At 36.0% G+C, this 121,918-nt stretch overlaps 6 protein-coding genes and 1 pseudogene across 13 annotated transcripts; 1 reads left to right on the plus strand and 6 right to left on the minus strand.

Moving 5' to 3' along the window:
* Positions 1-71,467: 71,467 nt before the first annotated feature.
* On the minus strand, positions 71,468-72,956 carry LOC131649210 (uncharacterized). Its single transcript, XM_058918966.1, has 2 exons — positions 72,128-72,956; positions 71,468-72,045 (listed from the first exon to the last, which is right to left on the minus strand). The coding sequence occupies exons 1-2, from the start codon at positions 72,954-72,956 to the stop codon at positions 71,468-71,470; spliced, it is 1,407 nt and encodes a 468-aa protein (XP_058774949.1).
* Positions 72,957-73,268: 312 nt separating this feature from the next.
* LOC131649211 (uncharacterized) lies at positions 73,269-74,464 on the minus strand (annotated as a pseudogene).
* Positions 74,465-87,489: 13,025 nt separating this feature from the next.
* On the minus strand, positions 87,490-88,949 carry LOC131649212 (uncharacterized). The gene is made up of 7 exons (XM_058918967.1): positions 88,938-88,949; positions 88,624-88,781; positions 88,413-88,533; positions 88,158-88,328; positions 88,016-88,078; positions 87,853-87,912; positions 87,490-87,760 (listed from the first exon to the last, which is right to left on the minus strand). Exons 1-7 carry the CDS (start codon positions 88,947-88,949, stop codon positions 87,611-87,613), a joined length of 735 nt encoding a protein of 244 aa, XP_058774950.1. The 3' UTR covers positions 87,490-87,610.
* On the minus strand, positions 88,647-102,594 carry LOC131650966 (replication protein A 70 kDa DNA-binding subunit B-like). 6 transcript variants are annotated; one of them, XM_058920660.1, is made up of 8 exons: positions 102,228-102,594; positions 99,746-100,024; positions 99,167-99,434; positions 98,990-99,080; positions 98,782-98,909; positions 98,611-98,701; positions 88,871-89,032; positions 88,647-88,781 (listed from the first exon to the last, which is right to left on the minus strand). In XM_058920660.1, exons 1-7 carry the CDS (start codon positions 102,342-102,344, stop codon positions 88,975-88,977), a joined length of 1,032 nt encoding a protein of 343 aa, XP_058776643.1. In that variant the 5' UTR covers positions 102,345-102,594; the 3' UTR covers positions 88,647-88,781; positions 88,871-88,974. The 6 variants fall into 6 exon arrangements, with proteins under 6 accessions (XP_058776643.1, XP_058776646.1, XP_058776645.1 ...); XM_058920663.1 differs by having other exon boundaries at positions 99,746-99,885; positions 102,228-102,592; XM_058920662.1 differs by having other exon boundaries at positions 99,746-99,896; positions 102,228-102,591.
* Positions 102,595-106,204: 3,610 nt separating this feature from the next.
* LOC131649213 (uncharacterized) lies at positions 106,205-107,456 on the plus strand. The gene is made up of 3 exons (XM_058918969.1): positions 106,205-106,522; positions 106,753-106,963; positions 107,068-107,456. Exons 1-3 carry the CDS (start codon positions 106,205-106,207, stop codon positions 107,454-107,456), a joined length of 918 nt encoding a protein of 305 aa, XP_058774952.1.
* A 3,139-nt stretch (positions 107,457-110,595) lies between these two features.
* LOC131649214 (uncharacterized) lies at positions 110,596-112,055 on the minus strand. The gene is made up of 7 exons (XM_058918970.1): positions 112,044-112,055; positions 111,730-111,887; positions 111,519-111,639; positions 111,264-111,434; positions 111,122-111,184; positions 110,959-111,018; positions 110,596-110,866 (listed from the first exon to the last, which is right to left on the minus strand). Exons 1-7 carry the CDS (start codon positions 112,053-112,055, stop codon positions 110,717-110,719), a joined length of 735 nt encoding a protein of 244 aa, XP_058774953.1. The 3' UTR covers positions 110,596-110,716.
* On the minus strand, positions 111,752-116,246 carry LOC131646216 (replication protein A 70 kDa DNA-binding subunit B-like). 3 transcript variants are annotated; one of them, XM_058916328.1, is made up of 8 exons: positions 115,842-115,974; positions 113,356-113,506; positions 112,774-113,041; positions 112,597-112,687; positions 112,389-112,516; positions 112,219-112,309; positions 111,977-112,138; positions 111,752-111,887 (listed from the first exon to the last, which is right to left on the minus strand). In XM_058916328.1, the coding sequence occupies exons 1-7, from the start codon at positions 115,844-115,846 to the stop codon at positions 112,081-112,083; spliced, it is 792 nt and encodes a 263-aa protein (XP_058772311.1). In that variant the 5' UTR covers positions 115,847-115,974; the 3' UTR covers positions 111,752-111,887; positions 111,977-112,080. The 3 variants fall into 3 exon arrangements, with proteins under 3 accessions (XP_058772311.1, XP_058772312.1, XP_058772310.1); XM_058916329.1 differs by having other exon boundaries at positions 113,356-113,495; positions 115,842-115,971; XM_058916327.1 differs by lacking the exon at positions 113,356-113,506 and having other exon boundaries at positions 115,842-116,246.
* Positions 116,247-121,918: the final 5,672 nt, after the last annotated feature.

Below are 121,918 nucleotides of genomic sequence, written 5' to 3' on the forward strand. Positions count from 1 at the left end.
GGTATCACCACAATTGACATGCATGGGTATCTTTTCAATATGGTTGGAGAGAGGAAATGCACACCGCCAGCTCATCATAAGTGGATAAGGACAACACCATTTTTCAAGAGAAAATCCCATGGAACTTCACTCTCATTCTTTCCTTGCTCGAATATTTCCTTACTCAAAAACAATCCCAACCACACTAAGGCTAGCTCACGAAAAGTCAAGAGATTGACCCTTACAATAGTGGGTTTTTTGGAAGTAAACAAAAAAAAAAGGGCAATAGAAGATCTCACTCTAAAATCTAAATACACAACAACTTGTGCACCAAGTTGAAGAGAAACTATGAGCTACAACAAACCTCACCATTTTTTCAGAACTCAGTGACTCTCCAACAAGCCAAAACAAAACAATCAGCTACTACATTCCACACCATAACACTCAATGCACCTTCACCCTATAAATAACAACATTCCCTCACAGAATCGGATTAACGATTTCATTCTCTTTTTTTTCAGTTTTATAACTCTCTCTTCCCTCCACTCTCTGATCTCTCTCACTCCCAACCATTCTTTTTCTAACAAACTCTTCATCCGAGCTTCAACCATCACCATAACAACCTTCTCTTATCAAGATCATCATCATTTCATGGAGGTTACGAGCAAGATCGGGATCTTTCCGCAAGGTGTGCAAAACTGAGCTTGCTTCTCGTTCGGTGCATTTGTTCCTTTGAAATTCTTTCATTATCAGCATCATCATCAAGCTCCGATCAGTGACAATATTGCGCTCCTTTCTTTGATTCAAAATCAAACAAGTAAGTGATCCCTTTCCCTTGCATTAGAAGCATGTATAGGCCTGGAACCCGTCATCAGGGATTGGGTTAGGATTTAGACCACCATGTTTTCAAGTATGTGTTGCATTCTATGTAAATTTTTGGATCTTGAAGTTTGATTTCGATTTCTGTGATATAATGCGTGTTTGAATATTTGAGTGCATGTATGAATTCTGTGAGTGATTTTGAACATGTTGGTGGTGTTGTGCGTGTTTTAGTAAGGATCTCAAAAGCTAGGGTTTACAAACTTGGCTCGGTTGGGATGATAGAAGGAAAATTAGGGAAGAAGAAGGATGTATTCGGAATCTACGCAAGATTTTGAGTCCAAAGGTGTTAGCTTTTTGAGTTTCTGGGCATAAGCTCATATTTCCGGCCGGTGGTGTTAACGGAGAAGACGACCGGAGTTGTCTCCGGCGTCTGAGTTTGTGTTGGATCTTTTCTCCCTCCGTCGCTTACGTGTCGCACATGAATTGGCTGAGAGTTTTTTTTTAGTGTTGTCTTATACTGAATGATTGGAATATGATGAGGAACGTGATAATTGGCTCATTTTTGTTTTTTTGTCTTTATTCATTTTAATGAGCTTTGCCCAATTGATTTAGTTTCTGTCACGTTAATGTTTAATGTGAGACCATACAATAATATAATCACATGCTGATTAAAAAAAAAAACAAAAATAAAGTGAAAATGGCCCATTGAAACAAATAGTGTTGCAATGAATTTTGGGCCCAGCGTTTCTTTTCGCACCTCCTCTGATTAGGCCCATGCGCCAGTCAATGTGGTTATTAGTTCATTTCTGAATTGCTAGTTCACCCCCAGTTTTAGGCAGATTTAGATTTTGTTTTCAATATTGTTTCTCCCATAACTTTTGACTCATTGACCAGTTTTCCTTCAAATAAAAAATAAATAAAAATATTTTTTAGATAGTATAATGTGTGTAGAAATTTTTGATATTTTTGTTAGATTTTTAGAAATTGTTTTCCTATTTTTAATAAATCATTTCTTTCAACATGTTCATTGAGTCTTTAAGTTTGATCGGTTTTGCAAATTAATTTTGTTTAATACCTTAGGAGTAGAATTTGATTGCCATTTTTTGTGTGATATCAGTAGGCTCATATACCATATTGTGTGGAAAAAATAAAAGTTTAATTCTATGTTTTGGTTAGGTTTTCATTAGATTTTCTACACCCGATTTATGTACGTTCCTAAACGGATAACTATGTGAATTTGACCTATAATTTGTTTTGCATTTATGCAATGGACTTAGTTTCTTTTTGTACATATAATTAGGAATGTTTAGAGGGCCTAGGACCTGGAGTTGAACTTTTCGAGTCATGTTTTCTTATTTTACTTGATTTTTTCTTTCTCGCATGTAAATAACTTGCTTTTGGCTAACGATTGTATCAAAACTTGTCCAAATGACCTATAATTTTGTATGAGACTTTGTGACTTGATTCCATGATTGTTTAGACACCTTTTAGAGGTCATTAGCTACTGACTCATAGCATTTGATTACATCTTTCTAACTTCACTCCTAATTTGAATTCTATTAACTAGTTTTGACCTAGTTTTGTATAGTTTTGTTAGAACTTTGTTTGTTTCAAGTTAATTGACTAACATAGATTGGTATAAGGTCTTGGACCCATAAATGAACTAATTGCTACTGACTTTAAGCTTTGTTCATGGTTTCATTTGCTTTTTGTTTTGATTAATGGATGTTTGTTCGCTAGTTGTTAAGTGACGAGTTATGCGATACTTTGGTAACTCTTTGTGAATATTTTCGTGTAGTGCCATATGGCTTTTGTGTTTGATTTAGGACACTTATTTCCTTGGTTTGCTACTGCCCTAGGGCTCTCTTCTCATCTTGTTGGAGTTGTAACTCCATTCTTGTGCCATGTTCCCTTAGACTCTTCCTTCTTTGTTAAGAGGAATTGAGATAGGTTAGGATAGTTATCCTTGACCTTAGGGCCATTAGACTTAGATTAGAATAACTTAGATTAGAGAATAGGTTAGTTCCCTTTGTTCATTATTTTTCTTTTCAACTTTAAAACATTAATAAATAAAGAGGCGAATCACATTAAGAAAGTGATAGAGAAATGAGTGGGATTCATTCCCTAATCTGTTTCTCAATCACTTAGTGGCATAGAAATGAGTGGGATTCATTCCCTAATCTGTTTCTCGGTCACTACTTAATGGGAGAGAAATGAGTGGGATTCATTCTCTAATCTGTTTCTCAAACATTAAATTAATGGGATAGAAATGAGTGGGATTCATTCCCTAATCTGTTTCTTGAACATTATATAATGGGATAGAAGTGAGTGGGATTCATTCCCTAATCTGCTTCTCGATCATTATACATTGTATGTGATTCTAATCGCAAAGTAATTTCCCTTAAAAAATACCCAACCAAAAACATTTAAAACACTTAATAAAGGCTCAAATTAAAACAAAGTGACGAAGTGGTGCGAAACCTTGTATTGGGTTTTGTTCATCATGTAGTTACATAAAAAACACAAACCCAAGTTCATTCTTTTGCCTTGTTAGGCGCCTAAGAACAAGTTAAGTCCTTTCCAAAAGTAGGCGTATAAGTCTCCAAAGGTCGGGCATCGTGGATTGTGACCTTAACCGCTGTTCAACTAAAAAACACAAAACAAATGGAAACTATGGAGCCGAACTACGGTCGCTCTGATTCCTTTACAAGGATACGTAGGCATTGGGTCGCGGGGCCTAAGCGAGCACACTTGTAAATAATTCCTTCTTTTCCCCGTATTTCTTTTGCATGCATTCGCATTTAGGTTTTAGACATAGATACACCCTTTAGATAGAAACAAACGTAGGTGGATACCATCGAGTACGATGGGCGTGAGGGGTGCTAACACCTTCCCCTTGCGTAACCGACTCCCGTACCCTATTCTCTGGTCGAAAGACCTTGTTCTTATTCTGAGTTAGGTTTCCTGGTATTCCTTTCCCTCGATGGGATAAATATATTAGTGGCGACTCTGATTCCATTTTTCGCGGTAGCGACAGCTGGCGACTCTGCTGGGGACGTTGCTAGACCTGTGCTGGTCCGTTCTTAGCGAGTCGATCCTAGCCTTTGTTTGTTTGTTTATTGGGTGTTTCTTTGTTTGTTTGTTTATTTGTTTACATGTTGTATATATGCTTGCATATCATGTTTATTTTCCGCTTGCATATCATGCATCTGGACTATATTATGGGTCCCCGTGGGGACCACATATTTTTCTGCTTTGTTTTGCAGGTTGGGTGGGATGTTATATGAGGTAAAAGGCCCAATACCCAGGCCAGAGTTGACACATAGGATACCTAGGATAGAGTGGATAGTCATGACGCCAACAGAATGTCAGGTTCTGTTGATTGCGATCATGAGACCCACGACCAGCCGAGACTCGAATGGGATACCGTTGTTGGCATGTATTTGCAACAATGGTGGTGTTTCAGGAGAGTTGTTAACGCTGGAGACCTTTTGACCTACCTTGACCTAGATTTACCTGTGAGTGGGGAGGGATATACATGACAGGTACCGTTGGTGACTATTCTATTCTGTTGGTGACTATTGGTTCTCCTGGTATTCAAAAAGGTGTCGGACCTTTGATCTCATGACATCTGACCTACATCAGTTATTCAGAGGATTGTACAGTGGTTACTAAGATTATATGGACCTTGATCCCATGCTTTTGCATTGCATAACATTATCACTTTATCCACTTCATTTGTGGGGGATTCTAAAGTCTATTTCCAAAAAAAAAAGATGAAAAAAAGTAGAAAAAATAAAAGATGGAAAAGAAAAAAGAAAAGATACTATATGCAACAAAAAAAAAGAATAAAAGAGGAACAAAAGTTGATGAAAAGACTTTAGGATCCCTTAGAAATGAAACATGCATTCATACTATCATGCATTTCATAGTTCTCTCAGAAGCTTATGAGGGCCCTTTCTACTCAAATGCTAACTTCAACAACAAAATGACTTCTCACCGCTACGTGCTCGAAAGTTAATGACGGAACAACTCCATGAGGACTTGAATGAGATGAGAACAGAAATGGGGATTAACATGAATCAGTGTATGGAGGTTATTCAAGCCTTTTCTCTTAGACAAGAAGAGTTGAGAGAGGTTCTTCAAAGGCTAGATGCAAATGTTAATCTCACTCATGAGATTGTATTGTGAATCAAAATTGTTTGAAATAATGTTGAGATTCCTATTCTTGGTAAGGAGAGTTCACATCATTGAAGTCTTCAGGTTTCCGAGTAGTGAAAATAACAAAGGGACTCCACCTCCTGAAGACAAGGTTGAAAGCCATAGAAGATTGTGACCCCATTGATATAGACATCGTTGGATTGTGCCTAGTGCTTGATGTCAATAGCTGCAAAGGTCATTTATTTTCTCTCTGGATAGTTTGGACATGCAAGCAAAAGTGGTATTCATCTCTCGTACATATGTGGAAGTTGCTTGGGGCTCCCGACCGAGGGATAAGCAAGACGTATTCTGGTCTTGAGCATTGCACCATTCGCATTGCTCGAATCCCTAAAGCATTACAGTTTTTGTGCAACTTTGTCAGAATCTTTTGCCATGTGATAATCAAGAGTGTTCTGCAAAGGCATTTCTCATTCTCAAGCTTTGGCTTCATATCATGAGTCATCTCTTCCCGAAATTTTCTCCTCAGTGACATTTGACCGTCGACAGAGAAAGAAAGAATATGAGACAGAAACAATATGGGAAACGAAGTGATGTAATTTCAATGCCTTGTACTCAGTTATATCCTTGATTGTTGGTATTCCAGTTGGTGTTTTGGGCTTTCCTTACCACACATAGCTCTCCTGAGTGTGATGATCATACTATCTTCTTCCATTTATAATGGTGATTACTATTCTAACATCTATGCTTGGGGCTCCCGACCGAGGGATAAGCAAGACATTGTCTATCTTGAGTATTGCATCATTTGCATCGCTCGAATCCCTAAAGTAAAATATAAATGCACCACTCTTGTACGCCTTTGTTGGAATATACTTCTGGGAAGTAATCTGAAGTGTGTGGAAGGAACATATGATAATGCTAAGTGGTTACCATGCTGGGGCACCTAGCCATTCAACTGAAGGTGGTAGGACATTCAAAGGCAGAATTCAAGTCCTCGTTGATTTCGGAATAACCACAATCCACTCCAAGAGGTCTTATGCACAAGTTGAAGTCTCAATGGGGTATCAAAACTGAAAAAAGTATTCAAGAGCAATAAGTCCAGACGGAGTCAAGTCTCCTCAACAAGGGCATTCATGTAGTTCTTTATTGCATTCTCATTTGTAACGTTTCATTGTTTGTTTAAGCATTTCTAGCATGTAAAAATTTGTTAATTTCTGAATGAAAATCATAATGCATTGTTTATGTTTGTCTTGAAGCAATCCATTCGTTTTCACTCAAAAAAAAAAGTTTTTGGCATTACGATACCAACTTTATTAATCTCTTGCTTAGGCAACGAGCGGAGGGAGAATGATGACAATAAAAATGCAAAATCCCTAATTGTGTGTTTTTGAATAAAACCCTGCTGATGATGTACAGGCATTATTTCAAATCCCTAAACACCGGAGATATAAGGGAGATAGACCCTCGTAAACCCCTTTGAGCCTTGAAGTAGGAGTTTCTTTTCTAATAAAAAAAAACCCTTATTTTTTACCCTGGGGCAGGGTAGTGTTCATTTAACTTGATCAAGTGTTCAAAACTCACAAATGATATGCATCTAAGGATACAACAATGGTTATCCTTCAAAAGGTTGAGGAAAGTTAAAACTGTGATAGTTATCCTTCACCTACCAAGAGGACAAGAGATGACGATACCACAATGGTGATCCTTCATCAATCATGGAATGAGGCAGTCGCAATCACTTCCAACGAATTAAAGACAATGCGAGGTCACACGACTTGTTCAAAAAAAGAAGAAGAGAAAAATGAAAAAAATGAAAAAAAGAAAGAAAAAAGGAAGAAAGAAAAATAGCAATAAAAAAGAAAAATAATGGTGAAAATAAAGCAAGAACAGAGTCGTGTGACAATGAATCAAAAGAATAAAAGGTGAGCGACTGTCATGTCCAAAAAAACCTCATTGATTCCTCAATCATTTCAAAATTCCTTGTGAGGGATGAGCACTCATATTGAGTTAATTGAACTTAAGAGTGGAGAACATCACGAAGGGGGTGGGTTCCAAATAATTTTGAGCCTAAAAATCCTTTGTTTCTGAAAACCGTGAACCCAGCCAAGTTACAACCCTTAAAAGTCCTAATTGAAGTAGGGTTTATTTCGAAGACGCACTCCAAAGAGATAGCGTTTGGCTGACTCCCAATGAAGCGTAACACATATCTATGTTGGTATCGTATGCCCGCTTTACATTTCATTCACAAGAGGTGGCCACCTCATTGCATAAAAAGTTTTAAATTTCAAGACTAGCATAGGCTTTGTATTAGAATTGTCATTCTTAGAATTAACATTCTTTTGCATACAAAACATTTGCTTAAACATCAAGAAAGTTTCCATGATGAGAACCCATGAAGAGCTTGATCATGTCAAAGTAAAAGAGATTTGAGAACTCCGCAGAGTAAAAAGAAATCACTTCAGAGACTGATATCAAGGGGCATATTGCCTAAAGACTCCATTGAGCATAATCAGTTTATACCTTCTTTGATCGATTACCCTGAGGGGAGAAGTCTGAATACTCTATGGAGTAGATGCATTTTGATTAAGTACCCTGAGGGGAAGAGTTTGAAGACTCCATTGAGCGTGATAAAGTTGTTTCCATAGTTTGGTTAACTTCAAGGGAAGTAAACTCAAGGATAAGATGTACATAATCAGGGGCAGTCACGACGAGGAATCTCTCTCGTGAGTTCAACCTATCTGGGGCAATCAAATCGAGATTTGACATCTCAAATTCAATCCATCTGGATTAGTCAAGGCGAGGAATCTCTCTCTTGATTTCAATCAATCTGAAGTAGCGAAGTCGAGAAATCTCTCAAACTCACTCAATCTGGGGCAGTTACGTCGAGATTCGAAAAATCTCTTCAAGGATCCGTGGATCAAGGGAAAGAATATTTCAAACACTTGAATATGCTGGGGCAGAATTATCTCAAGTAATCGTGGTGTAAGGATCCTTTCGAGGAAAATGTCTTTGTAAATCAGATACCTTCTTAAGTCAGGCAGCCTGGGGCATAATCATTTTAGTTTGTATTGAAGGGACCATCATTCACTTGTAAAGTGAAAATGGCTATCACAGAATGGAGAAGCATCATAATGCTTTTCCCCAGCAAATTACTCTCTCCCCAAGTATAGGAGTTTATTTCTCCTCGGAGTTGTCCCACTCTTCCCAACAAGGGTTCCTCATCGGGGTTTGTTATTCAAAAAAAAGGGGTGAGTCGAGGGAATCTCCTCATGTTAAAAATTCTCCAAGTCGTGGCACATGGTGAGAAGTCAGAAGTATTCTTCAAGTCAATAATCTAAAGTATGTCTTGCAAGTTAAAAGTCCAATGTCTATTGGCACCCCCACGGAGTTCTTAACACTAAGGGGATTCTCCCTGGTGTTTACCTCTCCCGAGGTCAGAGACGAAACTCGATCGACAAGTCGAAGGAATATTCTCTAAAGGGCCCTCGTTATCTCTGCATATAGTAATCATTGCATTCACATTGCATCTACAAAAAACGCGTAGCATTTCCATGAATATGGAGCATTACGCCATGAAAAAATCAAACATGCATCAATGCATAAGCCAAGTTTGTTGATGCCCCAAGGCACAAAGTAACACATCCCCAATAAGAGTCTAGTCGTTACTGGTCTCCTTCAGTCAAGCCCAGTGATTATTGGCATCTCTCTCCTTGAAGTCCCATGGTTATGGGCATCCTTCAAATTCTGGTTGTTACAAGCGAAAGTCCTATGGTTATAGGCATCCTTTGGTTGAGTCTAGTTGTTACTAGCCTTTTCCTTAAAGTCCTGTGGTTACAGGCATCCTTCGGTCGAGTCTAGTGGTTACTAGCCTTTTCCTTAAAAGTCTCGTGGTTATGGGCATCTTTCTAAGTCTGGTTGTTACCAGTAAAAGTCCTGTTGTTACAGGCATCCTTTGGTCAGTTCTAGTTGTTACTAGCCTTTTCCTTAAAGTCCTGTGGTTACAGGCATCCTTCGGTCGAGTCTAGTGGTTACTAGCCTTTTCCTTAAAAGTCTCGTGGTTATGGGCATCTTTCTAAGTCTGGTTGTTACCAGTAAAAGTCCTGTTGTTACAGGCATCCTTTGGTCAGTTCTAGTTGTTACTAGTCTGTTCCTTTAAAGTCCTGTTGTTACAGGCATCTTTCTAAGTCTGGTTGTTACCAGTAACAGTCCTGTTGTTACAGGCGTCCTTTGGTCAGTTCTAGTTGTTACTAGTCTGTTCCTTTAAAGTCCTGTTGTTACAGGCATCTTTCTAAGTCTGGTTGTTACCAGTAAAAGTCCTGTTGTTACAGGCATCCTTTGGTCAGTTCTAGTTGTTACTAGTCTGTTCCTTAAAGTCCTGTGGTTACAGGCATCTTTTGGTTAGGTCTGATTGTTATTAGTCCTTTCCTTTAAAGTCTGGTTGTTACCAGCAAAAGTCCTGTTGTTACAGGCGTCCTTTGGTCAGTTCTAGTTGTTACTAGTCTGTTCCTTTAAAGTCCTGTTGTTACAGGCATCCTTTGGTTAGGTCTGGTTGTTATTAGTCCTTTCCTTCAAAGTCTGGTTGTTACCAGCAAAAGTCCTATTGTTACAGGCATCCTTTGGTCGAGTCTAGTGGTTACTAGCCTTTTCCTCAAAGTCCTGTTGTTACAGGCATTCTCCGGTTGGGTCTGATTGTTATTGGTCCTTTCCTTCAAAGTCCGGTTGTTATCGGCAAAGGTCCAGTATTTGACTGGCGTTTCTTGTTTATGTCAAGCATTTAATAGTATCCCCTGTTTGGAATCAGTAGTAACTGGTTTCCTCTCCCAAAATCACAGTTACAAATGTCTCTTCAGAGTTGTTACTCCAGAGCGCAAATTTTTGGGTCCTTTGGTATTCAATCCACTTACACCTCAAATGTCCAAAACTTATGTCGTTCGTACATTCGGGTTTAAGAAGATTGAATAGGGGCAGCTGTTGCACCCCAAAATTTGCCCACTTATTTATACCTAATTAGTTTTCGCATCATATTCATGTGCATACTTCATTTAGATCATTCATCCAATACATGCATTCATAGCACTGTTACTACTCCAAGAAAGTTGGCATGAAAGAAGTTTCTATAGAAGAGAATTCCTGATCAAAGGAACAAGATCTGAGGTATAATTATGTGGGATCATCCCCATTAAAGTTCTCGTGAAATTAGGGTTTCACAATTCTCAGATCAAGGCTTTGATTTGAAGATAAAGGATTGAAGACATGTGGTTTCCCAAATCAGGGTTTTTGACCAAAGTCAACGCAATTGAGTTTTTGGTCAACGTTTTAATCAAGAGCCGATTTTATGGTGTGAGGTGACAGGGAGTCCATGTTGAGACACTTCAATGACTTCATTGGTTGATAGATTATTGAAGTTGAATTTGAGAGTTATGGTTCTAGAATTTCATCTAAAGCAATAAAGTCGATGATTGACTTTTCAATGCTTTGGTCAAAATTGTGGGTGGTATTGGCAGTTGCGATATTTGAGGAGAATTAATCAAGATATGTCATCATGAACTAAGAAAGTTGTGAAAAACGGCGAAATTAAAGTGTGACCAAGTTTGACTTTCTTCATTTGGAGTCACATAATATTTGTGGAGTGCATTTTCTATCATGGTTAAATGCAAAGTCACCTTGTGTGTTTGGCCCATTATACCAACTTGCTTGTACCAACTAAAGCCCATCACCATAAAATTTAAGAAAAACTAAAAGAGAGTTTATCTTGGCACGAGAAAGAGAGAAATGATACTATACCATGTGTGTGCTTATCACTGTACACATAGCCACACAAATTTTTACTACCATGCATGAATTCAATAGAATAATATTACAAAAAGCCATGCAAATAAGGTAAGAAAAGTTTAGAACAAAAACTCAGCATGCATAAAACTCAAAAAGGTATCACCACAATTGACATGCATGGGTATCTTTTCAATATGGTTGGAGAGAGGAAATGCACACCGCCAGCTCATCATAAGTGGATAAGGACAACACCATTTTTCAAGAGAAAATCCCATGGAACTTCACTCTCATTCTTTCCTTGCTCGAATATTTCCTTACTCAAAAACAATCCCAACCACACTAAGGCTAGCTCACGAAAAGTCAAGAGATTGACCCTTACAATAGTGGGTTTTTTGGAAGTAAACAAAAAAAAAAAGGGCAATAGAAGATCTCACTCTAAAATCTAAATACACAACAACTTGTGCACCAAGTTGAAGAGAAACTATGAGCTACAACAAACCTCACCATTTTTTCAGAACTCAGTGACTCTCCAACAAGCCAAAACAAAACAATCAGCTACTACATTCCACACCATAACACTCAATGCACCTTCACCCTATAAATAACAACATTCCCTCACAGAATCGGATTAACGATTTCATTCTCTTTTTTTTTCAGTTTTATAACTCTCTCTTCCCTCCACTCTCTGATCTCTCTCACTCCCAACCATTCTTTTTCTAACAAACTCTTCATCCGAGCTTCAACCATCACCATAACAACCTTCTCTTATCAAGATCATCATCATTTCATGGAGGTTACGAGCAAGATCGGGATCTTTCCGCAAGGTGTGCAAAACTGAGCTTGCTTCTCGTTCGGTGCATTTGTTCCTTTGAAATTCTTTCATTATCAGCATCATCATCAAGCTCCGATCAGTGACAATATTGCGCTCCTTTCTTTGATTCAAAATCAAACAAGTAAGTGATCCCTTTCCCTTGCATTAGAAGCATGTATAGGCCTGGAACCCGTCATCAGGGATTGGGTTAGGATTTAGACCACCATGTTTTCAAGTATGTGTTGCATTCTATGTAAATTTTTGGATCTTGAAGTTTGATTTCGATTTCTGTGATATAATGCGTGTTTGAATATTTGAGTGCATGTATGAATTCTGTGAGTGATTTTGAACATGTTGGTGGTGTTGTGCGTGTTTTAGTAAGGATCTCAAAAGCTAGGGTTTACAAACTTGGCTCGGTTGGGATGATAGAAGGAAAATTAGGGAAGAAGAAGGATGTATTCGGAATCTACGCAAGATTTTGAGTCCAAAGGTGTTAGCTTTTTGAGTTTCTGGGCATAAGCTCATATTTCCGGCCGGTGGTGTTAACGGAGAAGACGACCGGAGTTGTCTCCGGCGTCTGAGTTTGTGTTGGATCTTTTCTCCCTCCGTCGCTTACGTGTCGCACATGAATTGGCTGAGAGTTTTTTTTAGTGTTGTCTTATACTGAATGATTGGAATATGATGAGGAACGTGATAATTGGCTCATTTTTGTTTTTTTGTCTTTATTCATTTTAATGAGCTTTGCCCAATTGATTTAGTTTCTGTCACGTTAATGTTTAATGTGAGACCATACAATAATATAATCACATGCTGATTAAAAAAAAAAAACAAAAATAAAGTGAAAATGGCCCATTGAAACAAATAGTGTTGCAATGAATTTTGGGCCCAGCGTTTCTTTTCGCACCTCCTCTGATTAGGCCCATGCGCCAGTCAATGTGGTTATTAGTTCATTTCTGAATTGCTAGTTCACCCCCAGTTTTAGGCAGATTTAGATTTTGTTTTCAATATTGTTTCTCCCATAACTTTTGACTCATTGACCAGTTTTCCTTCAAATAAAAAATAAATAAAAATATTTTTTAGATAGTATAATGTGTATAGAAATTTTTGATATTTTTGTTAGATTTTTAGAAATTGTTTTCCTATTTTTAATAAATCATTTCTTTCAACATGTTCATTGAGTCTTTATGTTTGATCGGTTTTGCAAATTAATTTTGTTTAATACCTTAGGAGTAGAATTTGATTGCCATTTTTTGTGTGATATCAGTAGGCTCATATACCATATTGTGTGGAAAAAATAAAAGTTTAATTCTATGTTTTGGTTAGGTTTTCATTAGATTTTCTACACCCGATTTATGTACGTTCCTAAACGGATAACTATGTGAGTTTGACCTATAATTTGTTTTGCATTTATGCAATGGACTTAGTTTCTTTTTGTACATATAATTAGGAATGTTTAGAGGGCCTAGGACCTGGAGTTGAACTTTTCGAGTCATGTTTTCTTATTTTACTCGATTTTTTCTTTCTCGCATGTAAATAACTTGCTTTTGGCTAACGATTGTATCAAAACTTGTCCAAATGACCTATAATTTTGTATGAGACTTTGTGACTTGATTCCATGATTGTTTAGACACCTTTTAGAGGTCATTAGCTACTGACTCATAGCATTTGATTACATCTTTCTAACTTCACTCCTAATTTGAATTCTATTAACTAGTTTTGACCTAGTTTTGTATAGTTTTGTTAGAACTTTGTTTGTTTCAAGTTAATTGACTAACATAGATTGGTATAAGGTCTTGGACCCATAAATGAACTAATTGCTACTGACTTTAAGCTTTGTTCATGGTTTCATTTGCTTTTTGTTTTGATTAATGGATGTTTGTTCGCTAGTTGTTAAGTGACGAGTTATGCGATACTTTGGTAACTCTTTGTGAATATTTTCGTGTAGTGCCATATGGCTTTTGTGTTTGATTTAGGACACTTATTTCCTTGGTTTGCTACTGCCCTAGGGCTCTCTTCTCATCTTGTTGGAGTTGTAACTCCATTCTTGTGCCATGTTCCCTTAGACTCTTCCTTCTTTGTTAAGAGGAATTGAGATAGGTTAGGATAGTTATCCTTGACCTTAGGGCCATTAGACTTAGATTAGAATAACTTAGATTAGAGAATAGGTTAGTTCCCTTTGTTCATTCTTTTTCTTTTCAACTTTAAAACATTAATAAATAAAGAGGCGAATCACATTAAGAAAGTGATAGAGAAATGAGTGGGATTCATTCCCTAATCTGTTTCTCAATCACTTAGTGGCATAGAAATGAGTGGGATTCATTCCCTAATCTGTTTCTCGGTCACTACTTAATGGGAGAGAAATGAGTGGGATTCAATCTCTAATCTGTTTCTCAAACATTAAATTAATGGGATAGAAATGAGTGGGATTCATTCCCTAATCTGTTTCTTGAACATTATATAATGGGATAGAAGTGAGTGGGATTCATTCCCTAATCTGCTTCTCGATCATTATACATTGTATGTGATTCTAATCGCAAAGTAATTTCCCTTAAAAAATACCCAACCAAAAACATTTAAAACACTTAATAAAGGCTCAAATTAAAACAAAGTGACGAAGTGGTGCGAAACCTTGTATTGGGTTTTGTTCATCATGTAGTTACATAAAAAACACAAACCCAAGTTCATTCTTTTGCCTTGTTAGGCGCCTAAGAACAAGTTAAGTCCTTTCCAAAAGTAGGCGTATAAGTCTCCAAAGGTCGAGCATCGTGGATTGTGACCTTAACCGCTGTTCAACTAAAAAACACAAAACAAATGGAAACTATGGAGCCGAACTACGGTCGCTCTGATTCCTTTACAAGGATACGTAGGCATTGGGTCGCGGGGCCTAAGCGAGCACACTTGTAAATAATTCCTTCTTTTCCCCGTATTTCTTTTGCATGCATTCGCATTTAGGTTTTAGACATAGATACACCCTTTAGATAGAAACAAACGTAGGTGGATACCATCGAGTACGATGGGCGTGAGGGGTGCTAACACCTTCCCCTTGCGTAACCGACTCCCGTACCCTATTCTCTGGTCGAAAGACCTTGTTCTTATTCTGAGTTAGGTTTCCTGGTATTCCTTTCCCTCGATGGGATAAATATATTAGTGGCGACTCTGATTCCATTTTTCGCGGTAGCGACACATGTCTCTCATTCCAAAAGGTGTACTCAATGCAAAATTGAGACAAACTTAGCTTGTTTAAAGGCTGGTTTAAATTGGAAGAAACTCACCAGGGTAGGCTAAAGGTGACTAAAGACCTGTTCCTATGTTTATAAGAAACCTGATGGGTCCTTGTATACAAGCTCAGGAGGAAGCTGGAAATGCTTTTAAGAAGCCTGTGGGTCCTTGTACAAAGCCCAAGAGGAGGCTAATCGAGGGTCCTTGTTATAGCACAAGAGAAAGCTATGTAGTTTTGAACTTATTTTGGCTCTAAGCAAATGGGTAAGAGGTTTCATCGGGAATAATTCCTCTTTGGGTGGATGTGTCCTATTATTTTGGATTCTAAGGTTTTTGCCAAGATGTTTCACCGGGAATAATTCATCTTGGGGGTTTGAACTACAGATCTCTAATTAGGAAAGAGCCTTCACCGGGAAGACATTCTCAATCCTAGGTCATATTCCTATAATATATATATAGTTTAACTGTCCTAGGGTTTATACTCAAACGTATTTCTAAATTAATATATATGCACAGTTTATATTTGACAGTAATTTAAATAAAGACTGTAAATTGAAAGCTTGTAAAGCCTAACCTGGATGGAGTGGAGGCCTTTGAAGAAGTATGTACAGAGCCTCAATAGTAATTGGTGGATAACAGATGAATATATAAATGATAAACAGTTAATGGTTTTGAAAACAGAAGAAGTGAAGATGGACAAAGGTCACATAGGTATCTGAAGAGTTTCACCGGGAATAATGCCCTTCAAATACCAGAAGAATGTTTTGAAAACAGAAGAAGATTTTGAAAATACAGTTTTGAAAACAAGCTAAGAAGAGAAGGTGTTTGGGACTTACACTCTATTAGAGGCCCAGTACTTTACAGTACTGGTTACAAAAGCAATTTGAAAATGATTTGAAATGATATAAGGTTTTGTTGTTTGAAAACCTTAATCATTTGATTTAAACGGAGATTGAAAACAGTTTTGAAAATTGACAAAAGTCAACTTAATTAAGGTAAAGAATAAAGATCTATGCCTAATTAAGACCTAAACAATTAGGGTTTTATCATAAACTTTATTTACAAAATAATTAGGTTAAAACAAAATGAATATATATTTAAAGTTTTTATTAAGAAAACACTTTAAAACATACTATGTTAAACCTAATTAAAATACATGAAATAAATAATATTTTTATGATTTTTTTAATTATTCACAAAATAGATATATTAAATAAAAAGTGTGTGAAAAATGAAGTGAAAATGATTTTATTTGATAAGTTAAATAATCATGTGAAGTTGTGAAGAGAATAGGTGTGAAAAGTGGTAAAAAATTTAGAAATGTCTTCACCAAGGCTTGAACTCACGCCCTTTAGATCACACACCCAAAACCAACACCACTGGGCTAACGCGCGCATGGTGATAGTAACTCTCACTCATTTGGTTATGTTTCAAAACAAGTGATAAATCATTGAAAAATAAAAGAATCAAAAAGTCTGGGGCGAGGGGGATTCGAACCCCAGACTTTGGGCATGAGGAGACTAAGAGCGCATGTGTGGCCACTAGGGCAAGTTATTCATTCGTTTATGAAACGCATATCATTAAATATAAAATAAACTCTGTTCAGAGATTTGAAAAATGGCGCCACCCTCCATCTTCATCTTCAACCTCAAGCTCCAACATTTTTGAAATTCTGATTCTCTCAAATCTCAACCAATGGCCCAGGTGTAAACATGAAACTTGGTCTAAATTCACTCACGACTCTAAATATGTAACTAATATATATTTATATTAACTACATCTAACTAATTTACCAGAAATCGTGAAGAACCCTAAAATTTAAAAATCAAATTAAATGACTATACTGAAAGATAAATGAATTATGATAGAGGGTTTTCAATCCTCTGATGATGCTGAACAAGATAGAATCGAGCTATTTCTTAAAGAGTGCTTAAATTAAAGAGGTGGAGTTCAGAAACTTAACTCTGAAAATGGAGGTCGTGAGGATGATAGAGAGCAACCGGGCTTGTGTGAATGATCCCAAAAGCTTCCTTGTGACTCAGTGATGCTAACTGAATGCTTGTTGTAACCTCAATCCTCCTGAATTGTTCTGTGGACCTCCCTCGATTTGAGCTTCAAGTGAACATGGAGGGTGATGATTCTTGAGTTACAGATGAGCTGCAGCCATTTGAACAGCTGCACTACCTCCTATGGAACGAGCCTGGATGCTTGGCTTGATTGGAAACCTTCTGAATTACACTATGGACCTCCAACTGCAACAGCTCCAAAGTGAGAGCAACAATGGTGTTCCTCCACTTACAGAAGTGATCCAGGTGCTTGGATCACCTCAAATGACCTCCCTTGAGATGTTAGAATGCTTACTTTCCAAAGATAAGCTCTGGTTTGAAGAAAACGATTCTTCTTGCCAAAGAACTTTGAAAAACAATAAGCATGAGAAGAGAAAGAGAAAGCAAGGAATATGGTTGCTTTGGTGGGTTTTTCTACTGAAGTATGCTCTCCTATTTATAGGCAAATGACTCAGTACTGATTGAGAGAGTGAGCTTGCTTAGTGAAGCAAGTTTGGTTTCTTAGCCATGAAGAAATTTCAAAGAATATCCAAGTGTGATCATTGCATTTTCGAGCCAGCTCCCCCATCCATTGATTCTATCTGATCTTAGGGAACATTTCAGATGCAAAGTGAGCTCTAATTAGTTGGTGAGAAGATTCCTTGGGTGATTCATCAATTTGCCATAAATTCACAAATGTAATCATTACATAATCACATGTTCTTGTTTTAGGAATCTTCCTCAATTATCATGGCATGGTGAAAATGAATGCATGGCATGTTTTCAGATGTGTTATGGGTCGTGTATCATCCATATTTGAGGTCATGTGCACAAAATTGCAAAGTTCAAAAATGTACATGACCTATAACTTTACTTCATGAGGCCAACTTTGAACAAGCATAACTCCTAGCTCAAAATGAATTTGGAGAAGGTTGAACACAATTTGGAAAGCCCTAAACATCTACTTCAAAACATTAGTTTGGAGTTTCTTCAAAATCCTTTGGCAAATTTGTGAAAAATGAGGCCAAAGTTGGAAGAAAACTAGGTTAAAACACTTAGAAAAATTTCTAAGTGTTTATGACCTAAAACTCCAAAATTTCCAAAACTCTTAAATGATTGATCTTTTGAAAAAAGTTCCTTTGTAAGATGTTGTTTTATTTTGCAAGATCTACAACTTTCATGTTGGAAGTTTTTTGAGTTGTGTAGGTGAAATTTTGAGTTCTCACCATGCCTTAAAAAACCCTAATTCCCGACTTTTTGCTCCTTGATGAATTTCTTTGAATTTCTTTGGTCAAATGACTTTAATATCCATATATTGATGATATTGATCCTTGAAAGTCATGGTTTGACCAAAAATCTCAAAAGTCAATGGTGATCCCATACAGTTGACTTTTTCCATATAAGGTGAGATTTTGGACTTTTGTGTAGAATCAAGATCTTCTCCTTAAATGAATGATGTAAATGGATTATATTGAGGTAGTAGAGACTCTTGAATCATGTCTTGAGTTTTGGATCCATGCCCTGATTAAAAAGTCAACTATCTTGGGGAATTAGGTCAAACCCTAATTGTCGACCAGAGGACAATGATGACTGTAGACTTTGAGTTGAGGTGTAATGTCCAGTGGATCTTGTCATATGAGTTATTTGAAGATGATTGATGTCTTTGAATGGTCCCCTAGGGCTTTTTAGGGTTTCCCAAAGGTGATCCCTGATTTTAGTCCTTGATAGGCTCAAAAAACCCTAGTCTGGTGACCTGAGTAACTCTGTACTTAGATGACTGGGTGTCTAATCAATCATAGGTGAAATAATGAAACTCTTGAGTCTTATGATTGTATTAGAGACTAATCTTTCTATTGATTGATCCTTTGCCTGAACTTTCTTGTCTTTGAGCATCCTCGATTAAATGCCAGATGAAAAAGTGACTGCTCTGGGTACTTGCTTTGACCTGATGAAAATCCTGAAGATATGTCATCTCAGGGGGGTCAAAAATTAGGGTATGACACAACCAATTATCATGGCATCAATATCAGCGAAACAGCAAACAAACCCATGGCACACAATTATACAACTTAACCCCACATACGGTCTATCATAATCCTAGTTATAAGATTCAAACCTCACCCTTACCTTAGATTGAAGATAGCATCTAATATCCGATCGAGTGCATGTATTTTCCCTCTTGCCTTATCCCAGAAATCCTCGATCGATTCCTCTTCTGCTCAATACCTCGTTCCTCTCTATCGGCAACTTTGTTTCACGATCTGTTTCCAACAACTTCCCAAACCCTTATTTCTTTGTGCTCAGCAAAACCTATTATTTTTCCTTTTAATCCAATAAATCAAATAATAATAATAATAATATAATTACTATTATTTCTTAATGGGCCTACTAATCGTACACCTCCACATCACTATATATACAACACCACAACTAAACCAAATTAAATAATAATATTATTACTAATATTATTTCTTCAACAAAATTCCACTTTATTAATTCTCTGATTAATCGACTAAATAATCCAATTTTAACTTAATAATTTTGATCGACATATCAATCCAATTAGCCTCTTCAAATAATACCGATAACATCGAATTTCGGCTAAATTCTGTTAAATAAATCCTTAATAATTTAATTAAGTAATTAATTAAATTCGGGGTGTTACACAGTTCATGGTGTACACTTTGGTAATTCATTATGGTCCAACTTCTTAAAATTTGGCTCCGTGGCTTTTCACAAATGAGGGTTGAATCTATGGGTAGGACTGCAAATTTCAAATATACACACAATTGTTAATGAAATAATACATATGCATATATTTAACAATCTTGAAAACAAATTAATTTAACCAAAAAACAAACTAAACATGTGACGATATCTTTGCGAATATAAAATAATCTATCATGTCTAAGTATTTGAGAATGTTGCAGAGATCCATTTTGAAGATTATCTACACACTCTGGTTTTATAAATGGTGCAAATGGAGAAGTGATGAAATATGAGTCTATGAGGTTTCACTTTGTTTGTTTAAATACAGTGTGGCCTTCTATTTATTTTTCAACTCCACTACAACATCCCATGCTACTTTCACGCCTTACCACAAAAAAAGAGCATACTTCTTTGCAAGATTCTTTTGTCCTTATGCATCCAAACAAAAGGAATATATTGAAGGATAGAAAAACACTTAGAAAGGGGGGGTTTGAATAAGTGTAGCTTTATAACTTGTAAGATAAAAACTATTTGCACAATGATTTTTATCCTGGTTCGTTGTTAACTAAACTACTCCAGTCCACCCCCTTGGAGTGATTTACCGCACCTGAGGATTTAATCCACTAATCACACGTGATTACAAGGGTTTTCCACTTAGAAATACTCTAAGTCTTCTAGAGTATCCTGATCACAACCTGATCACTCTAGGAACAAACTGCTTAGACAACTTCTAAGACTTGCTAGAGTATACTGATCAACAACCTGATCACTCTAGGAATAAACTGCTTAGACAACTTCTAAGACTTTCTAGAGTATACTGATCAACAACCTGATCACTCTAGAACTTACAAATTAATGTAAACAAATTCTTTTAAGAGTTACAATGCTTCTTATAAAGCTATTATCACAACTGTGATTTTCTCTTAAGTTTAAGCTTAAATCTCACTAAGATATTACAACAGCAATGTAGTGAGCTTGATGATGAAGTTTGAGAGCTTTTGAATTTAAAAGTGTTTCTGTATAATGCGCAAGTGTTGTATTGAGCTTCTCATCAGAACTTCATATTTATAGGCGCTTGAGAAGATGACCGTTGGGAGCATTTAATGCTTTGTGTAATCCGTACAGCATTGCATTTAATGTTTCACTCTTTTGTCAACTACCTCGAGCCTTGTTTCCGCTGGGTCAACTGACGTTGCCTTTAATAGCTTTTAACGTTCCTTTTGTCAGTCAACGTAGCCTGCCAGTCTAGTACTTGCTTCTGATCTGATGTTTGTGTAAACAACGTTTGAATATCATCAGAGTCAAACAGCTTGGTGCAGAGCATCTTCTTGTCTTCTGACCTTGAAGAGCTTTGAGCGTGATACCATGAGAACTTCAGTGCTTCTACTTCTGATCTCAAGTTCTTCTGATGCTTCCATAGACCCATATTCTGATTCATCTTGACCATCTTCTGATGTCTTGCCAGACCATGTTCTGATGTTGCATGCTGAACCTTCTGAGTCAGTGCTTCGTGCGCTGATTTTGTGCATACTCTTTATATAATTCCTGAAACGGAAATTGCATAGTATTAGAGTACCACATTATCACATACAAAATTCATATCCTTGTTATCATCAAAACTAAGAATATTGATCAGAACAAACCCTGTTCTAAAAATCTCCCCCTTTTTGATGATGACAAAAACATACATAAATGATATGAATTTGCTATCAGAAAAGACAGACGGCTAAGGATAATTACACAGCTATAGCATAAGCATATAGACAATGTGTGAATATGTCTCCCCCTGAGATTAACAATCTCCCCCTGAAATAAATACTAGAAGAACTTTATAAATAAAAGACTTCCCTGAGTATTTCAGTTGAGACGTTCACATATGCTTAGATCTTCAGAACATTCACAGCTTCTGATTCTTGCTTCCATAGGACAGCTTTAGAACTTGAATTTCCTAGATCTTCAGAATATTCATAGCTTCTGATTCTTCCTTCCATTGGACAGCTTCAGAGCTTGAATTTCTTCTTGAGTCATTGCATGCTAGATTGTATCAGAACATTGTTGAATATACCAGAGCATCATAAGAGCATCTCTGCATCCTGAAATGTTACAGAACAAACTAAAAGACAACAGTCAGCATGAATGAATCAGATCATATAATGTGTTTCAGAATTTTATACTATGTATCAGAACACACACACAAAATGTTTCAGAGCATATTTTATAACTAAAAACATGCATCAGAACATATAAAGAATAAGAATGAAAGTATATTCTATCATCGGAATATCAGAACATTCTTCCTTCTTGCTTCTGGTCTTGAAGCTTTATAGCACTCAGCTTGCTTCAATTTCCATGAGCTTGATTCCATACAGAATTGCTTTTCCCCATGTCTTTGCTTCTCATGTTGAGCTTTTAAGAATATCTTCACTTCCCGCAAAACACTCAAAAACATAGAACTTTGCAAGTTCTGTTAGAAATGTGGAGCCTTTCTCCCAGCAACTGATAAAGTAAATCAGATCATTTATCACATTTTTCTCCCCCTTTTTGTCATAACATCAAAAACATAAAAGATTCAGATAAAAACAAGACAAACACATAGAAGAAAAAGGATAGTTTTCATTAAGCCCAGAGAAACAAAGGTTCAGAAGTACAAGAGGAAGGGCAAAAGAAGATGCAAAGAAAAAACAGATGCAGCAAAGCAAAAGACAACAATCTAAGACTCAATCTAAGATGACCCTAGCTTCGACATGATCTTAGCCAGCATAACATGAATCCCATTGTTGCTCTCGTTCTGTTTCTCCATGAAAGCACGAAACTCAGCGTTGATTGATCTCTGCTCATCCTGGTTCTTCTGAATGACTTCCAAAGTCCTTGCAAGACGGGAAGGTTCATCAGAAGAAGCTTCACAACTTCTATCCAGAGGGATGGCATTGTGATCTGCAGCTTCCATGGTCAGATCATTTACAGGATTTTCCTCAACAGGAATGGTTTCAACAACATGATCTTCAGCATCCGCTTCTTGCATAGAAGCATCTCCATACTCTGCAGAACGAACCTCAGAATCTCCATTCTCAAGTGCCTGAAGAATGGCAGCAAGATTCCTAGGAGCAGAAGGACCTTCAACTTTTGGTGGGTCAACCACTTCTGGAATGACCAAGCTTGGGTCTTCCTCAGAAGGATTTTCCCTCAGAAATTCAAAGAGAGTCCTGAAGTCTCCGAGCAGAACAGGATATTGAGGTCTCCAGACCACAATTTCCCTGCAAGGGTTAGCTTCCATTGCAGCAGCAATTCTTGCTTCCTCCAGCTCATCCACAAACCTCTTTTCCTCAAAGATATATCTCCCTCCGAGACGAGCGAACCAGAAGTCTTCATAACTTCTCAGAATACCACAAGGCCGTGGAGCAGCTTCTACACAGGCTTCCTGAAGTTCTACAAAACAAGCATCTGCTTTTCTGCGTAAGATTCTCCAGAACTTTCGCATAGCAACATCATTTAGGCCAGATCTTTCAGCGATTCTGATTGTATCGAAGACTCTTCTGAGATTCCTCTTTACCATTTCAAAAATTACATCGATAGGGTATTGTCGGCGGGATTTTATTTTGGTTCTTGGAGAGACAGGGTTAGGGACAGAATAGGGTTGAGGCTCTCTATCCAACCTATAAGAAGATTCTGCTTCATTGTCATAATCTAACACTACCAATTCAGCTTCAGGACGAGGCTTGGGAGTGTAGTTGCAATCACGGAGCAATTGCTCATGTGATGCAGAGTCTGGAAGATCATAAACACATGGGTTGTTTTGAGAGGTGGAAGGAATGGGTTCATAGTTGGCATGGGGAGGAGGTTGAGAAGTGGATATATTTGTGTGAGGTGGAAAGAGAGTTTGAAGTGGTGGTATATCAAGAACAGGATTATCAAGGACCTGGTCAGAAGCAAGGTTGGTTGAGGGTGGAGGAGAAGGAATGGGAGCATCTGGAATGGGTGAAGGAGGAGGAGTAAGAATTTTGGTTACAGGAGAAGTGGGAGGTGTAAGAACATGAACTTTGATGGGTGATTCTGATGGGGCTTTATCTGGTTCAAGGGTTAGGGCAACAACTATTGGTGCAACTTCTGAATGTAAAGCAGGAATAGAATCAGGTTCAGAGAGGTGTATACCTTTGGATACCTTCTGAACAGCTTCGAACACAGCCTCAAGCTTCTTCTACTTCTTACTCTTCTGCTCTTCAACAATCTTTGCTTTACCACGAGAGATTTCTCTCCTTCTGGCGGATTCTAGAGCTTCCTTCTTATTTTCAACAACATTCTGACCTTCAACTGCTTAAGTTGTTGGTCTTTGCAAGATTTCTTCCTGCTGATTCACAGCTTCTTGAACAGTCTCTTCTTCATCGGAGTCATTTATTATGAGCTTCCTTTTTCTGATTTTCTTCATCTCAACAACTTTAACATTTTCAGCATTTTTATTCGACTTCTTCTTCTTCTTATCAGCAGCCTCCTTCTTATTCTTTTCAAATTCAATTGAAACAGCATGAACAACTTCAGCAATAACTTCTTCTGGAACAACCTCTTTAACAGTAGTAGCAGCTACATTCTGAACTACCTTCACCTGATTATCAGAAGGATGATCAAATTTTCTTTTGGTCCTTCTTTTCAGCAGCTTGAGGAGCAGCTTCTGAAACATCTTCTGAGGCAGCAGCCCTAGAGGTAGAAGTTTTCTTGCGGCCTACTTTAGTAGGAGCACATTTTTCTTGATCTTTTACTCCTTCATCTTCTTCCAGTGACTTCAAGTACCTAGTTCTGACTCCTGGTACCTCACTTCTGAAGAAGGGTTCAAAGTCAGCAAGAACAGGATCTCTTCTGCTTCTTGTTCCAGGAAGAGGTTGAGGGGTTTTAATGATAGTATCAATAACCTTCATCTTTATCAAAGTGAGGGAATTCAAGCAACTACGAGTGGTAACAACAAGGTCTTTGATAGTACCTTCAGTTTCCAAGTTCTCAGCAATCTTGGAGTGAACCAGAAGGTTTGTAATGATTCTTCCAAAAGGAATGATAGTACAATTTTTCACTCTGAAGGGATTTCTGGAATCCCTCACAGCATTCCACATGTGATTGAAGATTATGTAGATAACATCAACCTTCTTCTTAGTGGCAATGCAATACAGAATGTATTTCTGCTCATTGTTGACAAAATATGCAGCATGTGTTCCTTTCCTGTGATAGAAACACCCCAGAAGAATCTTTGTAGAGGTCTTTCATGTCCTTGACATTCTTTGTCTTATTTACATCTGTGTAGAGAGTAGACAACACAACATCCCAATCAGCCCTTTGATCAATTTCAAAAGCACCCTCAGGGTTTCTCAGATCAAACATCATTCTTAGGATGTTCTCAGTAACTACCACAAACTTCCCATGGACGAAAGACAAGATGGATTTAGGAGCAACAAATGCATGCACCCAAAACTCCTTAACAGGATCTGGGTAGACCGGTCCACAGAACTCAGCAAACAATGAAGTCCATCCTTGAAAAATGATATCTTCTTTAAGATGATATTCATGTTCTTCGGTGCTATCAAAATCTACCATGAGTTCACAGATAACTTCCAAGTCCTTCTTAGGAATAGAGCAGGCAACAACCGGAGTGATTTGCTGATTTTCTTCTTCTTGAAGATGAAGAGGGATAGATGAGCCAACATTGTGAGATGATGAAGCGGCCATTAAAACAGAACAGAAATTAGAAGAACAATTTATGGGTTTGTGCTTAGGGTTTGAGAAGAGACTGAAAAGGTTGCAAAAGTGCATGCAAGAAGAAAGAGAGAATGGGAGCGAAAAAGATAAACGTTATGATTTGAAAAGTATTTATAGAGACGGATTTGAAAAAGAATGCAATAAAATTTTGAGAATGAACAGTTACAGAATCAAAAGAAATCAATTGCATTAAATGATGAGTGATGTTAGGTGAGAGAACGTGGTAAATGAAATGATTTAACACAGTTACCTAGGACGGCGTCCCATCAGATTCTTCACGCTTTTTACTAACCGTACAGACATGTGTTCACCATCAGAAACTACTTGATGACAGCTGTGTCATTCTGAATAGACTTTACACCTTCTGATTCTGATCACTGCTTCTGATTGTCATTCTTTAGGAATGATCTAGTTCTGATAGGATCATCTTTCTTTCCAAGAATCACATCTTCTGAGTGAGCTAAGGAGAGTCTAGATGATCTTCTGACTGTTGGCTCTTCAAAAATCCTGAGATTCTCTAAAGATGCAACAACTTGATCTTCTGATCCATTGCTTCTGAGACTCTCTGCTTCTGGAGCTTTGCTTCTTGGTTCTACAGCTTCTGATATGTCAATATCTATATCTGCAAAATTCTCAAACTGCTTTGGTTTTTTCAAGACCAAGCTTATCATCAAACTTGATATTGATTGATTCTTCTACAACCAATGTTTCAGTATTGTATACTCTGTAGCCTTTAGAGCGTTCAGAATATCCAAGAAGAAAACATTTTTGTGCCTTAGAATCAAACTTACCAAGATGATCTTTAGTATTCAGAATAAAACACACACATCCAAAAGGATGAAAATATGAAATGTTAGGCTTTCTGTTCTTCCACAATTCATAAGGAGTCTTATTTAGAATAGGTCTTATAGAGATTCTATTATGAATATAACATGCAGTGTTTATTGCTTCTGCCCAGAAGTGCTTAGCCATATTGGTCTCATTGATCATGGTTCTTTCCATTTCTTTCAGAGTCCTATTCTTTCGCTCTACAACTCCATTTTGCTGTGGAGTTCTAGGGCAAGAGAAATCATGGGCAATACCATTTTCTTTGAAGAACTCCTCAAAGAATTTGTTCTCAAATTCGCCACCATGATCACTTCTGACTTTTATGATTTTGCACTCCTTCTTAGATTGGATCTGAGTGCAGAATTCAAAGAACACTGAATGAGACTCATCCTTGTGTTTTAAGAACTTTACCCATGTCCAGCGGCTATAATCATCTACGATGACTAATCCATATTTCTTCCCTCTGATAGATGCTGTTTTGACTGGTCCAAACAGATCAATATGCAGAAGTTCTAACAGCCTTGAGGAAGAGACAACATTCTTAGATTTGAATGCAGGTTTGGAGAACTTGCCCTTCTGACGTGCTTCACAAAGGGCATCTGATTTATATTTCAGATTTGGGAGTCCTCTGACCAGATTTAGTTTGTTAATCTGAGAAATCTTTCTCAAACTAGCATGTCCTAATCTTCTGTGCCAGACCCATTGCTCTTCAGAAACAGACATAAGGCAAGTCACCTTCTGCTTCTCAAGATCTGAAATATCAATCTTATAGATGTTGTTCTTTCTCTTGCCTGTAAATAGGATTGAGCCATCCTTCTGACTTACAGCCTTGCAAGACTTTTGATTGAAGATTATATCATAACCATTGTCACTTAATTGACTTATGGACAATAAGTTATGCGTTAATCGTTCTACAAGAAGTACATTAGTTATGGAAGGAGAGTTACCAAAACTTATGGTTCCAGAGCCAATAATCTTGCCCTTCTGATCTCCTCCAAACTTGACTTCTCCACCAGGTTTAAGCACCAGGTCTTGCAACGTAGACCTTCTTCCCGTCATGTGTCGCGAGCACCCAGAGTCCAGGTACCATGACATTTTGTGCTTTGACCTCTTTGTTGCTAAGGATATCTGCAACAGAAATTATCTTCTCCTTAGGTACCCACAATTTCTTGGGTCCTTTCTTGTTAGTCTTCCTCAAGTTCTGATTGAACTTGGGTTTAACATAATAGTTAACAAGAGGAACAACATGATATTCTTTAGGTTTGACAGCATGATATTTCTTAGGTTGTGTCACATGCTTCTTGGTGTGTACAGTGTTAAAACTCTATGCATGTGAAGTGCGCCTAATATCATGTGCATGGCCATATTTGAATTGTTTATACAATGGCTTGTATGTGATTTTCAAATCCTCAACAGGTTCAAATTTATGTGAGGTATCACCCTCATAGCCAAAACCAAACCTTCTGTTTCCAGAAACACCATATATCATAGAAGCAAGATGACTTCTGCCAATACTTCTAGATAGGAACTTTCTAAACCTCGAGTCATATTCTTTCAGAATATGATTGAGACTAGGAATGGATTTTTCTGATTCAGAAGGAGATCCACTATCTTTGGATAATTTTAAAACTTTTTCCTTCAGTTCAGAATTTTCCAATTCCTGCTTCTTAGTTTCAAATTCAAATTGCTTTTTCAGCGTTTTGTATTTGATACTAAGGTGAGCCTTGAGTTCCAGAAGTTCAGTTAAGCTGGAAACTAATTCATCTCTAGATAGTTCAGAAAATACCTCTTCAGAATTTGATTCTGATGTAGATTATGATCCATCATCCACTGTGGCCATCAGTGCAAAGTTGGCTTGCTATCCTTCAGAGTCTGATTCTGATTCAGATTCAGAATCATCCCATGTTTCCATAAGACCTTTATTCTTATGAAACTTCTTCTTGGGATTCTCCTTCTGAATTTTGGCCATTCACTTTTGAAGTGTCCAGGCTCATTGCACTCATAGCAGACAACTTTCTTCTTGTCAGATCTTCTGCCACCAGAAGATTCTCCTCGTTCAAATTTCTTTGAACTTCTGAAGCTCTTGAACTTCCTTTGCTTGCTCTTCCAAAGTTGGTTTGTCCTTCTGGAGATCATGGACAGTTCATCTTCTTCTTCTGATTCTGATTCCTCAGAATCTACTTCTTCAGCCTGAAAAGCGTTAGTGCATTTTTTAAAATTAGATTTTAATGCAATAGACTTACCTTTCTTCTGAGGCTCGTTTGCAACCAGCTCTATCTCATGGCTTCTCAAGGAACTGATTAGCTCTTCCAAAGAAACCTCATTCAGATTCTTTGCAATCTTGAATGCAGTCACCATTGGACCCCATCTTCTGGGCAAGCTTCTGATGATCTTCTTTACATGATCAGCCTTGGTGTAGCCTTTATCCAGAACTCTCAATCCAGCAGTTAGCGTTTGAAATCTTGAGAACATCTTCTCAATATCTTCATCATCCTCCATCTTGAAGGCTTCATATTTCTGGATTAGAGCAAGAGCTTTAGTCTCCTTGACTTTAGCATTTCCCTCATGGGTCATTTTCAATGACTCATATATATCATAGGCAGTTTCCCTGTTAGATATCTTCTCATACTCAACATGAGAGATAGCATTCAGCAAAACAGCCCTACATTTATGATGATTCTTGAAAAGCTTCTTTTGATCATCATCCATTTCTTGTCTGGTAAGCCTTACGCCTGTAGCTTTTACTGGATGTTTGTAACCATCCATCAGAAGATCCCATAGTTCATCATCTAGACCAAGGAAATAACTTTCCAGTTTATCTTTCCAGTATTCAAAGTTTTCACCATCAAATACTGGTGGTCTAGTATAACCATTGTTACCATTGTATTGCTCAGCAGAGCCAGATGTAGATGTAGGTGTGTTTGTTGGAATTTCACCAGCCATCTTTTACTGAAGCGTTTTTCTCTTCCTGAATCTTTTCTAAACACGGTTAAGTGCTTGCACCTTAGAACCGGCGCTCTGATACCAATTGAAGGATAGGAAAACACTTAGAAAGGGGGGGGGGGGTTGAATAAGTGTAGCTTTAAAACTTGTAAGATAAAAACTATTTGCACAATGATTTTTATCCTGGTTCGTTGTTAACTAAACTACTCTAGTCCACCCCTTTGGAGTGATTTACCTCACCTGAGGATTTAATCCACTAATCACACTTGATTACAATGGTTTTCCACTTATAAACACTCTAAGTCTTCTAGAGTATCTTGATCACAACCTGATCACTCTAGGAACAAACTGCTTAGACAACTTCTAAGACTTGCTAGAGTATACTGATCAACAACCTGATCACTCTAGGAACAAACTGCTTAGACAACTTCTAAGACTTGCTAGAGTATACTGATCAACAACCTGATCACTCTAGAACTTAAAAATTAATGTAAACAAATTCTTTTAAGAGTTACAATGCTTCTTATAAAGCTATTATCACAACTGTGATTTTCTCTTAAGTTTAAGCTTAAATCTCACTAAGATATTACAACAGCAATGTAGTGAGCTTGATGATGAAGTTTGAGAGCTTTTGAATTTGACAGTGTTTCTGTATAATGCGCAAGTGTTGTATTGAGCTTCTCATCAGAACTTCATATTTATAGGCGCTTGAGAAGATGACCGTTGGGAGCATTTAATGCTTTGCGTAATCCGTATAGCATTGCATTTAATGTTTCACTCTTTTGTCAACTACCTCGAGCCTTGTTTCCGCTGTGTCTACTGACGTTGCCTTTAATAGCTTCTAACGTTCCTTTTGTCAGTCAGCGTAGCCTGCCAATCTAGTACTTGCTTCTGATCTGATGTTTGTGTAAACAACGTTTGAATATCATCAGAGTCAAGCAGCTTGGTGCAGAGCATCTTCTTGTCTTTTGACCTTGAAGAGCTTCTGAACGTGATACCATGAGAACTTCAGTGCTTCTGCTTCTGATCTCAAGTTCTTCTGATGCTTCCATAGACCCATATTCTGATTCTGCTTGACCATCTTCTGATGTCTTGCCAGACCATGTTCTGATGTTGCATGTTGAACCGTCTGAGTCAGTGCTTCTTGCGCTGATTTTGTGCATACTCTTTATATAATTCCTGAAACTGAAATTGCATAGTATTAGAGTACCACATTATCTCATACAAAATTCATATCCTTGTTATCATCAAAACTAAGAATATTGATCAGAACAAATCTTGTTCTAACATATATTCCTCACATTGTGACATGTGCACAGTGTAACGCCCCGAATTTAATTAATTAGTTAATTAAATTATTTAAGAATTTAATCATTGGATTTAATCGAAGTTCGAGGATCAATCAGAATTGTCGGTATTATTTTGGGAAGCATATTTGGATTATTAAGTTAAAGTTGGATTTTATTCGGTTAGTCGGAGAATTAATAAAGTTGATTTCGTTGAAGAAATAATATTATTATTAATATTGGACTATTTGTATTTAATTCGAATTTTATCGACGAAGTCGGAATTATTTTATTAAGTTGGCATAGTAATTAATCGGATTAATTTGGTGAAATAAAGTTGAAGTGTTATTTTATTAATGAGCTTAAAAATAACTTTGGATTTAATTTGAGTTGTTGTGAAGTAAGGAGGGGGTATGTAACTTAGGCCCAATTATGTTGGATTTAGAATTGGAAGAAGGAAGAACTATCATAACACAAAGAGGAATAGGGTTTGGAGGAGAGGTGAAGAAGAGAGCTATGGCGGAAAAGAAAAGCTAGAGGAAGTCCAATTTTCGCAGCAAGTTTCTGCAGTGAGACACCTTAGTAAAACGGACGTTTCTCCCAATCCAACCGTTGGATCGTCGCGGTTCTTGGACACAACGTTCCAGGCTCATAGAGGTAACTTCTGACCGGAGCGATTTTCATTTTGATGATTTTAAGTCCGTCTGACAAAGCGATTTCCGAACAGGTTTTTGTTGCATCTCTGCACGTTGTTAGAAAAGATTTTTGGATAAAAGATGGAAGCGGCGGCATAAGCTATGGCAACCGGGAGAGTAGAGAAATCTCATATCCAAGGTAAGGGTGGGGTTCTAGCTCTATAAACAGGATTATGATGAATGATATGTGGGGGTTATGATTGTATGATTGCCTCTGTTTCGTGTGTTTTGATTGTATTGTTGAATGTTGAAATTGATTGACGTCGGTGAATAAGGTTATAAAAGTTCAATCAATGGTGGTGGAAAATTAACCTAGGGTTTATAATTATTATTATTGAGGAATTAGTTGCAGAAAATTGCTAGATGTTGTCAGTAGAGTATTTTTTTTTGGCACTTTAGAGTTGTAGAGATTATTATAGAATTATTTAGAGTTCTTGGAAACTCTGTCGAGTTATAATTATTAATTATTATAAATTTTCGCGAGTTAAGAGTATAGAATAAGTTAATAAAAATATTTTGTTACAGTGTTGAATGAGTATGAAATTATTATGACGTTGTTGTATATTAGTTGTTTCGTGCATTATGTTGAATACGATGGGCTGCTATTTTCTTTGGGATTTATCAGTGATGTGTATGTTGCTATATTTTGTTGTTTTATGCGAAGTTGCAGGATGTTTCAGTGACGATATTTACCACTAATTATTGGTAAATGAATTGGTGATATAGGCTTATGCCTGGCGACGAGGATTTGTTGTTTATGTTGTATGTTGTGTGATGTGCATTATCGAGTTGCATACATTGCATATTTTGGCGACGGCCTGGATTGGCAAATTAGCGACGAAGGCTTATGTCTTGATGCCTCTGTTTAACTGGCAATTGGCGATGGGGGCTGAAGCCCTGGGTACCACATGCATATGCACAGTTGTGTCTCATTTGAAGTGACATGAGTTGATTTTTGCGATGTGAAGTGATTTATAGTTTTATGAGTGTGAAGTGATAATTTTGTATGATTCAATCCTAATATATTATTTATCATACGCTTGTTTATATTGTTGGATATCTCACCCCTTCTGAATGATATTTCCCTACCATGGGAAATGGACAGGTACTCAAGATAGCGGTGGGAGTTTGAAGTGATTTTATGAAGTCTTTAGTTGCTGTTAGTTCGAGTTGGGTCTTGCTCTGATACGTAGCACTCGGGGGATGAACGATTGTCTTTTAATTGTTGTTATAACTATAAGTTGTTAACTTTTAAGTGGAATTTATGAAGTAATATGATGTTGGTGAAATTGTTTTAGTTTAATAAAAATATTATGCGAAGTGAAGTTGAATAATTGATATTATTATTATTAATAAAAGTTGTTTTTATTTTTTTAAAGAGTAAACAGGTTTTATCGGTTCATCCGAGTTATGTGCTATGTATTTATGATATATGTGATTAAGTTGTTTGTTGTTTTACGTTGAATGTGACATTCCAATTGTATGTTGAATTTTCGCACTCTGATTTTATTAAATATTCGTTGGGTAGATTTGGGGTGTTACAATTGGTATCAGAGGAGGTCGGTCCGTCCGGCCAAAGTCGTCTAATTATTGTTTATCCCTTTGTACGCGACAAGTGTGTACAATACTGTCGGTACTTGTTTCTTTCTGGTTGTTGCAGGAATTAGTTTGAGCGAAGTGGGGGAGAAGCTTTGCTTCTCGGATGTGGTTCACTTGCAAGTTCGCAAAGAGGATTGTTGTCTGGGTGTTTCAAAAACTGAATTTCGGCGAAAGAATGTGTCTCTCGAGTTATAAAAAGTTTGGAAGTGAGGAGATATGTTAAGAGTTGTTTGGAATATGTTTAAGTTGAAGAAAAATGAGTTTTGGAGTGGAAATTCCGTAAGCAAAACGCAGGAAATTGCTGAATGTTTTGTGAAACTTCAAAAATTCATAATTTGAGTTTTGGACATCCGATTTGAGTCCCGTTTGAAGCGTTGGAAAGCTAACAAGAGGAAATGTATTTTAAAAATGGTATTAGAAGCTGTAATAGACTTATTTATAACAGGATGGTGTTGGAAAGAGATGGAATTTGCGGTTACGCTTGTCCTTGGAACTGGACTTGTTTGTCGGTGCCGCACAGGATGTCACTGTCAAAGTTGAGTGAATTTAAGGAGTAATTAATAGGTTTGTTGAAAATAAATTTTAAGAATTAGTGTACCATTTGAGAAGTTTTGGAGATAACGTAAAGAGTGTCGCCGCATGGCGTCGATGTTCGCACTTTCGAATAGCGTTGGAATAGTTTACAAGTTAGTAACGGTTATGTTGAAGAAGTACCGGAATGGTCGACATATGTGTAATCAATTTGAGATGTGTTAATGGGTTGTTATGTTGGATGGTTGGACGTGGAGGTGAAGTTGATGATGGTTGTGTCGGATAGATTTTCGAGGACGAAAATATTCAAGTGGGGGAGAGTTGTAACGCCCCGAATTTAATTAATTAGTTAATTAAATTATTTAAGAATTTAATCATTGGATTTAATCGAAGTTCGAGGATCAATCAGAATTGTCGGTATTATTTTGGGAAGCGTATTTGGATTATTAAGTTAAAGTTGGATTTTATTCGGTTAGTCGGAGAATTAATAAAGTTGATTTCGTTGAAGAAATAATATTATTATTATTTTTTTTAATCAAATATAACTTTATTTATAGATTCAAAATAGGCATTACATCCAAGTGACCCAAGGGTCCAACTAAGCCAAAATACATCAACACTCAGCAAACCATAAACATTAGTTTAAGGCATATGATCAAGGCATAAGCAAATATCCTATATGGTTTCTAACTTTAGGATAACTCCAACATCGATAGATCACCACATCCATAATCCGCTGAATGACATCTTGTTGCAGAATTTGCTCTCCAAAGCTAGTTTTGTTCCGATAGAGCCAGCATTCGTGAATAGTTTCAGTGAATGCAATTTGCAGCAGCCGATTCTTCCATCCCTTCCTTCTACAGGCAGAAATCATCCAATCTAATTCATCTTTCCAGCCTCTAGGAGTATGATTTTCTCCAATCCAGCACAAGATTCTGGTCCAAACATTCTGCATGCTGCTACAGACAAAGAAAAGGTGCTCCTGTGTATCAATGATCTTGCAGAAGCAACAATCATTATTCGTTACTAAACCAAACCTCATCAGTCGTTCCTTTGTTGCTAGTTTGGAGTGACATGCCATCCAAAGTGTATGCATTGATTTTGGCCTAGCCATACTACTATACATCACATATCTCCAATTAACACTCTGCTGAACACCAATTAGGCCAAGGTATATACTCTTCATGTGGAATCTGTTACCACTCAGCATCTTTGTCCATTCTGCCAGGTGGTTAACCTCTCCTCTAACCTTCAAAATCTTCTTCATAATCCATGAGCTAGACTGTCTAGTCTGCATGGTTAAGATATTAAGCTATTTTGTATAATAGCAATGAATCCAGCGAATCCACAAGCTATCCGCTTTTCCACTAAGGTTCCGTAAATTCTTTGCCATACAGGCTCTGTTCCAATCTGCCAGATCGATTATGTTTAATCCTCCATTCTTCCTTGGCCTGCAGACGAGTTTCCATGCAACAGGACTTTTACGAGTGACTTTGTCCGTACCACTCCACAAGAATGATCTGCACACAGCTTCCACCCTTCGAATAATTTGCTTCGACAAAGGGAGACATTGCATCTAGAAATTGCTAATGGAAAATAGCACACTCTTAATAAGTTGTGTACAACCTGCAAAGCTTAGTAATTTTGCAGTCCAGTGTTTGATCCTTGCTACAATTCTATCAACCAAACCCATGCAGTTTTGTATAGATAATCTCTTACTAGTCATAGGAATCCCTAGGTATTTGAAAGGTAGAGAGCCTTCATTAAAACCTGTAGTATCTAAAATCTGGCTTTTTGTAATACTATCCACATTCCCAAAAAAAACTTTGCACTTTCCTAGGTTCACATACAAACCAGTCACCTCAGAGAAGTCTTGGAATTTCCTCATTGCCAGCTGAACAGATTGAGTATCACCCCTGGTAAACACTAATAAATCATCCGCAAAGCTTATGTTAGTGATACACAGTTTTGCACATTTTGAATGGAAACTAAACTTTGGCTCTCTTTTAAGTTTCTGCATCATTCTTGATAGGTACTCCATCACTATTACAAACAGAAGTGGTGAAAAGGGGTCCCCTTGTCTTAGACCCCTTTTAGCTTTGAGTGTTTCAGTTACCCCTGCATTAACCTTGTACTTGTATGAAACAGCCTGCATCATAATCATCACCCATCTTATGAACTGATTAGGGATACTCAGTTCAGCCATTATATCTTCCACTGCCCTCCATTCAACACTATCATAAGCTTTCTGAATGTCCATCTGAATCATGCATTTTGGAGCACCCCCTCTTGTACTATACCCTCTTAAGAGTTCATAAGCCAATAAGACATGGTCTTGAAGATGCTGCCCTGGGACAAAGGCAACTTGGTTCATGTTGATAATGCTGCTCAAAACCTTACCTAGTCTACTGGCCATTACTTTAGAGATTATCTTGTACACAATAGTACAACAAGATATAGGTCTAAAATCACTTACTTGACAGGCTGCATCATGCTTAGGTATGATTGTAACCAAAGTACAATTCATAGCTTTATACATCCTCCCATTCTTGAAAAAATCCAAGACAGCCGCTATTATATCTTTCTTAATAATGTTCCAGGTAGCTTTATAAAATCCAGCCCCATACCCATCTACACCAGGAGCAGTATCATCACATATACTCTTAAGGGCTGCAAAAATCTCCTGCTCAGTCACTAGCTTTATCAAACTCATGCCTTGTTCTCTTGAAAGTTGATTTCCTTCCCTCATAACTTCTATGTCAATCTGCTTAAGATCATTACTCGCCTTACCAACCAACTGCTCATAGAATCTATAAACTTCTTTCTCTATATTAGTTTGTTCAGTCAGCACTCTCCCCTCTTTGGTCTTCAACATACCAATATTATTATTGCTATGTCTACTCTTGATAGCAGCAAAGAAGTACGCGTTATTATTGTCACCCAATCTAATCCATTTGATTTTAGACCTTTGCTTAAGCATACTTTCCTCTATATTTGATAGCCTAATGACCTCAATAGACATATGCTTCACCTGATCAATAATCTCAGTATTCCATCTCACCAAGTTCTTTTGAGCCTCCATCAGCTTACTCCTAGCTTCCTCAATCTGGCTCTTAATACCAGTTAACGGTTTGCTCATATGCTTAATAATAGGTTGGAGCCTGTGTAACTTTCTCCACACAATGTACATTGGCTGCCCCACTATCTCTTGGTTCCAACTAGTTGCCACATTAGTCAAAAAATCTGCATGTTCAGTAATGATATTTGGGAACTTAAACATTCGCATGTGCTGTCTAACAGGGTTCCTCTGAATGAACAAGAGGGCATGATCCGACACATTAGGTTCCATAATTTTCAGGGTTGTATCAACATATTTCTGATGTCAGGACAGGTTACCAATTGCTCTATCTATCCGTGAGTAAATAACCTCATTACTATGTTTGTTGGACCAAGTAAAATAGTCCCCAACTGTGTCCTTTTCATACAATCCAACTCTGCTCATCATGTTACTAAGATCCAGGAATTCTCTTTCCTGGACAGGATTTCCCCCAACCCTATCATTGACACTTAAGACATTATTGTAATCTCCAATTATCAACCAAGGGCAACTGGTTTGGAGATTCTCAATGTTGTCCCAAAGCCTTCTCCTGTGTTCCAGCATATTAGATGCATAGACTGCAGTACACCACATAACCAAATCACCACATAAGTCATACACACCAAAGTGGATAAACTGATCAGTTTTATCCCCTGCTATGATTTTGACCTTCTTATTGTTCCAGAAAACCCATATTCTACCATTAGAGTGACTGCAATAGTTGTCAATATATTGCCAACCACTGCCCATTTTATTTCTAATTGCCTCAGCTTTATTCACCTTTACTCTAGTCTCTACCAGAATACCAAACTCAGGGTTCAGGAATTTGATACGAGCTGCAATTTCCCTACACTTCCCTGCATTATTCAAACCTCTCACATTCCAAGACAAAATCATGTTAAAGTCCCTTTATCCACTAACGGGTCAGTCCCACCCTTTAAGGCATCAAATCCATTTTGACAAGGTATCTTCTCTATTACATCATCTTGTAAAATTGCTTTACCTTTATTCCTCCTATTGCTAGTGATATGAGTCCAGTCCTCGGATGAATTTTCAATTGGTACATTAGGAGTACTAACCTCAGACGCCTTGGTTCCCTCTTGTTGCACTGGTTGCCATTTCTTTACTACCACGACCTTCTCTTTTCTGCACTGGTGGCCTATCATTTGGCAAGCCTCGCAAAACTTTGGTTGCCATTCCATTTCCACTTTCTGTTCAATCTTATTCCCTGAGGCATCCTTAATGGTGATGTGATCTTTTGGAGGTTTCGTGATGTCTATCTCCACCAGTATTCCAGCAAATGATACTCTGAGTTTGCTAGCCGTACACTCATCAGTAAACAACGGCTTGCCTATTGCGCTGCCTATCTTCCCCAAGCTTGCAGCACTCCACATATACAAGGGTAAGTTTGGAAGCTTCACCCAAACTGGTATAGTTCTAATCATATCGCGTTTGAAGTTAAATTCAGGAAACCAGTTCTTCAATATCATTGGCATATTATGGATAGAATACGGGCCTCTCAGCAACACCATCTCTTTGTCTTTCTCCGAGTGGAACTTCATCAGAAAGTAGCCCTCATCATGATAAAAGAGCTTTGGTAATTTCACAAAATTCCAGAATTTCACCATAAATTGCTTGACAGCGTTCATGCTCAGATCTTTCCCTATCACATACATGATTAATGTATCCTCCCAGAACTGGATCTCCGATATTACATCCTCAGCTGCAATCTCGACTTCCACTTCTCCTTCTACAATACGTGGCGCAGTGTATTCTATTTCTAATCCATTAGCCGGTAGTCAGTTACCACTTATGATATCCACCCAAAGCTTTGGGGTCGTCTGCAATTCAGGTCCTACCACTTTATCCCTAACCTTCACCGATTTTCCTGACTGGGTATCCATGGATTCCATTTCACCCTCTTCAGTCGGTTTTCCCCCCTCTTTCAAAGATCCAGATCCACTAGCTACTTCTCCCTTGTCTACCACCGTTACAATTGGTTGAGACTTAGGCGTTGATACCTTTGCCTTTGGTCTTCCTCGCCCTCGTGCCATCCTTCGCAAACAGAAAAATCAGGTCTACGGTTTAGCTCTCTCCCCCCCCCCCCTCCGTTGTCCCTAACCCTAAGGCTAGGAGTTTAAACCAACGTCGGAAGAGAAAACAGCCAACAAATAACTTTCACGCCGCTACGATACGTCGGAAAATGCGTCGCCGGAAATCCGAAATAATATTATTATTAGTATTGGACTATTTGTATTTAATTCGAATTTTATCGACGAAGTCGGAATTATTTTATTAAGTTGGCATGGTAATTAATCGGATTAATTTGGTGAAATAAAGTTGAAGTGCTATTTTATTAATGAGCTTAAAAATAACTTTGGATTTAATTTGAGTTGTTGTGAAGTAAGGAGGGGGTATGTAACTTAGGCCCAATTATGTTGGATTTAGAATTGGAAGAAGGAAGAACTATCATAACACAAAGAGGAATAGGGTTTGGAGGAGAGTTGAAGAAGAGAGCTATGGCGGAAGAGAAAAGCTAGAGGAAGTCCAATTTTCGCAGCAAATTTCTGCAGTGAGACACCTTAGTAAAACGGACGTTTCTCCCAATCCAACCGTTGGATCGTCGCGGTTCTTAGACACAATGTTCCAGACTCGTAGAGGTAACTTCTGACCGGAGCGATTTTCGTTTTGATGATTTTAAATCCGTCTGACAAAGCGATTTCCGAACAGGTTTTTGTTGCATCTCTGCACGTTGTTAGAAAAGATTTTCGGAGAAAAGATGGAAGCGGCGGCATAAGCTATGGCAACCGAGAGAGTAGAGAAATCTCATATCCAAGGTAAGGGTGGGGTTCTAGCTCTATAAACAGGATTATGATGAATGATATGTGGGGGTTATGGTTGTATGATTGCCTCTGTTTCGTGTGTTTTGATTGTATTGTTGAATGTTGAAATTGATTGACGTCGGTGAATAAGGTTATAAAAGTTCAATCAATGATGGTGGAAAATTAACCTAGGGTTTATAATTATTATTATTGAGGAATTAGTTGCAGAAAATTGCTAGATGTTGTCAGTAGAGTATTTTTTTTGGCACTTTAGAGTTGTAGAGATTATTATAAAATTATTTAGAGTTCTTGGAAACTCTGTCGAGTTATAATTATTAATTATTATAAATTTTCGCGAGTTAAGAGTATAGAATAAGTTAATAAAAATATTTTGTTAGAGTGTTGAATGAGTATGAAATTATTATGACGTTGTTGTATATTTGTTGTTTCGTGCATTATGTTGAATACGATGGGCTGCTATTTTCTTTGGGATTTATCAGTGATGTGTATGTTGCTATATTTTGTTGTTTTATGCGAAGTTGCAGGATGTTTCAGTGACGATATTTACCACTAATTATTGGTAAATGAATTGGTGATATAGGCTTATGCCTGGTGTAACGCCCGGAAATTTATTTATTCGCTTAATTTAGACGTTTGTGATGTTTATTGAATTGTTGCGTTTTGAAGCGATTTAGTCGGTATTAGTTCGGGATAGCGGATCAACATTTAATTGAAAATTTTAATATTTTTTAGTATTAGAAATATTAATAAGCTAATATGTAGCGTTTTGGGAATTTTTCGAGTAATTAAGATTAGACCGTAAAAATGAGTTATTGAGTAATAAGTCGGTATATTAAATAATCAAATTTTTGTTTTAATTGAATAAAAAGTGGAATATTATTATAAATAGTATTTTATTTTATTTTTTTGAGTTAATGAGTTTATTGGGCCTATTTTTGATTTAGTAAAGAATAGAGAAGGGGGTGTTAATTACTAAGCCCAATATTATGATAAAATTAGGTTTTTAGTGTTAGTAAGAGGAAGAGGAGTGGAGAGAAAACCAGAAAAATAGAAGGCATTTGGAGGAGGCTAGGTCTTGAAGAGGAGAGCAAGCTTAGAGAAATCTCAATCCAAGTGCTAGGGTTGTAGAGTTTTCTTCAATCCAAACAAGGTAAGGGTGGGGTTTTTCTCTATATAATGGGTCTTGTGAGAAATTATATGTTGGAGATTAGGGATTTAGGTTATTAATTTATTGTGTTGACTTGTTTCTAGAAATTAAATGTGTTTTCAATTTATTTGAATGGTTCTAAAACTACTCCTATGTGGGTTTGGTTTAAAGTCTGCGAAGAGCGGCACACTGTCTGTCGGACGGCAAGGCAAGCAATGGATATGATGCGAACTTGTTTCTTCTTTTTTTGCGCTGCTGTTTATGCATTAGAATTGATTTAAATAGATTCACATATTACATGTTTGGATTAATTGTTCCAGACTATTAATTAAGCATATATATATATAAATGAATGAAACACCCACTTAGTGAAAGCATTCAATTGGCCTGCACTGCTAATTAATATGGTATGCTGTTTAGATCTAAAGAGAACATATAATGCACTGTTAATATGTCATGCTGTTTAGATATAAAGAGAACATATAAAGTGGTGCATTATTATAGAAATGATGATGATGAAATGAAAACATTATTTAGAAATAATAGTATTAATAGAAATTGAAATATAATAGAATCATGTGTAGTATGATTGAATTATGTAACAGTAGAATTTAGAAAACAAAATGAAATGCAAAATAGTCCCGTTTGATCGAAATAGCCGAATTAAGCGGTATAATTAATTGACCGGAATTTGATGAAAATTGACGTGGTAGCTAAGTTTAATTAGTACATTAACGTGGTGGTGTTCTTTTGTCGGAATTGTGATATTAATCGGTCGATTAAATTAATAGTGAATTAATTTCAATTAGCCTATTTAATTAGAATAAACTTGAACTTAGATTAACTATTCGGTTTAGCGGTAAATTACGACATCTTGCGAATTTGACCGTGAATGTGATTGTTGTGAATATCTTTGTGATTCTTTTGCTAAAGGCATTGTTCTTAAATTTAATGAATTTTCGGAATTGTTTCGTTGTTGTATGAAGTGTGAAGTGTATTACCTTTAATAATCGGTAATAATTGTGATATGGGCGCGTGCCTTGTGACGAATATTTTGGTGAAGTAAATGATAATGATGGTGTTGTGTGATGTTCGGTTCATCGAGTCGCATGCATTTGCATATTTATTGTGACGGCCTGGATTGGCAAATTAGTGACGAAGGCTTATGCCTTGTGCCTCTGAATTGGGCAATTGGTGACGGGGGCTGAAGCTCCGATTGGTACCACATGCATATACATGAGTCATGTCCCATATATTTCTATGTGATTCATAGCGTGACGTTTGTGACTTTGTTGCGATTTGTATTTTTGTGACTTATTAAAGGATGGGATTATGTGAAGATGTGAATTTGTGACTTAATGATAGAATGACTATATTAATACTTGTGAATGCGATTAGCCGAATATGTCTAATTTCTAATATATAATTTATCATGCGCTCAATTATATGAATTGATATCTCACCCTTTCTTTGTTTCGCCGTTGCCTTTATATTGGTAACGTGCAGGTGATTCGCATTGAGAGGAGGTTAGCCGAGTTGGTCTTGAGTCGTTGTCGCTCTGATACGTAGCACTCGGGGGGACGAACGCGTCAATTTACTTGCTATTGATTTATTATGTTTTGGCAAATACTTGAGTTGTTTATTTGAGATTGCCACTTTAATTGTTTTAATTGTTGAATTAAGATGCTATGAAATCTTTGAACTAATTGTTGAGTTTCCGTTGCACTTCTATGGAAGTTGTTTTATGTTAAAGACTATCATTCGATGTTGTCGGTTCTCCCATATTTTTTTTATGAATGCTATGTATCCGCTTTATGCGACGAGGTGATTTGTCTTTGAGAATGAATATGTGATACCTCAATTGCTTATTTTTGTGAATTTTTATACTCTGATTTCATTTAAATTCGTGGGTAGAATTGGGGTGTTACATTAGTGGTATCAGAGCAGGTCGGTCTTGTCCGGCCAAGTGTCGAGTCGTACTGTTGTCTAACAATCATGTATTGTTGTTTGTGCTGATTGTTTTTGTGTTGTAGTGACGTTATGGCTGGGAGGAATGATGTTGCGATAGCTGCTGCTTTGGAAGCGATGGCTCAGGCTATGCTGAACCAACCTAATGCTGATGAGAATGCGGGATCTCGTAGTTTGGCGACATTCCAGAGGGAGAATCCGCCAGTGTTCAAGGGTACGCATGACCCTGATGGTGCTCTTGATTGGTTGAAGGAGATCGAGCGAATCTTCCGTGTTATAGATTGCACTTCTGCACAGAAGGTTAGATATGGCACTCATATGCTGGCTAAGGAAGCGGATGATTGGTGGCTTGAGACCCGTAGGAGGTTGGAGGCTCATGGTGAGGAGATCACTTGGATTGCATTTCGCATGGAGTTCTTAAGGAAATACTTTCCTGAGGATGTCCGTGGTAAGAAGGAAATTGAATTCCTTGAGCTGAAACAAGGGAACAAGTCTGTTGTGGAGTATGCTGCTAAGTTTGGTGAGCTAGCTAAGTTTTACCAATACTATGATGGTGTGAATGGTGAGTTTTCCAAGTGTATCAAGTTTGAGAATGGGTTGCGTCCAGAAATCAAGAAAGCGGTCAGTTACCAGAAGATTCGTATTTTTGTTGATTTGGTTGATAGTTGTCGGATTTATGAGGAGGACAACAACGCTCATTATCGTGTTATTAATGAGAAGAGGGGCAAGAATCAACAAAGCCGTGAGAAACCATATGATGCTGGTAAAGGGAAGCAAAGAGTTGCTCATGGTCATAAGACTAGTGGGGGAGATGCTCCTGCTAGGGTTGTATGCTTCAAGTGTGGTCGACCTGGTCATAAGAGCGATGTTTGTACTGCTGATGTGAAGAGGTGTTACCGTTGTGGTAAGACGGGACATATGTCATCTGCTTGTAAGCATAAGGATGTTGTTTGCTTTAACTGTGGTGCGGAGGGGCATATTGATAGCCAGTGTCAGAAGCCAAAGAAGACAGCTGTAGGTGGTAAAGTGTTCGCTTTGTCAGGCACTCAGACGTCTAGTGAGGACGGCCTTGTTAGAGGTACTTGTTTCATTAATAGCACTCCTTTAATTACTATTATTGATACCGGTGCCACTCATTGTTTTATTGCTGCTGATTGTGTGAAAAGATTGGGTCTTACTTTGTCTGCTATGAATGGAGAAATGGTTGTCGAACTCCCCGCTAAGGGAACGGTGACTACTTCTCTAATGTGTTTGGATTGTCCTCTGTCAATCTTTGATAGGGACTTTCTTGTTGACTTTGTGTGTTTACCGCTTGTTGGTTTGGATGTAGTTTTGGGTATGAATTGGTTGAAACACAACTATGTTCATATCAATTGTTTTAACAACACAGTGAGATTTTCTTCTCTTGAAGAAGAAGGAGTTGGTTTGTTGACTGGTAAGCAATTGAAGCAACTGATGCAAGACGAAGCGCAAATGTTCTCATTGATGGCGTCCTTGTCTTTTGAGAATCAAGTTCGAATTGATGAGTTAAAGGTGGTGAGAGAATTTTCTGAAGTGTTTCCTGATGACATCCCTGATGTACCTCCAGAAAGAGAAGTTGAGTTTACGATTGATCTTGTACCTGGTACCAGACCTGTTTCTATGGCACCATACAGAATGTCTGCATCAGAGTTGTCTGAACTGAAGAAGCAATTAGAGGAATTGCTTGAGAAGAAGTTTGTAAGACCAAGTGTATCGCCGTGGGGAGCACCCGTATTTCTTGTAAAGAAGAAAGATGGAAGTATGAGACTTTGTGTTGATTATCGGCAGTTGAATAAAGTGACGATAAAGAACAAGTATCCACTTCCAAGAATCGATGACTTAATGGATCAGTTAGTGGGTGCTAGTGTGTTTTCTAAGATTGATTTGAGGTCCGGATATCACCAGATTAGAGTAAAAGAAGATGACATTCAGAAGACCGCATTCAGGACTCGGTATGGACACTACGAGTATTCGGTGATGCCCTTTGGTGTCACTAATGCACCGGGAGTATTCATGGAGTACATGAACCGTATTTTTCATACTTACTTAGATCGGTTTGTGGTGGTATTCATTGATGACATTCTTATCTACTCTAAATCTGAAGAAGAGCATGAAGAGCATTTGAGAATTGTGTTGCAAGTTCTGAAAGAGAAGCGGTTGTATGCCAAGTTGTCTAAGTGCGAATTTTGGTTGCATGAAGTTAGTTTCCTCGGTCATGTTATTTCTGGTAGTGGCATTGCCGTGGATCCTTCTAAAGTTGATGCTGTGTTACAATGGGAGACTCCGAAGTCAGCTACTGAGATTAGAAGCTTCTTGGGTTTGGCCGGTTACTATAGACGGTTTATCGAAGGGTTTTCTAAGTTGGCACTTCCATTGACGAGATTGACTTGCAAAGGAAAGGCGTTTGTGTGGGATGTTCAATGTGAAGAAAGTTTCAATGAGTTGAAGAAGAGATTGACGTCGGCTCCAGTTTTGACTTTGCCTAATTCAGGAGAGCCTTTTGTTGTGTACTGTGATGCTTGCTTGATGGGGTTAGGTGGTGTACTTATGCAGAATGGTAAAGTGGTTGCTTATGCGTCTAGGCAGTTGAGGATCCATGAAAAGAATTATCCTACGCATGATCTTGAGTTGGCTGCAGTGGTCTTTGTGTTAAAGATTTGGAGACATTATCTTTATGGTTCTAGGTTTGAAGTGTTTAGCGACCATAAGAGTTTGAAGTACCTGTTTGATCAAAAAGAATTGAACATGAGGCAGCGAAGATGGCTTGAATTATTGAAGGATTATGATTTCAGTTTGAACTATCATCCTGGAAAAGCAAATGTAGTGGTTGATGCTTTGAGCCGAAAGACTTTGCATATGTCGTTCATGATGGTTAAAGAGTTGGAGTTGATTGAGCAGTTCCGAGACTTGAGTTTGGTATGCGAAGTGACACCGCATAGTGTTATGTTGGGAATGTTAAAGATTAACAATGACTTTCTTGATAATATCAGAGAGGCTCCGAAGCTAGATGGGAAGTTGGTGGATTTGATGGTAGGAACCAATCGACTTGAAAATGGTGATTTCAAGTTAGATGCACGTGGTGTGTTGAGATTCCGAGATCGTATTTGCATTCCTGATGATGAAGAGATTAAGAAGGCGATTCTTGAAGAGAGTCATAGAAGCAAATTGAGTATTCATCCAGGAGCTACAAAGATGTATCAAGACTTGAAGGGTTTGTTTTGGTGGCCTGGTATGAAACGTGATGTGGCACAGTTTGTGTATGCTTGTTTGACTTGTCAGAAGTCAAAGATCGAACATCAGAAGCCTGCAGGATTGATGCAACCGTTAGAAGTTCCAGAATGGAAATGGGATAGCATTTCGATGGACTTTGTAACGGGATTACCTAATACCTTAAGAGGATTTGATTCGATTTGGGTGATTGTTGATAGGCTTACAAAGTCGGCACACTTTATACCTATTAACATCACATTCCCGATTGCGAAGTTAGCAGAGATATATGTCAAGGTGATTGTGAAGTTGCATGGTGTACCTTTATGTATTGTGTCTGATAGAGATCCAAGGTTTACCTCCAATTTCTGGAGAAGTTTGCAAGAGGCGTTGGGATCTAAGTTGAGGTTGAGTACGGCGTATCATCCACAGACAGATGGTCAGACCGAGAGGACTATCCAATCATTGGAGGATTTATTGAGAGCATGTGTTCTTGAGCAGGGAGGTTCGTGGGATACTTATCTTCCATTGATTGAGTTCACTTACAATAACAGTTACCATTCTAGTATTGGAATGGCACCTTTTGAGGCGTTGTATGGTCATAGATGTAGGACTCCGTTATGTTGGCACGAGTCAGGTGAGAGTGTGGTACTTGGACCCGAGATGGTTAGGGAGACTACGGATAAAGTGAAACTTATTCGAGATAAGATGAAAGCTTCTCAAAGTAGGCAGAAAAGTTACCATGACAAAAGAAGAAAAGATTTGGAATTCCAAGCTGGTGATCATGTGTTTTTGAGAGTCACACCTGTGACTGGTGTTGGGCGAGCTCTGAAGTCTAAGAAGCTCACTCCTCGCTTTATCGGTCTGTATCAGATATCAGATCGTGTGGGGAAAGTTGCTTATCGTGTGGCGTTACCGCCAAATCTTGCTAATTTGCACGATGTATTTCATGTGTCACAACTCCGGAAGTATGTTTCAGATCCGTCTCATGTGATTCAGATGGACGATGTGCAAGTGCGCGATAATCTCACAGTAGAGACGATTCCTGTGCGAATTGAGGATCGCGAAGTGAAGGTTCTAAGAGGCAAAGAGATTCCATTAGTGAAAGTTGTCTGGTTGGGAGCTGCTGGTGAGAGCCTAACTTGGGAGCGGGAGAGCAAGATGCGAGACTCCTATCCCGAGTTATTTGAATCAGGTAAATTTCTATTTTCGAGGACGAAAATGTTCTAGTGGGAAAGAGTTGTAACGCCCGGAAATTTATTTATTCGCTTAATTTAGACGTTTGTGATGTTTATTGAATTGTTGCGTTTTGAAGCGATTTAGTCGGTATTAGTTCGGGATAGCGGATCAACATTTAATTGAAAATTTTAATATTTTTTAGTATTAGAAATATTAATAAGCTAATATGTAGCGTTTTGGGAATTTTTCGAGTAATTAAGATTAGACCGTAAAAATGAGTTATTGAGTAATAAGTCGGTATATTAAATAATCAAATTTTTGTTTTAATTGAATAAAAAGTGGAATATTATTATAAATAGTATTTTATTTTATTTTTTTGAGTTAATGAGTTTATTGGGCCTATTTTTGATTTAGTAAAGAATAGAGAAGGGGGTGTTAATTACTAAGCCCAATATTATGATAAAATTAGGTTTTTAGTGTTAGTAAGAGGAAGAGGAGTGGAGAGAAAACCAGAAAAATAGAAGGCATTTGGAGGAGGCTAGGTCTTGAAGAGGAGAGCAAGCTTAGAGAAATCTCAATCCAAGTGCTAGGGTTGTAGAGTTTTCTTCAATCCAAACAAGGTAAGGGTGGGGTTTTTCTCTATATAATGGGTCTTGTGAGAAATTATATGTTGGAGATTAGGGATTTAGGTTATTAATTTATTGTGTTGACTTGTTTCTAGAAATTAAATGTGTTTTCAATTTATTTGAATGGTTCTAAAACTACTCCTATGTGGGTTTGGTTTAAAGTCTGCGAAGAGCGGCACACTGTCTGTCGGACGGCAAGGCAAGCAATGGATATGATGCGAACTTGTTTCTTCTTTTTTTGCGCTGCTGTTTATGCATTAGAATTGATTTAAATAGATTCACATATTACATGTTTGGATTAATTGTTCCAGACTATTAATTAAGCATATATATATATAAATGAATGAAACACCCACTTAGTGAAAGCATTCAATTGGCCTGCACTGCTAATTAATATGGTATGCTGTTTAGATCTAAAGAGAACATATAATGCACTGTTAATATGTCATGCTGTTTAGATATAAAGAGAACATATAAAGTGGTGCATTATTATAGAAATGATGATGATGAAATGAAAACATTATTTAGAAATAATAGTATTAATAGAAATTGAAATATAATAGAATCATGTGTAGTATGATTGAATTATGTAACAGTAGCATTTAGAAAACAAAATGAAATGCAAAATAGTCCCGTTTGATCGAAATAGCCGAATTAAGCGGTATAATTAATTGACCGGAATTTGATGAAAATTGACGTGGTAGCTAAGTTTAATTAGTACATTAACGTGGTGGTGTTCTTTTGTCGGAATTGTGATATTAATCGGTCGATTAAATTAATAGTGAATTAATTTCAATTAGCCTATTTAATTAGAATAAACTTGAACTTAGATTAACTATTCGGTTTAGCGGTAAATTACGACATCTTGCGAATTTGACCGTGAATGTGATTGTTGTGAATATCTTTGTGATTCTTTTGCTAAAGGCATTGTTCTTAAATTTAATGAATTTTCGGAATTGTTTCGTTGTTGTATGAAGTGTGAAGTGTATTACCTTTAATAATCGGTAATAATTGTGATATGGGCGCGTGCCTTGTGACGAATATTTTGGTGAAGTAAATGATAATGATGGTGTTGTGTGATGTTCGGTTCATCGAGTCGCATGCATTTGCATATTTATTGTGACGGCCTGGATTGGCAAATTAGTGACGAAGGCTTATGCCTTGTGCCTCTGAATTGGGCAATTGGTGACGGGGGCTGAAGCTCCGATTGGTACCACATGCATATACATGAGTCATGTCCCATATATTTCTATGTGATTCATAGCGTGACGTTTGTGACTTTGTTGCGATTTGTATTTTTGTGACTTATTAAAGGATGGGATTATGTGAAGATGTGAATTTGTGACTTAATGATAGAATGACTATATTAATACTTGTGAATGCGATTAGCCGAATATGTCTAATTTCTAATATATAATTTATCATGCGCTCAATTATATGAATTGATATCTCACCCTTTCTTTGTTTCGCCGTTGCCTTTATATTGGTAACGTGCAGGTGATTCGCATTGAGAGGAGGTTAGCCGAGTTGGTCTTGAGTCGTTGTCGCTCTGATACGTAGCACTCGGGGGGACGAACGCGTCAATTTACTTGCTATTGATTTATTATGTTTTGGCAAATACTTGAGTTGTTTATTTGAGATTGCCACTTTAATTGTTTTAATTGTTGAATTAAGATGCTATGAAATCTTTGAACTAATTGTTGAGTTTCCGTTGCACTTCTATGGAAGTTGTTTTATGTTAAAGACTATCATTCGATGTTGTCGGTTCTCCCATATTTTTTTTATGAATGCTATGTATCCGCTTTATGCGACGAGGTGATTTGTCTTTGAGAATGAATATGTGATACCTCAATTGCTTATTTTTGTGAATTTTTATACTCTGATTTCATTTAAATTCGTGGGTAGAATTGGGGTGTTACATTAGTGGTATCAGAGCAGGTCGGTCTTGTCCGGCCAAGTGTCGAGTCGTACTGTTGTCTAACAATCATGTATTGTTGTTTGTGCTGATTGTTTTTGTGTTGTAGTGACGTTATGGCTGGGAGGAATGATGTTGCGATAGCTGCTGCTTTGGAAGCGATGGCTCAGGCTATGCTGAACCAACCTAATGCTGATGAGAATGCGGGATCTCGTAGTTTGGCGACATTCCAGAGGGAGAATCCGCCAGTGTTCAAGGGTACGCATGACCCTGATGGTGCTCTTGATTGGTTGAAGGAGATCGAGCGAATCTTCCGTGTTATAGATTGCACTTCTGCACAGAAGGTTAGATATGGCACTCATATGCTGGCTAAGGAAGCGGATGATTGGTGGCTTGAGACCCGTAGGAGGTTGGAGGCTCATGGTGAGGAGATCACTTGGATTGCATTTCGCATGGAGTTCTTAAGGAAATACTTTCCTGAGGATGTCCGTGGTAAGAAGGAAATTGAATTCCTTGAGCTGAAACAAGGGAACAAGTCTGTTGTGGAGTATGCTGCTAAGTTTGGTGAGCTAGCTAAGTTTTACCAATACTATGATGGTGTGAATGGTGAGTTTTCCAAGTGTATCAAGTTTGAGAATGGGTTGCGTCCAGAAATCAAGAAAGCGGTCAGTTACCAGAAGATTCGTATTTTTGTTGATTTGGTTGATAGTTGTCGGATTTATGAGGAGGACAACAACGCTCATTATCGTGTTATTAATGAGAAGAGGGGCAAGAATCAACAAAGCCGTGAGAAACCATATGATGCTGGTAAAGGGAAGCAAAGAGTTGCTCATGGTCATAAGACTAGTGGGGGAGATGCTCCTGCTAGGGTTGTATGCTTCAAGTGTGGTCGACCTGGTCATAAGAGCGATGTTTGTACTGCTGATGTGAAGAGGTGTTACCGTTGTGGTAAGACGGGACATATGTCATCTGCTTGTAAGCATAAGGATGTTGTTTGCTTTAACTGTGGTGCGGAGGGGCATATTGATAGCCAGTGTCAGAAGCCAAAGAAGACAGCTGTAGGTGGTAAAGTGTTCGCTTTGTCAGGCACTCAGACGTCTAGTGAGGACGGCCTTGTTAGAGGTACTTGTTTCATTAATAGCACTCCTTTAATTACTATTATTGATACCGGTGCCACTCATTGTTTTATTGCTGCTGATTGTGTGAAAAGATTGGGTCTTACTTTGTCTGCTATGAATGGAGAAATGGTTGTCGAACTCCCCGCTAAGGGAACGGTGACTACTTCTCTAATGTGTTTGGATTGTCCTCTGTCAATCTTTGATAGGGACTTTCTTGTTGACTTTGTGTGTTTACCGCTTGTTGGTTTGGATGTAGTTTTGGGTATGAATTGGTTGAAACACAACTATGTTCATATCAATTGTTTTAACAACACAGTGAGATTTTCTTCTCTTGAAGAAGAAGGAGTTGGTTTGTTGACTGGTAAGCAATTGAAGCAACTGATGCAAGACGAAGCGCAAATGTTCTCATTGATGGCGTCCTTGTCTTTTGAGAATCAAGTTCGAATTGATGAGTTAAAGGTGGTGAGAGAATTTTCTGAAGTGTTTCCTGATGACATCCCTGATGTACCTCCAGAAAGAGAAGTTGAGTTTACGATTGATCTTGTACCTGGTACCAGACCTGTTTCTATGGCACCATACAGAATGTCTGCATCAGAGTTGTCTGAACTGAAGAAGCAATTAGAGGAATTGCTTGAGAAGAAGTTTGTAAGACCAAGTGTATCGCCGTGGGGAGCACCCGTATTTCTTGTAAAGAAGAAAGATGGAAGTATGAGACTTTGTGTTGATTATCGGCAGTTGAATAAAGTGACGATAAAGAACAAGTATCCACTTCCAAGAATCGATGACTTAATGGATCAGTTAGTGGGTGCTAGTGTGTTTTCTAAGATTGATTTGAGGTCCGGATATCACCAGATTAGAGTAAAAGAAGATGACATTCAGAAGACCGCATTCAGGACTCGGTATGGACACTACGAGTATTCGGTGATGCCCTTTGGTGTCACTAATGCACCGGGAGTATTCATGGAGTACATGAACCGTATTTTTCATACTTACTTAGATCGGTTTGTGGTGGTATTCATTGATGACATTCTTATCTACTCTAAATCTGAAGAAGAGCATGAAGAGCATTTGAGAATTGTGTTGCAAGTTCTGAAAGAGAAGCGGTTGTATGCCAAGTTGTCTAAGTGCGAATTTTGGTTGCATGAAGTTAGTTTCCTCGGTCATGTTATTTCTAGTAGTGGCATTGCCGTGGATCCTTCTAAAGTTGATGCTGTGTTACAATGGGAGACTCCGAAGTCAGCTACTGAGATTAGAAGCTTCTTGGGTTTGGCCGGTTACTATAGACGGTTTATCGAAGGGTTTTCTAAGTTGGCACTTCCATTGACGAGATTGACTTGCAAAGGAAAGGCGTTTGTGTGGGATGTTCAATGTGAAGAAAGTTTCAATGAGTTGAAGAAGAGATTGACGTCGGCTCCAGTTTTGACTTTGCCTAATTCAGGAGAGCCTTTTGTTGTGTACTGTGATGCTTGCTTGATGGGGTTAGGTGGTGTACTTATGCAGAATGGTAAAGTGGTTGCTTATGCGTCTAGGCAGTTGAGGATCCATGAAAAGAATTATCCTACGCATGATCTTGAGTTGGCTGCAGTGGTCTTTGTGTTAAAGATTTGGAGACATTATCTTTATGGTTCTAGGTTTGAAGTGTTTAGCGACCATAAGAGTTTGAAGTACCTGTTTGATCAAAAAGAATTGAACATGAGGCAGCGAAGATGGCTTGAATTATTGAAGGATTATGATTTCAGTTTGAACTATCATCCTGGAAAAGCAAATGTAGTGGTTGATGCTTTGAGCCGAAAGACTTTGCATATGTCGTTCATGATGGTTAAAGAGTTGGAGTTGATTGAGCAGTTCCGAGACTTGAGTTTGGTATGCGAAGTGACACCGCATAGTGTTATGTTGGGAATGTTAAAGATTAACAATGACTTTCTTGATAATATCAGAGAGGCTCCGAAGCTAGATGGGAAGTTGGTGGATTTGATGGTAGGAACCAATCGACTTGAAAATGGTGATTTCAAGTTAGATGCACGTGGTGTGTTGAGATTCCGAGATCGTATTTGCATTCCTGATGATGAAGAGATTAAGAAGGCGATTCTTGAAGAGAGTCATAGAAGCAAATTGAGTATTCATCCAGGAGCTACAAAGATGTATCAAGACTTGAAGGGTTTGTTTTGGTGGCCTGGTATGAAACGTGATGTGGCACAGTTTGTGTATGCTTGTTTGACTTGTCAGAAGTCAAAGATCGAACATCAGAAGCCTGCAGGATTGATGCAACCGTTAGAAGTTCCAGAATGGAAATGGGATAGCATTTCGATGGACTTTGTAACGGGATTACCTAATACCTTAAGAGGATTTGATTCGATTTGGGTGATTGTTGATAGGCTTACAAAGTCGGCACACTTTATACCTATTAACATCACATTCCCGATTGCGAAGTTAGCAGAGATATATGTCAAGGTGATTGTGAAGTTGCATGGTGTACCTTTATGTATTGTGTCTGATAGAGATCCAAGGTTTACCTCCAATTTCTGGAGAAGTTTGCAAGAGGCGTTGGGATCTAAGTTGAGGTTGAGTACGGCGTATCATCCACAGACAGATGGTCAGACCGAGAGGACTATCCAATCATTGGAGGATTTATTGAGAGCATGTGTTCTTGAGCAGGGAGGTTCGTGGGATACTTATCTTCCATTGATTGAGTTCACTTACAATAACAGTTACCATTCTAGTATTGGAATGGCACCTTTTGAGGCGTTGTATGGTCATAGATGTAGGACTCCGTTATGTTGGCACGAGTCAGGTGAGAGTGTGGTACTTGGACCCGAGATGGTTAGGGAGACTACGGATAAAGTGAAACTTATTCGAGATAAGATGAAAGCTTCTCAAAGTAGGCAGAAAAGTTACCATGACAAAAGAAGAAAAGATTTGGAATTCCAAGCTGGTGATCATGTGTTTTTGAGAGTCACACCTGTGACTGGTGTTGGGCGAGCTCTGAAGTCTAAGAAGCTCACTCCTCGCTTTATCGGTCTGTATCAGATATCAGATCGTGTGGGGAAAGTTGCTTATCGTGTGGCGTTACCGCCAAATCTTGCTAATTTGCACGATGTATTTCATGTGTCACAACTCCGGAAGTATGTTTCAGATCCGTCTCATGTGATTCAGATGGACGATGTGCAAGTGCGCGATAATCTCACAGTAGAGACGATGCCTGTGCGAATTGAGGATCGCGAAGTGAAGGTTCTAAGAGGCAAAGAGATTCCATTAGTGAAAGTTGTCTGGTTGGGAGCTGCTGGTGAGAGCCTAACTTGGGAGCGGGAGAGCAAGATGCGAGACTCCTATCCCGAGTTATTTGAATCAGGTAAATTTCTATTTTCGAGGACGAAAATGTTCTAGTGGGAAAGAGTTGTAACGCCCGGAAATTTATTTATTCGCTTAATTTAGACGTTTGTGATGTTTATTGAATTGTTGCGTTTTGAAGCGATTTAGTCGGTATTAGTTCGGGATAGCGGATCAACATTTAATTGAAAATTTTAATATTTTTTAGTATTAGAAATATTAATAAGCTAATATGTAGCGTTTTGGGAATTTTTCGAGTAATTAAGATTAGACCGTAAAAATGAGTTATTGAGTAATAAGTCGGTATATTAAATAATCAAATTTTTGTTTTAATTGAATAAAAAGTGGAATATTATTATAAATAGTATTTTATTTTATTTTTTTGAGTTAATGAGTTTATTGGGCCTATTTTTGATTTAGTAAAGAATAGAGAAGGGGGTGTTAATTACTAAGCCCAATATTATGATAAAATTAGGTTTTTAGTGTTAGTAAGAGGAAGAGGAGTGGAGAGAAAACCAGAAAAATAGAAGGCATTTGGAGGAGGCTAGGTCTTGAAGAGGAGAGCAAGCTTAGAGAAATCTCAATCCAAGTGCTAGGGTTGTAGAGTTTTCTTCAATCCAAACAAGGTAAGGGTGGGGTTTTTCTCTATATAATGGGTCTTGTGAGAAATTATATGTTGGAGATTAGGGATTTAGGTTATTAATTTATTGTGTTGACTTGTTTCTAGAAATTAAATGTGTTTTCAATTTATTTGAATGGTTCTAAAACTACTCCTATGTGGGTTTGGTTTAAAGTCTGCGAAGAGCGGCACACTGTCTGTCGGACGGCAAGGCAAGCAATGGATATGATGCGAACTTGTTTCTTCTTTTTTTGCGCTGCTGTTTATGCATTAGAATTGATTTAAATAGATTCACATATTACATGTTTGGATTAATTGTTCCAGACTATTAATTAAGCATATATATATATAAATGAATGAAACACCCACTTAGTGAAAGCATTCAATTGGCCTGCACTGCTAATTAATATGGTATGCTGTTTAGATCTAAAGAGAACATATAATGCACTGTTAATATGTCATGCTGTTTAGATATAAAGAGAACATATAAAGTGGTGCATTATTATAGAAATGATGATGATGAAATGAAAACATTATTTAGAAATAATAGTATTAATAGAAATTGAAATATAATAGAATCATGTGTAGTATGATTGAATTATGTAACAGTAGCATTTAGAAAACAAAATGAAATGCAAAATAGTCCCGTTTGATCGAAATAGCCGAATTAAGCGGTATAATTAATTGACCGGAATTTGATGAAAATTGACGTGGTAGCTAAGTTTAATTAGTACATTAACGTGGTGGTGTTCTTTTGTCGGAATTGTGATATTAATCGGTCGATTAAATTAATAGTGAATTAATTTCAATTAGCCTATTTAATTAGAATAAACTTGAACTTAGATTAACTATTCGGTTTAGCGGTAAATTACGACATCTTGCGAATTTGACCGTGAATGTGATTGTTGTGAATATCTTTGTGATTCTTTTGCTAAAGGCATTGTTCTTAAATTTAATGAATTTTCGGAATTGTTTCGTTGTTGTATGAAGTGTGAAGTGTATTACCTTTAATAATCGGTAATAATTGTGATATGGGCGCGTGCCTTGTGACGAATATTTTGGTGAAGTAAATGATAATGATGGTGTTGTGTGATGTTCGGTTCATCGAGTCGCATGCATTTGCATATTTATTGTGACGGCCTGGATTGGCAAATTAGTGACGAAGGCTTATGCCTTGTGCCTCTGAATTGGGCAATTGGTGACGGGGGCTGAAGCTCCGATTGGTACCACATGCATATACATGAGTCATGTCCCATATATTTCTATGTGATTCATAGCGTGACGTTTGTGACTTTGTTGTGATTTGTATTTTTGTGACTTATTAAAGGATGGGATTATGTGAAGATGTGAATTTGTGACTTAATGATAGAATGACTATATTAATACTTGTGAATGCGATTAGCCGAATATGTCTAATTTCTAATATATAATTTATCATGCGCTCAATTATATGAATTGATATCTCACCCTTTCTTTGTTTCGCCGTTGCCTTTATATTGGTAACGTGCAGGTGATTCGCATTGAGAGGAGGTTAGCCGAGTTGGTCTTGAGTCGTTGTCGCTCTGATACGTAGCACTCGGGGGGACGAACGCGTCAATTTACTTGCTATTGATTTATTATGTTTTGGAAAATACTTGAGTTGTTTATTTGAGATTGCCACCTTAATTGTGTTAATTGTTGAATTAAGATGCTATGAAATCTTTGAACTAATTGTTGAGTTTCCGTTGCACTTCTATGGAAGTTGTTTTATGTTAAAGACTATCATTCGATGTTGTCGGTTCTCCCATATTTTTTTTATGAATGCTATGTATCCGCTTTATGCGACGAGGTGATTTGTCTTTGAGAATGAATATGTGATACCTCAATTGCTTATTTTTGTGAATTTTTATACTCTGATTTCATTTAAATTCGTGGGTAGAATTGGGGTGTTACACCTGGCGACGAGGATTTGTTGTTTATGTTGTATGTTGTGTGATGTGCATTATCGAGTTGCATACATTGCATATTTTGGCGACGGCTTGGATTGGCAAATTAGCGACGTAGGCTTATGCCTTGATGCCTCTGTTTAACTGGCAATTGGCGATGGGGGCTGAAGCCCTGGGTACCACATGCATATGCACAATTGTGTCTCATTTGAAGTGACATGAGTTGATTTTTGCGATGTGAAGTGATTTATAGTTTTATGACTGTGAAGTGATAATTTTGTATGATTTAATCCTAATATATTATTTATCATACGCTTGTTTATATTGTTGGATATCTCACCCCTTCTGAATGATGTTTCCCTACCATGGGAAATGGACAGGTACTCAAGATAGCGGTGGGAGTTTGAAGTGATTTTATGAAGTCTTTAGTTGCTGTTAGTTCGAGTTGGGTCTCGCTCTGATACGTAGCACTCGGGGGATGAACGATTGTCTTTTAATTGTTGTTATAACTATAAGTTGTTAACTTTTAAGTGGAATTTATGAAGTAATATGATGTTGGTGAAATTGTTTTAGTTTAATAAAAATATTATGCGAAGTGAAGTTGAATAATTGATATTATTATTATTAATAAAAGTTGTTTTTATTTTTTTTAAAGAGTAAACAGGTTTTATCGGTTCATCCGAGTTATGTGCTATGTATTTATGATATATGTGATGAAGTTGTTTGTTGTTTTACGTTGAATGTGACATCCCAATTGTATGTTGAATTTCCGCACTCTGATTTTATTAAATATTCATTGGGTAGATTTGGGGTGTTACAATTGGTATCAGAGCAGGTCGGTCCGTCCGGCCAAAGTCGTCTAATTATTGTTTATCCCTTTGTACGCGACAAGTGTGTACAACACTGTCGGTACTTGTTTCTTTCTGGTTGTTGCAGGAATTAGTTTGAGCGAAGTGGGGGAGAAGCTTTGCTTCCCGGATGTGGTTCACTTGCAAGTTCGCAAAGAGGATTGTTGTCTGGGTGTTTCAAAAACTGAATTTCGGCGAAAGAATGTGTCTCTCGAGTTATAAAAAGTTTGGAAGTGAGGAGATATGTTAAGAGTTGTTTGGAATATGTTTAAGTTGAAGAAAAATGAGTTTCGGAGTGGAAATTCCGTAAGCAAAACGTAGGAAATTGCTGAATGTTTTGTGAAACTTCAAAAATTCATAATTTGAGTTCTGGACATCCGATTTGAGTCCCGTTTGAAGCGTTGGAAAGCTAACAAGATGAAATGTATTTTAAAAATGGTTTTAGAAGCTGTAATAGACTTATTTATAACAGGATGATGTTGGAAAGAGATGGAATTTGCGGTTACGCTTGTCCTTGGAACTGGACTTGTTTGTTGGTGCCGCACAGGACGTCACTGTCAAAGTTGAGTGAATTTAAGGAGTAATTAATAGGTTTGTTGAAAATAAATTTTAAGAATTAGTGTACCATTTGAGAAGTTTTGGAGATACCGTAAAGAGTGTCGCCGCATGGCGTCGATGTTCGCACTTTCGAATAGCGTTGGAATAGTTTACAAGTTAGTGACGGTTATGTTGAAGAAGTACCGGAATGGTCGACATATGTGTAATCGATTTGAGATGTGTTAATGGGTTGTTATGTTGGATGGTTGGACGTGGAGGTGAAGTTGATGATGGTTGTGTCGGATAGATTTTCGAGGACGAAAATATTCAAGTGGGGGAGAGTTGTAACGCCCCGAATTTAATTAATTAGTTAATTAAATTATTTAAGAATTTAATCATTGGATTTAATCGAAGTTCGAGGATCAATCAGAATTGTCGGTATTATTTTGGGAAGCGTATTTGGATTATTAAGTTAAAGTTGGATTTTATTCGGTTAGTCGGAGAATTAATAAAGTTGATTTCGTTGAAGAAATAATATTATTATTAATATTGGACTATTTGTATTTAATTCGAATTTTATCGACGAAGTCGGAATTATTTTATTAAGTTGGCATGGTAATTAATCGGATTAATTTGTTGAAATAAAGTTGAAGTGCTATTTTATTAATGAGCTTAAAAATAACTTTGGATTTAATTTGAGTTGTTGTGAAGTAAGGAGGGGGTATGTAACTTAGGCCCAATTATGTTGGATTTAGAATTGGAAGAAGGAAGAACTATCATAACACAAAGAGGAATAGGGTTTGGAGGATAGATGAAGAATAGAGCTATGGCGGAAGAGAAAAGCTAGAGGAAGTCCAATTTTCGCAGCAAGTTTCTGCAGTGAAACACCTTAGTAAAACGGACGTTTCTCCCAATCCAACCGTTGGATCGTCGCGGTTCTTGGACACAGCGTTCCAGACTCGTAGAGGTAACTTCTGACCGGAGCGATTTTCGTTTTGATGATTTTAAGTCCGTCTGACAAAGTGATTTCCGAACAGGTTTTTGTTGCATCTCTGCACGTTGTTAGAAAAGATTTTCGGAGAAAAGATGGAAGCGGCGGCATAAGCTATGGCAACCGGGAGAGTAGAGAAATCTCATATCCAAGGTAAGGGTGGGGTTCTAGCTCTATAAACAGGATTATGATGAATGATATGTGGGGGTTATGGTTGTATGATTGCCTCTGTTTCGTGTGTTTTGATTGTATTGTTGAATGTTGAAATTGATTGACGTCGGTGAATAAGGTTATAAAAGTTCAATCAATGGTGGTGGAAAATTAACCTAGGGTTTATAATTATTATTATTGAGGAATTAGTTGCAGAAAATTGCTAGATGTTGTCAGTAGAGTATTTTTTTTGGCACTTTAGAGTTGTGGAGATTATTATAGAATTATTTAGAGTTCTTGGAAACTCTGTCGAGTTATAATTATTAATTATTATAAATTTTCGCGAGTTAAGAGTATAGAATAAGTTAATAAAAATATTTTGATAGAGTGTTGAATGAGTATGAAATTATTATGACGTTGTTGTATATTAGTTGTTTCGTGCATTATGTTGAATACGATGGGCTGCTATTTTCTTTGGGGTTTATCAGTGATGTGTTTGTTGCTATATTTTGTTGTTTTATGCGAAGTTGCAGGATGTTTCAGTGACGATATTTACCACTAATTATTGGTAAATGAATTGGTGATATAGGCTTATGCCTGGCGACGAGGATTTGTTGTTTATGTTGTATGTTATGTGATGTGCATTATCGAGTTGCATACATTGCATATTTTGGCGACGGCCTGGATTGGCAAATTAGCGACGAAGGCTTATGCCTTGATGCCTCTATTTAACTGGCAATTGGCGATGGGGGCTGAAGCCCTGGGTACCACATGCATATGCACAATTGTGTCTCATTTGAAGTGACATGAGTTAATTTTTGCGATGTGAAGTGATTTATAGTTTTATGACTGTTAAGTGATAATTTTGTATGATTTAATCCTAATATATTATTTATCATACGCTTGTTTATATTGTTGGATATCTCACCCCTTCTGAATGATGTTTCCCTACCATGGGAAATGGACAGGTACTCAAGATAGCGGTGGGAGTTTGAAGTGATTTTATGAAGTCTTTAGTTGCTGTTAGTTCGAGTTGGGTCTTGCTCTGATACGTAGCACTCGGGGGATGAACGATTGTCTTTTAATTGTTGTTATAACTATAAGTTGTTAACTTTTAAGTGAAATTTATGAAGTAATATGATGTTGGTGAAATTGTTTTAGTTTAATAAAAATATTATGCGAAGTGAAGTTGAATAATTGATATTATTATTATTAATAAAAGTTGTTTTTATTTTTTTAAAGAGTAAACAGGTTTTATTGGTTCATCCGAGTTATATTCATCCGAGTTATGTGCTATGTATTTATGATATATCTGATGAAGTTGTTTGTTGTTTTACGTTGAATGTGACATCCCAATTGTATGTTTAAGTACATATTCATAGCAATTCCTGCTACCACTTGACGTTCAATGCAAAAATAAAAAGGTACATGTTAAAAAAATGAAAGATAAAAAGCTACAGTTTTTAGAATTAGATTTTTGTTGTTTCTATTTTTTTTTGTCTCACTAAAAATTACCAGATTCACTAAGCTAATGGAATAGTCCTGTCTCAGTTTTTTGCAATTCAATCTCATGTGAAAGATTTAAGATTATTTTAATAGTTTCGCATAAACAATTTAAATGATCTTCTTCCACGTACTTGCCTCAATATTCTAATAATATTTTAATAAGAACAAATTTCATTTGCCAGGTGCTTTCACAACCTCGAGTACTTTTTTCTTTAAGTATTTTTTTTTAAATTGAAAGGATCAAATTATTCTTGGACACCATACTAAATACGAAACGAGGATTGTTAGAAGATAATATAATTGTGTGGGTTCACTAAATTATGTTTTTAGAATATTTTTTCTAAATAAAATAATATAGAATTATAAAAAAATTGGTTCAGTTTTTTGTTTTCGAGGTAAATGGAGGGGAGGGGAGGGGAGGGGAGGGAAAATTTTTAATTAATTATGTTTGGTACAGGGGAAGGGAGGGGAGGGGAGGGGAGCAAAATCCCTCCAAACCTCACTTTTTGCGTTCCTCCGAATTGGGGGATTTGGAGGGGAGGGGAGGGAATCTGAATTTTAATACGTAAAAAATCATTATATTTACTAAAATATCCTCAGTTTAATTTTAATATTTCAAAATTATTTATTTTCTTTTTTGTTAATGCTTCTCTTCTATGTGATTTTTCTCGATTATTTCCATCAACTTATTATAACTATTATCCACCTTCAATTTTTTTCATTTTTTTTACTTAATAACCATTGCATTATTTTTATAATTATTTTATTGTTTATTTATATTCTTTTTTCTTCTAATTTTGTTATCTATCCTATTATATTTTTTGTATATCAAATTTTAAATCATTCACTTTATTTATTTATTTTTATTTATTTTATTAAAAAATTTAAATTATTAGTTTCAACAATAACTTATTTTATGTATTATTTTTGTTAGATGATTCATCACTATTTAAAAATTGTTATTAACATATAGTTTTATTTGTGTCGAAGAGTTATAATTTGAATCAAGTGTACTCAGTTTATTAATGTTATGATAAATTATAATATTTTAATCTCTCAATTAAAAAATTTATTATCAAAAAAATATTTACGAATTTTTCATATTTAAATATTATATCACTTATATAAGATCATAAGGATAAAAATGTAATTTATGAATAGAACCCCTCCCCTCCCCTTCTGAACCAAACATATTTTTAATTAAATCCTCTCCCCTCCCCTCCCCTCTCTTATTTTGAACCAAACACTTATTTGATTAAAAAAAATCTCTCACCTCCCCTCCCCTCCCCTTCCCTCTTTTAAAATCCCTCCCCTCCCCTCCCCGTCATTTGAACCAAATAGACCCTACACCATTAATGAATATAAAACATTAAGATGCATTCGGTATTTACACAAAAAAAGATGTTAATGGTTATGGAAGAGAGAAAATATGTTAAAGAGGTGAGAGAAAATGTATTTGGTCGAAAAAATATAACTCAAAAGTCAAGTTAATAAAGTTAAAAATTAATTACAATTATCTAAATCAATCTAATGGTTATTATTTCTTTTTGTCGAAAAAATTCACTTTTTGTATTTTTGAAAAGTTCAATTTTTTTTTAAAAACTCGATTTTTTATATTTTCGAAAAAAAATTAAATTATTTAAATGGATATGAAGATTTAAGTAAAAATAATTTATTGAATCATAAAAATACTACATATATAAATATATTTTTCAGGAATTATTTTAAATTTTTCTGGAAAAAATTATTTTTAGATTTATGTAATTTTTATGAAAATAAATATTTTATAAAAATATTTATTTTTTGCTAAATTATTATTTTTGGTTTTAGGAAAAAATAAATATTTTCGAACCAGTTTATAAAACGAAATTGGTTTAGAACCGGTTTTAAACTGAATTTAAATTGTTTAGATTAAATGGTTCAGTTCATTAACCATTTAAGTGGTTCAATTTTTTATTAGTGCAATGCAATGCAATTCAGTTCTAATATACAATTCAGTTTGAACACCCTAAATTGTGAACAGTATCCATACTTATCTAGAAAACTCTAACGTTTTACTTGGATTATCTTTTATTTTATCCTAAAACCCACCTTTTCATCTTATAGTGACTATACTTCCATTATAGATTTTCTTTTAGTTTTAACCTGGAACCAATCTTGGGTTTAAGGTGTCACATGCCAATTCTATTTGACTTACTATAACTCAATCAAACTTTTGCTAAGACGAGCCAATGTGCATGTGTTTTTCATAGTATTACATAAACATAAACAACATATTGTAATAAGGCACCTTTGAGTAATATATTTATGAAATATGAATCTATGCTATCACATATACTTTAACATCATACTTGTATATAGCAAAACTATATATAGTTTAAACTTACATCATAAAACATTAAACAATTGTTCAACTTCAACATTCATCATGGAAGAAAGGATGGATTCAATTACATCAAGCTATACTATTTTTCATCACAATCTTACCTATCAAAACTATTATATTCTTACATCATCCTAATATAAGTAGTGCATAATAGTTATAATATGGACGTCTCCATCGCAGCTAGCAGATGCAACCACCAAAACTTTCAATTCGAAGACTTTTTACGTTTCACCGTAACCAACAATTGGTCACAGGAAGGAACCCTTAAACTGAATCCAATCCTATCGCCTACTTTTATCTTGAGATTCCTTACAAAAATGTACCATTCCTTGCTAATATACCGCTCTGTGCAATTTTTTTCGTTTTGTAAGGTGCAAAACACAATTGTACTCCCTTCTACGGTCTGAATCATATAGAACAATTGACTCATGACCGACCATTAAATGCTTTTGAACAACCTTCTGAGGCAGTTGCTGCATAGACACAAGAGTAGTTTATATCATTGTAAGACTATATTATATGTACATAAAATGCTTTGCTTGACTTGACTAAGAGACTTACAAGAACATTTATTCTTGCAACCCTGCGAGACTTTACCTGCCTTCTCCAAACAAGGCGCCTACCAACTGAACTAAGATCGACTTCCCTCACCTCACGGATATCCCATAGGTCCATGGATTGTTTGTCACCACTTTCCTTGTCAGAACTGAAACATATATATATATATATATATATATATATATATATATATATATATATATATATATATATATATATATATATTCACATTTTTAACAATCAATACAATTTCATATCTTGCAAATGAATAACACAAATATTGCTATAATAACAACAGGTTTTAAAACAATTTCAATAGGTTCTTATAAACTACATATGATGACTATAGTATACTAGGCAATATCCGAGATGTCGATTTTCATCGTATTGTAAATTATTATCAAAACCCGTGTGTTCCTACTTTCCATCTATTTTAACATGCACACCATAATATATACGTTAAGTGAGCTTTTGGTACAAACTTACCCTTTTTATCGGTAGATAGCACTGTTGCAGAAGACCTTGAAGGTGGGAAAACCATCTCTCCCGTGCGTTTGCACGAAGCTTCACTAGGTCCTTCACAATCTTGCAACCCTTGCATGTCAATCTTTCCATCACGTGAAAGATTATCTAACACACCTTTGCCTTTAAGGTTTGAAGCCGGGACACAACGAGCTCTTCTATTGTCCACGCTCTTTGTTAGCCCTGTGGCGGTTTCGCTCAAATATTTATAAACGTCGACTAGAAATTCACTGAATAATTGTACATGAATCATGGTGACGGAATCGGAGGACATTTTGGATTTTGGTTTACAAACGATTTCCTGGGATTTCTTTAACCCTGCCACACTATTCGTGCATCATAACAAAGGAGAACCTTCCTTTTGCTTTACCCTAATGTGTCTTGGGCTTAAGTGACAACCACATTGCAAAGATACTTATTAAGGCTCATTTCACTAACCTATTAACTATAGTATACATTTTCAATTGAAACTAGTAACTAACCCGGGCGTGTGCACGGGTTCTTGTATTGGGCGCGCATTCATTCATTTCAGATGTATAATTGATATTTTAAAATATATAATATTATAAATAATGTAGGGTTTATATTTATTAGTTGATTAAATAAATTTAAAGATGTAGAGGAAGACTATAAAGTAAAAACTTTTATTTTTTTCCTTGTAATAAGAACAAACAAATTATGTGGTTGGATTGGTTTGTGGTAATTGAAAAGGACCATTACCATAATCATTTTAAATAAAAAAAATAATAGAGAGTAGCAAATATAAAATAATAAATATTTCATTACAAACCCATTTAATAACTAAATTACAGCTGCAAATATTTAAACCCTCTACATAATTTATTTTCTTTATAAACGTATATTATGTTCCAAATATAAAGAAAAATAACTGGAAGTAAAAGAGAGTAATGGAATAGACGTTAGATATTTCCCTTATTAAAACAACTTTGGAAACCTAAACATTATACGCATGGGAAACGCAATTGCTTATAGGAAACCAACATAACAACCACTCTGTCTCTCAGACTACTCTCTCAGAATACTCTCTGTTGTGTCCATTTTCGTAGGGCGACAAAGTTGGAGACGGTAAATACGGTATAATCGAAAGTCATCGGAGCAGGAGTGTGGAACAGAATGGAAGGAATCTCAGTCAAACCATCCGAAGCTACGGTGAACACCGCCACATCAAGGTTAGATGTTATCCGTTCGATTTAGGGTTTAAGTTGGGATTGCATGTAGTCGTAGTGGCCATTGATTTGGTTTAATAGTTATTCATTCGCTTTCCATGCATATATATTGATGAACCTTCAACGGCGTAGTTGAACTTAGAAAAGTACCACGGTTATCAAGGATGACATGTAATGATCACATACCGTTGAGGAGCCCTTTACTATTTATTAAAATGTCTGTTATTGTGCAGGGATGAAGGTCGTCCGGTTGAAATCCAACAGAATCCGAAACGAACATGGAGTTATGTGTTGAAACAAATGTTAGAGGAGTGTCGTCGTGTGAAAAAAGAAAGTATGGATGCCATTGAGGAAATAGAGGCGGCGTTGGTGAAACCAGAACCTCTGTCTGAGGAAGAGGAACAGGGTGAACTAGGAAAAGATGCTTTAGATCATGCTGAAATTCCAGAAGGCAGTAAAGGGAAACAACAGAAGTCAGGCAATGTTGCAGTGAATGGAAAAAAAAAAGTTATCATGCCGCCGTCTACAGGGCGTCTTTTCATGCTTCCTCATCCCGAAGGTATTTTGGTTTCATTCTTTAATTGTTATAACCAACTTCTTTAGTATAGATGTTGGTTTTTATATATATACAAACTGTGATACTAAGCATGGTTTATCTGGATGGACATTGTGTGGCAGAAATGAACGTAATGCGGGTTCGGGAAACCAAAAGGGAATTGCAGTAGCAGATTCAATGAGCGATGATGCTGAAAAATTCCGGGTCCAAGGCAAGAGGAAAGCCCGTATGCCTGTAACGGTTGCACTTGGTGAACTCAGTTCCCGGCAAAAAAAAAAGGATCACATATCAACCAACGCTGTGAGGTAAATACGTTGTAAAATACGTTAGACAAATAGTTGTAAGAATATATTCGTCGATGAATTAGTAGGTACAAATGTACAAATGAGGACATTAATCCTCTCCTGTTTCGTATTCAACTATTTATAGGAATTCTAGAGCCAGAAGAATGTCGGAAAGGGTGAAAGGCAAGAGCCAAGTCGTTGGAAACAGTGTGGAGAAATCAGCAAAGTTGCAGGAAGACAAAGCCAATGCAGAAGTTTCTCGCAGGGGTGTCAACCGTGCTAAATATAGAAGGTAAGCATTCATTGTCGATGAATATCCCGTTGCATATATATATATATATATGTATATATATATATATATATGTATATATATATATATATATGTATATATATATATATGTATATATATATATATATGTATATATATGGTGTTTATGACAACTAAATTACGGTGTTTTATAACCCTGTTTTGTTTAACATGTGTAGGAGTTCCACTCTAGCACCGGTGTCTGTGAAAGAGGTTAGTTGGACTAGGATTGTTGATAACCCTGAGAAGCTGAGAAAGAATGCTTTGGTAAGTCACATATGACCGTAGCTATAATCAAAATGTACAATGTTGCATAGTAAGTAGTAACGTAAAGTTGGTGCTTATTTGTTCTGTTTCAGTTTATTCCAAGAGCTGTCATTCGTGAATGCATCTATGGCAAGATTCCAAGAATAACCCTGATCGATCGCATCAATGATGTTCCCTATTACTGCGAGATGATTAAGAGGGAGGGCACTGTGGATAGGTACTTATGCGGCATGTGGTCGGACTTCTGCAAAGACCACAACCTGCAGAAGGGAGACACATTGCGTTTCTGCATTAGACATCCTCCGGTGGAATCGATCTTGGTGTCCGTAGAGCGTGGATAAGCAGAGTCAGTCATGTGGTAAAGGATGTGAAGTTTGTTTTGTAGTAGACATAGTATAATTTATTTATGTGTTTGTTTGAAAGTTTCTGGACATAGGTTTAAGCTGTTTTTGGAAGTTTATTTTGATTGTTTTTGTGCTAAGTTCAAGTTGCTATAACTTAATTTCTTCCAAACGCATGGAAGTTTATTGTAATGACTTTACCAAATATGCCGTACATGGTTTGTATAACTATGGGCTTTCCTTTTTTATGATACTTGTTTTGTTGTGCATATTTGAATTCGTTCACATTAAGTTTTGTTTGTGTTGATAGTACTACTACAACTTGTTTAAGGTTGTAGAATAAAAGCTTCAGAAGAAAAAAGAAGTTTTAAAAATAGAAATTTATGAAATTGTTTTTTGTCGACTGCGGCTCTATTCATCCGTTGCGCTTAATAGTTAGCACGTCGTTTTGGTTGTGGTTTTAAAACGCCAAAATCTCGCAACATTTTTTTAACAGATTTTTTTAAGTGCAACTATAATTAGTAAAGTATTACTCCTGAAATTTATTATAAAGAAATAATAATTTTTAAAAATGATTTAAATAATCTATCAAACAATGGGTGACACCGGCAAACATACATAATTCTAACTGTTTTTTATTAACTTATTATCATTTTAAAATAACTTAATAAACCTTGATAGTAAGTATAGAAATAACTCTTTTTAGTTAAAAATAGAAATTTATGAAATTGTTTTTCGTTGACTGCGGCTCTATTCATCTGTTGCGCTTAATAGTTAGCACGTGGTTTTGGTTGTGGTTTTAAAACGCTAAAATTCGCAACATTTTTTTTAACAGTTATTTTTAAGTGCAACTATAATTAGTAAAGTAGACCTCCGGAAATCTACAATATAAAAGAATAATTTTTAAAAATGATTTAAATAATCTATCAAACAATGGGTGGCATCGGCAAACATACCTAAGTCTAATTGTTTTTTATGAACTTATTATCATTTTAAATAAAATTTGTGTCAAACATATATTCAGTTAAACTTAAAAATAGTTATTAACTTATTATCATTTCAATAAAAAATTGAGTCAAACATATATTTATTTAAAGTTAAAAATGAATTATTTTTATATTTAATCAATTTATTATTAATTTATTTTCATGTGAAAAAGTTAATGGGTCAAACATATATTTATTTAAACTTAAAAATAATTTATTTATCTTAAGTGGGCCTGTTCCGATCCACTTAATTTATTTTTAAACGTGGAATTATTAAAAGGTTGACCCAATAGGCCCAAAAAAAAAGCCAAGGGAAAAAGGATTGTCTACACACAGACGAAATCCGCGGTACTGTATACACACCAGCATTCATCAACATTCATCATTGAGGTCAAGAAACTTCAATACGTTTCCACCCCTGGAAAAAAAAGCCACTCCGAAAGAAAAAAAAAAGAAGCATGTCCTACGTCGAAGACAATGTTATTCCGGCACCTTGGTTTGGTCGTATGCCTGTCGACGTATATGATTTTCTCACCGCCCTAGAAAATCGGATAAGAAATAGGGTTGTTGTGAGAACCGGTCACCGCGACCCGGTGTCAGGTCACAAAGTCACCGATGGTGTGTCCGGTTGTGGCACCGGTGACTTGGGTAATGACATGCAGCAAGAAAATGTCAACGAAGGCTGTGTAGAATCGTCGATGGAAGCAACTCGTAGGGGTTTGAAAAGGTCAACGTCCCCTCCTACCGTGACAGAATCTGATGGCGAAAGGTAAACGTTTACACAGCAATACCAGGGTTTAGTGTTAGTATTGTTTAGAAAATTTTCTCGTGATATAGTTTTTTGTTAGCATATGATTTAGGTAAGGCTCGTTTTTGTCGGATAACAGGCTATCTCCATAAATCCCAACACAGTGTACTATGTTTGGTATGGGCATTATTCCCAGTTGTACAATGACATAGGAAGGTGTTGGAAACCTCATCATTTCTATTAAATTACAGGGTTTGTTGCCCCCAAATCAGTGGGCAACATTTAGCAAATAATCTCATCCATGTACAGGTTCGGGATGATTTCATAATGTATAGGGTGTAGGAAACTTTCAGCAGGTAGGGTTACATGCATATAATTAGTAGCTTCATCCATGTAGTGGTTGATTGACCAAATTTCTGTGATTTACTGAAACTATTGGTTATATGGACATATTCTGTAAATTAGTTTATGACACAAGAAACATAGTGACGTGAATATATACATTGCAGTTGTGATGATGATATATGGGATGATAAGGAGGTCAAGGAAGAAAACCTTGGTTCAGCAGGTAGGGTCCTTGTTTGGAGGCGTCTCGTAAGGTCCCGCATGGCTGCAGCAAGAAACGTCCTTGTAAGTATTCACTTTGACTCTTAACAAATGTCTCAGTGTGTGTAAAATAAAGTAGAACAAAACACGTTATGAATATGGACATGAAAACTCTATGTTAACATGTTATAGATAATATCAAATTGGTAAATGAGCATCAGAACTCCGAATACTTTAACACTTGGATACATTTCACCACACAAATAGTAGAGTATCTGACAGCAACACCAAATTGAGTAATTGTCAAATTATTCATATGTATTAAATTTCTCTTTTAGAAATATAGACTACAGAATAACAGTTAGAGTATATGCTTATAATTTTGTATCTTATTAGCATGAACTAATTTTCCCAACATGCAGCAAATACCTCAGAAGGTCGTGAAAGGGCATCTAACTAACGGGCACGAAACGATTGTGCTATTTGATTCAGACCGCGGCAGGGAGTACAACTGTGTGCTGCACCGGAACAACAGAAAAACATGCACTGAGCGGTTTATTTCCAAGGAATGGTACACGTTCGTAAGGGACCGGAAAATCAAAACGGGCGACAAAATCGGATTCAGTCTGAGTATTCCAGATGCGGATAGGTTGATGGTTACGGTGAAACGTAAGAAGTCGTCAAAGTGAATGTGTCGGTGCATGGTGTGGTGAAACGTATAGACTGGTGTATGCACATTAGGAAGTGTATGTAGTTTTATTATTAAGATAACCATTTTGCTAATTACCAACGTGAATGGGTGGCCTGTTATTTAGTGATTAGTTGACTGTATTGGTACCCATTCTGAACAAATGTTATTTTGTGGAGATGTAACTATGAATGATGTAATTTTGTGGAGATGTATAATGTCCACTATGTAATCTACACAATTATTTTAACTTATGTGTGAAGATTGTGCTTATTATTATGCTCATTCATATAATAATAGAGAATTATAATATACAATACTATATAACAACAAAATTACACATATGCAAACAAAAGGAAAGATTCCTTACCTTTCTCACGTGGGTGGCAGCATAAATAATGCTGTGGGCCAACGAAAAAATGCTAGGGCCAAGGTAAAAACACTGTAGACATGTGAAGAATATATTCCTTTGCACATATAATGACAAAAATAATTGAGTTAAGTTGTGGACCAACTATGGCTAGAAGGACGAGCAGCATGTGACCTGATAAGATATTTTGAGCAAAAAATAGAATGCTTCCCTGAAGTTCCATATTGCAAATTAACAATTGATAACTCTTACTTGCATCGTTTCTCCCTATCCATAGTTACATATTTAGAAATCGATCTCTTAATTTTCAAATGGAGCTTTGTGGTGATCTTCAACACTCTGAGCTGATAAGTTATTTTGACATAGCAAAGATCTCATCACAGGTGAACTTTTCAATTTGTTGTTAAATTAATGGTATTCAAAGATTGTTATGGGTTAAGTTTTTGACATCCAAACTCAAAATAAGTATCACATATTATTTCAGCGATATCCGGAGATTTAACCATCATTTATTGAGGGTCACAAAGATGAAATTTCAAAGTGTTGGACTGTGATGAACAACCATGGTGTACACCATGATATAATATATAATCAAGTTCATCTTCAACCTCTCGTTATTAGTGGATGGGTTTGTATGGAATCCTATTACAACCTACCGTCTGATGTGGTTGTGACAGTTGGGTACTATGGCAACAACAATTTCGCACTTTTATCATTTAAGGAGGTGGTGACACCAGAAGATTTGCCACGTTTTCATAGCAGAAATCTTTTTCATCGGGACATTTGGTTTTTTGACATGGATGTCTTCCCTTTCAGTGTAGATCGCCCTAAATTAGTTGAGTGCTTATTTTAAAATTTCTTAGTATTTGTGCATCACCAACATGTAAAAGTAAAAACTAACATGTTTTTATTTTGTAGAAATTGCATGAGGATTTCGCTTCGTTTCTCGGTGACTATGGATATGAATATATAAGACTGTGCGGTGACAATGGAAAGAATAAATGCATGGCAGCATTAAACCTTTCAAACCCCCGCCGCACAAAATTAGGATATGTATGGGACGACTTCTGCGCGGCAAACAACTTCAAACGCGGAGACCGAATCCGATTTAGGTTAGGCGTTACTTCTGTTGCCAAAATATGTCATGTGTATTCACTCCCACAAGTGTAAGAAATTATTTTTCAAAATAAAAACATCTGATTTTATGAGTTTCTAATTAATACTTTATGTTAACCTGTTATATATATTGGATAAGAATGATACAAATGTATTATGACTTATCAAAAGAGTATTGCACATCAAAATTAACTAAGCATCTTGTTTCCCCTAGTGATATGAATATGAACTCTGGCTATATTAGAGTACATATACCAAAAAAATGAAGTGTCTACTGTCATGAGAACAGTAGTATCCAGAGATATCTTGGGCAGTAGCGTACAAAATGTAGCACAAAGCCTGCACGTTCACATTTAATTACTTAAAAGTTAGCACCTCATGTTAGCATAAGCATAAATATTGCTGCAGTGTTGAAGCGAGGAAATTATATACCTTAGATAAGAACCATCTATATGTTGTTGAAAACCTCTTTGTACACGACGTTTGTCGTAGTCGACTTTAGCCGGTCGTTTTGATCATATATCAATATTTTGATACCTTGTTTCGTTGTGACCCTTGATAGTGCTACATAGATTTGTCCATGAGTAAATACGTCCCTCGGCAAATAAAGTCCAACTGTATCCAGAGATTGTCCTTGAGATTTATTTATCGTCCTTGCATACGAAACAATTATTGGAAATTGACGCTGTTTAAGTTTGAAAGGCCAAGGGGACTGAGAGGGAGACATGTCCATTCTTGGGATGTATACCAAATTACCACAACCCTTTCCGGCCATGATTTTTGCCTCTATAACATGGTTGGCCATCTTAGTTATCATCACCCTTGTTCCGTTACACAAACCCTCCGACTGATCTATGTCACGCATAAGCATAACAGGCGTTCCTACCTTCAGGCAAATGTGGTGGTTAGGTAACCCCGAAGTAGTTAGTGAACTAAGAAACTCTGGTGTGAGGATGTCGACCACATTGGTGTCATGAATCTCGGACCTGTCCACAGTGTTCGAGTTGTAGTATTCCTTCATGTCACCTATATTCCATAAATGTGATTAATAGAGAGTGTAATTATATTAAATATGTTCATAGAATGTTTGGAAAAGGATTATGAAGACCTGGCATCAAATCAAGGACGTGACGATTGATTTGATCAACAACTTCTAATGTAGAAACAAGTATCGCGCGACTTTTGAGGTAGTCGTTAGATTGGTAATTTTGTATGAAATCAGGGTAAGTACTATTGACGATGGCCACAATTGGATCGTTGTAATCCATTATCAAAAGTTCCGGTGGCAGTTCAATGTCGGAAAATCCGTGATTTGGCTCAGAGACTTTTCCTTCACCAATGTATAACAACCACTTTGAGAAGTCTGCTATTTCTTTCTTTTCATGTTCATTTGGGCCGGATTGTAGTCGCATGTTCTGTGTCAAAGTCAAAACTTCAACCGACCGCCATATGTAAGAAGCATTTATCGTAGTGTGTACGATATCGGAACGACTTCCTCTGGGAACAACGGGCAAAATCTGTCTAAAATCACCACCGAAGACGACCACCTTTCCACCAAAGATTTCCTTTGAATTACCGTATGTACGCATCACATCCTTCAAAGTTCGGTCGAGTGATTCAAAAGCATGCTTGTGTGCCATGGGTGCTTCATCCCATATAATAAGCTTTGTCTGTCTTAGAAGGTCTGCAACGTCATCATCATAGTCGATTTTGCAAGTAGAGTTATCCATTGTTGGGACAGGTATTTTGAATTTCGAATGTGCAGTTCTACCACCAGGCAATAATAGAGAGGCTATTCCACTCGTTGCAACGGTTAAACATATATCATGCTTGGACCTCAATGCACTTGCAAGCGTTCTCCACATGTATGTTTTACCGGTTCCACCGTAACCATGTAGAAAGAACACACCACTGTTTTGAGCGTGGACAGCGGTCATTATTTTTTCAAATATTTTCCCATGCTCTTCTAGGAAATAGTTAGCCACATATCACAATGAGAACTACATATCAAAGGAGGCAAGTAAACTATAATTGATAACCAGAAACCTGTTAGAGCATTGGAAAGGCGGGTGAATTCGGTACGCATTGCAGACACATCATAACTTTGTTCATCGTACATTAGCCTATTCCCTAACTGCTGTAGAACGTACCTATCAGGATATGGAATTAGTTTAAAGTCGTGGAGGGTTCTTCGATTTGCTTGCAACAGTTTTTCAATCTCAGTTAATGTCAAATTCAACAACTATTCTTCAGTCAGCACCAAATCTGTCCCAGTTGCGGGTATAAAACGAAAACACAATAACATTATATTGGTAAATGAAAATCAGAAGATCGAATACTTTAACACCTGGAAATTTATAAGCACACAAATAGTAGAGAATCTGCAGCAACACCAAAATTGAACACAAATTCATATTACTGTTAGATATTTGGGCACAACCTGCATTGTTTACTATCTGTCTTTGTTCATGAAGCAGACCATCAGCCAATAGTGTCCATGTCTCATTCCAAACATGAGCAGGCCTATTAACAGCGCCGGACAAAAGCATCACTACGAAAAGCTTGCGGAGAAAATGACCCAAACCCCATTCACTTGCTTCCCTAATCGCCCCTATGTATTCTCGGTCATCTTCAAGGAATCCCATTGCAAAGCATGCATCCCTAAAAGTATCATATTGTATGTCGCCAACTCTGCGAATATCTTCATAAGTAGAAGGTCCCTTAACCACAGTCAACATCAGCCGTAGGTAAAATGATTCTCCAGTCGTTCGGGGTACCCATATTAAACGACCAATGGTGAAGCCCTTTTTATGCGGTTTCCAAGTTCTGCTTTTTTTGTCATAAACAAATTTTGAGACAAATTGGCCATATGTCAGTTCTCGTGCTTCTTCGTACTTGCTGTTAGCAGCAACCAACCAAGCTATGAACATTGACTCTGTGACGCTTGCTTTTTCCAGTATATCTTCCATTCTTGCGTGATCGGGGTAGTAAACCGCTTTTTCACCTACTAAATGATAATACATCTGTTCAACCGCCGGTCTCCTGCCATGAATTTTGTAAGAATAAATCCTCCAACATGCTTCACATGGGGAGACATACCTACAATCCAGATATTGTTTGATCTCATCAGCGGGTTCTTTGTCTGTTCCAGATCCCGAGTTTGTGGATATTGACGCTGTGATTCCATCAGAACTCTTATGTATATATTTGAATAGATATTTGATTGATGTACTTTGGTTGCACCACTCCATGTTAATATGTGCATGGTATTTCAGAAGGAATCTTACGTTGTAAGGTACAACATGGCGGTTGTCTAAAGAGACGCCATTTCTTGAATGACATGGGAATTAGAACGTCTTCTGTAGAGGGGATAGCCATCTGCATCAACAACCGTGTTTTCTTGGAATTTCTTGGGGAAGAATTTAGAGCATTTACGATTTTTCATACACTGTGAATTCATCCGGGATGGACCACAAGGACCGTGCATCATGTGGGCCGACACCAGTGTATACGATGTTGGTTGTAAAATCGGGTCTGGAATCTCAGCACATATGATATTATCTATGTTAATTGGTGTTGGGTATTTACTCTAAGGGTGCAAAAACATTAATATGTGAGCATGTGGCAATTCCCGTTTTTGAAACTCAATCGTGTACATGACTGTAACACAAAAGCACATGTTAAATGAAATACATGGTTATCAATAAAGAAACTGCATGTTAACATTAACAGTATTGACCAGAGAAAGAAAATTTACATGCAATAACCTTCCCGAGAACGTGGTGTTTGTTAGAACAAGATTTGTTCTTATCAATTATCTTAGTTTTGATGATAACAATAATATGAATTTTGCTTAAGATAATATGGTACTCTAATCCAATGCAATTTCCCTTTCAGGAAATATATAAAGAGTACGCATAATTCAGCGCTCAGAAGTTGTGTCTCAAATGGTTCAGCATGCAACATCAGAACATGGTCTGGCAAGACATCAGAAGATGGTCGAAGCAGAATCAGAACATGGGTCTATGGAAGCATCAGAAGAACATGAGATCAGAAGCACTGAAGATCAGAAGATGGTATCACGCAACAGAAGCACTTCAAGGTCAGAAGATCAGAAGATGCTATGCACCAAGCTGTTTGACTCTGATGATATTCAAACGTCGTATTCACAAACATCAGATCAGAAGGAAGTACAGGTGGCAGACTACGCTGACTGACAAAAGGAACGTTAAAGCTACTAAAGGCAACGTCAGTAGACACAGCGTGAACAAGGCTCGAGGTAGTTGACAAAAGCGTATAACATTAAATGCGATGCTGTACGGAACACGCAAAGCATTAAATGCATTCAACGGTCATCTTCTCAACGCCTATAAATATGAAGTTCTGATGAGAAGCAAGGTTACCATTTCTTAACGATTCTGCTCCAAAAACAATTCAAATTAACTTGCTGAAACGCTATTCAATCAAAGCTCAGAATCTTCATCAACTCACTACATTGCTGTTGTAATATCTTAGTGAGATTAAGCTTAAACTGTAAGAGAAATATCACAGTTGTGATTATCGCTTTTAAGAAGCATTTGTAAACTCTTGAATAGATTACATTAAGTTGTAAGGAACTAGAGTGATCGTGTGATCAGTATACTCTAGGAAGTCTTAGCAGTTGGCTGAGCAGTTTGTAACTAGAGTGATCGTGTTGATCAGAATACTCTAGGGAAGTCTTAGGAGTGAACTAAGCCTAGAGTGATCGTGTTGATCAGTAGACTCTAGAAAAGTCTTAGAGGGTATCTAAGCAGTTGTTCCTGGAGTGATCAGTGTGTGATCAGAAGACTCTGGAAGACTTAGTTGCGGACTAAGTGGAAAACCATTGTAATCCGTGCGATTAGTGGATTAAATCCTCAGGTTGGGGTAAATCATCTCTGCGGGGGTGGACTGGAGTAGCTTCGTTAACAGCGAACCAGGATAAAAATAATTGTGCAATTTGTTTTTATCGTCCAAGATTTAAAGTCACACTTATTCAATCCCCCCCTTTCTAAGTGTTTTTCTATCCTTCAATTGGCATCAGAGCGCCGGTTCTAAGGTGCAAGCACTTAACCGTGTTTAGAAAAGATTCAGGAAGTGAAAAACGCTTCAGTAAAAGATGGTTGATGAAAGTGAAAAGTCTACACCTACACCTGCATCTACATCTGGCTCTGCTGAGCAATACAACGGTAACAATGGTTATACTAGACCGCCGGTATTTGATGGTGAAAACTTTGAATACTGGAAAGATAAACTGGAAAGTTACTTTCTGGGTCTAGATGGTGATCTATGGGATCTTCTGATGGATGGTTACAAACATCCAGTAAATGCCAGAGGCGTAAAGCTGACAAGGCAAGAAATGAATGATGATCAAAAGAAGCATTTCAGGAATCATCATAAATGCAGAACTGTTTTGCTGAATGCTATTTCTCATGTTGAGTATGAGAAAATATCAAACAGGGAAACAGCCTATGATATATATGAGTCCTTGAAAATGACTCATGAAGGAAATGCTCAAGTCAAGGAGACAAAAGCTCTTGCCTTAATCCAGAAGTATGAAGCCTTCAAGATGGAGGATGATGAAGACATTGAAAAGATGTTTTCGAGATTTCAAACTCTGACTGCTGGATTGAGAGTTCTTGACAAAGGATACACCAAGGCTGATCATGTGAAGAAGATCATCAGAAGCTTACCCAGAAGATGGGGTCCGATGGTGACTGCATTCAAGATTGCGAAGAATCTGAATGAAGTTTCTCTGGAAGAGCTTATCAGTGCCTTGAGAAGTCATGAAATAGAGCTGGACGCAAATGAGCCTCAAAAGAAAGGTAAATCTATTGCATTAAAATCTAATATCAAGAAATGCACTAACGCTTTTCAGGCCAAAGAAGAAGATCCTGAAGAATCAGAATCTGAAGAAGAAGATGAACTGTCCATGATTTCCAGAAGGGTAAATCAACTCTGGAAGAGCAAGCAAAGGAAGTTCAGAGGCTTCAGAAGTTCAAAGAGATTTGAACATGGAGAATCTTCTGATGACAGAAGATCTGACAAGAAGAAGGTCATGTGCTATGAATGCAATGAACCAGGACACTTCAGGAATGAATGTCCAAATCTTCAGAAGGAGAATCCCAAGAAGAAGTTTCATAAGAAGAAAGGTCTTATGGCAACCTGGGATGAGTCAGAAGATGAATCAGAAGATGAGCAGACCAACTGTGCGCTGATGGCGACAGAAGATGACGGATCAGAATCTACATCAGAATCAGATTCTGAAGAGGTATTTTCTGAACTTACTAGAGATGAGTTAGTTTCCGGTCTAACTGAACTTCTGGAACTCAAGTCTCAGATTAGTCTCAAATACAAAAAGCTGAAAAAGCAATTTGAATTTGAAACAAAGAAGCTTGAGTTGGAGAATTCTGAATTAAAAGAAAAACTTTTAAAACTATCCAATAATGTTGGATCTCCTTCTGATTCAGAAAAATCCACTCCCAGTCTAAATCATATTCTGAAAGAATATGATTTAAGTTTCAGGAAGTTCTTATCTAGAAGTATTGGCAGAAGTCAGCTAGCTTCTATGATATATGCCGTATCTGGAAACAAAAGAGTTGGCATTGGCTATGAGGGTGAAACCCCATACAAACTTGAACCTGTTGATGAAATGAAACTCACATACAAGCCATTATATGATCAGTTCAAGTATGGCCACTCTCATGATATTAGGCACACTTCACATGCACAAAGTTTTCACATTACACACACTAAGAAGCATGTGACACAACCTAGGAAATATCATGAAACTCACATTAAGAATTATCATGCTGTTCCTCCTATTACTTACAATGTTAAATCCAAGTTCAATCAGAACTTGAGAAAATCTAACAAGAAAGGACCCAAAAAGATGTGGGTACCTAAGGATAAGATTATTCCTATTGCAGATATCCTTGACTGCAAAAAGGACAAGGCACAACATGTCATGGTACCTGGACTCTGGATGCTCGCGACACATGACAGGAAGAAGGTCTATGTTCCAAGACCTGGTGCTTAAGTCTGGAGGAGAAGTCAAGTTCGGAGGAGATCAGAAGGGCAAGATAATTGGCTCTGGAACTATAAAGTCTGGTAACTCTCCTTCCATCTCTAATGTACTTCTTGTAGAAGGATTAACACATAATCTCTTATCTATCAGTCAATTAAGTGACAATGGTTATGATATAATCTTCAATCAAAAGTCTTGCAAGGCTGTAAATCAGAAGGATGGCTCAATCCTATTTACAGGCAAGAGGAAGAACAACATTTATAAGACAGATCTGCAAGATCTTATGAGTCAGAAGGTGACTTGTCTTATGTCTGTTTCTGAAGAGCAGTGGGTCTGGCACAGGAGATTAGGTCATGCTAGTTTGAGAAAGATCTCTCAGATTAACAAACTGAATCTTGTCAGAGGACTCCCTAATCTGAAATTCAAATCAGATGCTCTTTGTGAAGCATGTCAGAAGGGCAAGTTCTCCAAACCTGCATTCAAGTCTAAGAATGTTGTTTCTACCTCAAGGCCATTAGAACTCTTGCACATTGATCTGTTTGGACCAGTCAAAACAGCATCTGTCAGAGGAAAGAAATATGGATTAGTCATCGTAGATGATTATAGTCGCTGGACATGGGTAAAATTCTTGAAACACAAGGATGAGACTCATTCAGTGTTCTTTGATTTCTGCATTCAGATTCAATCTGAAAAAGAGTGTAAAATCATAAAGGTCAGAAGTGATCATGGTGGTGAATTTGAGAACAGATCCTTTGAAGAGTTCTTCAAAGAAAATGGTATTGCCCATGATTTCTCTTGTCCTAGAACTCCACAGCAAAATGGAGTTGTAGAGCGAAAGAATAGGACTCTGCAAGAAATGGCCAGAACCATGATCAATGAAACCAATATGGCTAAACATTTCTGGGCAGAAGCAATAAACACTGCATGCTATATTCAGAATAGAATCTCTATCAGACCTATTCTAAATAAGACTCCTTATGAATTGTGGAAGAATAGAAAGCCCAACATTTCATATTTCCATCCTTTTGGATGTGTATGCTTTATTCTGAACACTAAAGATCATCTTGGTAAGTTTGATTCCAAAGCTCAAAAGTGTTTCCTTCTTGGATATTCTGAACGCTCAAAAGGCTACAGAGTATACAATACTGAAACATTGGTTGTAGAAGAATCAATCAATATCAGGTTTGATGATAAGCTTGGTTCTGAAAAACCAAAGCAGTTTGATAATTTTGCAGGTTATGATATTGACATATCAGAAGTTGTTGAGCCAAGAAGCAACGCATCAGAAGCAGAGCTTCTCAGAAGCAAAGAATCTGAAGATCAAGTATCAGCTTCTCTGGAGGATCTGAGTATTTCTGAAGAACCATCTGTCAGAAGATCATCTAGACTCATCTCTGGTCATTCAGAAGATGTCATTCTTGGAAAGAAGGATGATCCAATCAGAACAAGAGCATTCCTTAAGAACAATGCAGACTGTCAATTAGGTCTTGTATCTTTGATCGAGCCAACTTCTGTTGATCATGCTCTAGAAGATCCAGACTGGATAATTGCTATGCAAGAAGAACTAAATCAGTTTACAAGGAATGATGTTTGGGATCTTGTTCCTAGACCAGATGGATTCAATATAATTGGTACAAAATGGGTCTTCAGAAACAAGCTCAGTGAGAAAGGTGAAGTGGTAAGGAACAAAGCCAGACTGGTGGCTCAGGGTTATAGTCAGCAAGAAGGGATTGATTATACAGAAACCTTTGCACCAGTGGCCAGGTTAGAATCTATTCGCTTATTAATTTCTTTTGCCACTCAACACAACATCACTCTCTATCAGATGGATGTTAAGAGTGCCTTCTTAAATGGTTATATAGATGAAGAAGTTTATGTCCATCAACCTCCTGGTTTTGAAGACTCTATGTCTCCGAATCATGTGTTTAAACTAAAGAAATCATTATATGGATTGAAGCAAGCTCCTAGAGCTTGGTATGAACGCTTAAGTTCTTTCCTTCTAGATAATGGTTTCACTAGAGGAAAAGTGGACACTACTCTCTTTTGTAAAACCTTTAAAAAGGATATTTTAATCTGTCAAATATATGTAGATGATATTATTTTTGGAACATCTAATGCTACACTTGGAAAGGAGTTTGCTAAGTCTATGCAGGCTGAGTTTGAAATGAGCATGATGGGAGAACTCAAGTATTTCCTTGGAATACAAATAAATCAAACATTAGAAGGAACGTATGTTCATCAAACCAAGTATGTGAAGGAACTTCTGAAGAAGTTCAATCTTCTAGACTGCAAAGAAGCCAAAACTCCTATGCATCCAACATGTATCCTAGGTAAGGATGAGGTAAGTAAGAAGGTAGATCAGAAGTTATACAGAGGTATGATTGGATCTCGTCTATATCTGACTGCTTCTAGACCTGACATTCTGTTCAGTGTTTGTTTGTGTGCTAGATTCCAATCAGATCCCAGAGAATCTCATTTAACTGCTGTTAAGAGAATTCTAAGGTATCTGAAAGGTACTACTAATGTTGGCTTAGTTTACAGAAAATCTAAAGAATACAACTTAGTAGGATTCTGCGATGCTGATTATGCTGGAGACAGAATTGAAAGAAAAAGTACTTCAGGAAGTTGCCAATTTCTTGGAAGTCACTTAATCTCCTGGTACAGCAAGAAGCAAGCAACCATTGCTCTATCAACAACAGAAGCAGAATATGTCGCTGCTGCTGGCTGTAGTACACAGATGCTCTGGATGAAGAGTCAGTTAGAAGATTATCAGATATTTGAGAGTAACATTCCTATATTCTGTGATAATACTTCTGCTATATGTTTATCTAAGAATCCTATTCTTCATTCAAAAGCTAAACATATTGAGATAAAACATCATTTCATAAGGGACTATGTTCAGAAGGGTGTTATATCTTTAAACTTTGTTGATACAGACCATCAATGGGCTGATATCTTTACAAAACCCCTGGCTGAAGATAGGTTTAAGTTCATTCTGAAGAACATCAGTATGGATTTATGCCCAGAATGAGAAGATGAGAAGTTCTTATGTATGAGTAACTTCTGAAATGAATGTGGAACATTTTTTTTTTCAGAAGTTCTGATTGCATTCTTTTAGAAATTATGATTCGGTTATTACTAACGTTTCATTGTCTAAGTTGATTCAGAACCTCTTTTAAAGCAAAACAGCTGTTACGTTTTATCTCGGGATGGTAAACCTGTCGTTACTATTCATGGATAAACGTGCGTGCAGTTGAAGGGACACCGACCATAGGTAACTGTGCTAGTCACCTCATTTGTCTTTATTATCTCTCCTCACGTCACGTAACATTAAATGCTTTTCATCATTCGTTTCATTTCATTTTTTTTAAATACTCTTCAAAATGGTTTTTGGTTTCCTATCTCTTTGTTTTCCTTTTAAAAGTTTTTCTTTTCTCTCTCTCTCTCTCGTTTTTCATTTCTTCTCTCAAAACCTAGCGTTCACCCTAAGCCTGTTGAAGCTCCATGACTCAAAGGCGACAGATCTCTGTGCATCTCGGGATGGCTCTTCTAATACCTCTCAAGTCAGATCCTTCTTTGATGTTGTTATCAACTTTCATCCAAAGACAGAAGACTTTCTTGAGTTGTAGGAAGATATGCTCAACTTCTATGTTGAGTTTCTTGACCGAATGTTGTATTTTTTTTATTTTTGTAGTCATTTCCTCTTTGGAAATTCTACTTTGTATTTGCTAGGAATGTTTCTCATCTTGTTAAACATAGGAACCTTTTGTAATATCTTTTGATTATCAATGAAAAGTTTCTTTGTGTTTTACATTCCAGTAAATGTTTTCTTTTGTCGTTTTATGCATCTGAATTTCTTTTGAAATATTCTTTTTGATGTTATGACAAAAAGGGGGAGAAGATAAATGATAAATGATTTGATTAAATCTATCAGTTGCCGGGTAAAGGCTCCCACACATTCACTAACAAGAACTGCAAGTTCTATATGGTTTAAGTGTTTTGCAGGTACAGAGAAGTGAAGTGAATCTTCAGAAGCAAACACTAGAAGCAAAACCATAAGAAGCGTTATTCTGTAAAAGGAATAAGCTCTTGGAAACTGAAGCAAGCTGAGTGCTGTCAAGCTTCAGAGATCAGAAGCAAGAAAGAAGAATGAATCAGAAGCACTGATAATAGAATTTGAATATCATTGTCTATCCTGTTCTGACAAAATTCTATTTGCTCTGATACATATAATGTTATGGCTCTGATACATTATTTGCTCTGACACATTATTTCAGCCTATATGGCTCTGATACATATAATGTGTTCAAACATACATTTTATGTTCTAACTCGTTCATGCTGACTTTTGTCGTTTAGTTTTTGTTCTGTAACATTTCAGGATGTAGAGATGCTCTGATGATGCTCTGGTACATTCAACAATGTTCTGATACAAATCTAGCATGAAGTGATGATTGGTAGACATTCAAAGTTCTGAAGCTATCCGAGGGAAGCAGAAATCAGAAGATGTGAATGTTCTAAAAGATCCAGAAAACTCAAGTTCTGAAGCTGTCCTGAATGGAAGCAGGAATCAGAAGCTGTGAGTGTTCTAAGGATCTAAAGAAATTCAAGTTCTGAAGCTGTCCAATGGAAGCAGAAGTCAGAAGCTATGAATTCTCTGAAGGCAGAAGCTTATATGATCGTCTCTACCGAAATAATCAGGGAAGTCTTTTATCAAAGTTCTTCGAGTATTTATTTCAGGGGGAGATTATTTATCTCAGGGGGAGATTGTTAATCTCAGGGGGAGACATATTCATATGCTTATGCTATAGCTGTGTAATTTGTCTTTTGCCGTCTACTCTTTCTGATCGCAAATTCATATCATTTATATATGTTTTTGTCATCATCAAAAAGGGGGAGATTGTTAGAACAAGATTTGTTCTTATCAATTATCTTAGTTTTGATGATAACAATAATATGAATTTTGCTTAAGATAATATGGTACTCTAATCCAATGCAATTTCCCTTTCAGGAAATATATAAAGAGTACGCATAATTCAGCGCTCAGAAGTTGTGTCTCAAATGGTTCAGCATGCAACATCAGAACATGGTCTGGCAAGACATCAGAAGATGGTCGAAGCAGAATCAGAACATGGGTCTATGGAAGCATCAGAAGAACATGAGATCAGAAGCACTGAAGATCAGAAGATGGTATCACGCAACAGAAGCACTTCAAGGTCAGAAGATCAGAAGATGCTATGCACCAAGCTGTTTGACTCTGATGATATTCAAACGTCGTATTCACAAACATCAGATCAGAAGGAAGTACAGGTGGCAGACTACGCTGACTGACAAAAGGAACGTTAAAGCTACTAAAGGCAACGTCAGTAGACACAGCGTGAACAAGGCTCGAGGTAGTTGACAAAAGCGTATAACATTAAATGCGATGCTGTACGGAACACGCAAAGCATTAAATGCATTCAACGGTCATCTTCTCAACGCCTATAAATATGAAGTTCTGATGAGAAGCAAGGTTACCATTTCTTAACGATTCTGCTCCAAAAACAATTCAAATTAACTTGCTGAAACGCTATTCAATCAAAGCTCAGAATCTTCATCAACTCACTACATTGCTGTTGTAATATCTTAGTGAGATTAAGCTTAAACTGTAAGAGAAATATCACAGTTGTGATTATCGCTTTTAAGAAGCATTTGTAAACTCTTGAATAGATTACATTAAGTTGTAAGGAACTAGAGTGATCGTGTGATCAGTATACTCTAGGAAGTCTTAGCAGTTGGCTGAGCAGTTTGTAACTAGAGTGATCGTGTTGATCAGAATACTCTAGGGAAGTCTTAGGAGTGAACTAAGCCTAGAGTGATCGTGTTGATCAGTAGACTCTAGAAAAGTCTTAGAGGGTATCTAAGCAGTTGTTCCTGGAGTGATCAGTGTGTGATCAGAAGACTCTGGAAGACTTAGTTGCGGACTAAGTGGAAAACCATTGTAATCCGTGCGATTAGTGGATTAAATCCTCAGGTTGGGGTAAATCATCTCTGCGGGGGTGGACTGGAGTAGCTTCGTTAACAGCGAACCAGGATAAAAATAATTGTGCAATTTGTTTTTATCGTCCAAGATTTAAAGTCACACTTATTCAATCCCCCCCTTTCTAAGTGTTTTTCTATCCTTCAGTGTTTGGTTATATCATGCATTAACTCATCAAACTTTATTTTGAAAACTTTGGTAATGAGATCAGGTCGATCATGTGGCTTTAAGTTAGTCCCGGACAGGGCACGTTGTATTTCCGGCCAAGTAGGATTGCAAGTAAACGTCACAAACAAATCAGGGAAACCTAGCTTACTTGAAATGGCCATACCATCAAAATAGAGTTGATCCATGTACCGCTTGCTCCCAACAAAAGTAGATGGCAAAACAACCCTTTTACCTCGTTTTGGGGCCACATTAGCCTCATTGCCGTTGCATCGATCATTCAGATTGCTATACTTTGCAACTCGTAACTTGGATCGGTTGGTCCTTAACCAATTTAGACGTTCAGACTCCATCATTGCAAATCCATCCACTAAAAACTATTGAAACAGTCGTCGTGAATGAAACAAGGTTTTTGCCTCAGATTGGCGATCCTGTAGCCGGAAAGCTAGCCAATCCATGATGGATTGCCGATTTTTGCTCGTAACCTCCTGCTCATGTTCATACCTGTGTAGTATATTTTTCCTATATCCATCCTCTCCATAAACAAAAATAAGAGGGTATTGGTATGCCAAGTAAGCAGGATGAAATTCCGTAATTTGTTGCAAATGACCATTGCGGGCGTGGATGATGATATCTCGCGTTGTATCAAGATCAATATCCCTAACAATCAAAGCAGCAACCTCCGATACAGTGGGTGTGTTGTAGACACGGCCATCTTGGGGACGATCGCCGATTAGCCGTATCTTCAAGTCTAAGAAAGGATTGCCTTTCAATAGATCCCTTGCCATTCGAAATGCCTTTGCATGTGGATTGCAGTCGTCCAACATATCCTTCAACTTACCAACCACACCCCTGTCGACCACATTGTTGTCACTGTAGATGATTTTAAAGGGAATAGCTATGAGTTTGCGTCAGAATTACCAGGGTGAAATTTTGATTCATGGATAAGTACAATTACCTGAAACATTTAATTCAGTTATCCACTTCATTGTCGGTGTCAAAAATATATAGCTGAGCGTACTATGGAGTCTGACTATCTTCTGGTATCAGTGTCCCTATTCGATGACATGTTTGACCATGCATGCGTAATGTAGGAGGTCCTCTCCCATCAGCAACGGTTTTGTCGAATTTCATTCCCGGAGAGGTGAAGGAAAACATGGCGTTGTATGTACGAAGATTGCTTTGATAGTTTTTGCTTTTGGAACTGGTACCGCTATGTAGAAGGTGTTGCAGCAGTGTGGGGGGGGGGGCTCGTTAGTAACGGTAGTACAACTTTTCCGCTCCTACAGCACTTGTGGAACTTAGGAACAGTGGTATGTCGTGATTTTTGTTTCCTTTCCTGATACCACATATAGGCATGACAAAACTGACATTCCCAAACTCGATCCCCTATGTCAGAGTATTCTGTATTGATTGGTAAATGGAGTTTAGAAAATAATATATAAAATTTCTAATTAAATAGGACAATGAGAAAGGAAACATACCTTCTAGATGAGCATCTAAGAAGGATTCATTATCGACTCCATCATAATCATCATCAGAATTCTCACCCATGTTGATATCATCTTCGGAGCTAGAGTGTGCCTCAGTAGTTCCATGAGCTGCAGTGTCAACAATTCGAGTAACATTGAGAGGGTTTGCACTGGCATTAGATGTAGAAGCCACGTCGGTGTTACGTACTTGGAAGACTGCTTGGTTAAATTCCTTTAGTAGGTTGTTGGGAGCATGACGACTAAGTCTGGTCCTTTTTTGAGGTAACACACCTTGTACATGTCTATTGGAAGGGGTTGTGTTAGAATGGCTAGATTGGTTGTCAGTTAGAGGCCGTTGATTACATGATGCCGGTGTCGTGCTGGTAAAAGGAACAACATCGCCAAGGTTGGGCATATTTTCTTTGTCTGGGTGATGTGGGCCATTCCTCCGGTGCGACAATATGATCCTCCTCCTCTTTCTAGCCATTGCATGAACATCTGAACTATGCAAGGGTTGACAGTGAGTAGAAATAGGAGTTCCATTTGATTGGAGGTTTCCATCCATGGAACTACTTCCATGTGTAAAATAATCATCGTTTTGGATGGTTCAGGAAACTGGAGGTTGCATGACAGTAGGTGTACGCGGGAGATTGTCATGACGTTTGCGTCTCTGCTGATCCAAAATAATTTTTCTCTGACGTCTCGCAATAGCAGCCCTCGCAGTTGGACTTGAAGCAGCTTCGTACTCCATTACTTGATCAAGACACAATGCAGTATAGATTTCTTATAGAGTATAACAATGCAACAGATATTAAAAATTGGTTTTAAAGTCGGAAGAATTACATGAAATTGGTACACTAAAGCCTTGGTCTAAGTATGTATTAAGGGACTATCCTGCAACATCCAGTTGTATACTGATATCGCATGCAAATGGGATGGAGACCAAAAAGAGAGGGTAATTTGAAATAATTCGTTTTCCCGCTAATGGTGTACTTCATATTTGAAATTTGCCATCAAAATTAAAAGATAATAATATTATATTAGGTTCAAAAAAGCATAAAAAACTATTATTATTATTATAATAAAATGTGTTTCTATGTATGCATTGGGTTAATATATATGTAGATGTGCAGTCTAGGGAAAAGTGTAAGGTAAGATGATTGGACAGGTAGAAGCATAGGCTGCCGGAACTATTACAAATAGGAAGTTTGGAAGAAAGTTAAAAAGTAGTTCCTGACACACAGAGCACGTGAGGTTGCATTGTTGGATTTCTATATGCATAAAAAATAAGCACAATTGATTGGAAGACTGAGTTGTAAATGTGTTAAAAGCAGTATAAGCCTTGTACTTGTTACACAAGTTCAATAAAAAAAATGTATTTGGAGAGTGAGTTCATAAGTTGTGAGACTGTTATTCGACAATAGGTTATTATTTTCAATTGGTGAAGATATTAATTAAGTAAATACATGTTCATTGTAAAATATTAAAAAGCATCTAATTTTCCTTTTAATTGGAATTAAATATGGTAAGTAATTGTAGTTAATGGTCTGCTTCTGTTGAGAACCATTATCGGTGAAATCAATATTCATATGTATGTTCCACATTATGAATATAGATGGTAAGTCATATACAATAGAATCACATAAATGAAAACATAATCTAATGAAAATATAATGTAAAATAGATGAATTACGATGTTAAGCAATTAAGATAGAGTTTAAAGTTAGCCAAAATATAAATGGCACGTAGAGAAATAGACCGCTGTCACCAAAATCTAATGAAATATCCAGTAGGATAGTTATATGAAATAGGACTTGCATATAGCGGCACGCGACACAGTATCAAAAAAGTACATGCCAATACAAAACGATGTTTCATAACAGGAGTACAACTACATTTTATTTCTCCAACTTGATGATCTTTTTAAGTTTTGTCGAAGAAAGTTCCCCATCACACACGGTCGTCGATTCGCTTGAGCCATCATGGTTTTTGCGGTGGGTGTTTGCGGATCGTGGTTATGTTTGGAGGTTATCTCTAGATCCTGCAGTCACATAATACAAAGAAATAATAATCAATTATGCATACTTCCACGTGTGTTTTGACTAGCTGAATTGCGTATTAGGTGTATCATACCGTAAGAACGTCACAATCATCGGCAGCAGCAGTGTTAGCTTCATCAACGCTCTCTTTTATCTGCAACAAAAAAGAAATGCATGTGGACGAATTATAATCATTCAAACCAATTGAGTTAAAAAATTCTGTATTGAAGTTATAATGTTCTTAGTCATTAGATGACCTGGACTGCCAGCTTTGTGCCGGAGGGTTCAGTACCAGATGGTTCAGAAACCGCGACGTTAGCCTTATAGAGAGAAATACAATCAGCATAAGAGGAGGAGGATGTAAAACAAACATGCTTTCTGTTATTGGTTAAGTGTTACCTGCCTAGGCTCCCAAGGAGCACCGAATTGTTTAACAAACGATTTGTCATCTATAAACATAATAATAGAGCAGCTGTCCCAGCTGGGCTGCCATCTAACTCTTAAAGCCAGATCCAAGTCCAACATGGCATCAAGCTTTAAGGGAAAATCCAAAGGATCTGTAATACCAGCCTATAACAAAAAACGACCATGTTAATGATAATACATTAAAACAGTAGGTTTAATTCATATAAAAAGTTGGATATGATGAACAACCTGTATCATTGTGTCACGCATTTGAGCAGCTGAAATACCTAAGATTTGTTGGCATTCCCTGTCCCAAAAAATAAATTTGCAGGACGTGTCGAGATGGAATCCTTCAACTTCAATCTTATACCTGTTGTTGGATAACAAATACATGTCAAAAAACCATAAAATCAGCCAGAGGTTTTATCGTTCAAATAAAAACGTACTAAAACATCCATACTTATATATTTCCGTCTCAGTCAAATGGTGATTATCACATTCGTATGGAGGTTTATCACCACGTGCAGCTTTGGTGCATGCATGGCAGCACCAGTAGTACCATCCATAGGAAGAAGCAATGAGTTTCCTTGTCTTTGCAACAGTAGCACAGAAAGTGTCCTGCAAGAACACATAAACATGTACGATAAAATATCACATGGTTCATAATTTTGTCCCAACTTTATTACTATCACAGTCAGTAAATATACCTCCGCAGTTGTTTAAGCTGACTCAGAGGCAGAGCAACAGCCTTATTAAGCAGCTTTTGAGTGTCACTCTGTCTAACATTCTCAGAATTCGAGCTGCGCGAGTATTACTGAGAGTATGAGCTGAGCTGGCTTGAGACGGTACGCAAAGCTTCCTTTGAGAAACTAGATGAGGATATAAGATAAAAGATATTTGTTAGAACAAGATTTGTTCTTATCAATTATCTTAGTTTTGATGATAACAATAATATGAATTTTGCTTAAGATAATATGGTACTCTAATCCAATGCAATTTCCCTTTCAGGAAATATATAAAGAGTACGCATAATTCAGCGCTCAGAAGATGTGTCTCAAATGGTTCAGCATGCAACATCAGAACATGGTCTGGCAAGACATCAGAAGATGGTCGAAGCAGAATCAGAACATGGGTCTATGGAAGCATCAGAAGAACATGAGATCAGAAGCACTGAAGATCAGAAGATGGTATCACGCTCAGAAGCACTTCAAGGTCAGAAGATCAGAAGATGCTTTGCACCAAGCTGTTTGACTCTGATGATATTCAAACGTCGTATTCACAAACATCAGATCAGAAGGAAGTACACGTGGCAGACTACGCTGACTGACAAAAGGAACGTTAAAGCTACTAAAGGCTACGTCAGTAGACACAGCGTGAACAAGGCTCGAGGTAGTTGACAAAAGCGTATAACATTAAATGCAAAGCTGTACGGAACACGCAAAGCATTAAATGCATTCAACGGTCATCTTCTCAACGCCTATAAATATGAAGTTCTGATGAGAAGCAAGGTTAACGATTTTCGCACCAATACAATTCAAATTAACTTGCTGAAACTCTGTTCAAATCTAAACTCAGAATCTTCATCTTCATCAAAGCTCACTACATTGCTGTTGTAATATCTTAGTGAGATTAAGCTTAAATTGTAAGAGAAATATCACAGTTGTGATTATCGCTTTTAAGAAGCATTTGTAAACTCTTGAATAGATTACATTAAGTTGTAAGGAACTAGAGTGATCAGTTGATCAGTATACTCTAGGAAGTCTTAGCAGTTGGCTGAGCAGGAAGTCTTAGCAGTTGGCTGAGCAGGAAGTCTTGGCAGTTGGCTGAGCAGGAAGTCTTGGCAGTTGGCTGAGCAGAAAGTCTTAGGAGTGAACTAAGCCTAGAGTGATCGTGTTGATCAGTAGACTCTAGAAAAAGTCTTAGGAGTGAACTAAGCAGTTGTTCCTGGAGTGATCAGGTTGTGATCAGAAGACTCTGGAAGACTTAGTTGCGGCTAAGTGGAAAACCATTGTAATCCGTGCGATTAGTGGATTAAATCCTCAGTTGAGGTAAATCATCTCTGCGGGGGTGGACTGGAGTAGCTTCGTTAACAGCGAACCAGGATAAAAATATTTGTGCATTTATTTTTATCGTCCAAGATTTAAAGTCACACTTATTCAATCCCCCCCTTTCTAAGTGTTTTTCTATCCTTCAATTGGCATCAGAGCGCCGGTTCTAAGGTGCAAGCACTTAACCGTGTTTAGAAAAGATTCAGGAAGAGAAAAACGCTTCATTTAAAAGATGGTTGATGAAAGTGAAAGGACTATACCTACACCTGCATCTACATCTGGCTCTGCTGAGCAATACAACGGTAACAATGGTTATACTAGACCGCCGGTATTTGATGGTGAAAACTTTGAATACTGGAAAGATAAACTGGAAAGTTACTTTCTGGGTCTAGATGGTGATCTATGGGATCTTCTGATGGATGGTTACAAACATCCTGTAACTGCCAGAGGCGTAAAGCTGTCAAGGCAAGAAATGAATGATGATCAAAAGAAGCTTTTCAGGAATCATCATAAATGTAGAACTGTTTTGCTGAATGCTATCTCTCATGCTGAGTATGAGAAGATATCTAACAGGGAAACGGCCTATGACATATATGAGTCCTTGAAAATGACTCATGAAGGAAATGCTCAAGTCAAGGAGACAAAAGCTCTTGCCTTAATCCAGAAGTATGAAGCCTTCAAGATGGAGGATGATGAAGACATTGAAAAGATGTTTTCGAGATTTCAAACTCTTACTGCTGGATTGAGAGTTCTTGACAAAGGATACACCAAGGCTGATCATGTGAAGAAAATCATCAGAAGCTTACCCAGAAGATGGGGTCCTATGGTGACTGCATTCAAGATTGCAAAGAATCTGAATGAAGTTTCTCTGGAAGAGCTTATCAGCGCCTTGAGAAGTCATGAAATAGAGCTGGACGCAAATGAGCCTCAAAAGAAAGGTAAGTCTATTGCATTAAAATCAAATATCAAGAAATGCACTAACGCTTTTCAGGCCAGAGAAGAAGATCCTGAAGAATCAGAATCTGAAAAAGAAGATGAACTGTCCATGATTTCCAGAAGGCTAAATCAACTCTGGAAGACCAAGCAAAGGAAGTTCAGAGGCTTCAGAAGTTCAAGGAAATTTGAACGTGGAGAATCTTCTGATGAAAGAAGATTTGACAAGAAGAAGGTCATGTGCTATGAATGCAATGAGCCTGGACACTACAAGAATGAATGTCCAAATCTTCAGAAGGAAAGTCCCAAGAAAAAGTTTCATAAGAAGAAAGGTCTTATGGCAACCTGGGATGAGTCAGAAGATGATTCAGAAGATGAGCAGGCCAACTGTGCGCTGATGGCGACAGAAGATGACGGATCAGAATCTACATCAGAATCAGATTCTGAAGAGGTATTTTCTGAACTTACTAGAGATGAGTTAGTTTCCGGTCTAACTGAACTTCTGGAACTCAAGTCTCAGATTAGTCTCAAATTCAAAAAGCTGAAAAAGCAATTTGAATTTGAAACAAAGAAGCTTGAGTTGGAGAATTCTGAATTAAAAGAAAAACTTTTAAAATTATCCAATAATGTTGGATCTCCTTCTAATTCAGAAAAATCCACTCCTAGTCTGAACCATATTCTGAAAGAATATGATTTAAGTTTCAGAAAGTTCTTATCTAGAAGTATTGGCAGAAGTCAGCTAGCTTCTATGATATATGCTGTGTCTGGAAACAAAAGAGTTGGCATTGGTTATGAGGGTGAAACCCCATACAAACTTGAACCTGTTGATGAAATGAAAATTACATACAAGCCATTGTATGATCAGTTCAAGTATGGCCACTCTCATGATATTAGGCACACTTCACATGCACAAAGTTTTCACATTACACACACTAAGAAGCATGTGACACAACCTAGGAAATATCATGAAACTCACATTAAGAATTATCATGCTGTTCCTCCTATTGCTTACAATGTTAAATCCAAGTTCAAACAGAACTTGAGAAAATCTAACAAGAAAGGACCCAAGAAAATGTGGGTACCTAAGGATAAGATTATTCCTATTGCAGATATCCTTGGCTGCAAGAAGGACAAAGCACAACATGTCATGGTACCTGGACTCTGGATGCTCGCGACACATGACAGGAAGAAGGTCTATGTTCCAAGACCTGGTGCTTAAGTCTGGAGGAGAAGTCAAGTTCGGAGGAGATCAGAAGGGCAAGATAATTGGCTCTGGAACTATAAAGTCTGGTAACTCTCCTTCCATCTCTAATGTACTTCTTGTAGAAGGATTAACACATAACCTTTTATCTATCAGTCAATTAAGTGACAATGGTTATGATATAATCTTTAATCAAGAGTCTTGCAAGGCTGTAAATCAGAAGGATGGCTCAATCCTATTTACAGGCAAGAGGAAGAACAACATTTATAAGACAGATCTGCAAGATCTTATGAGTCAGAAGGTGACTTGTCTTATGTCTGTTTCTGAAGAGCAGTGGGTCTGGCACAGGAGATTAGGTCATGCTAGTTTGAGAAAGATCTCTCAAATTAACAAACTGAATCTTGTCAGAGGACTTCCTAATCTGAAATTCCAATCAGATGCTCTTTGTGAAGCATGTCAGAAGGGCAAGTTCTCCAAACCTGCATTCAAGTCTAAGAATGTTGTCTCTACCTCAAGGCCATTAGAACTCTTGCACATTGATCTGTTTGGCCCAGTCAAAACAGCATCTGTCAGAGGAAAGAAATATGGACTAGTCATTGTAGATGATTATAGCCGCTGGACATGGGTAAAATTCTTGAAACACAAGGATGAGACTCATTCAGTGTTCTTTGATTTCTGCATTCAGATTCAATCTGAAAAAGAGTGTAAAATCATAAAGGTCAGAAGTGATCATGGTGGTGAATTTGAGAACAGATCCTTTGAAGAATTCTTCAAAGAAAATGGTATTGCCCATGATTTCTCTTGTCCTAGAACTCCACAGCAAAATGGGGTTGTAGAACGAAAGAATAGGACTCTGCAAGAAATGGCCAGAACCATGATCAATGAAACCAATATGGCTAAGCATTTCTGGGCAGAAGCAATAAACACTGCATGTTATATTCAGAATAGAATCTCTATCAGACCTATTCTTAATAAGACTCCCTATGAATTGTGGAAGAATAAAAAGCCCAACATTTCATATTTCCATCCTTTTGGATGTGTGTGCTTTATTCTGAACACTAAAGATCATCTTGGTAAGTTTGATTCCAAAGCTCAAAAGTGTTTCCTTCTTGGATATTCTGAACGCTCAAAAGGCTACAGAGTATACAATACTGAAACATTGGTTGTAGAAGAATCAATCAATATCAGGTTTGATGATAAGCTTGGTTCTGAAAAACCAAAGCAAGTTGATAATTTTGCAGGTTGTGATATTGACATATCAGAAGTTGTTGAGCCAAGAAGCAACGCATCAGAAGCAGAGCTTCTCAGAAGCAAAGAGTCTGAAGATCAAGTATCAGCTTCTCTGGAGGATCTAAGTATTTCTGAAGAACCATCCGTCAGAAGATCATCCAGACTCATCTCTGGTCATTCAGAAGATGTCATTCTTGGAAAGAAGGATGATCCAATCAGAACAAGAGCATTCCTTAGAAACAATGCAGACTGTCAATTAGGTCTTGTATCCTTGATCGAGCCAACTTCTGTTGATCATGCTCTAGAAGATCCAGACTGGATAATTGCTATGCAAGAAGAACTAAATCAGTTTACAAGGAATGATGTTTGGGATCTTGTTCCTAGACCAGATGGATTCAATATAATCGGTACAAAATGGGTCTTCAGAAACAAGCTCAGTGAGAAAGGCGAAGTGGTAAGGAACAAAGCCAGACTGGTGGCTCAGGGTTATAGTCAGCAAGAAGGGATTGACTACACAGAAACCTTTGCACCAGTGGCCAGGTTAGAATCTATTCGTCTATTAATTTCTTTTGCCACTCAACATAACATCACTCTCTATCAGATGGATGTTAAGAGTGCCTTCTTAAATGGTTATATAGATGAAGAAGTTTATGTCCATCAACCTCCTGGTTTTGAAGACTCTATGTCTCCTAATCATGTTTTTAAACTTAAGAAATCATTGTATGGATTGAAACAGGCTCCCAGAGCTTGGTACGAACGCTTAAGTTCTTTCCTTCTGGATAATGGTTTCACTAGAGGAAAAGTGGACACTACTCTCTTTTGTAAAACCTTTGAAAAGGATATTTTAATTTGTCAAATATATGTAGATGATATTATTTTTGGAACATCTAATGCTACACTTGGAAAGGAGTTTGCTAAGTCTATGCAGGCTGAGTTTGAAATGAGCATGATGGGAGAACTCACGTATTTCCTTGGAATACAAATAAATCAAACATCAGAAGGAACGTATGTTCACCAAACCAAGTATGTGAAGGAACTTCTGAAGAAGTTTAATCTTCTAGACTGCAAAGAAGCCAAAACTCCTATGGATCCAACATGCATCCTAGGTAAGGATGAGGTAAGTAAGAAGGTAGATCAGAAGCTATACAGAGGTATGATTGGATCTCTTCTATATCTGACTGCTTCTAGACCTGACATTCTGTTCAGTGTTTGTTTGTGTGCTAGATTCCAATCAGATCCTAGAGAATCTCATTTAACTGCTGTTAAGAGGATTCTAAAGTATCTGAAAGGTACTACTAATGTTGGTTTAGTTTACAGAAAATCTAAAGAATACAACTTAGTAGGATTCTGCGATGCTGACTATGCTGGAGACAGAATTGAAAGAAAAAGTACTTCAGGAAGTTGCCAATTTCTTGGAAGTCATTTGATCTCCTGGTACAGCAAGAAGCAAGCAACTATTGCTCTATCAACAACAGAAGCAGAATATGTCGCAGCTGCTGGTTGTAGTACACAGATGCTCTGGATGAAGAGTCAGTTAGAAGATTATCAGATATTTGAGAGTAACATTCCTATATTCTGTGATAATACTTCTGCTATATGTTTATCTAAGAATCCTATTCTTCATTCAAAAGCTAAACATATTGAGATAAAACATCATTTCATAAGGGACTATGTTCAGAAGGGTGTTATTTCTTTAAACTTTGTTGATACAGACCATCAATGGGCTGATATCTTTACAAAACCCCTGGCTGAAGATAGGTTTAAGTTCATTCTGAAGAACATCAGTATGGATTTATGCCCAGAATGAGAAGATGAGAAGTTCTCATGTATGAGTATCTTCTGAAATGATTGTGGAACAATTTTTTTTAGAAGTTCTGATTGAAATCTTTTAGAAATTATGATTCGGTTATTACTAACGTTTCATTGTCTAAGTTGATTCAGAACCTCTTTTAAAGCAAAACAGCTGTTACGTTTTATCTCGGGATGGTAAACCTGTCGTTACTATTCATGGATAAGCGCGCGTGCAGTTGAAGGGACGCCGACCATAGGTAACTGTGCTAGTCACCTCATTTGTCTTTATTATCTCTCCTCACGTCACGTAACATTAAATGCTAGTCATCATTCGTTTCACTTTATTTTCTTTTAAATACCCTTCAAAATGGTTTTTTGGTTTCCTATCTTTTTGTTTTCCTCTTAAAAGTTTTCTCTCTCTCTCTCTCTCTCGGTTTTCATTTCTTCTCTCAAAACCTAGCGTTCACTCTAAGCCTGTTGAAGCTCCATGACTCAAAGGCGACAGATCTCTGTGCATCTCGGGATGGCTCTTCTAATACCTCTCAAGTCAGATCCTTCTTTGATGTTGTTATCAACTTTCATCCAAAGACTGAAGACTTTCTTGAGTTGTGGGAAGATATACTCAACTTCTATGTTGAGTTTCTTGACCGAATGTTGTATTTTTTAATTTTTTGTAGTCATTTCCTCTTTGGAAATTCTACTTTGTTGTTTTCTTTTCCTTGCTGCTTCTGCTTGTTTTGTATTTGCTAGGAATGTTTTTCATCTTGTTAAACATAGGAACCTTTTGTAATATCTTTTGATTATCAATAAAAAGTTTCTTTGTGTTTTACATTCCAGTAAATGTTTTCTTTTGTCGTTTTATACATCTGAATCTTTTTATATATTCTTTTTGATGTTATGACAAAAAGGGGGAGAAAGATAAATGATAAATGATTTGATTAAATCTATCAGTTGCTGGGTAAAGGCTCCCACACATTCACTAACAAGAACTGCAAGTTCTATATGGTTTAAGTGTTTTGCAGGTACAGAGAAGTGAAGTGAATCTTCAAAGCAAACACTAGAAGCAAAACCATGGAAACTGAAGCAAGCTGAGTGCTGTCAAGCTTCAGAGATCAGAAGCAAGAAAGAAGAATGAATCAGAAGCACTAATAATAGAATTTGAATATCATTGTCTATCCTGTTATGACAAAATTCTATTTGCCCTGATACATATAATGTTATGGCTCTGATACATTATTTGCTCTGATACATGTTTTTAGCCTAAATGCTCTGATACATTTGGCTCTGATACATATCATGTATTTGAATATACATTTTATGTTCTAACTCGTTCATGCTGACTTTTGTCGTTTAGTTTTTGTTCTGTAACATTTCAGGATGTAGAGATGCTCAGATGATGCTCTGGTACATTCAACAATGTTCTGATACAAATCTAGCATGAAGTGATGTTGGTAGACATTCAAAGTTCTGAAGCTATCCGAGGGAAGCAGAAATCAGAAGATGTGAATGTTCTAAGAGATCCAGAAAATTCAAGTTCTGAAGCTGTCCTGAATGGAAGCAGAAGTCAGAAGCTGTGAATGTTCTGAAGATCAAAGAAATTCAAGTTCTGAAGCTGTCCTGAATGGAAGCAGAAGTCAGAAGCTGTGAATGTTCTGAAGATCAAAGAAATTCAAGTTCTGAAGCTGTCCAATGGAAGCAGAAGTCAGAAGCTATGAATTCTCTGAAGGCAGAAGCTTATATGATCGTCTCTACCGAAATAATCAGGGAAGTCTTTTATCAAAGTTCTTCGATTATTTATCTCAGGGGGAGATTGTTAATCTCAGGGGGAGACATATTCATATGCTTATGCTATAGCTGTGTAATTTGTCTTTTGCCGTCTACTCTTTCTGATCGCAAATTCATATCATTTATATATGTTTTTGTCATCATCAAAAAAGGGGAGATTGTTAGAACAAGATTTGTTCTTATCAATTATCTTAGTTTTGATGATAACAATAATATGAATTTTGCTTAAGATAATATGGTACTCTAATCCAATGCAATTTCCCTTTCAGGAAATATATAAAGAGTACGCATAATTCAGCGCTCAGAAGATGTGTCTCAAATGGTTCAGCATGCAACATCAGAACATGGTCTGGCAAGACATCAGAAGATGGTCGAAGCAGAATCAGAACATGGGTCTATGGAAGCATCAGAAGAACATGAGATCAGAAGCACTGAAGATCAGAAGATGGTATCACGCTCAGAAGCACTTCAAGGTCAGAAGATCAGAAGATGCTTTGCACCAAGCTGTTTGACTCTGATGATATTCAAACGTCGTATTCACAAACATCAGATCAGAAGGAAGTACACGTGGCAGACTACGCTGACTGACAAAAGGAACGTTAAAGCTACTAAAGGCTACGTCAGTAGACACAGCGTGAACAAGGCTCGAGGTAGTTGACAAAAGCGTATAACATTAAATGCAAAGCTGTACGGAACACGCAAAGCATTAAATGCATTCAACGGTCATCTTCTCAACGCCTATAAATATGAAGTTCTGATGAGAAGCAAGGTTAACGATTTTCGCACCAATACAATTCAAATTAACTTGCTGAAACTCTGTTCAAATCTAAACTCAGAATCTTCATCTTCATCAAAGCTCACTACATTGCTGTTGTAATATCTTAGTGAGATTAAGCTTAAATTGTAAGAGAAATATCACAGTTGTGATTATCGCTTTTAAGAAGCATTTGTAAACTCTTGAATAGATTACATTAAGTTGTAAGGAACTAGAGTGATCAGTTGATCAGTATACTCTAGGAAGTCTTGGCAGTTGGCTGAGCAGGAAGTCTTGGCAGTTGGCTGAGCAGAAAGTCTTAGGAGTGAACTAAGCCTAGAGTGATCGTGTTGATCAGTAGACTCTAGAAAAAGTCTTAGGAGTGAACTAAGCAGTTGTTCCTGGAGTGATCAGGTTGTGATCAGAAGACTCTGGAAGACTTAGTTGCGGCTAAGTGGAAAACCATTGTAATCCGTGCGATTAGTGGATTAAATCCTCAGTTGAGGTAAATCATCTCTGCGGGGGTGGACTGGAGTAGCTTCGTTAACAGCGAACCAGGATAAAAATATTTGTGCATTTATTTTTATCGTCCAAGATTTAAAGTCACACTTATTCAATCCCCCCTTTCTAAGTGTTTTTCTATCCTTCAATATTATCAACCATCGCAAATAATGAATGGAACACCATAACTGTCATGGAAGATACCCATTTACGAAGTCTTTAACAGAAGGCAAATCTGGATTGATCTGGAGTTTTGTAACATGGAATGTATTTGTAACCGATAGCGGGTATTGGCCTACATAAAAAATGAATGTGTTAAAAAATTGGCAAAACATCACAAAATCAAAAATAAAAAAAAACAACTAAACATCATACCCTGTTCCTTAACTTTTGCATAGCTAAGCAAAATCACAGTTGGTCCAGAGGTTGTTGGATTTTCCTCGTGAAACTTGAAAAACTTTTTGGCATAGTCCTCCCAGAGGGTACAGTTCATTGTGTTGTTGCTAGGAAGATGACAACGTCATGGTTAGAATACATGACTTAGATATGTAAAAAAAATCAGGAAATAGCATAGACTACATACGCTGCATCCCTCAGTACAAAATTGACCTGCATTTTTTTCCCACCACTTTGAGTTTGTTGATATCCAATAGCATCGATCACGCCAATAACGTCTAAGAGAATAAGAAAAATGATAAACATAAGACAATGAACAACATTATAAAAGTGAAAGTATAAACAACACGACATGTAACATTACCGATCAACACATTCTTCTTAAACTTGCCGGTCATAATATCAGGGAAATTGGTGAAGGTGCGTTGCATGGGGGGTATGTCGTGTTTGTTGACATCATTCACAGAAGTTCCTCCTGTGAACTTCACCAAGAACTTGTGAGTGCTTGGTTTAAAAACCAAGTTATTTGGCTGCACTGCAAAGTTGGAGACAGTGTACGTGTTGTCCACCTCAAACTTGTCATTATAAGCGGCCATGCACGTATTTGGAACAACTACGTGAATGTCAGACCCCTGACAAATACAAAAGAACCAAAACATGTTAAACATTCATAACACATATACTGATGAACATAAAAAACCCGATGAAGGTACAGATGGATAACAATTTTCTAACACATGAAACAACATATTAGGGTTTAATGTATAAAAATGAAGGTGGGGTTAACAGAAAGAAATGAACAAACATCTTTACCCAACCACAAACAGATTTGAAACAAATAACACAACCAAAACCATATGTAAAAACAGAAAATAAACATGCTAGATGGAAAGCTATTTTGAACCAAAAATGGAAAGGGTTGACAGTAGTGTTCAAAACTTACTTCTTTGTCTTGATAGATCATCTCAAAGTGCTCCTTGTTGTTGGAGACTACCTTCCATTTATGGACAACTCTAATCGCCACTTTCCAAAGTTCCTTGGAGTCGTTTGATGTCCACAACTTTCTCCATCGGTCGAGCCATGCTGAACAAAAGCTTTCAAAAAAAAAAGGAAAATGGAAAGATGAAGATGAATGGCAGTTTGGTGAGAAATGAGGAGGGAGGAAAGCGGAAGTAGAAGATAATAGACAAACTAAGATTGGAGAGACATGGGAAAGAGCAAGCTGCAATGATAAAACAGATTTAGTAAAGCAAACAGTAATTTTGGGTTTCCAAGAAAGATAGAAAACGAAACAGCTTTGATTTTCTTGCAAGTAAGATGAGTTAGTGGAAGGTAGCATAGAAAGAGTAAGAATTGCAAAGACCCCATCCACGTGGCTCACCATCTAAGCAAAGGGGCGTTCTGGTCCTTTCCAGAACATCAAACTTTCTTATATTGTAGATTTAAAAAACCATGCATTTCAGTTTTATAATACATTTTCAATTTACTAACTTATTAACCATTTTCGGTTTGATAACCATATTCAGTTTAAAAAACAGATGTGATGTGCAACACAAACCCTAATCCATCGCTTCCCCTTATATAATGCTACAAAAGGGGATATTGTATAGTTTGCCTTTTACTTGGACCATAAAAGTATAAAACGGACCAGCCCAGAAATTCAATCCTGTTTTTCTTTTTTAAGGTTGTAAATTCATTTTAATAATTGCCATGTATAAAACTAATTTGTTGCTATTTTTATACTCAAATATCACTTTATGTTTTTAACTATATTTTTTAAAACCTTACTGTTTTTTATTTTTATGGTCCCAATTATTTTGAGTTTTAACAATTATATTAGCTCTTTTTTATTTTGACTAATGATCTTAAAAACAAACGTGTACTGTTTGAAAACAACAGCCAACTCAAACAACTAAATACATATCACGTGTTTCTACTGTACATGTTTATTTCCTTTTTATATACACAGACTAAGTTTAGGGAACTCAATAATCCATAATGCAACAATTAATAAACTAATATACAGCTTCTACAATACGACGTGAAAAAGCATTATAGCAAACACATTATGAACATTAGAACAACCCTCATTTAATTCCAAAATAGGACTGCACATAGAATGCAACTTCGTTTTTTTCCCATGGTCTGAGTTCATTTTAACCGTTAATAGTTCATTGTGCCAATGACAGGATTAGTTAGAAAGCATGCAACCCAGGTCAGTTTGTTTCAGCTTTAAAAAAATGGATTTTTTCTTTGTATTTTTGAAAATAGATTTTCTAAAATTATTTTTTAAAATATTATAAATTTTTTTATATTCGTTTTTTTAAAAATGAAACACTTAATTTGACATCCTATAACACAAACATACATAATTGAAGACCAAAACTTAGTCAAAATCATAATTTTTTTAAAAAGTTGTATTTCAAAAATGATTTTTATGAAAATCTATTTGAAATAGCTTTAAAATTAAGTGATTTTTTGAAATTTTGATATCCAAATTTTTTCCCCAAAAATAGATGAAATATCTAAAATCATATTTTAAGAATAACTATTTAAACAAAATTTTCATTTGAAGCTTTTATAAAAAATTTCTTTATAAAAATTTTTTTCACAAAATTTAGTAACACTATAAAAATCATTTTTAAAAAAAACCAAAACAAACGGGCCCTAATACAGTCAATATAACAAAATTACCATCATTTTGACAACAATAAGGGTGTGCTCAAAAAACTAAACTACCAAAACATAACCACTCCTGTCCCGAAAATTTTAAAAAAATACATTCGTAAATACTACTTTGTCTACGACATACCGCACGTCATATTCCTTAACACGTTAGTCACTATGTTTTTCCACGCTCGACGGCCACCAAAATCTCTTCCACCAGAGAATATCTTATGTAGAAACGTAGTTTGTCACCCTTTTGTAGGTTCTGGTCTTTGCAAAAGTCCGACCATCCACCACATAGATACCTATCCAGTGTCTTTCCTTTTTATCATCTCACAGTAGTACGAAATATTGTAGTTGCGATCAATTAGAGTTATTCTTGGAATCTTCCCATATATGCATGCACGAATTATCGCTCTTGAAATATGCTTAAACAGTACAGCAACCTCTTAATTTACATTACTACATACTATGCAGCATTGTTAAAATTTAAGTAATCCTTATCTTAAAATAATACATATTCATTCCATTCATTTATTTTTAAAATATTTTTTAAACATGTTAGTTTTAACATTTTATACAAAGAAAACAAAATTTTGAATTGCAAAAACTACTTTAAATTTTAAGTAATAAAAATAATGCACATTCATTCCATCTTTTTACTTTTAAAGTACTTTTCAAACATGTTAGGTGAAACAATTAATAAAAATATAACAAAAAATTATGATATTATTTAAGAAAAAAATTGGTAATCTAACCTTATTAATCAATGAAATCACAGTTGAGGTGAGTAATGCTTTTTTTCTCTCTTCCCGGGTCCCATTGTTTGAATTGAGAGGAGAAAGTAGTTGTAATAAAAATTTGTTCACCATCATCCAAAACTATTTTGTTGAAGAAGCCATTGAAATTAATTTCATGCACACAAGTGTTCTTCTGTAGTCCGAAAAGAAAACAACATGAAACTTCTTGAAACATGGTGATTTGTTTATACCCGTTGTTGAAGATTTAGGTATTGTTGGTTTGAAAGAGAAATATGGTAGAGAATATATTGTTGAGTAATGTGGTAGAGCAGGTTTCGAAATTTATTGAAAAGAGATTGCTTGTATGGATGGGTGGTTGCATGGTTTAGATTTTGATAACATCATATCATATCATATCAAGTGCTTTATGTGTTCTTCACGCAAAAGATTTTGTAAGCCATTACTGACTTGTCTTTTCCATTTTCTTTTGGTTTTTTTCCGAATACCAAGCACTGAACACTGTGAAATGCACTGCTTCGTTATCAATTGATGTCAATTCCAACGTGATGCAACTGCTACTACTCTGCCAACAGTATAAATAAGAGAGATGTCGCATCACAAGCTTTCTTTCCACCACAATGTTATTCGAATTTTTTATATACAATCTATATATCTGAAGGAAAATACGGAGTATTTTTTTTTAAACCAAAAAATTAATTATGTAAATTTTAAAGATATTAATTATAGTTAATAAAATAGTTGAATAAAATAAAAATTAATAAATTAGGCTTAATAATAAATATAGTATTGTTATTGTAAAAGAACAATTATTTTGAAATAAAAAAAATTGTAAATAAGACACTTTTCATAAAAATGATGAATTATTATTTTTTTTTTTTAAACAAAAAAGATTATTTTTAAAGTGTATCTATAAATTAAATTAGCACCCACTTATTTCATTTTTATAAATATATTCTCACACTATTTTCTGCAAAAATTTATTCTTGCGGAAATTCAACCTATAAACATTTTTAGTGAATTATTTTTCATTATCATTATACTATTAGTGGGATATCTGTTCATTATTCGAATGTTCTTGTTTTAAAAATATAATAAAAATAAAATAATAGAAAGAGAAAATTATTTAATCAAAAAATTTATTATTTTTATAAAAGATAAATTAGTGTCTATAATTTTTTTTGTATGTACAAATATTTAAATAAACAATATTTTTTCCTCTATAATTATTATTTTTTGTTTTAGTATTATATACTAAAATTATTGAATCAATAATAAATGTGTTCCAGTTATTATTCAAGTTTTTATCAATAATTTTATTTTATTTTTCATATTAGAAGAAATAGAAATTTATAAAAAACAAAATGAAAAATGGTTACCGTGAAGTTCCTTTTAGAACAAAAAAGTTTATTTAATTTGTTTTAATTTTAAATAATGTCATTGTGGAGGTAATACTTACACAAAGAATAATAAATATTGTGAGAAAATATTTGAACAAGAAATTCGTATATAAGCATGAGTTTTGTTGTCTTATGCACATTTGTTTAGGGATATAAAAATGTTTAAATTAATAGTACTTTTCCCGTTTATAAAAATAACATTGAAAAGTTATATTAAAATTTAAAATATATAAATTTTAATTTAAATTTCTTTTTATTAGATCTAATCAAACCTATTAAAAAAATAAAACACATTAAAATCAATTATACATCTTTAAAATTATTTTTAATTTTTTTTAAAAAAAATTAAAGACACGCCTATCAAAAGTATGAGACTTAGTATTCCATTAGAGGACAGTAACTAAATAAATGTCTTATATTATGTCAATATGGGACTTTTTGCAACTGTTGAGACCAAACTTCAGGCCATTTGGCTCCTCTCTCGGCCTTATTTGTGGGCACCTTACGCTTGCCTGCAAAAGTACAAACCTCTAACATAATAATATATTTTGTAATTTTTCCAACCCAGCTTAAAATTTAGAAGTGTTGTTCTATATTTTACCGATCAAATCAACTATACTTATGTCAATGTAGCAATAGTAGAGTTGTTTACCAGGCAGCATTTGGATTATCATCATCCTTACATAACGAAGGATTGTTTTTCTCTCTTTGCTCGTAACATTCGTTGGATGTGGGTTTGCGGTAAATGGCGGCATCAACATTGTTTAGTTCATCCTTGTTAATAGATGCATGCTCCCAACACATTAGTGGAGTCATTTCTAGAAGCAAAAAAAAAACACATAAAAGTTGCTTAGTTATTTTCTTTTGAATAATATATAGATATATGATATGATATGTTATCCTACCCTACCTTATCTCAACATCTTTTTCAAGCTTTTGGAATAAGGAGTAGCAGCCCAAGGAAAATAATCACGCGACCACAAAACATGATTCAATTCCAAATGCAACTTGCCACCTAAAAACAAAGTTTCATATTCCTCATTAACGATACTCAACCAAATTAAAAATCTAAGCAATATAAGCATTAGTGAAACCAAGGTACTCGACATCGCCACGCACAATTAACGAGGATGAAAAACACCATTGGGGAATGCCATCCTTTGAGAACCCGATAGCATATATGGTAGGAATGCCTCTCTCAAGTGCAAATCAAAATTGTGCTTCATGTTCGACTTTCGAAAATAAAGACATTGCAATAACATCTCTTTTGAATAGGAATCCGCCAAAACTTTCAACCCCGCATCAACATCCAAAATTATCCGGGTGTGCTTTCCTAATGCAATACCAGCTTGAGCCTACAAGCATGTAAATAAAATAATAGTGACTAAATCTCTAGTAGCATAAAGATAATATTGATTTATAAAAGGGATTTCAATCACCTGCAAGAAAGGTCACAACCCTCACACGCAGAGGGGTCGAAGAGTTCAAATGGAACAAAAAAAGATCTCGTTATAAATCGGACCAGTGTAGATTGACAAGATTAACATCATGAAAATAACATAGTAACCCCTAAAATTCATCTTCATGATGCCATTTAGTTTCTGCATTTCCCAAAGACTCAGTGTTGAAGACTGTTACATATACATTCATGAGACATATTTATGCAAGAGGAGAAAAGTAATACATAACACTCAACAAAGATTGTTGGCAAATCATAAACTGTAATTTCAATATGAAAACTGTTCACTTTTGATGCCCAATATTAGAGATATAGAAAACTATTCTCTTTCTTTGTCACAATGATTCTACCTATCTCAGTCACGATGATTCTTCCACAATAGTGTCCCATAGCGCATCAAGATCTTGATAGAGAATATATTGGTGCTATTAAATAGGCCTGTCAATAGGGACCTGGACATTTCTTGAGGAAATAGTTTGTTGTTATGCTGCTATCTGGAACTATAAACATACCAAAAAATGTTTTGAAGAAAACTTGGATGTTGCTGGCAGATGGTCTTTTGCATTGAGAAAGAACTTTGGCTAATAACTCAGGTACATTACTTTATATTCAGCAGAATCAAACCATTGGTATATGATACATGTATCATTATTTATTTATATAACATTATTGGGATTTTTTCTCACTCACATCAGTGTTCCTTTATTTAACTAATTTGGTTTTGACTGAAGACAAATTAAAGAATTTAACATTAATTGAGATTGAAATCTTACTGCAAGCAAATCAGAGGAATTGTACGTATTTTAAACTTATATCGTATCCAGATGGTTATGTACTTCAACAATTGGGAAATCGACTAATATATGAAGAGTGAAGTTATGATGTTGATTTGATGAAATCTGAATTCCATCACCTATCTAGTGCTCTAACAGGTAACTTCCATTCTACTTTTACATTTGATTTGATATCATATTTTATTACATTTCTTATTGCAATTTTCATATTTTCTTCTTGAAGATGAGCAATGACAGTTTATGAAGGGATCATGTTTGTTGTTATCAATAAAAAAGGAGGAGTTTTTTTTCTTACAGAGTTACGGAGGTACTGGTAAAACTTACATGTGGAAGACACTTGCAACTTCTTTACGGTATAAACATGAAATTGTTTTTACTGTTGCTTCGAGTGGGATAGCGTCACTTTTATTACCTAGGGGCAGAATTGCTCCATCTAAATTTAAATTACCTGTATCTATTTTGGACAATTCTACTTGCAACATTGAATATAATGATGTCTATGGCAAACTGCTTCGAGAAACTAAGTTGATTATTTGGGATGAGGCCCCTATGGCGAGCAAGTTCTGTTTTGAAGTACTTGACAAAACTTTAAAGAATGGCATGAGTAGTTATAGAAACTCTAAACAAATTTTTGGTGGGAAGGTAGTAGTATTTTGATGGAGATTTCAGATAAATTTTACCGGTTATCCCTAGAGGTAGTAGATTTGACATTGCTAACGCTACTATCAATGCATCTTACTTATGGAATTCTTGTGAGATCTTGACTTTAACAAATAAATATGCGTTTGAAAGGAGGTCAGAGTGATGAAGAAAAAAAGGACATTGATGAGTTTTCAAAGTGGCATTTAAAATTGGGTGAAGGTAAACTTTAGGAGCCTAATGATGGTTATGCTGATATTAATATTCCTCGTGATATTTTAATAGAAAATTTTGATGATTCTATTGTTGCCATTGTTGAAAGTGCCTACCCTACTTTCATGGATGATTACAAATCTTTCAATTACCTTAAAAGTCGAGCTATCTTAGGATCAACAATTGAAGTTGTTGATCAAATTATTAATCATATTATTGATATGATATCAAGTATATCTTTCATTCCAAATCAACATTTATATTTTATTTATTTTTTAAATATGTCCTATCTAATTTTTTTACCTCACTTTCATTCTTTAACTTTTTTTATATAGGACAATCAAAGGATTATTATAGCTCTAACTTAGTTGACCATATTGAGATTTATGATAACAGGATTATTGAAGTCCTTACTCCTGAGTTTCTCAGTTCTCTAAGAACTTCTGGATTTCCTAATGTCATTAAATTAAATGTGGGTACCCCAATAATGCTTATGAGAAACATTGATCAATCTGAGGGTTTGTGCAATGAAACTAGGTTAATAGTGACTAATATGGAAAATCATGTTCTTGAAATTGAAATTATGGGTGGAAAAGGCCATGGCAAACTTATCTACATTCCTAGAATGGATATGTCACCATCACAATCGCCTTGGCCTTTCAAATTGAATAGAAGACAATTTCCAATCATTGTATCGTTTGCAATGACCATCAACAAATCTTAAGGATAATTGTTGGATTGGGTTTGACTTTATATACCAAATGATCTTTTAGCCATGGCCAATTATATGTGACGATCTGAAGGGTGATCGGTAAAATAGTAAGTGTACTATTTTGCCTCTTGTAATAGTAGGGAAAATTCCCCGAATATCGATCTCAGGGACTGCGCAGAAACGATGAGTTCAATTCAAAGTTCAATTAAACAAAAACTTCAATTGGGTTTTGTTTGGTTATTATCCCTTAGCGAAAAGTAAAATAAGCAGTAAATGAAATTAACTTTTTAACAAATATGAGTAACATGCTAGGGATAGTGGATGATTGACAATGTAACAACTCTGAAATTTCTATTGCAACAATTTATTTTCAATAATCAATTACCGGTTCTTAAGGTTGTTTGATCCAAAGTCCTTAGTGAAAAAACCTTTGATCCTTCATCCTAAACCCTAAGTCCTTAGAGATTTACAATGAAATCAAGCAATTAAGTTATCAAGAATATCCGGTTACTATAAGGTAATCCTAGTCCTAGGTAATATCAATTATAGTATATTCTCATGAAAGAATTATCAATGGTTGTCCAACCTAAACGATAATCATACATCAATTCCAATTTGTCCGAAAGTAAACGCTTTAAAAACATCAAGAGAATAAATTAACGATAGAAAACATGATGGTTATCGCAATTGCAAATTCAGAGTCATTACAAAGTGAAATCAGAGCCACCCTCTAGCATTGGGGGGTTTAGCTACTCATAGTATTCAAAGAAAACACAATAATGAATAAAGACATTACAAGAAATTGGAGGAGATTGAATCTTCAATTGCTTCCTTTCATGAAGATCTTCTTCTCTCCCAAACCCTTGCTTTCTCCAATCTTCTATTGTATTCTTTTCTCCAATCTGTCAAAAGTCATTTTCTCCTAATACAAACTTTGTTTAAATAGTACTAGCATCAGTCTCAGTGTCCGCAAAAAGTCCAAAGTACCCTTAATGACAAGACATATTGAAACAGATCAAAAAGTGAAGTTTTTGTCCGCATCCATCTACACGGGCCGTGTTGATTAACACGGGTGCCCGTGTTGATTTTCTGATTCACGTGGCTTTTTCCTTTGCTGCAGGCCCATCAACACGGGCAGTGTTGATTAACACGGGCAGTGTTGATTCACTGACTGACGTAAATTCTGCGCAGACCCATCAACACGGGCGCCCGTGTTGATCCTGATTTTTCACTTTTGGCTTTCTGGAGCGTCCAACATTCAGCTTTTAGTCCTTTTGAACCTATGCATCAACCTGTAACACTAACACTACCAAATCGAAGCATAAAGAAGATCTTTTGACATAAACTTTAAACCAAATGCAATGCAATACTATAAATTAATAAATATGATAAACTTAACTTAAAAAGCAATAAAACAACCGAATATGTTACAGAGATGATGAATTTGAGCCGAATGAAAGACATAACTTAATAGAAATGGTGACCGATCACAACACCAAACTTATCTCATTGCTTGTCCTCAAGTAATGTATTGAGACTAAACAGAGGTCACCCACGAATTTCTCCTATCCACAACACAGCCTGTGTTTTTCGTAACTTGGCTTTTCCTTGCCGATCAAGCTTCTGATTTCCTGAATCGAACTATCTACCACACTTTCACATCAGAGGACTTCTTTACCTGCAAACTTTTCACACTCTCACCAGATCTCTCGGGGTTAAAGTGTTTGCACTCACAGTACCAAAGTATGCAATATTAACTCTTAATTTTGAATTTACTCTATCTTCACTACACAAACAGATTCCACACACTTTATGAGGTCTTTTGGGTTGTAACGGGGCTCAAGTACGGTAGGATAGACAAACGGATGAATAACAAAGGGTTTGGATTCGGCATTCATGTTATTTTCTCTTTTTTTTTCACTAATAACCCGGGGGTTCACTTTGATTCTTCACTCAATTTTTTCTATGAGCATGTTCGAGTCTTTAGTCACGGCAAGTGCTTTTCTCTTCTTTTTATTTATTATTAATTAATTTTTTTACGCACTTGCTCTCTTTCTACGAATTGCCACCCCAAACTTAGCTTTTTGCACACTTTATAATTTACAACAATCATGCCGAACAATGGTAAGAAGTGTATAGTTATGGATGAACAGGAGTTTAATTCAAACAAAAAGGATAAGGCTCAACGGGGTTCACAAAGGATAAACATAAAGTAAAGGATGGATAGAAAGGCTAAGAGTTAAACAAACAACATGCCTCAGGCTAAGGGACTATCCTGCAACATCCAGTTGTATACTGATATCGCATGCAAATGGGATGGAGACCAAAAAGAGAGTGTAATTTGAAATAATTCGTTTTCCCGCTAATGGTGTACTTCATATTTGAAATTTGCCATCAAAATTAAAAGATAATAATATTATATTAGGTTCAAAAAAGCATAAAAAACTATTATTATTATTATAATAAAATGTGTTTCTATGTATGCATTGGGTTAATATATATGTAGATGTGCAGTCTAGGGAAAAGTGTAAGGTAAGATGATTGGACAGGTAGAAGCATAGGCTGCCGGAACTATTACAAATAGGAAGTTTGGAAGAAAGTTAAAAAGTAGTTCCTGACACACAAAGCACGTGAGGTTGCATTGTTGGATTTCTATATGCATAAAAAATAAGCACAATTGATTGGAAGACTGAGTTGTAAATGTGTTAAAAGCAGTATAAGCCTTGTACTTGTTACACAAGTTCAATAAAAAAAATGTATTTGGAGAGTGAGTTCATAAGTTGTGAGACTGTTATTCGACAATAGGTTATTATTTTCAATTGGTGAAAATATTAATTAAGTAAATACATGTTCATTGTAAAATATTAAAAAGCATCTAATTTTCCTTTTAATTGGAATTAAATATGGTAAGTAATTGTAGTTAATGGTCTGCTTCTGTTGAGAACCATTATCGGTGAAATCAATATTCATATGTATGTTCCACATTATGAATATAGATGGTAAGTCATATACAATAGAATCACATAAATGAAAACATAATCTAATGAAAATATAATGTAAAATAGATGAATTACGATGTTAAGCAATTAAGATAGAGTTTAAAGTTAGCCAAAATATAAATGGCACGTAGAGAAATAGACCGCTGTCACCAAAATCTAATGAAATATCCAGTAGGATAGTTATATGAAATAGGACTTGCATATAGCGGCACGCGACACAGTATCAAAAAAGTACATGCCAATACAAAACGATGTTTCATAACAGGAGTACAACTACATTTTATTTCTCCAACTTGATGATCTTTTTAAGTTTTGTCGAAGAAAGTTCCCCATCACACACGGTCGTCGATTCGCTTGAGCCATCATGGTTTTTGCGGTGGGTGTTTGCGGATCGGGGTTATGTTTGGAGGTTATCTCTAGATCCTGCAGTCACATAATACAAAGAAATAATAATCAATTATGCATACTTCCACGTGTGTTTTGAATAGCTGAATTGCGTATTAGGTGTATCATACCGTAAGAACGTCACAATCATCGGCAGCAGCAGTGTTAGCTTCATCAACGCTCTCTTTTATCTGCAACAAAAAAGAAATGCATGTGGACGAATTATAATCATTCAAACCAATTGAGTTAAAAAATTCTGTATTGAAGTTATAATGTTCTTAGTCATTAGATGACCTGGACTGCCAGCTTTGTGCCGGAGGGTTCAGTACCAGATGGTTCAGAAACCGCGACGTTAGCCTTATAGAGAGAAATACAATCAGCATAAGAGGAGGAGGATGTAAAACAAACATGCTTTCTGTTATTGGTTAAGTGTTACCTGCCTAGGCTCCCAAGGAGCACCGAATTGTTTAACAAACGATTTGTCATCTATAAACATAATAATAGAGCAGCTGTCCCAGCTGGGCTGCCATCTAACTCTTAAAGCCAGATCCAAGTCCAACATGGCATCAAGCTTTAAGGGAAAATCCAAAGGATCTGTAATACCAGCCTATAACAGAAAACGACCATGTTAATGATAATATATTAAAACAGTAGGTTTAATTCATATAAAAAGTTGGATATGATGAACAACCTGTATCATTGTGTCGCGCATTTGAGCAGCTGAAATACCTAAGATTTGTTGGCATCCCCTGTCCAAAAAAATAAATTTGTATGACATGTCGAGATGGAATCCTTCAACTTCAATCTTGTACCTGTTGTTGGATAAAAAATACATGTCAAAAAACCATAAAATCAGCCAGAGGTTTTATCGTTCAAATAAAAACGTACTAAAACATCCATACTTATATATTTCCGTCTCAGTCAAATGGTGATTATCACATTCGTATGGAGGTTTATCACCGCGTGCAGCTTTGGTGCATGCATGGCAGCACCGGTAGTACCATCCATAGGAAGAAGCAATGAGTTTCCTTGTCTTTGCAACAGTAGCACAGAAAGTGTCCTGCAAGAACACATAAACATGAACGATAAAATATCACATGGTTCATAATTTTGTCCCAACTTTATTACTATCACAGTCAGTAAATATACCTCCGCAGTTGTTTAAGCTGACTCAGAGGCAGAGCAACAGCCTTATTAAGCAGCTTTTGAGTGTCACTCTGTCTAACATTCTCAGAAATCGAGTTGCGCGAGTATTACTGAGAGTGTGAGTTGAGTTGGCTTGAGACGGTACGCAAAGCTTCCTTTGAGAAACTGGATGAGGATATAAGATAAAAGATATTATCAACCATCGCAAATAATGAATGGAACACCATAACTGTCATGGAAGATACCCATTTACGAAGTCTTTAACAGAAGGCAAATCTAGATTGATCTGGAGTTTTGTAACATGGAATGTATTTGTAACCGATAGCGGGTATTGGCCTACATAAAAAATGAATGTGTTAAAAAATTGGCAAAACATCACAAAATCAAAAATAAAAAAAACAACTAAACATCATACCCTGTTCCTTAACTTTTGCATAGCTAAGCAAAATCACAGTTGGTCCAGAGGTTGTTGGATTTTCCTCGTGAAACTTGAAAAACTGTTTGGCATAGTCCTCCCAGAGGGTACAGTTCATTGTGTTGTTGCTGGGAAGATGACAACGTCATGGTTAGAATACATGACTTAGATATGTAAAAAAAATCAGGAAATAACATAGACTACATACGCTGCATCCCTCAGTACAAAATTGACCTGCATTTTTTTTCCACCACTTTGAGTTTGTTGATATCCAATAGCATCGACCACGCCAATAACGTCTAAGAGAATAAGAAAAATGATAAACATAAGACAATGAACAACATTATAAAAGTGAAAGTATAAACAACACGACATGTAACATTACCGATCAGCACATCCTTCTTAAACTTGCCGGTCATAATATCAGGGAAACTGGTGAAAGTGCGTTGCATGGGGGGTATGTCGTGTTTGTTGACATCATTCACAGAAGTTCCTCCTGTGAACTTCACCAAGAACTTGTGAGTGCTTGGTTTAAAAACCAAGTTATTTGGCTGCACTGCAAAGTTGGAGACAGTGTACGTGTTGTCCACCTCAAACTTGTCATTGTAAGCGGCCATGCACGTATTTGGAACAACTACGTGAATGTCAGACCCCTGACACATACAAAAGAACCAAAACATGTTAAACATTCATAACACATATACTGATGAACATAAAAAACCCGGTGAAGAAGGTACAGATGGATAACAATTTTCTAACACATGAAACAACATATTAGGGTTTAATGTAAAAAAATGAAGGTGGGGTTAACAAAAAGAAATGAACAAACATCTTTACCCAACCACAAACAGATTTGAAACAAATAACACAACCAAAACCATATGTAAAAGCAGAAAATAAACATGCTAGATGGAAAGCTATTTTGAACCAAAAATGGAAAGGGTTAACAGTAGTGTTCAAAACTTACTTGTTTGTCTTGATAGATCATCTCAAAGTGCTCCTTGTTGTTGGAGACTACCTTCCATTTATGGACAACTCTAATCGCCACCTTCCAAAGTTCCTTGGAGTCGTTTGATGTCCACAACTTTCTCCATCGGTCGAGCCATGCTGAACAAAAGCTTTCAAAAAAAAAAAAAGGAAAATGAAAAGATGAAGATGAATGGCAGTTTGGTGAGAAATGAGGAGGGAGGAAAGCAGAAGTAGAAGATAATAGACATACTAAGATTGGAGAGACATGGGAAAGAGGAAGTTGCAATGATAAGACATGTTTAGTAAAGCAAACAGTAATTTTGGGTGTCCAAGAAAGATAGAAAACGAAACAGTTTTGATTTTCTTGCAAGTAAGATGAGTTAGTGGAAGGTAGCATAGAAAGAGTAAGAATTGCAAAGACCCCATCCACGTGGCTCACCATCTAAGCAAAGGGGCATTCTGGTCCTTTCCAGAACATCAAACTTTCTTATATTGTAGATTTAAAAAAACCATTTCAGTTTTATAATACATTTTCAATTTACTAACTTATTAACCATTTTCGGTTTGATAACCATATTCAGTTTAAAAAACAGATGTGATGTGCAACACAAACCCTAATCCATCGCTTCCCCTTATATAATGCTACAAAAGGGGATATTGTGTAGTATGCCTTTTACTTGGACAATAAAAGTATAAAACGGACCAGCCCAGAAATTCAATCCTGTTTTTCTTTTTTAAGGTTGTAAATTCATTTTAATAATTGCCATGTATAAAACTAATTTGTTGCTATTTTTATACTCAAATATCACCTTATGTTTTTAACTATATTTTTTAAAACCTTACTGTTTTTTATTTTTATGGTCCCAGTTATTTTGAGTTTTAACAATTATATTAGCTCTTTTTTATTTTGACTAATGATCTTAGAAACAAACGTGTACTGTTTGAAAACAACAGCCAACTCAAACAACTAAATACATATCACGTGTTTCTACTGTACATGTTTATTTCCTTTTTATATACACAGACTAAGTTTAGGGAACTCAATAATCCATAATGCAACAATTAATAAACTAATATACAGCTTCTACAATACGACGTGAAAAAGCATTATAGCAAAAACATTATAAACATTAGAACAACCCTCATTTAATTCCAAAATAGGACTGCACATAGAATGCAACTTCGTTTTTTCCCATGGTCTGAGTTCATTTTAACCGTTAATAGTTCATTGTGCCAATGACAGGATTAGTTAGAAAGCATGCAACCCAGAATAAAGGCCAGTTTGTTTCAGCCTTAAAAAATGGATTTTTTCTTTGTATTTTTGAAAATAAATTTTCTAAAACTGTTTTTTAAAATATTATAAAAATTTTTATATTCATTTTTTCTAAAATGAAACACTTAATTTAACATCCTATAACATAAACATACATAATTGAAGACCAAAACTTAGTCAAAATCATAATTTTTTTAAAAAGTTGTATTTCAAAAATAATTTTTATGAAAATCTATTTGAAATAGCTTCAAAATTAAATAATTTTTTGAAATTTTGATATCCAAATTTTTTTCCCATAAATAGATGAAATACCTAAAATCACATTTTAAGAATAACTATTTAAACAAAATTTTCATTTGAAACTTTTATAAAAAGTTTCTTCGTAAAAATTTTTTTCACAAAATTTAATAACACTATAAAAATCATTTTTAAAAAAAGCCAAAACAAACGGGCCCTAATACAGTCAATATAACAAAGTTACCATCATTTTGACAACAATAAGGGTGTCCTCAAAAAACTAAACTACCAAAACATAACCACACCTGTCCCGAAAATTTTAAAAAAATACGTTCGTAAATACTACTTTGTCTACGTCATACCGCACGTCATATTCCTTAACACGTTAGTCACTATGTTTTTCCATGCTCGACGGCCACCAAAATCTCTTCCACCAGAGGATATCTTATGTAGAAACGTAGTTTGTCACCCTTTTGTAGGTTCTGGTCTTTGCAAAAGTCCGACCATCCACCACATAGATACCTATCCACAGTGTCTTTCCTTTTTATCATCTCACAGTAGTACGGAACATTGTAGTTGCGATCAATCAGAGTTATTCTTGGAATCTTCCCATATATGCATGCACGAATTATCGCTTTTGGAATATGCTTAAACAGTACAGCAACCTCTTAATTTACATTACTACATACTATGCAGCATTGTTAAAATTTAAGTAATCCTTATCTTAAAATAATACATATTCATTCCATTCATTTATTTTTAAAATATTTTTTAAACATGTTAGTTTTAACATTTTATACAAAGAAAACAAAATTTTGAATTGCAAAAACTACTTTAAATTTTAAGTAATAAAAATAATGCACGTTCATTACATCCATTTGCTTTTAAAGTACTTTTGGAACATGTTAGGTGAAACACTTAATAAAAATATAACAAAAGTATGATATTATTAAGGAAAAATTTGGTAATCTAACCTCATTAATCAATGAAATCACAGTTGAGGTGAGTAATGCTTTTTTTTCTCTTCCCGGGTCCCATTGTTTGAAATGAGAGGAGAAAGTAGTTGTAATAAAAATTTGTTCACCATCATCCAAAACTATTTTGTTGAAGAAGCAATTGAAATTAATTGTATGCACACAACTGTTCTTCAGTAGACCGAAAAGAAAATAAGATGAAACTTCTTGAAACATGGTGATTTGTTTTTACTCGTTGTTGAAGATTTAGGTATTGTTGGTTTGGAAGAAAAATGTGGTAGAGAATGTGTTGTTGAGTAATGTGGGGGAGAAGGTTTCGAAATTTATTGAAAAGAGATTGCTTGTATGGATGGGTGGTTGCATGGTTTAGATTTTGATAACATCATATCATATCATATCAAGTGCTTTATGTGTTCTTCACGCAAAAGATTTTGTAAGCCATTACTGACTTGTCTTTTCCATTTTCTTTTGGTTTTTTTCCGAATACCAAGCACTGAACACTGTGAAATGCACTGCTTCGTTATCAATTGATGTCAATTCCAACGTGATGCAACTGCTACTACTCTGCCAACAGTATAAATAAGTGAGATGTCGCATCACAAGCTTTCTTTCCACCACAATGTTATTCGAATCTACTTCTACTATCTACTATCTACTATCTACTATCTACTATCTACTATCTATTCATTAATACTCCCTCCGTCTCATAATAAGTGTCTCATTTGTAGTTTTTCCATGTCTCAAATTAATTGTCCATTTACAATTCCAATGCATTAATCATTATTATTTTTCCACTATTATACCCCTATTTATTAACTTTCACGTTATTCAACTACTATAAATAGGGGTATTCTAGTAAATGACATTAACTTTTTTACTAAAACTAACACATACAATCATTTTCTTAAAAACCGCGCATTACTCAAATGGGACACTTATTATGAGACGGAGGGAGTAATAGATTGACCAAATTGCCTAAATTACCCTTTCACCAAAATTTATTTGCACTAATAAAAGGTCATTTTTGTAACTAATAAATTAAGTATTCACTCTTTCAACTTTATTGAATGGATGCACCAAGTGTTAGCTTTTCATTGGTCCAAATTAAATAACATTTTCCCTACAACTTTATTGCATGAATGATGACATCACATGTAAGCCATAGATGATGGAAGTCATATTTAAATTTCTTTTACATTTCTTTTTTTTGTCGATAAGCTCTTTTACATTTCATTTTTCCACACTTTCTTAATTTCATTTTAATTTTTCTTAATTTATTTATTATCACAAAAAATATTAATAATTTATTTTTAAATTTTAATCTTACTAAAAATTTCAAATTTCTTTCGCATTTCATTTTTCCATACTTTCATTTTAATTTTTCAACATTTATCTATTATCGCAAAAAAAATTAATAATCGATCATTTAATTATTATTCCCAAAAATATTTAATTATTTCACGGGCCACTATCAACTCAATATTTAATTTTTTTTAATCAATCATTACACATTTTCTCTATCTTAATTAAAATTTCAAATTTCTCTCACATTTTTTCATATTTTCTTTCTTTCATTTTAATTTTTTCTCTATTTATTTATTTATTTATTATCTCACGGGTCACTATCAACATAATGTCTATTTTATTTTAATCAATCATTGTCTTTATTTGAGAGATAATATCTTTATTTTTATTTTTTTCTCCATCTCACGATTTTTTATCATTATTTAATACAATTAAATTTCCATGATTATTGTTTATTTTACATTTGTTTTTAAATATATTTTATATCGCATCAAATTATTTTTTTATTTCACGGGTCATTATCAACGTAGTAGCTATTTTATTTTAATCAACAATTACTATTAATTGAGAGATAATTTTTATTTTTAAATGTTAATATTTCATTTTTATTATCTCCATCTTATTGTATTTTTTATATGATTATTTAATATAATTGAATTTATATGATCATCTTATTGTATCTCCATCTTATTGTGGATCATTGTTTTTTATATAATTATTGTTAAATTTACAATTAAGTAAATTATTTCATATTTTTCATTTATATTTAAAATTTTACATTTGCATTTGTTAAAATTTTATTTTTTTCTCCAACTCACGTGTTCTTTTTTATATGGTTCTCTTATTACACACAAAATTAGCACATGAATACGATAATAATGTTTAATCTTAAGGGTCACTTTCAATATAATGCCTATTTTATTTTAAACAATAATGACTTTTATTTGAAAACTAAAGTATTTATTTTCAAATTTCAAAACGATTCCTATGGATATTCGGTTTTCAAAGAATTGGGAGTATCACAGAGCAATCAATAAAACTCAAACTCTATTCAAATAAAACAATTCCTTTTAATTATGCATATTGCTTATAATTCATTTTATTTATATTATTCATATCATTACAAAAATACTACACCAGAAAAAAAATCACCCGTGCGGAAGCACGGGTCTCTAACTAGTTTTTTATATACAATCTAATACCTGGAGGAAAATACGGAGTATTTTTTTTTAAATCAAAAAATTAATTATGTAAATTTTAAAGATATTAATTATAGTTAATAAAATAGTTGGATATAGTCAAAATTAATAAATTAGGCTTAATAATAAATATAGTATTGTTATTGTAAAAGAACAATTATTTTGAAATAAAAAAAAATTGTAAATAAGACACTTTTCATAAAAATGATGAAATATTATTATTTTTTTAAACAAAAAAGATTATTTTTAAAGTGTATCTATAAATTAAATTAGCACGCACTTGTTTCATTTTTTGTAAATATATTCTCACACTATTTTCTGCAAAAATTTATTCTTGCGGAAATTCAACCTATAAACATTTTTAGTGAATTATTTTTCATTATCATTATACTATTAGTTGGATATCTGTTCATTATTCGAATGTTTTTGTTTTAAAAATATAATAAAAATAAAATAATAGAAAGAGAAAATTATTTAATCAAAAAATTTAGGCTTAAATACACTTTTCGTCCCTGTAAGTTAGTGTGTTTTTTATTTTCGTCCCTGTAAGTTTATTTTTTTGTGTTTTAGTCCCTATATCTTACTTTTTGCTTGAGGTTTAGTCCCTAAAGCCAAAATCCGCAGGAAAATCTGCAGGTTACCTGCAGATTTTCTTGTGAAATTTCCTACAGATTTTGATTTTAGGGACTAAAACAACGCGAAACTGAAATATAAGGACTAAAACCCAAAAAAATAAGTTACAGGGACGAAAATCAAAAACACGCTAATTTACAGGGACGAAAAGTGTATTTAAGCCAAAAATTTATTATTTTTATAAAAGATAGTAATAAATTAGTGTCTATAATTTATTTTGTATGTACAAATATTTAAATAAAGAATATTTTTTCCTCTGTTTTAGTATTATATATTAAAATTATTGAATCAATAATAAACGTGTTCCAGTTATTATTCAATTTCTTATCAATAATTTTATTTTATTTTTCATATAATTTTCATATTAGAAGAAATAGAAATTTATAAAAAAGTGAAAAATGGTTACCGTGAAGTTCCTTTTAGAACAAAAAAGTTTATTTAATTTGTTTTAATTTTAGTACAAATCTCTAACATAATATTATATTTTGTAATTTTTCCAACCCAGATTAAAATCTAGAAGTGTTGTTCTATATCTTACCGATCAAATCAACTATACTTATCTCAATGTAGCAATAGTAGAGGTGTTTACCATGCACCATTTGGATTATCATCATCCTTGCATAACGAAGGATTGTTTTTAAAGTACAAACCTCTAACATAATATTATATTTTGTAAATTTTCCAACCCAGATTAAAATCTAGAAGTGTTGTTCTATATCTTACCGATCAAATCAATTATACTTATCTCAATGTAGCAATAGTAGAGGTGTTTACCGTGCAGCATTTGGATTATCATCATCCTTGCATAACGAAGGATTGTTTTTAAAGTACAAACCTCTAACATAATATTATATTTTGTAATTTTTCCAACCCATATTAAAATCTAGAAGTGTTGTTCTATATCTTACCGATCAAATCAACTATACTTATCTCAATGTAGCAATAGTAGAGGTGTTTACCATACAGCATTTGGATTATCATCATCCTTGCATAACGAAGGATTGGTTTTCTCTCTTTGCTCATAACATTCGTTGGATGTGGGTTTGCGATAAATTGCGGCATCAACATTGTTTAGTTTATCCTTGTTAATAAATGCAAGCTACCAACACATTAGTAAAGTCATTTTTAGAAGAAAAAACACATAAAAGTTGCTTAGTTATTTTCTTCTGAATAAAATATAGATATATGATATGATATGTGTTATACCCCAAAATTTGCCCACATCTTTTTTCAAGAAAACTCCAATCTGAAAATTAAGAGTTTCATATAATCATGGATTTTTATTTCAAATATCCTAGCATATGAAGTACTTAAATTTCAGAATTTCTCTTACACAGTAACTTGGCTAACAGTGGAATTTATTCTTACGCAAACGCCAAATACTGTTCTTTACTTCACAAATACTATTTATTTATTTTACAGATAAATAGTACTAACACAGTTCATGCAGGGTTAAATCTTTTTTGCAGGCGCAAAAGCAGGAAACTCACACTGTACTGGTAACAATTGTTTTTGGTTTCCCACTAACTTTTGTACTATATTCCATTATTTTCAAAATCTTTTCAAATCTCTTCTTTCCAATTCAAATCTCAACTTTATTCTACACATCTCTCTTTTCCCAACAATATCATACACTTTCTTTCAAATCTCACTTCCACTCAAAATTTCCATTTGTACGGAATCACATCATTCCCCAACGTCTCTTTCCTTCTTTCCATTCTATAAATACTTCTCATTCTTCCATAAAATCTCACATCAAATTCTAAATCTTCTTTCAAATTTCTACTTCATCATCCATTTTCTTTCTTCTTTCCTAGCAAGAATGGCAAAATGGATAGAGACACTGTTTCTTACAGTCATCACCATTGCTACGGTGATCATGACTTTCTTCTGCCTACACAGTCCTGAGAAGTGTGGACCTGCAATAGTTGCATTCCCAATCCTCTACATGTTATTGATCATAGCATGGTTCATCAACCGTCATTTTTAAAGTTTGCCGTGTTTCTTATTTTCTTAAACGTACCGTCTATTCGTCGTACTGTTCAATAGTATGTAATATTTATGCTGTCAGTATTAAATGTTGTACTATTTGTCATAATATTGCTTAATTACTAAGATAATATTTTGTGTATTTTCTGCCAGTCAAATATTTCTATTTCTGTGCATTAAATAATTTTCAGGTTATTATCGGTAATTTTGCCCGCATACCGTAAATATCAGTTATTTATTATGTTTCTGTTTTCTAACAAGTCATGTAAATAAATTTTCATGCTTCACACCAAACAAAAACAAAAATAACAACAAAAAAAAAAAAGAAAATTAACTTTGACGGTTGATTTTTCACTTTAACTGCTGCTTCAGTACACGAACAGTCAGTTGACAGACAAACTGCAGACAGTACAATTCACAGTGTTTTGTACAATCAATCAAATCAATCATTCACAATTCAAATTTCCAAGATTTTTGTGTTAGAAGTCTTCTGAATATCACGCGATTAGCAGAAACTCAGCACTGCACAAAAATCAGGTACGCTTAACTGCCTCCTATACAGACAGTCCCTAATCAGGGTTTTTCTTGTTTTAACAGGAGCAACAAGTTTTGAGAGCTCAAATGGATTTCATATACATCCATACATCTCAAAGTACCATCATACAAATTTTCAAACTTCAATTCACTCAGACGCACCGTCAGCAGCTCAAACAGTCAACAGACGACCCGTTTGACCAAAAAAGTCAACTGACAGTCAAAAATGAAATTTTTTGCCAAAGTCCATATTTTGTCAAAGGATTCAACATTTGATCATTGGATGATCACAATTCATCAAGGAAAGATCAAAAATCAACAAAACCCTAAGATTCAAAATTAGGGTTTTTGCCTGAAAAGTCAACTCAACTTTGACTGATCATAACTCTCTCATCCTTCATCCAAAAAATGTCAACC

Source organism: Vicia villosa, linkage group LG2, assembly GCF_029867415.1.
Source record: "Vicia villosa cultivar HV-30 ecotype Madison, WI linkage group LG2, Vvil1.0, whole genome shotgun sequence".
NCBI classification, from domain to species: domain Eukaryota; kingdom Viridiplantae; phylum Streptophyta; class Magnoliopsida; order Fabales; family Fabaceae; genus Vicia; species Vicia villosa.

Bases quoted from the DNA above. Each gene is read 5' to 3' on its own strand.
- LOC131649210 (XM_058918966.1), bottom strand. From the start codon at position 72,956: ATGACCGCTGTCCACGCTCAAAACAGTGGTGTGTTCTTTCTACATGGT. The intron at 72,046-72,127 runs GTCTTCATAATC...TATGGAATATAG, and splicing joins CGTCCTTGATTTGATGCCAG to GTGACATGAAGGAATACTAC.
- LOC131649212 (XM_058918967.1), bottom strand. The intron at 88,534-88,623 runs GTATGGATGTTT...ATCCAACAACAG, and splicing joins ACTGAGACGGAAATATATAA to GTATAAGATTGAAGTTGAAG. The intron at 88,329-88,412 runs GTTGTTCATCAT...TTTTTGTTATAG, and splicing joins TGCGTGACACAATGATACAG to GCTGGTATTACAGATCCTTT.
- LOC131650966 (XM_058920659.1), bottom strand. From the start codon at position 100,186: ATGGTGAGCCACGTGGATGGGGTCTTTGCAATTCTTACTCTTTCTATG. The intron at 99,081-99,166 runs GTAATGTTACAT...TTATTCTCTTAG, and splicing joins TAAGAAGAATGTGTTGATCG to ACGTTATTGGCGTGATCGAT. The intron at 98,910-98,989 runs GTATGTAGTCTA...TCATCTTCCTAG, and splicing joins TTTGTACTGAGGGATGCAGC to CAACAACACAATGAACTGTA.
- LOC131649213 (XM_058918969.1), top strand. From the start codon at position 106,205: ATGTGGAAGACACTTGCAACTTCTTTACGGTATAAACATGAAATTGTT. The intron at 106,523-106,752 runs GTAGTAGTATTT...GGTAAACTTTAG, and splicing joins AACAAATTTTTGGTGGGAAG to GAGCCTAATGATGGTTATGC. The intron at 106,964-107,067 runs GTATATCTTTCA...TTTTTTATATAG, and splicing joins TATTATTGATATGATATCAA to GACAATCAAAGGATTATTAT.
- LOC131649214 (XM_058918970.1), bottom strand. The intron at 111,640-111,729 runs GTATGGATGTTT...ATCCAACAACAG, and splicing joins ACTGAGACGGAAATATATAA to GTACAAGATTGAAGTTGAAG. The intron at 111,019-111,121 runs GTCATCTAATGA...TTTTTGTTGCAG, and splicing joins GCACAAAGCTGGCAGTCCAG to ATAAAAGAGAGCGTTGATGA.
- LOC131646216 (XM_058916327.1), bottom strand. From the start codon at position 116,057: ATGTTTCAAGAAGTTTCATCTTATTTTCTTTTCGGTCTACTGAAGAAC. The intron at 113,042-115,841 runs GTTAGATTACCA...TGTATGTGTCAG, and splicing joins TGATTTCATTGATTAATGAG to GGGTCTGACATTCACGTAGT. The intron at 112,310-112,388 runs GTATGATGTTTA...TTTTTTATGTAG, and splicing joins TGCAAAAGTTAAGGAACAGG to GCCAATACCCGCTATCGGTT.